Source organism: Neovison vison, chromosome 1, assembly GCF_020171115.1.
Source record: "Neovison vison isolate M4711 chromosome 1, ASM_NN_V1, whole genome shotgun sequence".
Classification (NCBI taxonomy): Eukaryota; Metazoa; Chordata; class Mammalia; order Carnivora; family Mustelidae; genus Neogale; species Neogale vison.
The window spans coordinates 208,188,800-208,310,695 of NC_058091.1; the positions used below are offsets into that span (position 1 = coordinate 208,188,800).

At 39.0% G+C, this 121,896-nt stretch overlaps 1 protein-coding gene across 2 annotated transcripts; it reads left to right on the forward strand.

Annotated features, from left to right (window-relative positions):
• The first annotated feature begins 39,839 nt into the window (after positions 1 to 39,839).
• On the forward strand, positions 39,840 to 118,381 carry HAPLN1 (hyaluronan and proteoglycan link protein 1). 2 transcript variants are annotated; one of them, XM_044266071.1, is made up of 5 exons: positions 39,840 to 39,977; positions 82,506 to 82,628; positions 104,650 to 105,021; positions 113,234 to 113,536; positions 115,797 to 118,381. In XM_044266071.1, exons 2-5 carry the CDS (start codon positions 82,532 to 82,534, stop codon positions 116,084 to 116,086), a joined length of 1,062 nt encoding a protein of 353 aa, XP_044122006.1. In that variant the 5' UTR covers positions 39,840 to 39,977; positions 82,506 to 82,531; the 3' UTR covers positions 116,087 to 118,381. The 2 variants fall into 2 exon arrangements, with proteins under 2 accessions (XP_044122006.1, XP_044122014.1); XM_044266079.1 differs by having other exon boundaries at positions 104,653 to 105,021.
• Positions 118,382 to 121,896: the final 3,515 nt, after the last annotated feature.

The window sequence follows — 121,896 nt, forward strand, 5'->3', positions numbered from 1 at the left end:
GGATTGAGCCATACATCAGTCTCCCTGCTCAGTAGGGAGTCTGCCTCTCCCTCTCCTTCTGCCCCTTTCCCTGCTCCTTCTCTTTCTCTCCATCTCTCTCTCAAATAAATAAAATCTTTAAAATCCCAGATCACTAAAAATTTTACTTAATGCATATGCAAATTTTAGGAGATGCAGAGTTGTAAATCATCTTAAGTCCATAAACTTGTTTTAATTCCTTTTCTTTCATTTCTGTGTTATTCTTGATACCATCATTATTGTGACATTTGATGTGACAGTGACAGATGTGAATGTGTGTTAAAATCTGACACAATGACTGGTTTTGTCCACTTTTTGAATTTTTATTACCTTTGGTTGTTACATATTTCATGTATTTCATTTAATGATTCAACATTCATGGTTATGGAATTTTCACTGTGGATATTTAATATTTTGTCAACATATAAAAAGTCTTTCTTCTGTATTAATGGCTTTCATATGGTGTTTTCTGATGTTAATATTGACAACCCACTATCCTTCTCTTGGCATTCACCTTGCATACCTTCTCCTCATTTCTTTGTTTAGCCTTTCAATTTCCAAGGAACTAAATAGTTTTAATACTGGCCACACAGCCTCTGCCAATATTTGCAAATTCAAATAATGAACCAAAACAGGTCTCCCTTTTTGAGCATGAGCACACGGAGTAAAACACCTTTTATCGAAATGGGAGTCTAGTTGAACATAAGGGGCAAGACAGTTCAGATGGGAAATGGAGGGAGCTCTCCACTTTGCTGAGGGAAGTTCTTGAAATGGTAAGCAGTCATTTAACAATTATGTGATCTGGGATGGGTTCCTCAGCTGCTCTGTCTCTGGGGTCTACCTCCTCTATGAAATGAGGAAAGCAACAATGTATACTCTCTAAGCTAGCTGTAAGGGTTAAGTAGGTTAATGCATGTAAAATACTTGTACTATCAGGCACATCATAAGTATTCCATAGATGCGATTGATGCGATGCGAGGTAGTATCATGACTCCTACTGTTCTGTGTCACATTTGCTCCATCCAACTGTTTCCCATTTCCTGTTAACTCTGTAGCCTGCCACTGGACATCTAGGGGTTCATGATGAGTTAGAGCTGCAGGGGTCAGTAGCAAGCCCATGAAATTGTGCTTGCCATTTTCCCCTCAACTTGGCAGAAAATGTGGTGTTTGACCTGGTTTTTTTCACAATATCAAAAGATACATGGAAACAGACCACCACAAGCCCCCTCAAGCCTCCTTTCCCAAGGCAAACTCAGTTTCTTAGGTTGCCTTTTGGAATTATTCTGTAAGTCTTTAGAATTAAGGGGGAAAAAAGTCAAGGAGGGAAAAAAACACTAATGGTACTGTTCTGCCTTTATGCACTGTACTGAATAATACCTCTTGCGTATTATTATTTTTTCCTGTCGTAAATTTACCATAATTTAACTAGCAGTCTATTGATGGACATTTCAACTATTCTTTGACTTATTTTTATTTGCAAATATAAAAATCACAATGAGTATCTTTGTACATATGGATACATTTTCTAAAGGGTAACTTCTTAGAAGTAGAATTCTAGGTCAAGGGCATGAGCACTTTTAATTTTGGTAAATATTGCCAAATTGTCCTCCGTGGAGGACCATTTGAATGTACCAACCCACATTCCTAATAGTGTTGGAGGGCAGAAAGCTGGTTCCTTCACACCCTCTCCAAGTGTATTAGTAAACCTTTCTATCTCTGCCAGGCTGGTGGCTGGAAACAGTATTTCATTACAGTTGTGATTTACTTGCGTTTCATTCAGAATGAGATTGGGTGTGTCTGCATTTGTCACCGTCATCTCACAATTGTGGCAAGAAGTGTGTGATGCTGTCAGTCTCTGCTGAGCAGCAGACTCTGAAGGTCTACAGTGGTCGGACTGAACCTCCTTGCAGGTTTCTTTAGCCTAATATTTTTGTTTCTTTTATTTCATACCTTTTTTTTTTTTTAACCAATTCAGTAACGTTTTTAAATTGCAGTGGCCACAAAAGTTCCCAGGGAGTCTTTTACACTTCTATTAATTTTCTTTTCTGTGAAATTATACTAAGAAAATGTAAAGAAGGAAATCCTTTTCTGCTTGCCTACAGCAATTTAAAGGCCAATGATGAATGGTTAGCTGGGAGAGCAAGGCTCCCAAGGCAAGGGAAATAGGATGATTAGGTTCTGTATTCTAAATTAGGAAGATGTACTCTGAATACATAAGCAATCAGATACTCGTTTGTGCAGAAGTAAGAGGAACTAAGAATTAAGCCATTAATTACAAAAGAATCAAGCATAAAAATGCAACTTTCCTCAAAGAATAAAAATTTCTTCAAAGAAAATTGTTTTTTGGGTGCCTAGGCAACTCAATTAAGTGTCTGCCTTTGGCTCAGGTCATGATCCCAGAATCCTGGGATCGAGTCCTTCATTGGGCTCCCTGCTCTTTGGGGAGCCTGCTTCTCCCTCTGCTTCTGCCCTTCTCTCTCTTTCTCTCTCTCACTTTCTCTCTCTCTCTCTCTCTCTCATGAATAAATAAAATCTTAAAAAAAAAAAAAAAAGACAAGAAAAGAAAAATTTGTTTTCCTGCTTAGGACTAAGTATAAATGAACTGACATGTTTAGACAAAAAGACAACATATTTTTTCAGTGTGAAACCTGAATCACGAAATGCCAACAAATCACAAAATGGTTATTCACATGAATTGTTTCTTAGTGAGGTCAGTGCACCTCCAGTGAATTAATATTTATGAGTCAATATTTCTGTTTATAATCTAAACATCACCTAGATTTTCTAAAATCTCTTTTGTCAGACTTCATTGCTCAGTTAAAGAATCTGCAGTGACAATTCTTGAATGAATGAGCTGTGCTGGCCAGTTTTATTGCTACATTAAACTGGTAAACTGTACATTTTCCCAAATATTTTCTGTTTCTTACAGTCATAACCCTTTCTCTATTAACCAGATTCTGGTTTATAATTTTTCCATGATCCATCCTAAACTTTCACTGGAATTTCTACAGAAATGAAGAATTAAATACTTCAGGATATGCCTCTGTAGACTGCAAGGCTAGATAAATATTATTAGTAGGAAAATTAATAGTTCACCAAGTTATGGTTTTGACTACCATAGTTACATATGACAAAATAAAAATGGTTAAAAATAATGCTATATGAATTAATTAAACCTAATAAAGGAACAAATTAATCAATGAAGGGAAAAGCACTGAGCCAGTTGTAAGGGCCACTTTCTTTAACAAACATCAAGACACATTTCCTTTTGTACTTTAACAGTTTTGATGCAACATAATTTTACCAATAATTACTCATCCTCCCTGCCAAAGCAGTAATAACAAACAGTGGTGTAAAAAAATACTTGAAGAAGCATCTAACACCTTCTTATGGAAACACCCTTTCTCCTTCATAGACATGGATGTCTTAAGAAGAACCACATCATTCAACCAACCCCTCCCTGAGCCCCGGCCACAGAGAGGAATACCAGACTCAAGCTGGTTTGGGGCTTGGAACTGAAGAAATAATCAAGCAGCCTCGCCAAGAGTTTGAATCTGTGAGAGGTAAAGCTAGGGGACTCTCTATGGCAGAAGAAGATTAGACAAAAACAAAGACAATTGCTTGTGACAAATGTCAAAAGGTAAGAAAAAGGTACAGGAAGGGGCAGTCCACTTTGCTTTCAGACGGGTCAGTCAGAGAAGGCTTGCAGAAGTGGCATTTGAGCTGGGCCTTAACACATGGGTAAAATAAATGAACATTTATGCTTTATGTGCGTCACAAGGGCTCTGGTTCTATTTTGGAAATTTCTCTGTTTTCCTTTCTGGAGAGGCTCATTTCTAAATCACAAGACAGTTATTTGTAAGTATGTATAAGGTATGTGTATGTATGTATACATATTCATATGTACTAAAATTTAATAAAGTGATATGATTAAGGAATTAGTAAATCTCATTAGTAAAAAGAAATGTTAGAATAAATGTTGTGTGTGATATACATTACATATATGTATATACACAGAGGTAGTTAATAATGACTGCATACTAGGATAGAGCATAGGTAAAGGGGTCTGTGAAAATCCTATTCCAGATACTTCTGTATCTTTTGAAAACTTTTTTCCAGTATATAATCTATTTTTATCTTTTTATTTTTGTAGAATTTCTACATGAACCCAGTATAGAGTTAATAGCTCCTGTTTTTAAAAACACAGCATGCCTCTGACCTCCCATATGCCACTGCTTCCTGACTTCCAGAGGCAACCACTTTGAAATCCTTTTACAATTTTTTATTAATCTGTATTATTCTGAGTAATTATTTAAATTGTTTCTTGACCTTTGAGTTTTAGACACTATAGCCTTCCCACTGTGAAGATGTGGCTCCCACCCGGGCATTCGTACTCCTCATCTCCTGTCCACTCGAGAGAACAAAACATCCTTCTTATTAGATCAATGTTCATTTTTAGCTGTGGTATACTAGGATTATTTTTGCCTTTTCCGTACTATGGAAACTCTTTCCTCCAAATTACCTTGTTTGTGCCTTTATTTTGGTTTATGCCTTTCACATTAGAGGCTTTCTCAAATTCCTGGTGACCCTTGACTGTCTGCTCCAAGTTATGATTGAGCCAGAAAACTGTTGATTAGGACTACCTGCGGTCGAGGCAGACGGGTGTTGGATGTGGATTCTGTGCCTAAATTAATCCACTGGGGATGGTGGGCATCCCCACTTAGGGATCAATCATTCCCCAGAGAAAGAGTTTCTTCAATTCTTGTGTGAGGATCTGAACCTAACTGGCAAGCTTGGGGAGTCAATATACATAATTTTTCACTTCATTCTCCTGCTTACTGTGGGTCATTCTGTACCAATGAGGTTTTAAATAGAAGAAGCTCAGAGGGATGCCTGGGTGCCTCAGTGGGTTAAGCCTCTGCCTTCTGCTCGGGTCATGATCTCGGGGTCCTGGGATCGGGCCCTGCATCCGGCTCTCTGCTCAGCAGGGAGCCTGCTTCCCCCCTCTGCCTCTCTGCTTGTGTGTGCTTTCTGTCAAATAAACAAAATTTTTTAAATAAAAAAGCAGCAGCAACAGCAGCCCAGAGACCTTCTTTAGAGGACAAATCTGCTAGCATTGGAGGGGAACAGTGACCAGCAGAGAAGAGAGAACTGGGTGACTTACTTCATTCAGACGTTCAACCTGGGGCGCCTGGGTGGCTCAGTGGGTTAATCCCAGGGTGCTGGGATCAAGCCCCACATCAGGCTCTCTGCTCAGCAGGGAGCCTGCTTCCTCCTCTCTCTCTCTGCCTGCCTCTCTGCCTACTTGTGATCTCTGTCTGTCAAATAAATAAATAAAATCTTTAAAAAAAAAAAAAGACTTTCAACCAAAACTCTTGTCTCAGCCCACTTTTGTCTCCACTTCCAGCACTTTGCAGCATCAGCAATTCTGGAATCCCTTGTAGGTCTCATGGTCTAAATCAGCTGGCTCCTTGGCTTTCTCCACTGCGCAATTAGGACTCCATTTTCTGGGATCTGCGAAGTCGTTTGTAACTCTTCCATCTGTTCTTCAGCTTCTGACATTTCATTACAGCCATCTCCTCTTCTCTCATTGTCCTTATTTATCTATAACCTTAAAAATTACCTCTACTCTAAGTTTATTGCATTTTTCAGGAGGGAGGAAAGACTAATGCTTCTTCACCTCCATGTGTTTAAATTTCCAATTTGCATTTTATAGTATACTTTTATTTTTTTTAAACTTTAAAAATTAGGGCTAAACTAGCCATGTCTGTTCACTGTAATTCCCAAACATTAGATTTTCTAGCAACACAGTTGGAATCCTTTTTTTTTTTTTTTTGAACTAATATAAATGGGTACCAGGCAACACAAATGCACTTTTAAAAAAATTTTTTTTAAGATTTTATTTGTTAATTTGACAGAGAGAGACACCATGAGAGACGGAACACAAGCAGGGCGAGTGGGAGAGAGAGAGGCAGGCTTCCCGCCAAGCAGGGAACCTGATGTAGGGCTCGATACCAGGACACTGGGATCGGGACCTGAGCCGAAGGCAGACGCTTAACAACTGAGGCACCCAGGGACCCTACAAATGTACTTCTAAATACTGTATCAAAATTACTCTATTCAGCCTCCATCTTGGAACTAGGGTAAACAGAGTTTCCAATGACACTCTGATGAATATTGAATATTTGAATCCTAACTTTTGGAATCAGTGTACTGAAAGTTTTCTTTCTCCTTCGGAGTAACCAAAGTGTTGAAAAATAAAAACAGAAACTTGACTCTCTGTGAAACCTGAACATCTACCTGAACATTCACAAGTTCTCATTGTATCCACTAGTTCTGAGACACTTACATTACTGAATACCTGCAAACTTACCCCCATAAATGATTGTTAAGAGATTTAAATTTCAGAAGGAAATGCACTTCTCCCTACACCTAAGAAGTCTGCCGTCCATCTTAATACTGAAAATTCATTCAATATGTGAATCGACGGAAATTTTAGAACAAGTTTTGAAATCTTCTTGTTTGGGCTTTTTAAAAACTATTTATTTATTTGTCGGACAGAGAGACAGAGCACAAGCAGGCAGCCTGGCAGGCAGAGGCAGAGAGAGAAGCAGGCTCCGCACGGAGCAAGGAGCCTGATGCAGGACTTGATCCCAGGACCCTGGGATCTTGACCTGAGCTGAAGGCAGCGGCTTAACCGACTGAGCCACGCAGGCATCCCAGAAACCTTGTTTGGGAAGAATTCCTATACTTGTTTTTATCTCAACCAAAGGAATATGCTTAGTGGTCCATGAATACTTACCAAACAATAAGATTTCACTAAATGTCTCAGACAACAGAGAAGCAGCTTTCCCACATTACAGTTATTGATGCCATCCAAGCAAAGACCTCTTACTAACTAGGTCATCAAAACCGGCCCTGAGAACCGGCCCCTGCTCAGCCTCTGGAAGTGCAAATGAGGAAGATCCAGCTCAGGAGAGGATGGCAATCTGAATCCAGCGATTTTTGCAGCAGCTCCCGTCAATAGGTATTAGATTACATTGACTATTTGCACCACAGAAACCAGAATTTATAACCAGTGCAAGCGAACACTGATAGAGGTAAAAAAAAGCAATTTCTACAGAACACTGTCATTTGCCAAGGTTAAGATCAGCAAGTGTTCTTCAAAACTGTCTCCACAAAAACAGAGGGTATGTGCTAGAATCTGCTGGGTTATATCCGTCCTGCAAAAACGATTCCCTCATTTCAGGACGCACAAAAACCTCTCGGGAAGAAAACGGTTAGAGTAACTTGGAGTCAGAGCCACAGCCATCTTGACATCTTAAGTCACTGACTGGTCCCAAGATTCCCCAAGCTATTCTCAGGGTCATTACAGGACTGTGGTTCTGGAAGCAGAGAGATTTGTATTCAAACCCTGGGCCTGCCACCGATCAGCCGTGAATTTTAGGTGAAGCCAGGTAACCTCTTCTGTACAGAATGGGGAAAAAATCCTGGAATTCTTTTGATTGGGAACGTCAGAAACCCTACTGAAGTTGGCTTAAGTAAAGAACAACAATGAGTGGAATACCCTAAATTATTGCCTCTGCTTTCTTTGGGGTTGGCTTCATTTACAGGAAGATTCTTCCCATGGAGCAGCAAAGGTGGGCCCTTACCCTTTAAAGTATACATATCCGATAGTAAAAAAAAACCCAGAAAAAAATGGCAAGATGTCTCTGCCCTAAGAGCCACATGAATGCATTCTAGATGACTCTTTTCTTTCCTTTTTTTTTTCCTCTTTTCTTTTTTTTTTTTTTTTTTTTTTTTTTGAGTTCTGTTCTTACCCTTGGGTAAAAACTGAGATTAGTACAAACCGGCATATTTGAGCTACATTACATAGAAATGATGGCACAATTACACCTGCACCCTCACAATTAAAACAGAAGCCATTTAAAATTGCAGAAGTCCCCAACACAGCCTATGTGTACCTATTTTACAGAATGACCCTGACAAATACACAAGGCGACTTCAGCAAAGCCACTGACACAATGACTCTCAGCAATTCTTGATTAAGAACCATATACAAGATAAGTCAGGTCCATCCAGGAGTTTCACTCACTTCCTTCAAAGTTAGGTTTCTGCCTTTTGCTCAGAAGTCTCTTGTAAGCATCTAATCAGATGCTGTTTCTTTCATTTCTAAGCATGCTAAACATGATTAATTAAAGCTAGGACCTTCAAGGAAATAACCAAAAGTTCTTACTTCAAAAACAAAGTCTAAAAACCTTCGCCATCAAAATACAGATCGCAAGCAATACTGAAAGTCACACACTGCCAAAAAAACAGAGAGTTGCCCCACTTGGGACTAGGGAGTGCCACTGAAGCAGTCCACTTTAACCTCCGCTTGAACTGGCTGAGACAAGAGGCCATCAACAGCCCTAGAAATGACTGCAGATTTGGTGTGCTGTAAAAATGCTGAATGGAGTCCTGAAAATGAAATCCAGAGGTTAAGAACTGCTCTTTCAGCAAATATCATCAAATCCAAAAATTAGAGACACTAATATTTTTTTTCTAAGGTCACCATTCCAACTGCAAACATGGTTTGTACACCCACTGCTTTAAGCCCTTCAAGGGTCCCTCCTTGGCTAGTTGTAAGGTGATGTTTATCAGGCAGCCACACAACTGTGTGTGATAGAATTTAGGGTGAACTCGGATCCGTATTTGTCTGCTACAAGAAGCGGGAGATTAGGTCTACCATAACGAATTTAGGATTGGGGTGCTTACATACCGCAACCCTTCAGGATTTCTGATGGAAAGATAATGAGAACTGAGATTCCGAGGTGGGCAATTACACCAAATGAACATTTTGTGGTTCAGTTTGCCTAGAAAAGAAAATGCAAAACAGAGGCCATGGAAAATATTCATGGCATATTTTAATGAATGCCTGTTGGAAAGCCGTTTACACAAAATTGGATTCTAATATTTCTGCTTATAGATGAATCAATAAACATGATTTTAGAGAGAGGATTCTATAGATCTCTGCGACTCCAGGAAGACTCTATCTCAAGGCTGCTTCCAATATATAAAAAAGTCAAAATTCCTTGCCCTCTGAGAACAAAGGACTCTCTCGCGCACGCAGCCACCGCATCATTTTCTGGGTCAAGCTCTCCTACACTTTTTTGCAAAAGAGTAAGTACTACAAATTATGTGAACTGCTTTTTAGAAAACGAATTCCACGTATTTAAAATATTTTTATTTCGTGCTGAAATTTAAGCAATGTGGCTTTTTTATTAGACAGTTGCTTTAATTGTACTGGTTTTCAAAAGCTGCCAACTACCAGCTTTTGCTTTCAGAAGCTGAAAAGGAGCCCACTGTGAGCTTAACTGTCAGCACACAACACGGAGTGGAAAGGGGGATCATTTCCCCTGACCAAGAGGACCACGCTGTCTTTCTGGGAAAAGTCTTCTCATTAGTTTTGTTGTCCCCCAACTTGATCATGTGTAACTTTTAGCCTTGGAAAGGTCTTTGTGCTTTTATGGATTGTGATGGAAAAACCTTCTTAAGGGCCAGTCCTAAGTCCTTACATAGTTTAAATCTAGCAATTTTGCCTGTGGTTATACAATGAAGAAATTTGTTTTGCTAATTTCCTGAGACTGACTTTTTCGTGCACAACGATATTACTTACCAAAGACAGATAGAGCCCTAGAGCTCTGACTACCCCAAGAGTTCCCCAAGAGTGGAAGAAAATAATGAGAGACTAAAACCCACATCGGCATTCACGTGGGGAAAAAACCAAGTACATATATCATCAGGAAAAACTCAACCCTTATTTTGTAGGTAGCTATTCTGAATAATAACTTTCAGAATCACGACTCATGGCAAGAAGGGAGGTGAAAGGTGTTTATAATAGATGACATAATCTCCAGAGAGCCATCAGTAAGCTGATGATAGGTTGTGCCTTACTATTAACTGTGGACAATACAAATCCGCTCCTTGCCCACATGTAGTTTATAATCTAAAACTAGAGATAAAATGTATTAAAAGATAAAGCTACCAAGCATCATAAAACCAATAACCAAAAACGTTACAGAACACGACTGAGTTTAAAAGGCAGCACGTATCTTTTCATGTTGAGTGAAACTCAGGAGAGGGGCTGATTTTTTCAGTTAGACCTTAGAGATAGGTGAGATTTTGCTAAAGGATCATACTCAAGATCTCAGCATAGAAAGAACTGTGTGGACAAAGGCATGGGGGCGGGGTGGGGGGGGTACAATGTTAAAGGAATTGGATTGGAATGGAAGGTCTGTGTGAGAAACCTAGATTAGCTCCAAAGGTATATAAAGGGTAAACTGTGCGAGCCTTCAGATGCAGTATAAAGAGATTTAGTCCCAAAGGCAAGGGAGATTAACCTTAAAGAAGATTGATATATGCAGGGAGAACTGGACCAGGGAAAGGCTAAAAACGCTACGAGCATAAGCTAATCTTTGTGTGGCCTTTCAGATTCAGTGCAACTGATCTCCGGGCGGATGGAGCCTGCGTGGTATCAGTGGGAATGGAAAGGAAAGGATGGATGCAGGAGATACAGCAAAGGAATGTCTGATTAGAGGAAAGGCTATCAGACTTTCTGCGTCTGGGTGACTAGAGAAGCGTGATACAGGAGCAAAAATGTGACATCAAAGGAATGGTTTGGCTAGGGGGGAAAGAGAATGAGTTTGGTTTAAAAAATGAGTTTTAGTACTGATGTCCAGTGAGGAATCCAGAGCCAGAGCTAGAGAAATACATTTGCTGTCTGCCTTCATAACTAAGGACAGCCACAAGCCTAACAACAGCCCCCGAAGGGAGGGGGTACAAGGAAGAAGACGGACCATCAGGAATAGCCAAGCTTCAGATTCGTAAGTCAGAGGAAAACACAGCAACGAAGAAAGAAACTAGATGGACGAAGATGGACAGAGGGGTGAGGAACAAGAAGTGAGCTGCTACAGAACAGAAATCAAGGGCAGACGGGCACGGGCACAGCTTTCAGGAGGGCAGAGCTCCTCTTGGGGTCACACGTCCTCGGGACACAGAGCATCCTCTGCTCTCCACTGTGGACGCTTGCAGGTACAAACCACCCCACAGGCTCGTCTGTGCCAGCATCCACGTGCATAAGTCATTCGAGGGAGTATTCGAGGCCTCCTGGGATGCCCAGACAAAGCCGCCATTTCCCATCATCCCTGTCTGCAGCAGCAGCAGCAGCGGCATTTTAATCTCAGTAACTGAGAAGGAAAAGAGGAAAGGCAAGGAGACAGGGAGAAAGAAGAAAATGTTACATAAAGTAAGATGCTATAAAAAAGTTAAATAGGAGGGTTGTTACCTGCAAAAAAAAAAAAAAAAAAAAAAGGAACAAATTTTCTGAGAGGGCATCTGAGCAAGAGAAACACTGCATTCCTTAATGTGGTTTGGATAGTCGAGAAGTCTCGCATCTTCACTATAATAGTTCAGAAAAGAAGAACTTGAAAATTTCCTATAGACCAATATATTGATTCTAGTTTTGCAGGTTTCACTAACTGTTACGGGCCCTTAAAATTTACGTCACAAGATACACATCCATAGCCAAAAAAGTTAGGTAGTTTTTGTAGCACTGATTTCATGTAAGTGGAAATTAAGGGAATATTAATCTGTACTTTACCAGAAGTTTTCTCTTTACTAATTTGGAAATGCTGCAATGACTTGAGTGGCCAAATTTTTTGCCCAGTGAAAGCAAAGAAACAAACAGCAACAGCTTCCTAATTGAATAGGCACACTGTTGTATTTTTAAATATTCACCTAAAAATTTCTTGGGCTTGGAATTGAGCTACTCAGTGTCTCTTTCTTCCATATGTCCAGTAATAATTAAAACCTCAATTCCATTTTGAGGAACATTTAACACCATCTTTCTCACTTTCTTCAAATAATAAATGTGGCTGCTAAATCAACCACAGACTCATAAAGCTAAAAGAAATCTCAGGGTCATCAAGTCTTAGAATCAAAAGAAAGATTACCTTAGAATCAAAAGAAAGCAGTTTAATCAGAGACATTTATTTCTATAGTTTTTAAAATAACTTTAGATTTTCAGTATCTATAGGCTTTGCAGTGGTTACCAAGACAGTGATTACAATAGTTTTATTCCTACTGTTTCCCTAATAACACAGTTTCTGTGCTTACAATAAAGGGACTGACATTTTTCCAAAACCTATTTTTAAATATTAAGTAAGTGCATTCGTACCTAACATAAACCAGCAAGTATGGCTATGCCAAAATTAGGTTGGGCTCTAACAATTGAATCCTGAAAGAACAGTGCCTTAATTAAACAAGCATTTTGTTGTTCTTACCTGAAACTCAAGGGATGAGCAGTACATAGGATTAGGCTTCTCTGCTCCCTACTTCACCTTGTTGCTATCTCCCACTTAACTCTGAGTGAATTCTTAGAGCCAGAATACTATTCAGAAAGGGTATAACAGATTCTAAGCACACCAGCAGCTTCTAACAACAGTATCCTCTTTGCCAACACATGCCCTTGACCAAATTGAGTGTGTCATTTCCTCAATTACTTGACAGGTAAAAATGTTTTCTGGTAATTTTAATTTGTATTTCTTTGGTCATAAGTGACCTTGAACAATTTTTGTGAATATTAACTACTCACACTTATTCTCTTGTAAATGGTCCTGCTACCACGGTAATTTGTTTGAAGCTGGATTGAGAAGGTTGTATGAAAACACTTTACATATTGGAAGATGCTCTATAAATATGAGATGCTTTTAGAGTCTGATGAATAATAAGAACATCTTCCCTTTCTTGTTTGGGATTATTGTTCAGATCATGTAAAATATGTCACAATGCTTAAAATATTTTATACCTAAGATGTACTAGGATACACTCAGAAATTCTTTGGTTTATGATTAATTGGCACAGATAGAAGATGCGGGAAAGGAGCGCGTGCCGTTTTTCCCATGGTTGCCACTTTACTCATGACCTATCTGCACAGTGATATGGGTCTAGGAGCATGGAAAAAGTATGTTCTTCCAGTAAGGTCCTTCCAAAATCAGCATTAACAGGAGGGAAATCAGACTGGGAGGAGAGGGGGTTGGAAAAGAAACACTAAAATCTGAAAAAGAAATGGGACTACTTTCCAGACTTCTAAGAAGGAATTTATGGGTTTGGAACTGACCTCACCCTTCTTTTAAGAGCAAACAGAACAGGAATGATACAGGAATTAACCTTAAAATCCCTCCACTCTAGTTAAGTTACCTAATCTATACCCATCATTTGTTTGCTTGTTTTAGGAGCAGAGATGTTCCTCCTGTACATTTTCCATGCAGACTCATTTATGGACGAGGCTGCAACCAATCTGTAGATTTTTGTCTCAAATAGATACTTCCAGCTAATTCTCACCACAGGCCAGCTAACCCACACTTCCCTCAAACAAAAACTAAATCCATCACTATATTTTTGCATTCAGTGTCCCTTAAGCAAACACATTACTAACACTTTGCCAAATTCAAAACATCTTTTCTGTGCATGACAATAAACTTTTCAAACGCATATAATTTATGTTAATAGGATATGTAGATTTGGGACACAAAGAAAAGCAGTGATGGCAATATTATCTTCCTCCACCTTATTTCTAAATTTTTATATGTTCTGATTATGCTGCTTGTTTCAAAGCAGTATATGATTTTAACAGAATTTAAATTAATCTGTTCAACTTACACCACTATTATTATTACACGTGTTTTATTTTTCTGTATTCCTTGACTTCTCACGGTTGCTGGTTAATTTGTGGGTTTTGTAAGATATTAATGCAAAAGAAATAAGAGGGAAGAAGACAGTTACTAAACAATCCCAATATTAGGTATGCTTCACAGGAAATGAACAAAAATGAATATTCTCAAATAAGTCATAATTATTTTTCTGGAGAACAGTCAAACCTAACTAAGCCTTGGCTACTGAAAATTCTATGTCCCTGTCAAGGAGCAATGAAATGTTTCCTGAATGGCAGAGCCCAGTAACTGCAGAAGAGTGCCTCTTTATGCAGTTGGGAAAAATCAGCATAATGATTCAAGTGCCATCTATAGGAAGTGTTTAAGTATGTAAGAAAGCTTGCAGAGTTGATTGATAAGTCACCTCTAGAGAATGAAGCTCTTATGCAAAATATGTTAAGCCTTTAGGTCTTAATTCTTTTTTTTTTTTTAAGATTTTATTTGTTTATTTATTTGACAGACAGAGATCACAAGTAGGCAGAGAGGCAGGCAGAGAGGGAGGAGGAAGCAGGCTCCCCACTGAGCAGAGAACCCGAATGCAGGGGCTGGGGCTCAATCCCAGGACCCTGGAATCGTGACCTGAGCCAAAGGCAGAGGCTTTAACCCACTGAGCCACCCAGGCACCCCATTAATTCTGAAATGATTAAAACTTTCTCATGCAAGGCAAACTCCGGACTTCAGTTTTGACCTCTCCGGCAATTACTAGTGTTGGCTTTGTCTTAGACAGTCTCCGCTCTGGGTCCGTCCCAGTGACCGAGTGTGGCTAGTTCTCTGATGCATCAGGAGCAATCCTCTTCATGCTGAGGATGTCTTCTGAGTGCTGCCGCTAACAGATGTGATGGTTGTTTGTAATTATCTCTATTTTCCTCATAGGGGGTCTCTTGCTGCTGTGACAGCTCCTGAGCAATCATCTCCACTGTTGACGTCTCAAAGTGTCCTTTACCCATCCCCATTAGAAAAAAGCCCAAATGTTTAATGACTACAAATGTCAAATATGTATTGCTTGAAGCTGCTGTCAGGCGCTACGTGAAATGGAAAATGTTAGTTACTACCTAGATATTGAAATGAAATCAACGTTGGATATTAAACTTATCTTGACTATACCTTGACTGAAATTCCTGATTTTCTTTGACTCTGTAATCTAACCAAAGCAGAAAGCAGTTACTGATTCATTAGCCGTGTCTACCTCAGTGCATGGGTGGCAATTCAAACCCATTCATTTGGGTGAAGGCATTCCAGATAAATCTGATTGTCATCAAGAGTTATTTTAGTATCTGTGTAGAAAATGACTTTTAAAATCCATCAGTAAGTAGGTATTGTATGCTGGTATAGATCAGTTTTAACACTCAAGGCAGGGGCATTCAGTTACCGTCTGAAATAGATTACAGAAGAATCCACACTCAGGAAGTACACTTAAGCACTTCAAGTATTTTATCAAAATTTTTACCAGTTTTGTTGATCAGAGAGAAATCGTAGCAGTAAATTTTCATTGCTAAAATGAATGGTTTCTGAAATACATGGTTGGCTAGAGGGGACAGGAGACTTAAGAAAGAGGGCCTCAACATTCAACAAACCCAAACTGGGAAGCACTTGAGACCCAAGACTCTGAAGGCCTTGGCCCAGTCCATCTCGGGGACAACTCTCCTTTGACCCCAGTAAGTGTTGGCTGATGTAGCCTTCAAAATAGTCTTGCATTGGCCTCGGGCTAAATCAGGTCAGCTACCTTTCAGAGTGGCTGAGGACAGAGAGAGATGAATGTTCCAGAGGAAACAAGAACTGATTCTATGACTGTTTGTTCCAGTTCACTAATAAATGTACTTTAGGAACAAATGGGGTTTAACTAAGACTTGCTTTCATCATAAAACATCACCTGGTAACAGGAAGGCAGCACATCTATTTCTGTGACCTGACATTGTTGACCAGTCAGATTGCCCTAGATTAGTTCACAAAAGTGGTTACTCTCTTGTTGGAGACCGTTATCCCAGCTCCCTACCTTTCTTTGTTCCATTTTCCCCCCTCAAATACATTTTATGCATAATGTTTTGTTGCAGATTATCTTCTCTTCTACCATCCTTCTCTGTACTTACTCCTTGCTGCGTTTTACCCATAGCATTTTTTTTAAGATTTTATTTATTTATTTATTTGACAGAGAGAGATACAAGTAGGCAGAGAGGCAAGCAGAGAGAGAGAGAGGAGGAAGCAGGCTCCCTGCTGAGCAGAAAGCCCAATATGGGACTCGATCCCAGGACCCTGAGATCATGACCTGAGCCGAAGGCAGCGGCTTAACCCACTGAGCCACCCAGGCGCCCTACCCATAGCATTTAATGAGGCATTTTTTAGTAGAAATTTCAAATGGGATAACAAATTCTCTCACAAGTTTAAACTCATAGGACTTACAGCTATCAAACTCTGCGTAAGTGTCTCGATATGCTAAAGGAATATCCGTTTTTTGTTTGCAGGCCATAAGACCAGACATCTATTCGTTGGGTAGCTAAGCCGTTTAAGGAAGAATGAAAGACAACATGGGTTCTACAACCAGGTTTTTCAAGACCAATTTTAAGCCACTGCCAACTCCAGAACATCATCGGTCACGCAAAGGAAATGGCAGCCTCCCTTCGGTTTTGCTAGTAAGTCAATAGCTTTGCTGGCCACACAACAAAACTCCAACCATGTCTCGGTCACTGGGACGGACCCAGAGCGGAGACTGTCTAAGACAAAGCCGGTATCATGCAAGACACGTATGAATTCTCATTTAAATCTTCCACCTTTGCCTACTAAAGAAGACATAATTTGTTGTTGCGTAATGATCTGTGATGTCTTTACGTGCACTCAGCCCTCTCCTTATATATTTCAAGAGCTTCTGGTCCAACTAAACTTTGGACAAATTATTTACCAACTTTTTGAAAGCAACGGAGAGGGACCAAAACCAGGCAGAAACTGAGGGAAGGAACTGCTCTGTGGGATATCGATCTTTCCATGGCTTTTCCTCTAAAGGAGATTCTCACCAGCTTATGACAGCCAGGAAGAAGCCGAGCAGAAAGAGGCAGGTCTCAGCTGAGGACGAGGGGACACAGGACAGCATTCAGTTAAAGTCACACTATTTTGTGTAGTTATTAAGAAAATTAAAGGCATTTATAAGTTTGTCATATTAACTGGAGATATTTACTATGCAAAAAATCATTTTTTTTTTTTTATTTTGGAGGTCTTTCCTTTTGGACAAGTGAAAACTTTAAGAACCATATTGAACATAGAGTATTTATTCTATAAATTTAGCCAAGTATATTTGAAGGTATTAAGTAAGTGTGAAATGGTGCCAAATACTATTCCCCAAATATCTTAAAATGATGGTTCCAAGGTGCTAGACTTAAAAATTCTAATAGGGAAATTTGTAGGATAAAGATAGAAACTCACTTTTCAAGTACTAGGTTTTTGAACTTATAACTTTAATAAATGGAATTCTAATTATTGGAACCAAAATTTAATGCCCAGATAGTGATTCTATGAAAAAAAAAAAAAAAAGAAGAAGAAGAATCCTCAAAAATACTGAAGACCTTACACGGTCAGAGATAGGAGGTTAACTACTTCAAGAAGGTGCCAACGGAGGTTCAAAGTTCAGGCAAATGGGCATGACAGGGGATCTGTGGAGCCAGAGGGAAGAATGCAGGAAGAAACCAAATATAGCAGCAACAGGAAGGCTCTTGATGCCACCAAGTCACCCTTTGTTTCAGTCAGGAAATGTGTGTGTGTATATTAGATACAGATACTCAAAGAAAAAAAGAAGAAAAAAAAAAAACCCCACACAAAAAACTGTGCAGTAGCCAGCCCTTTCTTCCTTTTTAGGAAGCCAGAACACTTGGGATACTCCAATCACCCAGCTATAGGGGAACACTTAGGGCCACAAGGAAAACTTACACCAGGGTAAACTAATGAACCCTACAGATCCATCATTATTTATTCATAGAAATCAACTATTTCTGTCCTCCAGCAGAACGTTAACCGGAGTTTGGACAAAAACATGGAGAGCAAAGTGATAAAGTGAGTTATCCCGTCAAGGAGATCTATGCAAGCTATTCGACTCTATGTCCCTTAAAATACGAAGGCGCCCAGAGCCGACGCCACATGCACTCATACAGACCATCTTATCTCTGGTGAGCACAACAGCTCCTTTTCCTTTACCATGTGATTTCTCACTTCACTTTTTATCCTTAAAGCTCCCACACAGAGGAATATACGCAAGAACCTATCACAGTGAGGTACTTGTTTTAAAACCCACCTTAAGTTATCTTGGGGAGAGTAAGATTTCTTTGCAAAATTAAATAGTACAACAGAGTCCTGCCTGAAAATATTTCCATCTCAACTTTGAAGTTTTCTTCACATTAACATTTTTTTCTCCAAGGTGTATTAGACTATTTTTGCTAAGTATGATGGAAACTCCATGAAAACAGACTCTGATTCACTTTTTTGGATTTACTCATACCTGTCAGTACGGCTGGAGATCCAAAAACATTGTTGTTGAAGCAATTATGTTTGTGCATAGTCTCCTACATGTGTCATCAAGTAAGCAGAACTTACAGGCTAGAGAGTCATTCAGGCTCATCAGTATTAGTTGTAATAAAAAAAACAACAAAAAAAAACAAACAAAAAACACCTAAAGCTATTAACCAGTGGTTCTCAGATATTCTCCTTCCCAGCACTCCAGAGGTATGCGATGCCTCCCCATCAGTAGCAGGGGGTCACTATGGCTACACTAAGGGTAGGGTCAGGCGGGATGAATTCTTAAAAAAGCCTAGATGAATTTTTATTATTACCCTTCACCCCCATCCCCCTGGGAATAACTTGGACAAAGGGTAGCTTCGTGTTCAAAAACAAAAACAAAACAAAACACAAAAACAAACAAACAAAAACAACAAAAAACTTCATGAAATTTAGAAAAATAAAACTTTAAAGAAGCACAAGATGATCCTATTTCACAAACAAATTGTTCTTTTAGCATAATGAATAAGAGCTTGGGCTCCTGAGTCAGAATGATAGGTTCAAAGACGCCACCACTCACTTTATCTGGGACATTGAGCAAATCCCTCAAACTCCTGCACCTCCGTTTCCTCATTTTGTAACGCAGGATAAACAATAACGTGAGTACCGGCTTAATGGCCTTGTGAGATTAGATGGGCTGATACTAGCAGAGAAACTTAGACTGTGCCTGCCCAAAAAAGATGAAGAAGCAACAGGAACAGAATTCTGCAAGTGTACGCGGTTACTGTTTTGATAGTGGTTAAAAAAAATAATTGGCCTGTTTTTAATTATTTAATGTGCTTGAGAGTACTAAAATGCATCATTTTATAATATATATACATTAATCTGCTCAGGCTGCCCTAACAAAATTCCTCAAACTGAGTGGCTTAAACAACAACAATTTATTTTCTCACAGTTCTGGCATGACAAAGATCAAGGCATCACAAATTGGGTTCTGGTGAGGACACGCTTCTTGGGTCTTTCTGCTGTGGGCGCAGAGAGGGAGAGTTCAGGGTGGGGAGGGCAGGAAGAGGGCAAGTGGAATAGTGGAGCTATCCTGCACGCCCCCCCCCCCGGGTTTTTTAAAAGATTTTATTTATTTATTTGACAGAGTGAGAGACAGCGAGAGAGGAAACACAAGCAGAGGAAGTGGGAAAGGGAGAAGCAGGCTTCCCCACCTAGCAGGGGGCCCAGTGCGGGATTTATCCCAGGACCCTGAGATCATGACCTGAGCTGAAGGCAGACGCTTAATGACTAAGCCTCCCAGGTGCCCCTATCTTGTTCTTCTTATAAGGAGACCAGTCTTATCAAGTTAGGGTCCCTCCTTATGACCTCATCTAAGTTTAATTACCACTCTAAAGGCCTTATTCTCAAATACAATCACACATAGGTTTAAGGCTTCAGATTGTGAAGGGGGTAGGGGACACAATTCAGTCCTTAACAACATGTAATTCAGGTATTTCTCAGTTTTAACCAGTCTCACCACAATATTCCTCCCCACTAATTAGGCCACATTACTTTAGTTGAATTACTCAGGAGAAAAATTTAATGATGCCTTGTAAAACTAAATTCCTAGTTCCTAACATCCTCTAAAAATAGCATTTTCTGTACAACTGAATTAGTCATAACTCTAATCCAGCATTTACCTATGTCCTACCTACATATTTCATAAGGGAGGGTGGATTGGGCAAAGAAATGGGAAGCAGCCCATAGATGGTGTAATAAGTCAGAATTATCTTGAGGAACTTCCTCAAAATATACCTTTCTCACTAACCTCTCCAACTCTAAAAGAAATTTATATGGCTATCTTTAGATACTGTCCTGAGAACTCCCCCAGATTTCTCCCATGCCTTTTTTCTCTTCAGAAAATTATACAACAAATATTTCCCTGCCAGACCCACTGGCTGCCAGAGCACATCAGCCCCCACTTCTCAGTGAATATCCAGCACAGTTATTTAAGAGTTTTCTAGCAATTGAGCCAGATGTACCTCCTTATCCTCCAAGTCTAGGAAACAAATTACTTTTCAGAAGAGAAATTTAAAAAAGAATCAGATGGTATCTGACATATTGATGCCACTTAGTTTTAAAAATATTTTTTTAGGGGTGCCTGGGTGGCTCAGTGGGTTAAGCCTCTGCCTTAGGCTCAGATCACGGTCTCCGAGTCCTGGGATCAAGCCCCGCATTGGGCTCTCTGCTCAGTGGGAAGCCTGTTCCCGCCCCTCTGCCTGCCTCTCTTCCTAATGGTGATCTCCCTCTCTCTGTCAAATAAATAAATAAAATCTTTAAAAAAAAAGAAAAGAAATACTTTTTTAAAATACCCTTAACTTCGTCTAGTACTCATTGTTAGTTTTTCACCACTATTATAAGGTCTCTTTGTTCCTTTCCAAAGTGCACTGAAGATGTAGAATTCCAGAAAAGCAATCTAAATGAAAAGTGTACCGGCCATGTTAGCTTATCAAAATCATAATGATACACAACGAGCAGCAAAAGGGGACAAAAATGCATGGGAATATGAACGCTGGCAGGGACATGGGAAGAAACTACGTTCTGTCCAATATAATAAGTAAATTACAAAGTCAACTTTGAAATCACAGATATAAATACAGTGGAGCTGGCTGATACTTGTTCATAAGAACTGACTTATTACAATTTCAAGAACTTTGCTAGCAGTTGTTAACTCACTGAAAGCTTAAAACTGATGAACGTGGAAGTATTTATAACACACAAGTCAGCAAAAGCTATACAAATCGGGACTTTTTTCCCCAAAAAAGCTAGTGGTTCCACCTTTACCAGCATATTACCCTAATGTTCAGTGCAATTTATCTATGCACATGTATCACTTTTTTATTTTTATTTTTTTATTTGACAGAGAGAGAGAGATCACAAGTAGTCAGAGAGAAGGGGAAGCAGGCTCCCCTTCTGAGCAGGAGCCTGATGCGGGGCTTGATTCCAGAACCCTGAAATCATGACCTGAGCTAAAGGCAGAGGCTTAACCCGCTAAGCCATCCAGGCACCCCTCACATTTATCACTTTAAATATAGGCAGGCCACTATGTAAATACCAGATATTTTTCCCTTCTTTCTCCTCTATCTGCTCTTATTTCGAAATAGCAGTGTATCTCTGTAGTCTTTGCCTAAAGAGGTATCTGCTTACCATGGAATATCTGCATGTTAAGTTTATGTCTGAAACTCCTTTGTGAAAACAGATCCTAAATATTCTCCTCTCAGCACTATCGAGAGTACACGATACTCCCTAAGTCAATGATTCTGATTACTCGGGGTCATTCTAAGAACAGATTCTCCGGTTTCACCCTCAGAGATACCAACGCTGTACATGCAGGGTAGGACCTAGGAAGCAGACATCGCACAGCACCCCAGGCGTGCAGACCACCGTGCCACAAGGGGTCCTTAGCCTGCACCTGTCAAGTGCTATCATAAGGTGGTGTAGATGGTGATGGGAAAGTATCTGCAGGATTTTGGTCACCATGCCAAAAATTACTTTGAGCCAGCCTACTCTAAGGAGAAGTATTTGTTCAATCTCTCTAGGTCATGCTTCCATGTCAATAACCATCTCTTCCAGGAGATGGGATCAAATTATCTCGTCCTCCAACTGTCCGGATAGTTCTACCCCAGCACATTTCTTCTCTGAAATATCTATTTTACTTGCCAGTTGATTGCTACTGAACAGCTACTGCTGGGTTTCTTTTCCTTTTTTTTTTTTTAACATAAAATGTATTATTAGTTGTGGAGCATAACAAATAGCATGGAGGACATGGGGAGATGGAGAGGAGAAGGGAGTTGAGGGAAATTGGAAGGGGAGGTGAACCATGAGAGACTATGGACTCTGAAAAACAATCTGAGGGGTTTGAAGGGGCGGGGGGTGGGAGGTTGGGGGAGCCAGGTGGTGGGTATTAGAGAGGGCACGGATTGCATGGAGCACTACGTGTGGTGCAAAAACAATGAATACTGTTATGCTGAAAAAAAAATTTTTTTTAAATAGTAAAAAAAAAAAAATGTATTATTAGCCCCAGGAGTACAGGTCTGTAAATCATCAGGCTTACACACTTCACAGCACTCACCATAGCACATACCCTCCCCAGTGTTCATAACCCACCCACTACTGCTGGGTTTCTTGGCTAAGGATCAGACTTTTGTGTCCAGCTTTTAAGTAGAAATAAGACTGCTGGGTTGGGACTTCCCAAAGATCACACCACTTCTGTTCAAAGTCATGCTTCCCAGTTTGCAACCTTTTCCTTGGTGCTCCTTAGAGATGCCTAGTAAGAAATTTAAAGGCTCAAACTCAGGACCCCAAGATCAAGAGTCGCATGCTCTACTGACTTAGCCAGCCAAGGGCCTCAAAGGCTTTTGAATACTCTTAAGGCTCCTCTGGTCTCCCTCAAGGAGTAGAACAGCAATTTAAACTACTATCAATTCCTCATTATCTATGGGGTTAATATTTGCCTAACCACTTCAAAGATAGTGACTGACTAAGCTTATCTTTATGATTGGAGTTCTGATATTCTATTGCACACTGTTCATTACCAGTACTACAGACCTATTTCTGAGAGACTGAGTTTCACTGAATGAAGGGTTCAGATAAAACAAGTGAGTATATGGACTGGCCACTATCCTAAGTACTTCTAAAACATTCTTTTGAAAGTGATTTCCAGCATATACACATGTGGCAATATAGTGTTTCCCGATTTTAATCTGTTTTTCCCTATATACACACACCTTCTCCGAACTTAACTTCTCTGAACCTTTCCAGTTGTTTCCCCCAGGCACATCTTCCCTCTCCCAAGGCTGCAGAGGGTCAGACAGATGAGAATCAGCCACTGCAGAAACATAAACAAAGCCCAATAACAACGGAAAACAAAGATTTGGAGCTATGGCACAGGAAGTTTTGCACTGGTAGAGTCTCTAGAAGCAACCCAACGGGAGAAAGGCATACACCATGTAGAAAGGAGAAGAAAGTGGGGAGACCTTGAGTCCCTGGAAGTCGACTTTTCTGGAGACTAATTGTACAGCTGTTGCCTTTTGAGAACCACTGCCTTGACTGGTCAACCAGTTGCCTAAGTTTCCTTCAGTTTGTACTGACTTGGATCTAGACTACAGGTAGCCCGGAGTGCAGACCTACCCTCTCCATCCACTTCTCAATCTGCTAGCTCTTGGCCACCTATGGGCAGAAAGTTCAGGATAGTTGGAGGCTTCTAGAAGAGAAAGTAAGGGATAGTAGATGCTTAGAAAATTTGAGTTAGAGATGATATGAAGAGAAGACCTCACCCTCTGATCAATAGTGCAAGGCAAAAGCACAGTAGCATTGGATATATTGTTTAATTTATACAAATAACTTGTGTAAATATAGAAGTGCCCCTTCTAAGTGAACAAATACAAAAAGGAACCATTTTCAGTAGAGAGAGAGGACAGAAAGGTGCATCCTCTAGGTAGATGAATTATAAAACAGCCTAACAGAGCAAGTCAGAACATCACAGGCTGGACTTCAGCACACAGCCCGCACACCTGCACTCAACATACTGGCCACGGCGGGACTTGAAAAAAAACCAGGCTGAAATTGCTCCCTCATTCCAGGTGCAAGGACCAGCTCTATGACTCGCTTTTATCTTGAAAGATTGAGTTCAAGCATTACCACACCTTACCAGACAGGGACAATACTCTGTTCCCCAAAATGTTTGTAATGCTTCTGCCTCAATACCAACTTTAAAATTATATGAGATGAACTGCCTGTGGGTCTGTTCCTCTCTCTACACCATAAATTCATCAGAGACAGAAACCACAAAACATTGATCTTGGGCCCCCCAGCACCTACTCTAGGGATCTTTACATAGTGGGATCTTCGTAATGTTTGTTTAATGCTCTATCCCTTGCAAAGTCCTGGCATATTTACAGTAGCATTTGCTTCTCAGTTAAACACTTCTAAACAGAAGGGGAAAGCTAATGGTGCAGAGAGTTTAGTACCATACACACACTCCACTCCACGGATTCAGTGAAGAGCTTTTTATAATTAGGCAAGTATAAACGGTAGCATTTTGAATTATTAATGCACACGGTCTCTCCTTTAACCCAAGCACATATTCAGGTAGAGTCTTCAAAATAAACTCTAACCTTAACCCATTCTGCAAAGTCATGTGTTTCAGTATAATTTTTGGAAATACTATGAAAGGTACTAACAAGCCAAAAGTGATTTTAATGTCTGTATTTACATTGTACACGCAGAGCCTCTGACGATTTTTTTTATTAAGTACCCAAAATACCATCACGACAATGGGTGTAATTGTACCACAATGAGAGGAACAATAATGTCCCTATTAAATTTGTAGGTTTATAATTTATAATACAATATTTGGGAAATGAAATAGTTGAAAGAGTGTCACGTCCTGTTCCAAAAAGTTAGGGGTTACGAATTCCTAACAATAGCCTACCTTGAAACCTCATGATCTGCTAGAGTCTATAAAGCCAGGGAAGTGTAGAACCCAGGATGATTTTGAGATTTTCATGGGGTTTTCAGTTTTTCTAAGTAGTCATTTATGTCAAAAAGTCATGAAGCAGAGCTGTGTGACAAGAGTTTCACAAACCTGCCTCAACAATGAAATTAGTCAGATACCACACTGTTTGATAGCGTATCTTTTTCAGTTGTTATCTAACTACAACTTTCAAAACCTCAGGGGAACAAAAGGCAGTTACATTTTAATGTTATGGGTGAACTACGGTAGGTTTAGTATCCATTAACTGAAATTCCTGTATGCTTGGTCAAGCTGATAGCCAATGATTACCCAGACTGAAATTTTTTTTTTGAAACTTTTCGTTTTTTCTTTCATCAAGTTAAGGAAGAATGAGAAAAGAATTTATGTAAGCAAAACTATGTAAGAGTAATCATCAGAATATCACTTGTATAAGAAAAATGGAAGAGATCCTGCATGTCCTAGAATAGGACATGTGTTACATAAGTAATGGTACAGGTTTGCAATGGCAAATATTATGCATCCCTACAACAAATGCTGAAAAATGTTTTTTTATCTTAAAAGGGTATAGATTTTTTGTTGCTCGGTGTAAAAGGCCAGTTTAAAGAATGTGTACACTATAAACCCTGAGAACGTAAAAAGTAGTAATATGCCTGACAAAAGTAGTATGAAGTTGTTTGATAAGAAGTGGAAAATGTGTGTGCAATTGATTTCCTAATCGTTTACAGCAGGCTTTTAATTGATACCGTCTAAAGTTAACATTTTCTAAATGGCGTTGTTTAAAAGATAACTCATTTTATCTTGGGAGCTGTGGGCAAAATTATGCAGGGACAAACTGCACAAAAACTCCTTTTATAAATGCCTCTTTGAAATATTGCCTACTTTTATACTCAAACTTTTTAAAATTGTATTTTCTTCTGATTTTTTTAACACTGGACTGATATGCTAATATACAGGCCGCCAAAGCTTTGGTCATAATGCAATCAAACAGACCAAAAGATAAAGTAGCTAAATAAATTGATTGCAATCATGTGCAAAAACAGAGGGAGCTCCAAATTGCACATGAAGGAGATTTAAAGGAAATGGCAGAACTTGAAATCCTGAAAAATGTATAGGGTAAGGACAGAGAGAGATTTGAAGGTTATTTAAATAAGGGGTGGGAGACTAAGAAAGAGCTCTGCTAACAGGGACCAAATGCTTTTACCTTTCACTCAAGTAAGTAATGTCTTGATTCATTGATCCTGCTCTGGTTTGGGAAGGAGCGGGGGGGGGGGGGGGGGGGGGGGGGGGGAGTCAGCGGGGTACCAGTGAGAGAGCAGAGATAAAGGAGAAGCAAATCCCGAAAATAAACGTAAATGGTTGAAAAACTCTCCACGTCCTAGGCAATCCAAGGACAACTGAATGAAACGGGTTGACTGGCGCCAAACATTAATGCCAGAGTAGAAAAAAGGACTATATAAGGAAAGGGGAGCTAGGATACAAACAGCAAAGGCAATGACAGATAACAAGTATAAATAATTTTAATAAGTAAGAATAACTTCTGGTGTTTAAGCTAGACTTTGGAAAGATTTTAGTGGTATAAAATTGACAAGAAGTACAGAACAGGGAGGGAGAAACAACCTCCCTTAACAGACTACTCCAGTTTGGGCACAATTGTCAACAGCTTCTTTTAGTACCTGCAGCAGCCCCAAGAGGCTTACTCGAGTTTTCACATTACAGATGAGGAATTAGGGCTCACTGATGTTAAGCAACATGCTTGTTCAAGGTTGGGAAGAAAGGAGGCTCTTTGGACACTGTTTAGGAGACAGGTTTCTGGCATGGTGTGATAAAGATCTCCTCCATAAAAGTAATGGGAACACGAACGAAACCAACTTATCAGAGCTCTAAAAATCAATGAATGATTGCCAGAATCCAGGGGGTGATTACTCAAGAAAAATAGGTAGGTTTTGGGAAGGACAGTGAACTTTGTGGCTAATTACACTAAATATTTAAAAAAGAGTCTACCTATTCTTCTCAAACTAGTCCCAAAAAAATAGAAAAGGAAAGGAAACTTTCAAATTCATTCTATGAAGCCAGCAGAGCCCGACACCAAAACCAGATAAAGACACCATTACAAGAGAAGGATAAGCCAATATTCCTAATGAATATGGATGCAAAAATCTTGCAAAAATACTAGCAAACCAAATCTAATAGTACATTAAAAAAAGCATTCACCACCAAGTGGAATTTATTCCTAGTTTTAAAGGGTGGTTCAATATTTGCAAATCAATCAGCGTGTTTTACCACATTAATAGAAGGGCTAAGAACCATATGATTCTCTCAATGCACAAAGAGCATTTGACAAAGTCCAACATTCATTCATGATAAAAAACCTCAAAGTTGGTTTTCATTCATGATAAAAACCAACAAAGTTGGTTTAGTTTACCTTTTCTATTTTCTGCTTTCTCTCTGTGAAAGGTGATATCTTCTCCAGTGGCTATCGGGCAAAAATCAGGAAAAAAGAAAGGAGGATATTGGATCAATTTGTCTCATAAATATTCAGGCTCCTAAATCATTACAAATTTGAGTCAATTTTCACTTGTTTTCTTAACCCAACTTTTTCTCCACTGAATAAATCAATGACATACTGATAGAGGAGAAGCCAAAGAATGAACCAGCCTTAGTTGGCTCATTGAATATTTATACTATTTATACTATTTATACTCAAATCTGAGCATGGCCTCTCCCTAGCAGTTCCCAAACAGGTTAACCTTTGTAAGCAGGTGATGGAGATGAAGGAATGCACGTGTTGTGATGAGCACCAGCTGCTGTATTTAAGTGCTGAATGCTATATCGCACACCTGAAACTAACATGACACTTGTTACTAAGTGGAATTTAAATAAAAACTATACCCCAATAATGTAACAGCAGAAAAAGAAATCAAGGAATCAATCCCATTTACAGTTGGGCCCAAAACAGTAAGATACTTCAGAACAAACCTAACCAAAACCTACACAAATAAATGGAAAAACATTCCATGCTCATGGATTGGAACAACAAATATTGTTACAATGTCAGTACTACCCAAAGCAATCTACTATTCAATGCAATCCCTATCAAGATACCAACAGCATTTTTCACAGAGCTAGAACAAACAATCCTAAAATTTGTATGGAACCACAAGAGACGGCAAATAACCAAAGCAATCTTGAAAAACAAAGTTAAAAATTTTAAAAAGCATCACAATTTCGGATTTCAAGTTATATTACAGAACTGTAGAATCAAAACAGTATGGTACTGGCACAAAACTAAGACCCATAGGTCAATGTGCATAGAAATGCAACTGATTTCTAGATGTTGATTTTATATCCTGCAACTTTACTGATTTCATGTATCAGTTCTATCAACTTTTTGGTGGAGTCTTTCAGGTTTTTCTACTCAAACAAGGAAGTCAGTAAATAGCAAAAACTCAGTTCAGTCTACTGGTGTAAGATTTCTGGTTTCTTTTTTCTCACACTACTTTCAGACTCACACAGAGCACTTCACTTCTAGTCATCCAGTGTGTGAAGGCTTTTCCCATACCTCCAAATAGCACTCGATTCCAATAGGTGTGAGGGGCGAGAGTTCCCCGCACCAAGCAATGCTCAGGAGACCACATGACTGTCCTATAATTCAGCTCAATTCTGACATTTTCTACCTGGAAAGAGCATTAGCTCCCACGAGTTTAAGAGTTCAATGTTGGCCCCTCCTTAACCCCCAACTTCAGATAACAGTCTCAAGGGCAGGTTGGTACCTGTGCTCTGACAACTGCCTCTAAATCAGAGAGAGGTTCTCCCATCTCCCTCCTTGAATTTGATTAATTTGCTAGAGCAGTTCACAGAACTGGGAAATATTTTACTTACCCGATCACCTGCTTATTTAAAAATTTTTTAAGTTTTTATTTAAATTCCAACTAACATACAGTGTAATATTAGTTTCTGGTGTGCCATATAGTGGCTCAACACTTCTTTTCAACACCTGGTCCATATCACAGCAAGTGCCCTCCTTAATCCCCAACACCTATTTCACCCAACTTCCCACCGCCATCCCTCTGGTAATTATCAGTTCATTCTCTACAGTTAAGAGTCCGTTTCTCGGTTTGCCTCCCTCTCTCACTTTTTTCCCCTTTGATTACCTGTTTATTAAAATTCAGAAACAGATGACAGAGATGTATAAAGCAAGATATGAAGTAAGGGTATGGCGTTTCTGTGCCTTCTCAGGGTACATCACGCTCCCGGAGCCTCCATCTGTTCACCAACCTGAAAGCTCGCCAAACCCTCACCTTTTGGCTTTATATAACAAATTTATTACATAGGCATGACTGACTAAATCATTGGCCATTGGCGATTGAGTCAGCTTCCAGCCCCGCCCCTTTCCCAAGAGTTCTGGGGTGGGACTGAAAGTTCTAACCCTCCAATTATGGCTGGCTCTGGCAACTAGTCCCACCCTTGGGGAAGGGGCAGGAATACAAAAATCACTTCGTTAACATAAAAAAGACATCTTTGTTACTCTCATCACTTAAGAAATTCCGAGGGTTTTAGGAGCTCTCTGCAAGCAACAGGGATGAAGATCAAATCTATATTTTTATTATAAATCACAGTATCACAGTTAGCCTTATGGAGAACAAGCGAAATTTGTACCACCCCCAGCCCCAATTCTCCTCCGCTTCCTGGCTTAGGTGAAGGGGCAGCTGGTGATTCCCTAAGACAAGGTACCATTGCTCTATGGCCTTTGAGTTGCTAAGCAACTTATCTTCATGGCCCTGGTATCTGTCCCGCCCATGGCAGCTCATTAAACTCTGGCCCTATCATCCTACTCATTCCATAAGCCACTATCCCTACAGAAATATTAATAAGCATAATAATTATAGGTAATGAAGGTATAATTCCTTTTTTTTTTTTTAAGATTTTATGTATTTATTTAACAGACAGGTCACAAGTAGGCAGAGAGGCAGGCAGAGAAGGGAAGCAGGCTCCCCGCCGGGCAGAAAGCCCAATGCGGGGCTCATCCCAGGACTCTGGGATCATGACCTGAGCCGAAGGCAGAGGCTTTAACCCACTGAGCCACCCAGGCGCCCCTATAATTCTTTTTTTTTAAGACTATATTTATTTATTTGAGAGCAAGAGTGAGCATAAGCAGGGAGAGTTGCAGGCAGAGAGAGATGGAGAAGGTTCCCTGCTGAACAGAAAGACCAATGTGGGGGCTCGATCCTAGGACCCTGGGATCATGAACTGAGCTGAAGACAGATACTTAACCCATTGAGCCACCCAGGCACCCCAATAAAGTTATAATTCTTAAGAGGAAAAATATAGATATCAGTTACTTCCAAATCTATTACAGTGTCTACAGTTTATTATTCCTGACATGAAAAATACCATAAGAAAATAAAAGCAAAAGAGGTTCTTTTTGAGAACCTGATTGACGTCATTTTCAGATTCCCATTTCTTTTAATTTCTAAAAAGGGTTAGAATGTGGTAGGTAGTAATCTTATATAGTCTAACCATGACAATTCAATACAGTTTAAAGTATAATTTTATAGAGATTGAAATTCAAATACAGCATAGACAGAAGTCTTCCAGTGTTTTGACACATCAAATGGGTGGTTTTCCCCAAAAACTATTCCTCAAGTACAAATAAAAATAGAAGTGATTACAGTCCCTTCTACCAATACACCTGTAAACACTTAGAAAAATCATACAACGTCTCTGAGAAAAACCAACAGAAATTTATCTGGCAAGGCAATTGGGGTTCTAAAATTACCGCCTATTACAACTTTTCCAAACACCAAATATTCACAGGTATAAACTTCTCCCTGACAGAACAAGTGTTCTGTTGAATAGGAGAACACAAAGGCTTCTATAGAGAATGATTTTACCAATATATAAAATAGATGTCCCTCTAAGCATGTGCCCTCAAAATTATATGGAGGTACTGTAATGCTCACTTGTCTAAGATACATAAATATATATGTGTGTGTGTGTATCTTTTATTCTATGAATTATTATTATTTTCATTGCATGAATAATCCAAACAGCCTGAACAATTGCTGATGAATATTTTGACACAAGAATACAAGCTAGATGACTCAAAGCATAAAGAATAGATTATTGTTATTTTATTTTACTGATCAGTCAGTTAATGTCATTGCGCAATCCATGGTTTGGGGTAAAGTCTGCTTCCATTTCAGAATGAAAACAACAAAAATCTTAACCAACATAGTTATTGATTCAAAACAACAAAGACGGATTGTATCAAATTACCCCCTTCCTAGAAGTCAAGTAAAGAATGGAAATAACAGCCAGGAGTCTATTATTTTTCTTATTATTTGATAATACCAGCATACATAATATCAGAAAGATTATAGGCATTAAAATTAAGCATTTTATTATTTAAGAGTCATCTTTTTTCCCTAAACCCTAAGGGAAAAAAAGATATCTTTTGACAACCAGAACTTTGAAGAATCACTGAGACAAAATCTGCTTCAAATTCAATTATTCTTGAAAACGGTAGAAAGAAATCATTTTCACAGTTAACTTTTAAAAGAGTGCTCACAAAATGACATACATATTTTACACTGAAATTAAAATAAGGCTATGAACCTTAATTTTACCTTCAAGAATGTAGTTGATTTAAAAAAATACTTCATTATTTTTAACAGCAAAATTATAAAATAGGATATAATACCACCACAAATAAAGAGTCAAAGGTTAATTATTGAATTAATTATCAGGAGTAGTGAAGGAGACTTCATGACAGCCCACTAGGTAGAAAGAAACTTTACTCTTATTAAAGGGCCAGGAACATACTCGAACTGCACTGATTTTACCTAAAAACTTTTGATTATCCTCTCCTATATAGAAGCTAGACAATAATAGGAAATATTTTGAAATAAATTACATGTTTTCTAAGCTCCCAAATGTGTGCTTTATTGTGTTTTCTAAGTGGTTGCTAGGACTAGACATTCTCATCCAGGATGGGAGCGCATAGGCGCTCACTGCCAGCTTCTTCAATTATCTAGAAGCACCAAGAATGGAAACTCAGTCAGTGACTTCCAGGGGTTAGGTGGAAGGAGAGATGAAAAAGTGGACCACAGAGGATTTTTAGGGCAGTGAAAATAGTTTGAGTGATACTCTAATAGTAGATACAAATCGTGATACTTTTATCCAAACCCACAGAATGTCCACCACCAAGGGTGACGAAGGACTCTGGAGGACTTTGGTGTCAGTGTCGTGGACCCAGCATTTGTAATCAGTGACTCACTCCAGCAGGGTGTTGATAATGGGGGAGATGATGTGTGTGTGTGGGAAAGGAGTATTTGGGGAATATCCATACCTTCTTCTTAATTTTGCTGTGAACCTAAAACTGCTCTTAAAAAAAAAAAAATTTTTTTTGTTTTTTTATTTTTTTTAAATAGAGTCAAGAAGGCCACATACAGCTTTTTGTGTTTTTTTTCTTACGGATATTCCAGTTGAGGCTGGTAGCTTCTAAATTCTCTATATATTGTTCTAATAGTGATATTCAAGGAATAGCTCAAGACTGTAACAGTCACCAGGAAATCCACAAAGGGACCAAACCATAATACAAAATGATCAAGTATACTTAGTGAACTATAAATATTTCTCAATTGTTTTGGGTTTAGACACACAAAAATGGAGCCTAGTGATGGTCTATGAAATAAATGGGAGAACAAAATTCCATTCAGCAGTGACCTATTTGTTTCATTTTCATGCATAGTAATTTAGGTAATCAAAAAACATATTTGGAGTTGCCAGAGTTAGATGAACAATTATATTCACTCAACTTTATCCAAAGATAGTTTCTACTTCCTCCAAACAACTTAAAAATTCAGAGAGTCAAGAATGCCACACTCAGGCCAAGTATTGTAAAGCAATGTAGATTTTAACATTTAGGCCACAAAACCAAATGCACATGCCAGGTTCTTAGAGCTTAGCTATCCAGCAAGCTCTGTCAGAAAGGTTTCGATGAAGGCAGTGCTATTTTCAAAGCTATAAGAGAGGGGAATAGTATTACGGGCATGTAGAAATGGACTCCTGAAGAGACCTAAGAGTTAAGGAAGGCAACCAGGATGCTACTCCAAGAGTAGCGTTCAAATAAAAAAGGGATATTCAAAATGAAAAAGTGGTGGCAGGTGTGAGAAACACCTCAGACATCCAGCTAGAGGCAACAGGATCCTGACATGGTATTTTCCAACTCATAAGACCGATCAAACATGTGTGCCACAAGACACTCAGATGCCGAACGGAGAACTTAGGAGGGAAGAGGCCAAAAAATGAATCAAGTTGAGCCCCAAATCAAATCCTATTGTTACTGTTTTATATAGAAAATAAATCTGATTGGTGCCTGGGTGGCTCAGTGGGTTAAGCCACTGCCTTCAGTTCAGGTCATGATCCCAGGGCCCTAGGATTGAGCCCCGCATTGGGCTCTCTGCCCAGTGGGGAGCCTGTCTCTCCCTCTCTCTGTGCCTGCCTCTCAGCCTACTTGTGATGTCTCTCTGCCAAATAAATAAAATCTGTTTAAAAAACAAAAACAAAAAACAAAACTTAGCTAGTCTTTTATTTTATTTATCTATTTATTTATTTTACAATTTTATTTATTTGTTTTACAGAGAGAGAGCAGAGAGCCCAGTGCGGGGCTTGGTCCCAGGACGCTGGGATTAAGTGTCCACCCAGGCGCCCCTAGCTAGTCTTTCAAATACTGCCTAGTGCCTGCCTAAAACTTGGATGTAAGGAGAGAATTAATTCTATATTTCTGGTGATATTAGGAAAAAAGAAGATTTTTACCTTTCAAGTTTAGCACAGACTTGTATATAAAATTTCAAAACATTTCGATGTTTATTCCAAACCAAGCTTAACCCAAAATTTACTAAGAAGCATATTGTCCCAAGTACTTATGTTAATATTGTCTTCTAGCCTTCTGTAGAAATGTCCCTCAGCTTGGCTTTAATTATCCTTTTTAAAATTCTTCATAGACTTTGATACAATATAATCCTTTCTCTCCATCTTCCTGACCATTCTAGACCATTTCCTTCACTTTCAAATAATCAAAGCCCTACACGTCAGTCTCGCTCTATGCCAACCTTGGTGCATTAGCTAATTCACCTAGGAATCAGCCCAGTTAGACTTGACATCCTTTTCTTTGAAGGTTATAAGAAAATACAATAAGGACTACATTTACTGATAGTTATAATTGGCTTAACTTTAAAATAACTATATAAATGCAAGCAAAAAATTAATATTCAAGGTTCTGATACTGTAATTCTAAGACAATAAGCTTATTTGTCATTAACCTCAACCTAGTTCTTTAAAAGAGTAAAACAGTTTGCCTTTGTTTGCTTTCATTTATACAATCACTCATCAGCCAAGCATGGACGAAAAAATATGTATTATGTTTCTTTTAATTTTGTGAGATCAACAGAAATGATACAAATTATTTTTTAAGATTTATTTATTTATTTGAAAGAGAGAGAGATAGCGAGAGAAAGCACAAGGGCGGAGAGAGGAGGAAGCAGGATTCCTGCTGAGCAAGGATGCCCATGCTGGAGTCAATCCCAGGACCCTGGGATCATGACCTGAGCCAAAGGCAGATGCTTAACCAACTGAGTCACAAATTGTGAATCAACCTTTGATGATTTACTTTTTATGCCATTGGCTACTAGATACAAAATACCCTGAACTAGCTTGTTCAAGAACTAGCTTTCCTTGTTTGTTTTTACTTTCTCTCCTGAATATAGAGAGTCTCCTCATTATCTTCAACAAGGGCAATAAACATTTTTTTATCAGCTTCTAACAACAAGGCTGTGTGCTAGAAACCGAACATGCAAAGATATACTACTGTCTCTCAGAAAGTTTGCGATATAGCTCATTAAAAAAAAAACTGTATGAAAATACAAATAAAACATAAGGCAGCCTACAAGTAGCCCGTGGGTGATCTTAACAGTAACAGGGGATTGTGAAGGAGGAAGTTTCCTGATATTAGGACCATCAAAGACAATAATGACAAAGGTCCTGAGATTGAATCTGGGCCTCGCTGCAAAATGAGTAGAGTCTGGTAAATAAAGACATAGACAGCCACTTATTGAAAAAAAAAAAAAATGAAGAACAGTTTTGGGCATTCTGGATAAAAGAAATACATTGAGAAAACAATAGGTTACAAGAAAGGTGCTTTGAAACCAAAACCGGTCCAACAGGCAAGGAGGGGAACATGGAGGCTCTTACTTCTCAAGATATTTATCACTTGCTATGATACTCATATGGCCTCACTAGTTTCTGGAACAGCTCTGTTCTTAACATCTGAACAATTTATTGCCTAATTATTTCGTTTGCCCTTTTGAAGAGTCTCTCTGCAGCACACTTTGTGAGAGTGAGAGCACAAAAAGTGGGCCCTTGGAAAGCTATTCTCCCCCCCATTGCATTAAAAGCAAAATAACCTTTTATCAAATGCTTTGTGACCATTTCGAATATTGAATTTGTATTTTAATCATGGAGTTCAACAGGAATATAGCCAGTGGGAAGGACTTAATTACAAATGATGTCCTTCTCGTGGTTATGCCCGCAATCCCGGGGGATGCTTTAATGAAGTTCTGAGCCCTCGGACAGGAAAGGTCAAATGGCTTTCCTCCCCCAGTGCCTCAAAGTGCACATAGCTGCACCTTTATCCTCACAGATGTTCAACCAGGTATAATATTAGCCTGAGGCGAAAATTCCAGGAAACATGACTCACAGGGTAGGAGATCTTTGGAATTCAGTGGATAATAGAGCAGCCTCTTTCAGAGTTTGGAGAACAGATGAATTTAGATAATCACCATTTGAATACAAATCTATATTTCATTAGACATACAATATGCCAGAAGGAATACCATTCTGCTTGCAAACTTATCACATATTAAAGATTCATGATACTTTAGATTGATATTTTTTAAATGCTGAAAATGTGTCTGCAATGTTTATGCTATGCACATGTTTAAGTCTTATTAGGTTAAGCCAGTTAAAATTGCCTGTTTTGGTAGGTCAACAATGGTTGAATATTCCATTTTACTTGGTTCAACCTGATTACACAAGTTTTCTTACAATTAGCAAAAGAATGGAAAGTCACATTTTATAACACCATCCTGACCTAATTTTCATTTAAAAAAAATATTTTTGCATTATGCTAAGCAAGATCTTTTCAAAATATGCTGATATATAGATATCCGTTAGCTCTAAATTCGTGTTCAGTTTTCCTTGCACTGGCCTTGATTTTCAACTTCGATTTTTAGGTTTTGAATCTCTAGCACTAGTGAGGGAATTTAAGGTAGAATCTAACATACATTTTAAGAATTAATATTGAAGAAAATATTTGGTTTTTCTTAAAACTTAAAAAAGCTGGTTATCCTGCCTTCCCCAAAACAAAACAAAATACTGCATATGCCATGAAAGACATGACTGTCCACATGTATTACTGATATTAATAATTAGAGAAATCTTCATATACAGAATACAGATATTTGGGTCTTTGCATTTTTTTCACAACTTAGACCTTTATAAAATATTTGGTCATGAAATATATTTGTATTTATTTAGTTAATTACTTCATTAGTTTTTTTTTAAACAAAATGTATTATTATGCATATTATTGTAATAATTGTATAATTATAATGCATTATTGTAACAACTGATCCAAGTAACGTCTACCTCTATAAAACATTATTTAGGTGAATATGAATTAATATAACCATTAAAAAAATTTTAAGACTCTTAAAATTGATTCCACAATGAACTTTAAATAATTACTAAAGCATATGAAACTAAAAATGAGAGGTACCTGGGTGGCTCAGTAGGTCAAGCGTCTGCCTTCCGCTCAGGTAATGATCTCAGGTCCTGAGATCAAGTCCTACATCGGGCTCCTTGCTCAACAGGGAACCTGCTTCTCCTTCTGCCTGCTGCTCCCCATGCTTGTGTCCTCAGTCTCTCTCTCTCTCTGACAAATAAATAAATAAATAAATAAATAAAATCTTTAAAAAGAAACCGAAAATGAATGGAAACGTAAATCATGTCAATTAAATTAAGGCTGAATAACACTTAAAACACACACTATTGGGGCACCTGGGTAGCCCAGTGGGTTAAAGCCTCGGCCTTTGGCTCAGGTCATGATCCCAGGGTCCTGGGATAGAGCCCCACATCGGGCTCTCTGCTCAGCCTGCCTCTCCCCCTACTTGAGATCTCTGTCAAATAAATAAATAAAATCTTAAACACCACACACACTGTTGGTAGGTTAAGTATTTGACAAAAACTAGTAACTAGGTACCTGGGAAAGGGAGCCAGGAAATAGGGGTAGGAAAGGACTAAGGAGATAACTCTTGTCTGACATCAATGGTAAGTACCTGTCATTGTGTCTGGAAGCTAAACTCAGTTGATGGGGTTATACCTAAAACGGAAACAAACAAAAATTCCAGAGTAACTCACTGTGGTCCGACAGAATTGTGAGACAGATGTCCTGTGTGGCTAACAATTTCTGAAGAGAAGGCAGTACATTCTCTTAATGCTCCGTTGGAATAAATGTATGGAGCAGATCACAAAATAAAGGGAACAAGTGCCATCCATGGGCCAGCTGATCTGATGTGCTCCTGGGGCCACTCCCAGAAATTAGGTTTTTTAAGTTGAAAGAACAAGAGTAGTGTTTAACTTGTGTTTATATGACTTTATAACCACATACTATCAGCCTCACCACCTTTATGAAGCTTCGATAGGAAAATTGTAGGACATTTGTTTTTAACTCTAATTCCTTTATGTTCCTCAAAACACATATCATTCTGAACATTTACAAGAAATAACATAAACACTCTTCTCATGGCTGAAAAGCTGAGATGTATCTTATTTTTACTGGCAGTTAATGTGGGGGCCTACAGTATAACAGCTGTCTCAATAGCCATTAAATTAACGACAGAACATTGCAAAACCTTCAGCGGCTTGTTTTCTGCGGGGGAGAAACAGAAAAAATGACTAAAGAGGCGCCTTGCCCAGGTTTTGGAATGACTCCACAAGAAAGGTGTTGAACTGACTGCTGGAGGTTTCATTCCTGATTCTCCCAGTTTGAATATAACTGTCTTCATTGAGTGAGGATTTGTGGGTGTTGGGTTTGTTTTCGCAACAAGATCTTTTCCAAGAGGCACGTGTTAATTCACCACACGTCGGAATGGCAGGGACGACGAGTCTGAGGGCAAGAACCAGTGAAATACGGCAAGGCATAGCGAGGGAAGACTTTTTTGTTTGTTTCTTCATTTATTTGAAGATCTCTTTCCCGCCTCTCTCCAAAGGGGAAGCCACCACCAGCCCGGGTGAGGGCAGGCTTTATCTCTAAGACAATAGCGCCTCTCGCCGCCTCGGGCACAGCTCTGATCTCGCGCCCTGCCCTGCCCGAGCCCCCGTCCTACCTGTCCCCCTGCCCAGCCAGCTCATCTGCCCCACAAGTCACCTGCCCCACGGACGTCCCCGCGTCTCACCTGCGCCTCTGCCCCGCGGGCGCCCCTACTCCACTAGCTCGTCTGCGCTCCAGTCCCCCGGCCTCACCAGTCCCTCTGCTCATCAGTCCTCTGGCCCGCCCGACCCCGCGTCCCCCGGTCCCCCGGCCCCAGCAGCGCCCCGGTGAAGCGGAGGCGGCGGTCCCGCGGAGCCTGCGGTCCTGCCTGGGCACAGTCTCCCTGCCCCAACCACCCCGCGCCCTCGGGCGGGCACAGGAGCGCTGCCGCGAGCCACTGGCCCTCTCCCAGCGCCCCGCGCCCGAGGAGCCCCGCACCCCCGGCTCTCAGGCACGCCAGCCCGCGTCTCGCCTCCTCCTTGGCTCGGGGGCCCTCGGGCGTGTTTGCTTGTCCTCATCCCCGGGCCAGCCCCGCTCCCTCCCGGCTGCTTCAACAGCCGTTTGCTTCCTGCGGTGTGTTTCTTTTTTTCCCCTCCTAGGCTCCATCAAAGGTGGCTCTGTTATTGAAATATGAAGCCATTTCCTCTCCAAAACCCTTGGTTACTCAAGGCGGGAATCAATGGACCTATATACTCTCCCAGGAGTTATAAATAAACGTCTATTTGTTCAGGAGGCGTTTTCCCGCGTGTCCCAGCATCTTCCCCAGTGGTTATTTTAGGGTGTGTGTGTGTGTGTGTGTGTGTGTGTCTATGTGTGTGTGCGCGTCTATGTGTGTGTGCGCACCCGCGCGCGCGCGCCCTGTGCCCATCTGGTTCTAATCCTGGGTATGGATCCATAAGCCAACCCCACCCATCTCGTCTGCCCCTCGCATTCCTCACTCTATAAATAAATCCAGGTTCTTTGAGCTCTGTCATGCCCGGGTACAATAGCAGTTGTTAGCCAAGATTCAAACCCAACATCGGTATCGAGTCCAGTACACAAGAAAATACACTTCTTGCAATTTGGAAGTGTGGAAGTGGAAGGGCACCTCCAGTTTAGGAAACTGTCTGCTGTTGTCATAACTGTCTCTCCACCAAGTCACCCTGGATCTACTGGGGAAAGGGAGACCTCTCCCACCTTTGGATTTTCCTCTGAACAGAGGCTAAAAAACAAAGCACGAATGTACTGCCCTCCCGTTTCTGCCTCACGCTGCTGCCCCATAGAGGATTCTCCTGACCCGTTGCCCCAGCATCTCTGTACAGACCCAGGAGTGGTGAGGGTGCAGGAGGTGTGGTGTGAGTGGGGGTTTGTGGCTGTAGCTGCTGCTTTCCCTGAACCCCTGAGCTGGATGCTCGGGGATCTGAGCAGAGTGGAAAGTCATCTAAGAAGCTGCTGTTTCACAAGATCTGGGCACAGAGCTGCCCCTCCCTTCCTCCCTGAAGTTTGCATGAAGTGCACGTTAGGCTGTAATTAGGGGATCTGGGAGGAGAACTTTCCTGGTGACGCTTTGCTTTTCTTCTGCTCTTGGTGAGAAAGTGCCTCCTTCTTCCCAGGACCAGGACTTCTGCCATCCAGCGCCACAAAGAGACATTCTGCGCACGCACATGCACACACACCACACACACACTCTCACAGTCTCTCTCTCTCTCTCTCTCTCTCTCTCACACACACACACACACACACACACACACACACTTGCCCAGAGACAAACTTAAGGTGAGGAGAAAGAGCGCTAGCTTCACTTGATCTTCAGGCTCCAACCTCAACAGGACTTGAGAGCATCTGAACTTCTGGATTTCAGGACAAGGTAAAACTTCCATAAATTTTTCACTCTTCCTCTCAAACCTTAGTGCCTTTAAGATTTCAGAGAGCAATACATATTATGATGTATATATACATTAAAACAAATTTTCTTATTTTCTTTCATTTTGAGTTTAACATGACATCTCAACTTTTTTTTTTGAAGAGTCATATTGTCAGGTAAAATCCTGGATTGCAATAAAAAAGCTCAGTCTAGATTGGGCTAAGGATTAACTCGAGTATCCTGGCATTTGCTCCTGGTACTATAAATCTGGCAGGCGCGTGGTTTCCAAGTGGTGGCTTTTCCATCTGTATTTCAACAAGCATTTTAATAGCACCTGAAAAACAGGATAGTATAGGTTGAAGGAAATGCTGAGGAATGGGAATGTCCATTCCAGATTTTTGAGTTTTGTTTTAGGGAATATATAGGTTTGTGTGGAAAAGAAAGTTACTGTAATCATAGATAATACTGGTTAGATGGATAATCTTTGAGATGTTACGAATTTTGGTCCGCACGCCTCAGTTAATTGTGAAATTAAGATTTTAGAGTTACAATGCCTTTCCTACATTGAATGATGTTGATAATTAATTTTAAGGTACTGAAAAATATTTTAAAGTCATAGTTTTTGAGATTACTATTGAAAGTTGCTTAAAGGATTTATGTGTTGAGACTGTTTACCACTCTAAGCAAATCTGAACACTTTGGGGCTTAAATGAAGTTGTTTTCTTCCACTGAATTTGACTGTTGTGTTCAAAGTGAGATGGTTTATTATTTTGAAAATATGTTACTTTATTTTCATTTATCACTGGAAAAACACGCTGAGTGGCCAGTACATTTGGGAATTTTTAGGGTGGAAAGTGTTCCTGTACATGTTCCAATGTGATGTCATAAAATCAAACATACTGGCTGGCATCTTGGAAGCTAACGGTTTTTAAGAAATAAAGCCTATGAGTTAATTTCTAAGTGAAATGTAATATTTATTCATTACAAATGTAGTTTCTGGTAACATTCTATTTGATTATTTCAGTGTACTGAATTGCAGTAATTTTATACACACTTCTGTGACTTCAATATTTCAATGCAATCATAAAGTAGGAAAATCATTCTATCAAAAATGTATCATAGTAGTTCTCTCTGGTAACTTTTACAGTGATAATTCTTACATCAGTGTTTACCTTCATTTCCATTTATTTCTACTAATAAAGAAGGTTTTTATTCCATTCAGTAAAATAAAAGGTATGCCAGAGGTTTATTGAGCATTTATTAGTCTTCAGTCATTTGGTGGCTATCTGTTCTCAATAATTTAATTGTTTAAGCTGGGAGAATGATGTTACATTTTAGGTAACCTCTTCACAAAATTGGAAACAGCTTTTAAAATGGGAAAACTAGATAAGTAGAAGTAATTTTCCTTAAACTTAATTAAATGAGCGAGAGAAAACCAACAACCTCAAAAGATTGCTGGCCCCCAGGGAGAAGGTACCCAGAGGCCAGTGTTCCAGAGGTGTCCTGGGGGTCTGAGCTTTCTATGAGAAACAAAAAAGAGAAGACCGTCATGTTCTTATAAAGTGAGCCATTTATTTATTGTCAGCAGGCCCTGTCTCTCAGAGGAATGACTGACACTGTAATTTAGAAGTACTGAAGAGACTTTCACAAAGAAGAATCAATTCATTATATCCCTAGTGGTTTCACTTCCTCTTCCTTCCTTTGGGAGCAAGTAACACATCCAGGATAAATACATTTGGCAGAATATGCAGAAAGATATTCTATGAGTAGATAGTTCACCAAAGTCCTGCATTTTAACATCTTGGTTGCAGAATACTGGTATTTTCTGAAGAGTCAAAGAAGTTTCTGGAAAAATGAACACAAATCCTTTTTCAGGAAATAACTCCCTTTTCCAGAAAACACTAGTGTTGGTTTTTCTTTTCATTTCCTTTTGCTTGTTTTCCTTGCATGTTTTATTTTCGATTACTTTTTTTTAAGATAATGGTATTCCACCAATTAAAATTCCAACAAAATGCAAAGCAAATTTGAAAATAACTTTTACATCAGAGTCTTCCGTTGCCTTTGGTTAATTTTCCAACACCCTGGATTCATTATTAGTAACCATGGTACTTGGTCTGTGTTATTTAAATGTACTTAGTCTGTTATTTATAGGTGACAAAATATTGTTGGAGGAAAATAGGGAGGGATGAAACCCGAATATACTTAGGATTTTAATCAATAGTGGTTAAGGGGAATTAGAGGAAACAGCTGGTTAAACAAATATTAGGCGTAGAGTGGTCGTGATGGCATAAATTAATAATGCAGCTCTTTATTTACACCATGAAAGGTAGGGTCTGGGAGGGTTCAGTGTGTGAAGCACGGTCCCCGTGTGCCACCTAGTGGTTGAGTCAGAGAAGCCTTTCTCTCCAGCCTCTCGGCATTAAAAACTTCTGAGACTTCTCCTCTGTTGACATTGAACACTAGCTGCATGCCAGACATCGGGGTGGGTGCTCACAGCAGAAAATACAGCAAGTGACTTTTATATAATTTAAAAATCAAGGCACCACTTAACTGTTGATTAAGGTTCCCGGTGGTTGCATTTAAAATCAGTTTACTCTTTCCTGGGTAATTTACCATCAACTCTCTACCCCCATGAGGATATAGTTTAATACTGTAACTCACTTCTAATAGACAATGTGTTTTTTTCTTACAGAGATGTCATGACCTAGTTCAAGAAAGGATGGGGAGACTTTGAATCTTGAATCACTGTTTCTCATATGGAAATACATTTCTGTAAAGTTCAGTGTTGCTGAGTTTAAATGGGTAAATAATTACTAGCTTAAAAGGCTAGTACACAGATACTCGCATATATTATATATTCTCTAGATTTTTTTCATTCAATGTATAAGGATAATAGTAAAATTTGTTTGAGGTTACTAAAAGCATTGCCCTAAACACTAAAAATTAGCATAGAGAACAACTTTTTCAGTACCTGTTGTTTGCATGCAGCTTTGAAGCAGGAACACTGCTTTCATGAAATTGACATGATAGTAAAAAAAAAAAAAAAAAAAAATCCTAGAAAAGAACTATTAGGAAGAAAGCCACTGTTTGAAAGAAGTATCAGGATATCCTAGATTAATCTATCAGAATATTGCACTGAGAATTTTGAAAATCTTTTCTTCAGGAGGTATGTGAATTATTATTCCAAGGGGCTTTTTGCAAGATCTATGACTCAATGGCAACAGTGTTCAGCACATCAGCATTAATCAAGACAAGTTCTGAAATTCACATTAGAAGGTAAAATGCCTCCATAAGAAAAAAAAATGATTAATGTATTACTTGCTGAGTGAGCTCTAGCGGTGTAATCCACAAATCGAGTTGGGCCTGTTTGTGTGGAATGGAAGCATCCGAGTTAGGGCACTTTGGTTTTGTGTATGGCGGTGAAACCTACATGGGGAAAGAAGGAAACCCTCTCATTAAGTCCTTTTTCATTAATGCCACAAAATTATAGCCTGAGTCTATCAGAGGTGGTGGCTGGAAACACTATCAATCATGTAAAAGAAAGCATATTATCTTAATTCGTATTTCCAACAAGTTGTTATCCACCAGAAACAAGCCATCCTGTTGACAATTTCTTCAGACCATCCTTGTGATTTAGAATGAATCCCATCCTTGTACGTCGAGGACCTAACTGTCAGAGGCCGTGAAAGTAGAACTTTAGACATGGATTGGAAATGTGTCATTCATGGTTTCAGATGGCCTAGTGATACTAGACAAGAACAAATTTGTGAATAAGAACCCGCCAAGCTCTCCAAAATGGTCGGTTGCTATGGGGTTCTCGGTGATATCAGGGAGTAGGTGCACCTGATGGCTTCTCCCAGCAGTGGGGACCCGGAGAGGGCTGCTGGTGGCGAAGAGTTCTCAGCCACATGCAGATCCAGCCAGAATTTGTTTAAAATAGCAAATGGCGCTGGACTATTTTGAGCATCTATTCATTGTTTTAGTTTAACAGGGGAGTGAGAGAATGATGCCTGAGATGGGGGGCAGGAGGGGAGGTATTGCGAGAAGGCCAGGAGGCTATTTGCAAAACAAGGCAAAGCAAAAACAAACAAAACAAACTCCCCAAATGAAAGTCACGGAACATTGACTACATTCAGTTCAGGTGTTGGTTCTCAGACTGGTAAGGGCAACAGAAATTTCCCCTTTTGTCCAAATTTCCTTAACCCAGAGAGAACACAAATCACTGGATTTGTTACTAAATTCCAATTATGGTACTCCAGTTACATTTACTGTATTAAATAAAATCCAATTAAGTTAAATAACATTCACATTGTTTTTGTGGTAAATCTGGATTTTCCTAAACTTTCCATACAGTTTCATGGATAATATCCTGGATCAGTCCCTACCTATACTATGTGATTTTCTCATTTTGACTCTCTTATTTTGAATTGGGGATCACCTCATTTGATCATTCATGCTCTCATTTGTTCATTCAACAAAAATTTGTGAAATACTTGCTATTTGCCAGGCACTGTACTAGCACTATGTGCTGGGACCCTCACTTTATACCATGAAAATTCATTCTGAAAAATTCAGAACATCAAAATTGATTGTAATAAGGAAATAAAAGGCTACAGGATCCTGAGGTACACAGAAACAAGCAGAAAGTTCTAGCCTCATAGTTTTTGAATTAAAAGAATTTTGAGCACGCATCTTTAAAATCATTTTCCTTGTTTGTGTCTAGTTGAGTGGATAAGAACTTTGGTTTTTGGTTGTGTGGGCACAGATGGGCCTGGGAGGGCGGCTCTGATGCTGCAGACCTCCAGGAGGGCAAAGCTTCCAATAATCTGTCTGCTTCGATGGACAGGAAAAGCAAAACTTCATTTGCACACAGTTGCTGTCTGCCAGTTTGCATCTAAAATTCAGATTGCACACAGAATGATTTAGTGCCTACCATTTGCACCAGGCACCATGCTAGGTGTTGCAGAGTAATTGGCTCAAGGAGTTCACAAGCTAGTGGAGAAGACAGATGGATGCCCATCATGAATCACTAGTAAAATTTGCCACGTAGGTGAAGTTTGCCTTCCTAGTCTCCTGGGTCTCTTTCCTTTGCCTTTATCCAAACTTTCCACCCTGCCTCAGTCTCATAAGTAAGACTCCTGCTCTCCACCCCCACGCCCAGAGGATCTGATACTTCTCTGGTTTATTGATTTCTTGACTGACTGATTACACTTCAGTGTGAATGAGTTTCACTCATGCATTTACATTTCAAGCCTTTTATGTCTCTAAAGTAAATGTTTTGTTTTCTGTGAAAAGAATTTCAAACATTCAGGGGCCTTCCTATCCTTACACCAAAGGGTGTAATTAAGCTGATTTAGTCCTCCATGGTCTTCAATCTCTCACTTACCCCACTCCATATGTGAGGTTAGAGGGACTCCCTAAGGCCCGTTTCTGGAAACTTGAAGGATCTTGGGTCCTGTTAATGACAGGCTCCTTTTCGCTGAGCCTGATCAACCTGTCCTTTCATACTCTCTCCAGAGCTGTACCTGAACCAGGTTTCCCCTCTCCCAGCTGGAAAGCCCATCCGTTTGAACCCTTCTGTTTACTTTGCCAAAACCTGCTCTGAAGACCTCCCAGCCCTTTGTCCCCATGCTTGGGTTTCTGCTCCTGGACAGAGAGAGCACTTAGAGCTTTTTATATTCCACTGAGTGAGCCCTTGGGCCACCCTAAGTGTCCAGGTCTAGAGGGAGGGAACAACAGGAAGCCACATATTTGGTCCAAGGGCTCCTCTAAGTGAAGGAGCTGAGGGAGGAAGATGAAATATGCATAGGGTAAGCGTAGGAATTAGATACCGTGTTGAAAAGTCAACATCTTTTGAATGAAAGGTACTTCACTACAATTGGTTATCAAGGAATTTTGACATTGATGTTGATTATAAATTCTGGAAAACTAACTATGGGGAGGGGGAATGAAGATCTGCTTTGCCTTTATATAAAGAATGTAATCAGAGCCATTTGTGTAATTCCTTCCCATTTTATGTTTGATTAACATATGGCATAACGAAAGCCGTATCTTATTAGTTGTTTCAGCTTTGTGTTCTCATTGATTGTGCCACCACAGTTTGGTACTCCTACAAAGTACTGATCTGTTCTTACATGAAGATATGCTCAGTACTTTTTAAAGCCAGGACTGAGAACCCAGACTTAGAGACTTTCCTTCCCCTTCTTCCCTGCCTCCTAGAGGAAAGGGATCATTGGTATGTATTATTCACCTAGCTGGGAGATCTAGATGCTGGAAATTTAATAGGTGCCCTACCAATGCTTACTGTTGTTGGCAGCACCCAGTACAGGGCAGAACATGGGGTTTTCAGGGTCTCCCGAGTGCCTATATTCCAGAGGTCGGAACACTTCCCAACCTCAGGCCATTCCCGGACTCAGCCTTTGTTTCCTTTTTAGTCTTCTGATTTTTCATTGTTGTTAAATGCATAAAATTGTCCCAGATTCAGATAATAATAATTGGTATAAAATGAATAATGTAAATAGAATTAATTGATAATTTCAAAAAAAATCTCTAAATTTAAGGAAAGCAAGACTAGAGGCTGGCAATGAGTTGAGAGAGGCCTTGGACCAGTGTAGGCATGGCAGGCATGATCTAATAAGGGTTCATCTATTGGATGGAAGAGAGAAGTCAAGGATAGTGTGACTGTTTCAAAGGCAGAAAATAACACAAAGAGATGAGACAGACTAAGAGTAAGAATAAAGGAAGAATAAAAGTTTCTGGGAGAATATAGGGACTCTAATTTAGGAAAAACCAGTGGGACAGCCAAGAACTTGTGTGAGTTGAGTGTGTATCTTTAGCACAGGGGAAAAGTTGTGGCTGAAAATAGAGCTCTGGAAGTCTTAGGTATTAAAATGGCAGTTGAAAATCATACAGAAGAGGGAAAGAGTTCAGGAAAGAACAAAGGAGAAAACAGCTGACCATGAACTGAAACCCAGGAAAAAACTGATAAAAATGAGTTTTGCCATTGTTTGTGCATAATCTTAACTTGTGTTTTATCAACTATAAATGCCCACTGAGTTGGATACATCAGTGTTATTAATCTTTATATATCAGAGTCTTAGTCAGTCCTCTGCATATAGAAGGTGCCAGACATGTTCGTTGAATTAAATGAAATTAAAATGGCATTTCTGAACCTTGATACTCTAATGACTGATTTTCATAATGATAACTCTGAACCTGGGTAAGACCCCAAAATGCCTGAATTGTAGTTATTTATTCAATTTGCCCAATACGGAGCTGGCTTTAAATATATGTTGTTACATTTCGTTGTTTAAAAATCAGTAATCAATGTGTGGTGTAGATGGTAATTCACCAGAGTACTGATTAACCTTACCCCGTGTTGTTTAGTTTAGCATACAAATGAGCTCACCACAGAATGCAGCCTAGTTCAGGTCCATTTATAATTCTTTTCCTAGTTCCTTGATCTTGAAGACCTCCGAATCTTAGAGCAAATTTGGAGCCCAGAAACCTGGATTTCTCTGGTTTTCCCAGGAACTTGCTTTTTTCTCCCAGTTTTCCTTCCTTCCACTCCCCATACTAGAGCTGCCATATAAAATCCAAAGGATAACTGAATAATGTTTAGTATAAGAATGTCTCAGATAGTTTATGGTGCATACTTATGCCAATAAGACTATTTATTGTTCGTCTAAGTTCAAAGTTAGCTGGGTGTCCTGTATTTTTTATTGGCTAAATGGGACATAACTCTACCCTACACTTGAAGTTACTATTACAGAATACGGCAAAGAAGAATTTCCCCATGAAACTTCTGAACACTCTCCCAAAAGTCAACAAATCAAGTTATTGAATCTATCTTTACTAGTTAAATGTATTAAAAAGATAATCAAAATAAAATTACCTATGATATACCAATCAATGCAAATGTATCAAACATCTATAACAATAGTGTTTTATATATATAACCTGTATACTAATGACTATATTAAGAATGCCATGAATGTATATTAGTGATCATATATTTTAGTTTATCTAAAATGTTTTATTTTTTTTTAAGATTTTATTTATTTATTTGACAGAGAGAAATCGCAAGTAGATGGAGAGGCAGGCAGAGAGAGAGAGAGGGAAGCAGGCTCCCTGCTGAGCAGAGAGCCCAATGCGGGACTCGATCCCAGGACCCTGAGATCATGACCTGAGCCGAAGACAGCGGCTTAACCCACTGAGCCACCCAGGTGCCCCTAAAATATTTTAAAATAATATACATATTAGGGGCGCCTGGGTGACTCAGTGGGTTGGGCCTCTCCCTTCAGTTCAGGTCATGATCTCAAGTTCTGGGATCAAGCCCTACAGCGGGCTCTCTGCTCAGCCCCCTCTGCCTGCCTCTCTGCCTACTTCTGATCTCTGTCAAATAAATAAACAAAAAATCTTTTAAAAAAAATAATGCACATATTAAAAAATTAAACTTTTTAATTTTCACTTTTTCAAGTTGGCAATAATAATAAAACAAGCAATTATTTTTAAATGAAAAAAACTTCCATTCATACATACATGTACAATGGGTATAAATTCCCAAATATTCTAACTGCAGAAATAACTGAAAGGGAGCCTTACCCTTGTTAATTATGTCAGACTGTAGTTATACTGCCACCTGGTGATGTGTTGAGGGATAATTCAACCTCACCAGTCCATCAACATGTTTTTGCAGACGGACCAACCAATCAAAGTTAAAATTATTCCTCAGGTGATTAATATTTTTCACTTTACCAAAGAATGCCATACATTTTATACTTAGGACTCTCAAGTATTTAATGCACATATTTCCTAGAAGTTTCATGTATTGTCTGCAAATAAGTAAATGATTCGTAAGATAATAAATTATAAGTCATTTAGTACTGCTTTATGTTTTATGACTGAATTTGGATTGTATCTGCATGTATATTAACTTCACTTGACCATTCAACCTGAATTTCCCATAAATACTGGACCTTAACATGTCCAAAACTGAACTTATTATACTCTGTCTACCAAGCCTGGTCTATGACATCTCTATATAGATACCAAGGCCATATACTCTATTAGCTAAAACAGAACACTTTGAAAATGAAACGGGGCACCTGACTAATTATTCCAGCAAAGTGACAGAGACCAAGACTCTGTCAACCAAACTGGGGGCCTTGTTATATAAGATAAAAATCATCATAGTCCCAGTCATCCAAACTACAATACTTGGATTTACGGACTACTGGTTCATCAGAATCACCTGGAACTGCCATCCCTGACTTCTTTTCTTCCTTCTCCCTGTTTCCTCCGTTTTACTTTCACTTTCTCCTCCACTGTCCATCAGCTTTCCCCCATTCTCACTGCCTTTGTCCTATTGTCTGCGGAGGAACCCACCAGCCCCAAATCCTTTTTCAGGAAAATCTAATTGCCCCACTTCTTCCACACTTTCTCTAAATTGCTGGGAACTGCTAAGAATAACCCATATCACCCTGCATAATGGGGCCACTAGATAACTGTGGTATCTGACTTCAGTTGAATCTTTAATGCTGTGTGGCAGTTCTACCATATTTCTTAAAAGTTTTGTTTCTTGAACCCCCTGTAGCAGATGTCCAGGCCTCCCTAATTCATCCTGAAAACAGAAGCCACCTAGAAAGAATGCTGTCACTGTCCTGACAGACCAAAACAAGGACCAAACAAGGACCAAAACAAGTCCTTGACCACCAGTCCTTGCCACCCCCATATATTCTTTTTTCCCTTCTATTAGGGGAAAAAGATACTCTTTACCTCTAAGAGCCTAAAGCAGATATTACACCCTGAGCTCTAGATCCCATGTCCCCCAGTCTTCTCAGAGATAGTCCCAATTAATTAAGCTTTTTCTCTCTTACATCTTCAACCTCTCCCACTCTGGTTATTTCTTCCTAATGGCATTTAATTATGGTCATATCTTTTTGTCTTAAAAATATATAATTCTCGGGGCACCTGGGCATCCTTTTCTATCTCCATTACCCTCTGTGACCATCCTCTCTTGCCCGAATTCCTGCAAACCTTACAGATTGGTTTCTGCCTCTCCTATCTTCTTGCTTTCTGATGCACTCCTCCACACTGAAGTTAGAGTAATGTTTCTCCAGATCAGGGAGAATTATGTATTTTTAAGACAAAAAGATATGAGGGGCGCCTGGGTGGCTCAGTGGGTTAAGCCTCTGCCTTCGGCTCAGGTCATGATCTCGGGGTCCTGGGATTAAGCCCCACATCGGGCTCTCTGCTCAGCAGGGAGCCTGCTTCCCCCTGTCTCTCTGCCTGCCTCTCTGCCTACTTGTGATCTCTCTCTCTCTGTCGAATAAATAAAATCTTTAAAAAAAAAAAAAAAGATATGAAACCTGAATGTTGTTGCCTACTTACGCCCTTCAACACCTATCTACTGCTGTGAAAATTGACTTCAAACTATTTAATATCATTTGCAAGGTTCTCAGTGACCAGTTTCAGCTTACATTTCCAGTTTCACCTCCCCTCACCTAAAATTACCCAGCACACCAGGTGACAGGACCAAGAGGACCAAATAAACACACAAACAAAAAAATCAAGATACTAAATAGAAAATAGAGACAGATCAATAGGAGATCTAAATATCAAAGTTACCAGATACAGATTTTGCGTGACTAATATGTTTAAGAAATTAGACTCTAAGAGGGGCGCCTGTGTGGCTCAGTGAGTTAAAGCCTCTGCCTTTGGCTCAGGTCATGATCCCAGGGTCATGGGATCGAGCCCCATATCGTGCTCTGCTCAGCAGGGAGCCTGCTTCCTCCTCTCTCTGATTGCCTCTCTGCCTACTTGTAATCTCTGTCAAATAAATAAATAAAATCTTTAAAAAAAAAAAAAAAGAAGAAGAAAGAAAGAAATTAGACTCTAAGGGAATCTTACCAAAGAACAGGAGACTACAAAAAAAGGACTTAAATAGAAGTTCTAAAACTAAGAAATTGTAATAACTAAAATGAAGAACCCAATACATGAGTTTATAAAAAGTTAAGACACACTGAAGAGATAATTAGTAAATGGAAAATAGGTCTGAAAAACAATAACAACAACAGTAACAACAGCAACAAAAAGCAGACTGAAACCTAAGAGGGAAAGGGAGGAAGGTACTGGGGTATGGGGTGCACAGAGAGAGGGGAGTAAAAGATCTATGGGGTACAGACATTGCTATCTCAGATGGAAAAACAGTAAACAGGGCAGAAACAATTTTTTAAGAAATAACAGCTTGTGACTGAACATGTCACAGATTCAAGCACCACAAAGCCACAACAGGATAGATACCAGAATAAAAATAAAGCACCTACACCCAGGTATGGCACAGAGAATCTACTGACAAAAACAAAAAGAGACTATCAATAGCTTCTAGCAACAAAAGACTTCAGGTAGATGAACAGGTAGCAAAATTAGCCAGTTGGAAATCTGGCTTTTCTTTCCCCATTAGAAAATGCCCGAAGTCAGTAGGTGGGCTTGCCTGGATTCTGGATAGTTCTTATCCTCTTGGCCTACTTTCTCTGAGAGAATAGAGTCTTCGAGCCTACAGGGCTCTCAGTGTCCCTTGTTCCCTGAAGCAGCTGGACTGATCCATTGTCGTGGTGACTCAGCTCCTGCAATCTATTTCCAGATGTTGGACAGTCCTACTGCTGTCTAGGAAAAATTCTGGACAAGAGTTTGGGAAGTTTGTAGCCATCTGTATCACTGTCTCATGGTATCTATGCATTTATTTTGATTATCTGGAATACCCCATTGTTGAAGAAGTGGAAAGTCTAGACACCAGTCACCCAGAAAAAATTCTAAAGAGAAAAACTGAAGGATGGAACTCAGTAGAGAGTCACGCAAAACACAAACTGCCACCTGCATTTTACAGTCACTTGCACTGAATTATGGACCCAATGGATCTTGTGAGCAAACCCAAACTAAATATATGACTTAAAACATCATTTCTCCCACCCCGCCTTGTGAGAGAAGAAGCTTCCTAACTTTGTAACTTTATCACTATGGAAAGTTACTTTAAATTACAGAGAGGAAATCAATGTAATGATCACAAACTTACGATTTCTATAGGATATTTTACAAAGTTATAACTATTTGCTTAACGCACGAAAGGCAGGTCATTTGCATTTACCAAATTTACTAAAGCAAATGCAAATTTATCACAAAAATGATAATAAATAAAGGCTCCAGATTGCCTATCCTCTTTCCAAACTTTCTTTTTCTTTCTTTCTTTTTTTTTTTTAAACCCATTTCGTACTTGTGTTCAAAGCTGGAAGCTAGTTGAGTCTGGTGTTTTTTTTTTTGTTTTTAGATTTTATTTATTTATTTATCTGACACAGAGAGAGAGAGAAAGAGAGAGAGAGAAGGAACACAAGCAGGGGGAGAGGGAGAAGCAGGCTTCCCAACGAGCAAGGAGCTGTATGGAGGGGCTCTATCCCGGGAAGCCTGGATCATGACCTGAGCAGAAGGCAGAGACGCCCAACAACTGAGCCACCCTGGTGCCCCTCTTTCCAATCTTCCTCTCAGTTTTGCTCTAATTCTTTGTGCATTCACTTGTCTCTGGAGGAACCCCTCACACTTGAACCCTCCTACCTGAACGATGGCTTCTCCCAGGATCATTAATAGAAAACCCTTCCTCCGGGCAACCTTACATTGTACATTCCTCCGGGCAACCTTACATTGAAATAAGTCACTTTTTTCTCAGTTCCCTCCTAATATTTTATTTGCACCACCATTACTCTACTTGGCACACTTTTCTATTTAATAAATTATAATTAACCGTTGATGCGTCTTTCACAAATTTAGAGCTTCCTTGTTACTAGGTCATTTTATCCATCTGACTCCTTAAGAGTTTTGACCTCAAAATGCTAGATTTGAATCAGATTCAAAGGACCCAATCTGTTCCAGCGTTCCAACCGCTGCAGGAATCCCTAGCGTGACAGAAAGTGTTGATCTGCTTCAACAACTGCAGTGGCGAAAGCACTAGGTTTTCCTCAGGGCAACTCTTTTCACTTCTAGAGGACTTCCCAAAAAGTTCTTCCTGATATTGTGCAAAATGGAGTCCCTTAACTCTCATCCATTTGTTCTAGTCTGGTCCCGTGAAGCTACCTTGGATAAGTTTATGATCTTTCTAGTTCGTATTTGGGCAATTCACTTCTAAATGCAGACCAGTATGTTTTGTTCTATAAGTTTGTTTTGGGGGGCACATCACTTCAAATTCTGCAGATCACTTCATTTCCCCTAGCCTCCAAGTCACATTGCAATTATTCTTGGTATTATCTTTACAGGAGTCTTGAAACTCTATGACTAAAAGGAGAAACCTAATTTATGTTAACTGGACTTGAAAGCAAACCTCCTGACTGATAGTTCTCATGAAATTATAGAAATGAAAAAGATAATGTTCTTGTTACTGGAAAGGTCTCCTTTTATTAAACAAATAGCTGGTGCATCAGAGAAATGGAAAATAAATGTCAATGCAGAGTTGAAAACCTTTATTTTCAAAATAGAAGGCATTGATCTTCTACACTCCCTTATTGTGGCTTCCTCATTACATGTTGTTACTATTTCAAATTAATCTTCAGATAGCAGAAGGAGAAGAGCAATGTATCATCATTTAAATATCTGCATCCATGAAATGTTAAGTTATATCAAAAGTTGACATGTAGCATGGGCTAATAGTTACCGTTAATGGTAGTGCATGAATTCCCCAAAGGTAAACCAAAATGGTACAAGGAGTTTGAGATCTAAATGTTAAAGGGAAATACCGATTTACTATAATTGGTGAAAAGCAAAATGTGTTCTTAATTTGCATTGCTATATATTCTCTGAAAAAAAAAATGCACTGTCTCCCCTCATCCCTCTTTGCCTGCACCAGCATGAAAATAGCCATGCTAAGGATAAAAAGTAAATAATCTATGAATCCTAGATAACAATTATTCTATGGCTTTCCTCTGGGCCAGTAACTGCCACCTCAAATGATAGGAGGAGAAAAGTTCCCTCAAGGATGAGACAGCTGTAGTACCTGGAACACCAGAGTTCCCACTTTTTAAAAATCCTGGTTTCTATTCAGCAGAGTAGATCAGTGTAGTTTTATTTTATTCATTCATTCATTCATTCATTCATTTGGGGGGCCAGAGGAAGATGGAGAAAGAGAATCTTAGGTAGGTTCCACCCCCAGTGTAGAGCCCTACACGGGGCTTGATTTTAAGACACTGATATGATGACTGAGCCGAATCAGGAGTCAGATGCTAACAAATGAGCCACCCAGGCACCCCAATAAATGTAGTTTTAAATACAGCATGTGTTGTTGCCTACCAACAGAGGGAATTCTTGGGTTCTGCTCCCAATGGTAAAGTAGAAGTGTAGCTTGAACTATGCTCCTGTTATTATCAGCATTTTAATCAGTTGCTGATTAAGCCTATTATCCTAAACTATGGAACAGGATTGATTTACTATAAAATATAAGAAGAATCTGTTCTCTTTTTGTTTATACATTTCATTTATGTATCAGAATGTTCTCATGAATTGCAAATCCAAATTTTTAGTGCATGGGTGAACACTACAGGAAATTCAAGTTTGAATGGACTATGTAAAAACATTTCCCTTTATCTGTGCCCTGATATACAATTGAAAATTATTTAAGCATACACAAAACATCTTACAGTGTACTGACTGCCTGTGAAGTTAAAATTTTTATATAATTGCATTCGTGCTCTGTGTAATGCTGACAATCCTCTGATTAAGGAATAAAGTTCTGGAGTGGAGCAACTTTCTACACAGCCCATAGCATCACTCTTGAGGTAAAACAAGGGCAATCTGGACCTTGGTAATTTACAGTTTGAACTATAGATTTGTTCCTTAAGGACAACCGTAGAGTATCATTCAGCATGAGCAGGCTCTATATAAGTTACCCTAACAATAGTAGTCATCGTATAAATTCACCTAAAATATCTTGGACACGTTTGACAAAAAAATAATAATAATAATCTCCTTCAAGATTCTCTGCTTTTGGTAAACTGCTAACTGTTAAACAGCAAATTGAAAAGGGAAGGGAGATGAAAACAGACTGGATCTTTATTTATAAGGCCAGGTCTTCACGTTTGAATGCTGTAAAGCACTTGCATATGGACTGAAATACAAAGTGCAACAAGGATTGGAAGCTTCTTTCAAGGGACAGTATGGAAGGAGATGGAGAACAGAAGGAATAAATTCTACCAAAAATACCCCCAAACCAAAAAATAAACAAACAAAAAACCCCTTCAGTAGTTTACTGATGGTAAGCGACGCCACACTGAATATTTTACATATGTTTGGTTACTTCATGGTTCTTTCTGCATCACCCATAGGATTTCTCTTTGAGCTCAACCAACAGCATTCTGGGCCTTGACAATTTGCAACTTGAACTGTGTATTTGAAAACCTCAACTCTATTTTATATATTCTGACAAAGTTTACATTTTACTGACATAGCATTCTATTTTTTAATCGTTTATTGATAATTTACACGCAGCAGTGAATTTGATTTTTCTTATCCAACATATTACATGGGAATTTATTTAACATGTTTTGAAAGAGTAAAATAGCATATTGTGTGCTAAAATATAAAACTTTCACTTAATCAAAAGATTCTGATCCTTAAATAAAACTGAAGATCATAGATTAGAAAAGTTAGAATAGTTTGGGGGAAACTTTTATATTCATGCTGACAAAGCTCCAATTTAAGGTATTTTAGTTATTTTGGAACTTTTCTTATTGATTCAGGTAGACCTGCATTAAATTCCAACTCAGATTTTACCATGTACTTGCTGCTGCATGCCTTGTGCAAATCATTCAAGCCTTTTTATTATCCATTTTAAAATAGAATGATTGATAGCATTTTTCTCATAGTGTTTGTGGTTCTGAGAATCTACCAAAAAAGTACATGTTAAGTACCATATAAAATAATAAAAAGTTGATAGCTATTTATAGTATTTTCATAAACTACTACTGGAGGGACATATAAGTGAATATTTGGCCAATAGTGGCAGAATAAATCATTGAGGAAAATACTAATATATTTAGTTAACATAAATGGTTATAATTCTATTCATAAAAAACACTATAGATCAAAATGAAGGGAAAAGGCTTTCAATATGCATTGAAGACAAAAGGAGCAGTACCTTAATATGCAAAAAGTTTTTAAAAATCAATAGCACAGTTTCAACAAAACTGTCAAGACAATTCAATGGAGGAAGTATAATCTTTTCCACAAATGATGCTGAGACAACTACATAGCCATATACAAAAGAATTAATACATACCATACATAATACATACCATACACAAAACTAATTTAATATAGATCAAACACCTAAATGTCAGAGCTAAAACTATAAAACTCATAGAAGAAAACAAAGGAATGGATATTCATGGTCTTGGGTTAGGCAATGGTTTCTGAGATATGACAGTAATAGCATAAGCAACCAAAGAAAAATTAGAAAAATTTTGCTTCATCAAAATTGAAAATATTTTTGCTCTAAAGGACAATGTTAAGAAAATGAAAAGAGGAAGGTACGTGCTATGGTGAGTGCTGTGAAGTGTGTAAACCTGGCAATTCACAGACCTGTACCCCTGGGGCTAATAATACATTATATGTTAATAAAAAATAAAAAATGAAAAGACAACACATAGATTGGAAGAGAAATACTTTCAAATCATGTATCTATTAAATGGTATCTAAAATACATAAAGAACACTTACAACTCAACAACAAAAACACAACTTAATTGAAAAATGGGCAAAGAATTTAAATAGACATTTCTCCCAAGAAGCTATACAACTGAGCAATAAGCACATGAAAAGTTGCTCAACATCATTAATCACTGGGAAAATTCAAATAAAACCAAAATGAGGGGTGCCTGAAGGTTCAGTCAGTTAAGTGGCAGACTCTTGGTTTCAGCTCAGGTCATGATCTCAGGATCAAACCCTATGTTGAGAGGGATCAGTGTGGTATCTGCCTGAGATTCTTTACCTCTTCCTCTCCCCCTCCCATCCCACTCCTCCCCCCGTGCACACAGGTGCTCTCTCTCTCTCAAATAAAAACTAAATAAATGAAATCTTAAAAAATAAACAAAAAAAATGAGATCCTACTTCATACCCATATAATTAAAAAGACACATAATATTGTGTTTAATTAAAACATGTCCTAATGAAGACATGGAGAAATTGGAACCCTTGTGCATTGTTTGTGGGAATGTTAAATGCGTGAAGAACAATTCCATTACTAGTTCATATCAGCATTATTCATCAGAGTCAAAAAGTGAAAAAATAACCCTAATATCCACCAACTTTTAAATGGGTAAGCAAAATGTTACATATTCATACAAAGGACTATGAAAAAGAATGAAGTCCTTACATATGTTACAGAATGGATGAACCTTGATGGATGAATCATGAACCATGATGCTAAATGAAGGAAGCCAGTCATAAAAGGACCACATACTATATTATTCCACTTATATGAAAAGGCTAGAATAGGTGATTCATACAGACAGAAAATAGATTTGTGGTTGTCAAAGAATGGAGAGTGACCATCATGGGTATAAAATTTCTTTCAGAAGTAACAAAATGTTCCAGAAGTAGGTAGCTGTAATGGTTGCACAATTTTGTGGATGTAGATCTTTAACTTAGTAATTTCACATTGTAGAATTGAGAAAATAAATTGACTGCTAAAAACTTACCTATAGTTATCACAATGTCTTATGAAAAACAATAAAAATATATTTAAATATCAAAAAATAGGTAATTGCTTAAAATATCTTTGGCATATGTATTTTATACACATAAAGTTTTGGCATCCATGAAAAAGAAGATTCAGTGAATGGAAATGTACCCATGATATATTCAATTTTTAAAAATCACTTTTTTTTAATTTATTTTTATTAACCTATAAGGTATTATTTGTTTCAGGGATACAGGTCTATGAATCATCAGTCTTACATAATTTACAGCACTCACCATAGCACATACCCTCCCCAGTGTCCATTACCCAGCCACCTTATCCCTCCTCACCCCCCACCCTGCCCATCCCCTGGCAACCTTCAGATTGTTTCCTGAAATTAAGATAATGTCTCTTATGGTTTGTCTCCCTCCCTGGTCCCATCTTGTTTCATTTTTCCCTCCCTTCTTCCCACGACCCCCTGCCTCTCAAATTCCTCATATCAGAGAGGTCATATGATAATTGTCATTACTTATTTCACTTAGCATAATACCCTCTAGTTCCATCCACATCATTGCAAATGGCAAGATTACAGCTTTTTGATAGGCGCATAATATTCCATTTTATATATATATATATATATATATATATATATATATACACACACACACACACACACACACACACACACAACACACACATATATATATACACACACACTCACACCACAACTTCTTTATCCATTCATCTGCTGATGGACATATAGGCTCTTTCCATAGTTTGGCTATTGTGGACATTGCTGCTATAAACATTTGGTGCACGTGCCCCTTTAGATCACTACCTTTGTATTTTTAGGGTAAATACTCAGTAGTGCAATTGCTGGATAATAAGGTACCTCTATTTTCAACTTTTTGAGGACCCTCCATACTGTTTTCCAGAGTGGCTGCACCAGCTTGCATTCCCACCAACAATGTAGGAGGGCTCCCCTATCTCCACACCCTTACCAATACCTGTCATCTCCTAACTGGTTTATTTTAGCCATTCTGACTGGTGTGAGGTGGTATCTCACTGTGGTTTTGATTTGTATTTCTAAAAATCACTTTTTGAAATACCATACAATTTGGTTTTATTTCAGTAAAAATAAAAGGAGCATTTGTATTTGGCTAAAACATTTGGATAGGTATCCAATAAATATCCTGGTTATTGTAAATAATGCCTCAATACATGGTGGTATTCATTTTGGGTTAGTATTTTTGTTTTCTTTGGGTAAACACTGACTAGTGGAATTACTGGATTATATAGTAGTTTTATTTTTAATTTTTGAAGGAGCGTCCATACTGTTTTCTACAGTGGATGCAACAATTTACATTACCACCAAGAGTGCACAAGTGTTCCCTTTTCTCCACATCTTTATGAAAACTTTTAAACTTTAAAAAAAAAAAAAAACTTTTATTTCTGGTCTTTTTGATACTAGCCGTTCTGACTGGTATGAGGTGGTATCTCAGGTGTTTTCTGATTTACATTTTCCTGATGATTAGTGATGTTGAGTATCTGTATGTCTTCTTTGGAAAATGGTCTATTCCATTTCATCTGCCCACTTTTAATCAGGTTATCTGGGGTTTTTTGGTGTTATGCTGTATAAGTTCTTCATCTATTTTGGATATCAACCCCTCATCAGATATATCATTTGCAAATCTCTTTGCGTATTCAGTAGGTTTCATTTTCATTTTATTGATAGTTTCTTTTGCTTTTGCAAAAGCTTTTAATTTTGATGTAGTCCCAATCAATTTTTTTTCTATTGTTTCCCTTCACTGGGAGATATACCCATAAATATGTTGCTAAGGGTAATGTCCAAGAGCTTACTGCCCATACTTTCTTTTAGAAAGTTTATGTTTTCAGGTCTAACATTTAGGTCATTAATTCATTTTGAATGAATTCATTCATATTTTATAAGAAAGTGATCCAGTTTCTTTCCTTCTTTCTTCCTTCTTCCTGCCTTTCTTTCTTCACATGTAGATATCCAGATTTCCCTATACATTTAATTGAAAAGACTGTCTTTTCTCCATTATATATTCTTACATCATTTATTATAGATTAATTAACCGTATAAGTTTGGGTTTATTTCTGGACTCTCTATCCTGTTCCATTGATCTATGTATCCATCTCTCCTTTTGCTATTGATTTCTAACTTAATTCTACTATGGTCAGGAGTATATTTTGCATGAGTTGGATCCTTCTACATTTATGGAGCATTATTTTATGGCCTAGGATGTAATATCTTGTAGAATCCTGGTACATCCAGGAAGTGTATCCCTGATATACACTTGAAAGGAATGTATATTCTGCTGTTACTGAAAGAATGTTGTACACTATCTCAATGAGATCAAGTTGATTTATAGTTTCTGAGTCTTTTACATGTTTACTGATTTTTCTGACTACTTACTCTATAAATTATTGATAAAGAGATATTCTAATCTCTCCTTACAGTTGTACCAGGTTAAAATCTTCATGCTATTAGGGATACACATTTTTAAGACTAGAATGCCTTACTAAAGATTTTATCACTTGGGGCGCCTGGGTGGCTCAATGGGTTAAGCCGCTGCCTTCGGCTCAGGTCATGATCTCAGGGTCCTGGGATCGAGTCCCGCATCGGGCTCTCTGCTCAGCAGGGAGCCTGCTTCCCTCTCTCTCTCTCTCTGCCTGCCTCTCCATCTACTTGTAATTTCTCTCTGTCAAATAAATAAATAAAATATTTTTTAAAAAAAGATTTTATCACTTTATCATTATGAAATGATGCTCTTTTCCTTGCTGATATTTTTTTCTATAATCTTTGTTTGATTTTCATATAGTCTCTCCACCTTCCTTTTTATTAACATTAGCATGTTATATGGTTTTGCATCCTCTTATTTTTAATATATTTTTGTCCCTTAAAATGAATATCTTTTAGGAAATACACAGTTAAATCTTTCTTTTAAAGTCAATTGACAATCTCTGCCTTTTAATAATTTTTCTTGGATCATTTACATTTAACATAAATATTGATATGGTTGGTTCTGAATCTGTCAGCTTGCTAATTTTTCTATTTGCCTCTTCTAGTTTTCATTCCCTCCCTGCTCTTTTCTTCTCTTTTTTTGGATTAATTTTAGCATTAAAAATTTTTTCAGTGTGCCTGGTTGACTTAGCCTGTAGAGCATGTGACTCTTCTTTTTTTTTTTTTTTTTAAGATTTTATTTATTTATTTGACAGACAGAGATCACAGAGAAGCAGGCAGAGAGAGGAGGAAGCAGGCTCCCTGCTGAGCAGAGAGCCCAATGCGGGGCTTGATCCCAGGACCCTGGGATCATGACCTGAGCCAAAGGTAGAGGCTTTAACCCACTGAACCACCCAGGTGCCCCCAGAAACAGAAGTTCTATATGGTTTTATTTTCATATTTTTGCTCTTCCTCATTTTTGTAGTTTTCTAAAATAATACACACATACGTAGGAACTTGTAATAAGAAAAATATGTGACTTATTTTCATAAAGGTAACAGGATAGTATTAAAGGATTTATTTTGTAATTAATCATTTTAACATGTTTGAATATATAACAAATAATTATATAGTTTTCAACTTTTTTACCAACATCTGAATTATATCAGATAGCTTTTCCCTGAGAGGAGAAAATTAAAGACACACAAATATCATAATTTAAGAAAGAAAAATTGGAGAAAAAACTATAAAAAAAGACTTGTGGCTCTTTAGATATGTAAAACTCATATTTAAAAACCCTAAAATGCTACAATGGTACTCAAGAAAATAGCATTAACTTGGTTCTAAATATAAATTACCCAACATTTTTCTTATTCTAGGTTTCAATGTGTTCCCTCAATATTTTTTCATAAAGCCTTTTAGTCCTCATTTACAGATGTTTCTCTCATGACCAAACAGCTAATGAGAATTCCATGGCCTAAATACTCTACTTTGAATAACATCTTGCACTTTCCCCAAACTCAGATTCATCACACTACTAAAAACCTGTTTCTACATCTGTGACTTTGGCTTTTATGATCTCCTTGGGTGGCTCGTTTATTCCTGGCATTTCTAAACCTCAAATTATGAAACAATTTCTCTGAAAAAAGGATCCGAGATTCTTAACTATGAGTGCTTTGGGTTTTTAAGGACAAAAAGAAAGACCAAGATATTTTCAAAATGATTATCCTTTGCATTATATCCAAATAGATATGAGAGAGGACTAGTGCCAGGAATGTGTCCCATGCAATCTTTCCTCTTAAGTAAGCTGAAGATTGCTTCCTCAATTAATTCAAACTTCTGGGTGGTCTTTTTTAAAAAAACAGCTCTTTGAAGAAAATAGTGAACTAATAATACTGTAAATATAAAATAGTATTAGTTCTTTAACTTTGAAGCAAACAAAGAATGAATTGTAATTTAGTGGGTTTTTTTGTTTATTAATACAGAATTTCCTATCTCTATCTTTTAAAAGGGGAAAATTCTACACAAATCCAATGGAACAAAAAAATACGTTCTTAAAGATGTGTATATATTTGGGCTTAGAATTAGCTGAGTTTAATTGTGTGTGTATTTGTATAAAGTACTTGTGACAATTCAAGAAAACTTTGTCTTTTTAATTGAGAGAAAGGAGACTAAAATACCTTTCCAAAGATTTCCCTTCACAAACCTTCTACAACTTTCCTTTGTACCAAGCCATTTTTCTCCAAACAAGCAGTCTCATTTAGGACAAAATTACTTTCTTTTACTTTCATCAAAAATATATTCCCATTCCTTAGATCTTTCTTACACATACGGACTTGCTTCCCTTATTTCCACTGGGCTTAATTACATTTAGCAGAATTTTGCACTCTTAGAAACCTTAGTCTCCAGTGAAAATAAGTAGTAGCTAATTGTGAACTGTTACACCAGAATTCTTTAGACAGCAAATTTATGAATAAGTTAAGCACAAACATTTTTACCAACAGACCCAAATATCCTTAGTTTCTTCACGATAGGAAGTCAAAAACAAAAACCTATGTCCACTAATCAATGCTTTAGCACTTTATCCTATTTTGAAAAGACCTAGATGTCCAATGAATTTAATCCCATTTATCACCCAAGCAAACTTCACAGTTTTAGTTTACCAAAGACTGAAAGCTTTCTTAACAATTACCCATGAAAACTCCAACACCAATGAGATTAACCATCATTTTAAGTCATCTTTTTGCTAACAAATTGCAAGAGATAACACAAACTTATCTGAATTTCAACAAACCTAGATAGAATAAGTTTGATATTTAAAGCCAGTAACTCCAAAGATATACCTATTTCAATTAAACCAAATACCTGTTTCAATTAAACCAACAAACTTCATTTAAATACTGAATTATGTTCTACCTGAGACCACTTAAAAGTCAACCAGTTGGGGGTTGCCTGGGTGGCTCAGTCAGTTAAGTGTCTGCCTTTGGCTCAGGTCATGATCCTGGGGTCCTGAGATCAAGCCCCACAAAGGGTTCCTTGCTCAGCAGGGAGTCTATTTCTTCTCCCTCTGCCTCTCCCCAATCATGCTTTCTCTCTCTTGCTTGCTTTCTCTCAAATAAATAAATAAAATCTTAGGGTAAAAAAAAACCCCAATCAATATGATCATGACCTGAACCCAAGGCAGCCACTTAACCGACTGAATCACCAAGCACCCAGGGATAGAGTAAATTTCTAAGGAATTTTGGAAGCAAGTTTTCCAGGAGTTTGAGGAGGCCAGCTATAAAAGTTCATTTATTACTATCTAATAAAACCTTAGGCATGAAACCCAGATGTATATCAGTGGGCCATATGCTTGGGGGATGATTGCCAAATATACCTTGCGTGGTAGAGATACAAGAAATTTCCAAAGGAATTTTTACATGTTAAAGTAGACTTATGGGATCCTGGGGGTCAGGCTAAGGTTCCTTCTTGGCCTTAGCAAAGTATTAAGGGTTTTTTGCCCTTAGCAAGTTATCCTAGAGGAATGTCACACTGCCTATTTCAAGGACTTGTCATTGGACTGTAGATAGTAAGGAAATTTAATATTTCTGTTTCCCACATCACTTGGTTTACTTTTATATGTAAATAGATGCCTACACACACATTGCTTTCTATATGAAAGTCAATGTATGATAAATTAAAATATCTAAGGATATGTAATAAATAGAGAACTCCTTCCACTTCTGAGAAAATTGTCCATTACTTGGTCTTAGTCTGCATATTTGATTCCAATTTCAAGACTGAAATCAGCCAGATATTAACCACCCTCACACCTTGCCAGTTACAGCCTTCCAGAGGCAAAATACTAAATTAGTTAAAGTTGTTTTGGTCAGCACTCCATTCCTCCAAAGAGTCCTTTTTCCTTTTTACACTTCTTGGCTGGTCGGTGAAAAACAATTGTATTTCAGTTGCAAGGCCATTTATTGCCCGGAAAAAATAACCATTTAGGCAGCTATCCCCTCCAGAGAAACATAGGACAAGCTGACATTATTAGTTATCCTCACTACTCAAATACCCTTAACTGTGGTTGTCATTACTACACTGGCTGTGTCTACAAAAGAGCTGGACAGTGAAACAGTCACCATTTAGGCTCAGAATGTTCACTTTGGGCCTTGGCTAACTCCAGTGACTCCAAACCCTCCCTGCCATCCACCCCAAACAGGAAGGATGGTTAAATTAATTTCATCAGGAAAAAAGAACATCTACAAACAGGGACAGAATAGTTGGGATAATTGGCTAACAGACTGAGCAAATTTAAATAAAGTAGACCACGTACCCATTGTAGATTTTGCAAATCCTCCAGGCAAGCTCATTCTAAATGGCAGTTTTGGTTGTACTAATGCAACGTCTGTACTAAGAATTGTACATAAGCCTGAATAAGTTCCCCCACGGTGCTGCTAAGCTTCAACAGCTATTGGCCAAATGGACATTGGTTGGCAAATGAATATTGCTGTGACCTTCAGCTTAGTTTTCTTGGTTTGTGGCTTTATTGGTGGAATTACTAGTCACTACTTCTCACTGTAGATAAGTAGAAAGTGATAGAAGTTTTCTGCCTCTATCCATCATTGTCCTGAATGCATCATTTTCCAGTGTTATTGTCTCCCCAGTCTATATGAATGTTTCCATTTAAATAAGCTTTCCTCAAATACGCATTAGCCAAAGTTAAAAGGAAAAAAAAATTTAAAAAGACTCAAAGCTACCTGCATTTGGCATATACTATCCCAGGAAATTATCCACAATCGTGGGTGCCCACAAAAGAGGTCAACAACCATTTGTTTTTCATTTGCATTTAGTAATTGGAGAGAATTTGCTTTGCCAAATTACGGTAGTATTTTGAAGCAACTTCATTTTACAATTGAGAATGAGGGCTTCCTAAAGTGGGGATTCTGCCAGTGATTTCATGCCAGATCCATTGTGGATATGGAAAAGTTTAACTTGTGTAGAGAACCAAATAAAGAATGGCAGGAACTACTCTGTTACACGGACATAAACATAGCCTATGCCTCAGAACAGGCAGCCAAGGTGGACGGTGTGACTGAGTGGTCACTGGGATGACTTCTTGAGGGAAATGTTTATCCCATTGCTGGGGGGATGGGGGTTGGGAGAAGGGGGGTAGGGTTATGGACATTGGGGAGGGTATGTGCTTTTGGGTAAATTGGAAGGGGAGGTGAACCATGAGAGACTATGGACTCTGAAAAACAATCTGAGAGGTTTGAAGTGGCGGGGGGGTGGGAGGTTGGGGTACCAGGTGGTGGGTATTATAGAGGGCACAGCTTGCATGGAGCACTGGGTGTGGTGAAAAAATAATGAATACTGTTTTTCTGAAAATAAATAAATTGGAAAAAAAATAAAATTAAAAAAAAAAATCAAAGGCATTGTTAGAGAAGCAAGAGACCAACAGAAGACGAAAGATGAAACACTGGTTTCAAGGGCAGAGCGGGTCAGAAAGGAGCTTTCCCCTGGGTAGGGACAGCACGTCTGAAGAAAGAGCCTGCAAGGGTAGATCCATGAGTAGCTAAAATGTCCCAGACATCACGGTGTTCTAATGAGAGAAAGAAGAAAGAATGGAAACAAAAGAAGGAATGGAAGAATAAGAGAGAAAAATCTTTTTTTATCCCATTTGACCTATTTTGGGATTTAGAAATTCTTGTCTCTCCAGTATTTGTACCTTAATGAAAACCAATGGGGTAAAACCAGCCTTTTGATGTGTCAGTTGAAGAGCAGGAACTGGAAATGTTCTCATAAAAGCACTTCCATAATTTAGATATTGGAACACCAAAGAACACAAAGAAAAAGTTAATCAATTCTCCTGATACTTTCTTTTTTATTCCATTATCCAGATTAATGAATAAGATGTTCTAAAACATTAAAATTGACAGACAAGTTGAAAAATAGTATGAGGGCATTCTTCCAGGTTCACGCTGGAGATTCGAGGACAGATACCCACTCTGGACAAGGCAGTTGCATTCTAATGGGGCGGCGGGATGATAATCTAATCACATTACTACGACATCAACTGCAGTCCAACGGGATTTAAAGAGGTCATTCCTGGTTTGGATTCCATAATCCTGAGAGATATTTGGCGATAGAGATTGCACTTTACACACTTGCCTCTGAAATATCATTGAATAAAAGCTTTGAATATGATGCCAGTAAGTAGAGACTTATACAGTCTATGCAGATGACTAAACAAAATTTATGCTTTTGCTGAATGGGTTATTTTGCAAAGACCTGCCTAAACTATCACTAAAAATGCAAATTGCGGTCAAAAGTTCCTTAACTGAGGACCATGCTATTCCTCTCCCTGGGAGAAATAGCAGATGGCTCCTCAGGCCATTCACTACATACTGAGAGAATATTTGCCAATTTTACAGTTTTTAAAAATTGATTTTGACTTGACAAGATCATTGAGGTTAAAGATTCAGTGAGATCATTGTCTTTGTCTCTTTTCCTGTGTTTTTTAAAAAATTCTTTTTAATAACCAGTTGCCCTTTCTATACCAGTTATGTTGTAGGCCTTTCATTGTTTTTAAGTACATTTTCTCTTTTGTACATATTTTAAAATACCTTTCACCCTAACTACCTTAACTTACAAACAACCTACTTAAGCTATTAACTTTTTTTCCCTCCCAATGGCACTTTTACAGAATGAAATTTTTCCCTTGAAATTCAGGAATGAAAACACACACACACACACACACACACACACACAAAATAAAACAAAACAACACACCCTTCCAGATGTGGAGAAAATAAGCCTTATCCTGCTTTGAAATTCCTGAAATGTAATGACCTTCTTTTGTTTTGTGTCTATTTGCACCCCACCTGCTTTACTTTCTTCTCTCACCCTTTGGCCCCGGCATCATGGATTCAAAGTGTCTCCTAAGTTCATTTGCTGAGTCTCTAAAATGGCCGGTGGGGTCGGGGATGGGGCATGTCTGTGTTGGCATCAGATTTGTGCTATCCCATTTTCAGTCAGCATTAGGAGAATGAAGAGGTGACATGGTAGCCTCATAATTCATTGCTAGAAATTACCACCTGAAGTCCAATGATTTTGAGCCTTTTTGTTTGCTTGCTGCTCTTGATCTTACCACTCAGTTAAGAATTCAAATCTGAGGATTTCACTGTCTTTGCCTCTCATACGAGTCAAGGGAGGTTTCCAGAAGCTGTGTAGGAAGAGACAAGCCGAGAACAGAAAGCCTCACTTTTCTATATTAGGTGATTATATTAGACACACTTGTCTTGTTTCCTCTTCTATCTTTTCACCAGAAGTAGCAACTGCGTCTTTGTTTGGCCTGTCATGCCTTTCCCTTTTTAAGACAGAGTTCGGATCATCATGCAAGGAGTGAAACAAAGGGCACAATTCTTAAGTAAATATTAAATTAGCAGGTAGGAGGAAATGAGATAGGTAATTTGGTCTCAATTCCTGTTCTTTCCTTCCCTCCCCCAACCCCCATATTTGACTATATTTTACATCCCTAATCTTTGTTTGACACTGCCATTGGTCGTAGTACAACTTTGGACACTCCAGAGTACCAGGGTGAAGGCATACAATGGTAAATACTGATGAAGTGTCAACCCACTCACACTAAGCCATCAGTGGCTTATGCTACACTTCTTTTCCATCAGTGTGAGAATATTCTCTCAATAAAATGGGCTGGAGACTGGCTCTGGAGGTAGAGGCCATGGATAGTTAGCAACGAGAGCCCATGTCAATGCCTTAATCACCTTTATGCTTTATGTTCTCCCACAAATGGACTACAAAAACATGTGGACATATTTGTGGGAAGGTATAGGCAGATGTATGCCCTTGGCCAAAAGCGAGTTTTTATCTTCGAGGAGATGAGGCATTTCAGATGAGCAGCAAACATGCAAATTTGCTCATAGCAGACTAGGTTGGGGCAGTCTGGAAAGGATCAGATCAGTCTAGTTAATTCTGGCTCTCCCTTGTATCAGCTATGCTTAAAATGGCAGAGAAGCCAATCTCCTTTATTCCTTCATTGTACACTCACTGAAAATTCACTAGATGCTAGGAGTATCTTTATAAAATATCATAACTCATAAAAGATGGGGTTTTTTTAAAGATTTTATTTATTTATTTGACAGAGAGAGAGATCACAAGTAGGCAGAGAGGGAGGCAAAGAGAGAGAGGAGGAAGCAGGCTCCCCGCTGAGCAGAGAGCCCCATACAGGACTCGATCCCAGGATCCTGAGATCATGACCTGAGCCGAAGGCAGCGGCTTAACCCACTGAGCCTCCCAGGCACCCCCAAAAGATAGTTCTCATCCTCAGTCAGTATAAACTTTGGTAACATTAGCATGGAATCACTTTGAGGTTTTCATTAATCATTGGAAATTATATAAGGGTTTCTTTCATTAGTGTGAAATGTGATGATTTGTTCAAAAGGTAAGTTGTGTGTATTTGTGCATCATATGTCAAATATCTAGAGGGCTACAGCATAGGGTTGTACAGGTTGCATACTGTACAACACCAGGGGTTACTGCTCACTCTGCAGTGCCCAGTGCAAAACCAATTTCCGGAGCTCCTAGTGGGTCCCACAGCATATCGTGGTACATAGTTTCTACCCTTTTGGAGCCTGTATTCCAGTAGTTATGCACCCATGCCAGGGCTTGGATTCTGCTCTTGAATCCCATACAATATTCCTAGAACTACTTTAAACTAGCTGGCAGTCTTTTGATAGAGCCCAATATGAAAATGTACTAAATTTTTGGTGTGTTCTGTGATTACACTGATGCTGAACATACAGCAATATCTATTTAATTTGTCATTTCTGAAGAGTAAGTGAAAATCCAAAATTAAAAGTGAGCCTGATATATTTTGAAATTTTTACATTTTACCTTTGTAAAACATTGGCCGCCTTCCTTACTAAATAAAGTATACATGACACGATTAAGACAATCCTTCTTTGTAATGGGCTTTCACAGTTATATTTTCAGGGTATTATTTTGAGATACGTAAAGATAAGGTAAACAACTGGTGGTGCTGGTGCTGAAGCGTTGTTTAAAAGACCTGCTAGCATCAGAAAAAGTGCAAACGAGTGTGACGCGCAAGGCCTTCTGGTCCCTGGCCTGGCTGTCCGTCTAACCCGGCCCCAGCTTTCCACGTCATCATCGTGAGTCTCCACCTCCTTGGCAGTCACGTGGAGCTGTGTGCCACTACACAGCCGCCCAGGGCCTCCGCAGCTCATTTCCTTGGTACATACTGTCCTGATAGACAGCAGTATGTGTTGCCCTCTTCTCTATCTCCTAGTCTGGCCCATCCAGCTGAACCATCATCTCCTCTGTAAAACCATTCCCGTCCCCTCCCAGGCTGGGCGAGGTGCCTGCCAAGGCTGCTGCAATGCACAACCTCATAGGGTACCATTCGCACGGCGTACTGGGGAGACCCTCCCCCTTCTCCATTGGTGTCCAGAGTATGTCTCCATGCACTTAGCATTCCGCTCTGTTCTACTCCTTCGCAGCCACCCTGAGGGGTGACTGCTTTGGGATTTGAAGCCTTATTTCTACTTATCAGTGGACAATTACTTGAATTGTGGCTAAATGTGGTACAGGATGTAATTCGGGGGCCCTTAAGCTGCATAATGCTGGGTTTTCCCTCCCCGAAGCCACTCAGATTGTTCACTTAGCCTATCTGGGGCGGGTTTTTCTTTGTTGTGATTTCTGTCGTTCAAGTCATTTCTCCCATTTCCAGGGACTGTTGCTGCTGGCTGCCTTTTTAGCACAAAGGGACACCACTCCTGCTCTTCCATGCTGCCGTGTTTCCCTTCCCCCTTCTCCTCCCATCTTCCCCCCTCCTCCTACCCCTCTCTTTCCTCTTTTTCTCTTTCTCACCCAGTTCCCCATGCCCCTCTTGCTCCTCCTGGGCTTTATTCTCTCCTTTTCTCTTCTGATTGCTTCTCAGCAGTAGGGGCTTTTGCCCTTTAAACAACTGCTTACAAAAAGCGTGCATGTTTTTTTAGAAGCCAGTCTCTGAATCAGCCAGTGACATTTTATTTCCCATGACCTTCGTATCTTTAGTAGTTCTCTTGGTATATGCTACAAATTATTATCACTACACATTATATTTAGGTGTGCAGTTCTTACCAATGTCTGACTGCAGTGTCTGAGACCTGTGAGAGGTATATGTACAGTTTTCAGATAGCAGTTTCTTTTTTGAAGAGTCATGCAATGCAACCATTTCTCTTGCTTTCTAGATTCTATACTCTCAGGATTACATTTCATCACCTAGGTATAAAAACATCTGCGTACCTGCTAAAGTTCATAAGGTGAAAGAGAATATTCAAAGGTCATTACTACACAAATCATCCTCAACTCTACGTTGCTCAGCAGTGATGAAAATTTGGATCTTTTATGTTCATGGAATAATCATTGCTTTCTATGAAAATTATGGAAGAAAAGGTAGTTTTTATGGTTGCTCCTTTCCTTTGAACTTCGACAGAACCCAACCAGGAGCAATGGTACCTCTACACTGCTCTCAGTAGTATGGACTTGAGACTCTTCCTGAAAATTTACAAAGCCACGGTCACCTTTGAATGGAAAAGACTTTGGCTGACTTAGTGTTGATAACTCTAGTCATGGAAAATTGGAGCCTGGTTGAAAGGAAGGGTTTTGGGGAAGGGTGGGGGTGGTAACTTATGGTGTTCAAGGACTGGAAAACCTTTGAGATTTAGGTGTACATACTTTCTCTACTTCTTGTAAGAATACTGCCCATATTTTTAGGTTTTGTAGATGTAGATGGTTATTTGGTTTTGAGTGAAAGACAAACCTAACACTTACATATCTCAAAAGTATTAAATGGCATTATTATTTATAAAAGAACATTACAAATTATGTAGATATCTTTGGATCTAGAGTAGTCATTTCTAAGTGACTAAGTAAATCAGAGGTTCAGTGCCTATAAAGAAGGTTGATTAAATGGTATTAGTTGTTTTCAGAATAAACAAATAGCTCAGCTAAAGAAGATGTAAATGAGGATTATTTCGTTTTAAAAGCTTATAAAACACTTTCAAAGATCACTGTAACTTAAAAACCTACGAAGGTGAATTCTTGGGCTGTAACTCACTTCATAAAACCAATTTTGAAATTTAATTTAATGAGCTTAGCTGTTGATATCTGCCAAATTAATTGGAGAGTATTATATTTTCCTTCTTTGTGCTGTGTAGACACAGCCTTTTGGACTAGAACAGGCTTTGTTACTCATAAGCCAAGGAACTGAATTCTGATGAGGATCATGCTTTGACGTAGGATGTGAACCAATCGTAAATTTGCTTCAGGGTCTTGGAAGAGACCTTAAAAGTGGCAGCCAAAAGAGGTGGAGATTGCACCAAGCCCAGAAGAGACAGAAGTTTCTGCTGCTAACAAACATTAATGGTTTTTTTTTGTTTTTATCATGACTTAGTAGAACCAAATACCTCAGTAAATCATCGATCATAAAACTGTTCCTTGCATTTCGTTAAAAAAAAATCAGGATTGACATGTTTAAAATCTTTCTACACCTTCTCAGAGTCTGATCTCCGTATAAAATGTATGTGAGTTGCCTGATTCTTATTGTTTGTCAACTGGTTTAGAATTACATGGGGGTCCAGTGGTGAGTTTAGAGTTGGATTTTGTGTTATGCAGAAAGCTTGTTACTGCTGCATCTGTGATGCCACCAAAGCTGTCTTGTAGATGATTTGCCGTTGTATTTTTAGATCCAGTGTTAACATAATGTTTACCTGGGAGCTGTTGGAATTTTGAACTTTTAAAGAAATGCTAAAATTGTGAATTAAAGTCTTAAAATATTGTTTTGCTAGCTCAATTAGAAATACTTTCAAAAACAGTTTAAAGTGATGTTATGAAGTTTTTTACTCAAACCCTACTTCTAAATATTTTATTTAAAAACCTTTGTTTCAAATTATAATGCCTGTAGAGGTTTGCATTCGTTTAGTTGAAGGCATGTGCGCGCTCAACTCTAAACTCATTTTTACATAACCCACATTTAAAAGCAGTCTTCTCACTTGTCAATTTTGTTCATATTTGCACATTAAAATATAAAGAAAAGAGTTATTTTCTACTTTAGAATGATGTCAATGAGTAATTTTTAAAAAATAGAAGTTTTATTTTATTTGCTGTAGTCTGTTTTGGGATTGTTATTTGTTAGGGAAAGAATGAGTTAACAACCTAAGCTCTTAATATTCTTTTATATATACAGATATATATATATATATATATATATATTTTCATTCTGTTATAGTGTTTCAGAAAAACCTTTTTACTATACATTTTTGGTTGAAGGGGGCCTTTCAGTCTCTTTTAAATATATGTGCTTAAGTTTTATTTGAATTGCAATTCACTAGGGAATTCATCTACCTTTGCAGAGTTCTTAATTTAGTGCCAAATTCCTTGTTCAGTGTTCAGAAATCATTTATTATTACTGATAATGACAATAAGTCGTTTGATTTTATACATTAAGAAAAAATATTTTGAAGTTTAATTTTATATTACTCAATATAATGCTTTGTTGTTGACACTACTGAGATTTTTGATCATGGAATCAAAGAATAAATTATAAAATAAGGAAATATGGTCTTTCTTACACAAGTAGGCCAAGCAAGAATAGTCTTTAGAACACGCTTATTCACTTTTAGAGGAAACTTTCTTCCCCCAGAATGATGCTAGTATACAGCACACACACACACACACACACACACACACACATGCGCTTTATTGCTGGTTTGGGAGGAAATTACTCTAGGCCAGAAGAAATGAAGAAAATTTTAGTGAAACTTTTATTTTAGTCAAAATTACTTCTACCGTATGGACTTATTAGTCCCACAATTCGGTCATTGTTTTAACGCCAACACACTGTGGCAGCACTGAGCATGTTAAAATATAAAGAAACTGAGAACCTGAGAAGTGGCCACATTGATAATTTCTATTCTGACTGATTTAATTATCTTTTAAGAATTTTTCATGATGTGGCTTGATTTTTTTAACCATTTTCTTTATGTGTAATGATAGAAAATGAATATTTTCTTCTGTATTCCATGAAGGATGCACTTATAAGAGCATAGCAATATAATATTCATGTTGATGATAGTACAATTTTTAATGTCCTAGGGTAAAACTATGGTTTTCAGGGCAGCAAAAAGTAGGATACATTCTCCAAAGATAAATAGAAGGGAAGAAGTTGATTTTCTCTTAATATTACTGTTATCATCCAAATGCATTTATTGCTGATATATTAACAACGTGTTTATCGACTTCCCCTACTGACAACTATCCAGTTAAGAAATACCCCGTTAATTGTAACACCCTGTTAATGGTAGAAGCCAGGTTCCTGCCCAACCCTGAAAATGTAGAATTCTCACGTAACTGAAAAGTTTTTTTGAGTAAATGCTAAGAAGCCCTGCAGATAGTGTCTAGACAGAGCTGCCAGAAACACACCAAACTACTGGAGGGATTTCTACTACGCTCAAGAACTTTGAACATATATCTTCTCATCCACCTATTGTACCAGTTTTTGTCTCCAACATATTGTGAATTATCCACTAGAGTTCGCATGAGAATACTAGAATACACTGAGAGCAAGTCTATGATATCCTGAGTGACTAGAGAGGAGAGTCTTACTGACCGCCCAGGTAAACGCACAGGGAAAGAGACATTTTTGGTATGTAATGTCAGAATGTAATGTAATGTAATGTAATGTCTGCGTACACCCTCCCTCTCAGCTGTATGATGTGGCTACATGCAAAAGTCACTAAGAACACTCAATGACAAGAAAGCCCTCTTTTACTAGAATTACAACTCACATTCTTTCCTTCCTGTCATAGGAGTGAATTTTGACAACTACCTGTCCACTGGTATTATCCCCTTTTAAGAGATTCCTGGCTGAAGAGGACACACCACAAAATTGGAGAGGCCTAGTTGACTGCTTACTGTTTTCATAGTAGAAAAATAAGCCAAATAAGATGGAAAATAAGTATATAATACTATCTTCCTTATACCTAGAAATGCATCCCCCACCTCAGCGTGAGCTGGGATAGAGAACACAATTCTAAGCGAAGGTATTGCAAACAAATAAATTTTGAGTGACATGTTCGCAACTTCTAAGCATCACTTTAAGGTTAGGGTTTTAGACAGTTTGCAGTCTAGAAGGGTCAGAATCCTGCTGTATGTACTCCATTCATTATTCATCCAGCAATGCCAGACTGTTCCTTGGAAACAAGGAAAGGCCCTACACTTGTTAATATGTGTACGCACTGCTTCCCCCCCGCACACCCCAGGTGTTCAACAAAAGTTTGCAGAATTGAACACTATAGGGAACACCAAACACAAGTCATACTTTTATTCATATACACCTTTTTTCAATTTGTTTTGGAAAACTTATAAACTAAACCACTGCAGAATCCTTTCATAAAACTGTTTTGGGGTAATTCTAACTCTCATCTCTGGAATTATTTAACGCAGGTGAGGTTGGGTTAATGAACAAACGCACTGTAATTAAATGAAGGGATGCTGAGTTTCTCCCTAACTCCATCAATATTCTCTAAGAGAGAGAAAAAGAGAGAGCTGGCAAAGAATAGCCAGCCAAAAACAGTAAGTGAATTGAATTGCTATTTCAACAAGCATTACTGAATATTATCCCTTTAAAATTCATGAATTTATTTGCCTAGAAGGACGGTCCTAAAATGCAATATGAGTAGAATAGAAGGTCTGAACACTTTGGTAAGAAAAAAATCACATAATAACAGTAGTAACTAATGAACTAATGTGTACGAGACACTGACATTTGTCATGGACTATTCCAACTGATAGCTAAAAACACATGACCCAAAAGCAGCCGAATGACTTCTGTCAGAATCACACAACTAGAAAAAAGCAAGCTAGGGGGGTGCCTGGGTGGCTCAGCGGGTTAAAGCCTCTGCCTTCAGCTCAGGTCATGATCCCAGGGTCCTGGGATCGAGCCCCACATCAGGCACTCTGCTTGGCGGGGAGCCTGCTTCCTCCTCCCTCTCTCTCTGCCTACTTGTGATCTCTGTCTGTCAAATAAATAAATAAATAAATAATCTTAAAAAAAAAAAAAAAAAAAGCAAGCCAGGACTGAAATGAAATTCTCTCCTTCCTCCCTTACACAAATACCTTATCTCCCGATCTGCCTAGGAGAGCTCCAATGCACATGCTACTGGTTTTCCATCTAGCTAGAAATAGTTCTGTTCCCTCTCTGCCCTGGTTTAGATGATAAATCATATGATTGTGTCAAATATCAACTAATGTGATTGTTATGCCCCAAAATGGGTTCGTGATTAAAGGAGCGAGACTGATATAAAGCAAGGGTCAAGCAAAGCTTTATTTCGTGCCAAGCATCAAGAATCTAACCGAACGTTCGGGGACACACCTCTTACAAGAGAGGGCGACCCTTCTCTGTTTCACAGACTAGCTATTAAGGGCAAAGGCCATGCGGTCGGGCCTGGCCACGCACAGGTGGCCAATGAGATTGTAACACACACAGGAAACTCCACAGTGATGCCATGTGACCAACTGAATTACAATTTACCCTAGTAGACATTTGACCCAGCCTATCACCTTGGTTGGGATTGGCGCCCAAAAGGCTCCCAAAGGGCGGGGCCCATACTCCTTGGTAACCGGGGAGACAGTATGCATCCCCCCCACTGATCCGGATTTCTCCACCTGGCCTGACCCCGCCAAGTATCTGGGCTTTGTTACCTGGAGCTGGTTTCCAGGACTTGTTTTTAAGTGAATCCCCTGGAGGAAAGGGAGGAGGGACAGTTTAACTTTAATTAAAGCCTCTTGCTAAATAGGTCCTTACAGTGATAAATATTATAAAACTTAAGAAGAAGAGAAAAGTGGAGAGAAAAATGGAGAGGTTGGGTAAGATTCTTATGTAATAACTGGAGAAAGGGTGAGAAGCAAGAAAAGATCAAATGATGGAAAATTCAGAGGGAAAACGGAAAGAAAGTAGGTGATTCCAAAACACAGAAGAAGAAAAGAAAAAGAAATAACTCATAATTTTTAAGATGCAGATTATTCTGAGAATCATGAGGATCCTAGAAAACAAAAGGTTGACCACGACCAGATTAGAAAGGGCCTATGGCTGGCCATCTCCTGCGGGGCATCATAAATGCTCTACAGCTTCTTCTCCTACAGGGCATCATAAATGCTCTACAGCTTCTTCAGTAGCTTGTGCTTTCACAGAACAACGGAGATAACAGGGGGGAAATGCTGTGTTCACCTTAAGTTTGTATAGACCCACTCCCTAAGGGGAGTGCTATCACTGAACAAAGATTTTTTTTTTCCAGTTATGGCTTCTCTCTGGAGCACTGGGTATGTTCCAAGCAGCTCTGAATTACCCCCCTGTGCTTAGGTAAAGAACCAATTGTCCCTCCACACCCTGAACGATTGAAATGCATCTTTAGTCTGAATTCTTCAGCTATCATTTGGGTCAGAGGTGTGACCTCCGGATTGATAGGAGACTCAGAGCAGAAAACAAAGCCAACAACAGCAGAACCCCTGAGAAGCCAGCACAAGGCTGTCTCTTAATTTAAAAGAAAAAAAAAATGCTAAACATGAAAAAATATGCCAAAAAAAAAAAGAAAGAAAAAATACAGTCTGAGCAGCCTATAATTTTTAATTTCATCAAATAAAGGCCATTCTAACTGGAAAAAAAGGTTAAAAAAAGTTACTTCACAAAAACCCCACATTTTTTAATGAATTAATGTAACCTAGTGAAGAAATGCACTTTGGCAGTCACTTCTCTTCTTTCTTTTATATTTTTGTTTACATTGCACTGCACCACTGACCAATTTTTAAGAAACACTGATCACGAACCCTCTTCCACCTCTAACTAGATCAGACTTAAAAGATACCAAGGAGGAAAAGATTCAGTCTATTTCAAAGTTAATTCTGTTAACTGAGATTCTTACTCAATTTTGAGCAACCTCTGCATTGATTCTTATAATTTTTTTAAAAGATTTTATTTATTTATTTGACAGACAGAGATTACAAGCAGGCAGAGAGCGGGGAGGAAGCAGGCTCCCCGCTGAGCAGAGAGCAAGGCTCGATCCCAGGACTCTGGGATCATGACCTGAGCCAAAGGCATCGGCTTAACCCACTGAGCCACCCAGGCGCCCCTGATTCTTATAATTTTTAAACTACATTTCAAGTGCTAAGTTGAAAAATGGTTTCATTCATTATGTCCTCAGTGGAGGGAAAAAAGTAACTCTCACCATCCTCCATATAATAATAGGGGTAACTCTTGAAACAGTGTTAAACTCTCCTCAGTCTTGGCTGCTTTAGTCCTTACATCTGTTTTTCTCCCAGGTCCAGATTTCCATTCATTCTTCCTCTTGGCCCAGGGAGGTCCTGGGTCCTGGGCACACAGTGAGGAAAGCATTCACACTTTGAACTCAAACATGTCTCGTGCAAACGGCACTATAGTAAGTGCTACTACTTACAACCCAGTGAGAGAGGCATGAGGGTCAGCATTCTGACTTGGGTGAACTGTAAGAGATCTGACAGAATCAGCTAGGACAGCCAAAGGCGACCCTCAGGGCACATGGGACACCCCATGAATGGTGCTGGGGAGCACATACTCTGGGGTCAGACTGTCTAGATCCCCAGGAGCTTGCTTTACATGCTTGGAATGCCACCATACTGACTCTATTTCCAGAATTATAAAATGTGTATAATAACATACTTCTTTGGGGCACCTGGGTGGCTCGGTCAGCTGGGGCATCCGCCTTGAGCTCCAGTTATGACCCCAGGGTCCAGGGATGGAGTCCCACATCTGGTTCCCTGCTCAGTGGGGAGTCTGCTTCTCCCTCTGCCCCTCCCCCTGCTCGTGCTCTCCCCCCTCAAATAAATAAATAAAATCTTTTAAAAAATAATATACTTCTTGGGGCACCTGGGTGGCTCAGTGGGTTAATGCCTCTGCCTTCAGCTCAGGTCACGATCCCAGGGTCCTGGGATCGAGCCCAGCATCAGGCTCTCTGCTCAGCAGGGAGCCTGCTTCCCCCCCAACCTCTGCCTGCCTCTCTGCCTGCCTCTCTGCCTACTTGTGATCTGTCTGTCAAATAAATAAATAAAACCTTTAAAAAAAAAAATAACATACTTCTTCAATTGGGTTGTTTTGAGAAATAGTAATTAAATGGGTGACGCTCCCAGGGCAGTGCCTAGCCATGTAGAAGCTGTTCAGGAAATATATGGCATAGCTCTCACGGTACAGAAAATAGCACACACGCCTTCTGCTTGGCTTAGTTCCCCATTACCTAAAACAGTAATGTTATTATTCTTATTTTTTCATTGAAGTATAGTTGACAGATGTTACATTAGTTTCAGGTTTACAATATGACTCGACAAGTCTACATGTTACCTTGTGCTCACAAGTGTTGCCGCCATCTTAACACGAACTGTAACACAGTAGGTGTTTAATGAATAGCAATTGGCCACTTTGCCATTAGACTGTTGGTATGAGCATATCTTTGTTTCTATCAAACTATTAGACTTCTATGTTAGCCCCAGTATCTTGCTTCTGAATAGTGGTTTCATTATGGCCAAAGCAGAAATGTAAAATTACAGTCCTATCATAGGTCTTTGACCAAGAACACGGCCATTTCCATGTGAACTGCTCGTGACCCTGGCTGTGCCCTCAGGCGGCAAGGCTCCGGAGGCTGGCAGAAGGAACCATCTACGTCTGAGTTGCAGTTCAACGGAGCACTAGTTCAAGGCTGGTAGTAACTGGTAGTATGAAAGTCCCCCAAATTCCCCAGATTTTTACTCGTATCAAAAACTAAAAAATTTTTACCTAACGTAGATGGATACACAGAGAAAATGTTGTTACAAAATGCAAATAAACAGGACTCCATTCATTCACTCCCATGCCCACCCGCAAAGCCTGAGGCATCCCTCACTGAGGCCCAGCACGCAGACCGCGGGCACAGCCCTTGTCCTTGAACCTCCATCCAGGTGCAGTACCTCTGTTGTCCTGCTGTTTGCTTAAACAATGAAGACTGTGTCCCCAGGGTTTGTTTGTCTAGTTTTACCTCTTTTGGTAAGATAGTCGCTCCACTGCCAGGGTAGCAAAGATAACTCCATCTCTCATATCATGGGTGCCTGAGTGCCAGGCAGGGTGCTAGGAAGTACAAACCGACATGCATCTCTATTCTAATCACAAATCACTGAAAGTGTGCAATATGCTTTTTTTCTTTAAGATTTTATTTATTTATTTGATAGTGATCAGAAGTGGGCAGAGAGGCAGGCAGAGAGAGGGGGTAATCAGGCTCCCTTCCAAGCAGAGAGCCCGTTGTGGGGCTCGATCCCAGGAACCCGAGCTCATGACCTGGGCTGAAGGCAGAGGCTTAACCCCTGAGCCACCCACACGCCCCTGCAATATGCTTTTTAAACTGAAGATGATGATGATGGGATGTGTGTGCCTTTGTGTGCACATCTGAGCCACCAAGGCAGTGTTCATGGCACCCGATGGTATTATAGATGAGTAGAAATGAGGCAGGGCACAGTCATGTTAAAGAAAATACCATCTCCCTTCTCCCATGTTAAGTCTTGGGGCAAAAAGTGTATATTCACCTATAACACATGTTATGGTTTTAAGACCATAGTAGGTTCATGTTAAAGAGCCTAAATAAACAAGGCAATTAAACAAAGAACACATTAAGCTTCACTTTCAGAAAAGTCATTGTAACTTAAAGTAGGTGTTGCTTTTGCTTGAAAGCAAATACAAACTTTACTGCTTACTAGGTATGTGACCTTCAGCAAGGTAACTGTATCAGGAAATATGGAAGTTTTGGTCTCACGGTCTCAAGAACCGTGCATGAGCCATCATAGGTACCATGCTTATCATGCACTGGCAAATCGACTTTCAATTAAAAGAAACCGCTGTTAGAATTATTATTTAGCCCCCCTACACCACCTGGGATATTTGCAATTAAAAACCGAGTCCTTGGACAGTTAATACATTAATTCAAAGGGATGAACCCTTGGTGATATCACTTTTCATACTACATACGGCATGGGGGCGCCTGGGTGCCTCAGTGTGTTAAAGACTCTGCCTTTTCGGCTCAGGTCATGAGCTCAGGGTCCTGGGATCGACCCTGCAGAAGGCTCTCTGCTCAGGGGGGAGCCTGCTTCCCCCCCCAACCCTCACCCCTGCCTGCCTCTCTGCCTACTTGTGATCTCTGTCTATCAAATAAATAAAATCTTTAAAAAAAAACACTACATATGGTATGGAATTAAAGGAGATACATAAATTTGTGAGTAATATATTTTGAGTAAGAGTGAATAAAAATCAGGATGACTGTAGTGGTAGGATGCACAAGTCTAAAAGTGGGCGTGTGTGTGTATGGATGTATATGTAAATTATGTGTATGCAAATTATGCTGTAAATGACCACACAAATGGTAAAATTAACATAGCAACTTCTCCACCTCCGTTCTTCGGATCCCTCACTTAGAATTCCTCCTTTCTTTAACTGCTGAAATCATATGCTTTCCTCACACTCTCTTCCACATTTCTCTTTCCTTCAATTCCCGCGACAAGCAGAGAGTGCCATACCCACACCTCTTGCTCCGGTTTGCGCATTGCTTTCTGTTTGTGTATATAATTGCCCCAATTACACCCCAAATTCCAGAAGATCACCTTTATTATGTTTATTCACCCAAAGTGCAATTCTGGGCTAAAAACTGGTCATATTTGTAAGTAATATTTCTATGGACAAACATCTATAACTTCAAAAAAAAATCATTTCCCAAAAGCCCTCGAAGGAACAAGCAAGTGAGCCTCACCACATAAGATTAGCAAATCAGGTAGGATTTTGAAGGGGACACTCTCAGTTTCCCAGAAAAGTGAGTTTCTTAATTTGCTCATCTACCATGTTCTTTCTGTGACATAAGGAAGAGAAAAAAAGGAGTAAAGCAAACATGAATGACTGAAGCCATAGGCATCCCAACGATGCCAAGTTTTAGTGGGGAGAATGCAGGGAGGTGCCTCTGTCCCCCAAGAGACAGGGGACGCCCGTGACTCGGGTTATCATCGGGCTCCCGAGTCTAGGCGGGCCTGCAAGGACCTCCAGGAACAGACTCAGACCTCTTTAATAAGTATTCCAGAGAGTCAGGCTTTCCTGGAAAAAACAAATTAGTGTGAGAAGCCAGTACTGTGCAATTTCAGTTTTAAAAATAGCCAAGTGTTGTTGAGGCTGCTATGTGCATGAGAGAAAAAGAAAGCCCTTGTTAATATTTGCCTCAGCTTTCACGGTAAAACAGAGGAGCGAGCCTGAGATTCTTGCCTGACAAATACGGCCAAGGTCATGGGGTTCCCATCACTTGGAGTCCTTCAGATGACAAAATTTGGGGGGAGCATGTCTCCTTTTCTCAAATTGGTCTTGCGATAAAGGACAGCCAAACGAGGGCTCTGCCTCTTTGACTCAGGACTGGAGCTGTGCTTTGCTGTCCGGTTCTGGTCTTCATCTGCCTCATTCCCCTGGAGGCTGGCAGGGATGTTCCCTGCAGCCAGCCGTGCCTCCGCCGGCTGCAGAGACCCTACCTGGCGCTCAAAGTTGGTGCGTCAGCATTTTAGGTAGAAATGAATGAAAAATCAATCAGGATGACTGCAGTGGTAGCATGCACGACTCTAACCTAGTTGGTCCCTCATTTTCAACTCTTCACCATCGACCCAAGTCAGGTTTAAGATGGTAAGTGAATCTCGAACAAATGTGCTGCTTTTGCTTCACACCAGGGATTTTTTGTGTGTGTGTCTTCTTTTTTTCTATTCAGAACAAGCAAATCTAACCTGCTTAGGAAGCCACATGTAAAATGAATGAAGATGTCAACTTCCAAGCAAATATTATTTGCCCCAGTTTAAGAGTCAGTTCCTAATTAGACTGGTGATTACTCCTATATACATATATCAAATGATTGTTTTGTTAAGTAATACTTCCAATTCAGAGATTTAAATATTTTCAAAGTCCTTCTGTATCATTGCCATATCTTTTTGTAACCAACTATAATTCTTCATACCAGAACAATACTGATGTAAATTTCTAGATTTAGAATTCTGCAAAGATAGAGTTAAACACGATTTGGACTCTGGCTACATAAGGGAAACTGGAATTGTTCAAAGCTGCAGTCTTCAGCTCCCAAAGACAGCTACAGTAACTTTCTGAACAGATTGGGTTAAATATTTTTACAGACCCATTCTCTGATGATAAGGCGGTAATAAGAAGTGCAGTGCAACACTCCAAAGGGTTCCAAATCTCACAAGCCTCTTTGTATGTGATGCTCTCGCAGTGAAGAAGATTCCCTGGGTTATAAAGATGAAGAGGCTACTTCTTCTGGTGCTGATTTCAATCTGCTGGGCTGATCATTCAGACAACTACACTCTAGATCATGACAGAGTGATTCACATCCAAGGTAAGAAAACACACGTTCTCTTATGAAAGTCAAATTAATTGCAAGTTCCTTGGAGTTGGGATGCTTGGTTGGGGCTTCTGAATTTTAGTTCTGCTGCATTGACTTTTTTCTTTTCCTTTCTGTTAATTGGTGAACTCGCTCTCCGCGGGCGTTTGACTGCCGTTGCATTTCAGTAGGGCTAAGAACTGAGGACGATCAAAGTGGAATGGCTTAAGAACGTCCAGCGGCAGGGGGTCGATGCCATTGTTGAAGGCTTTTTAGTACAGTGGCTGTCTTCTAAGTAGAATGCAGGGCATAAAGTTTATTTAAATGTAAGCAAGAGCGGGGAGACAGAGGAAGTGAAACTTAGGATGTAGGGTCATTTCTGTGAGAGTCATCATTCAGAAACACAGTGTGAAAATGAAAGACAGACAAGCTAAGGTTCAGGAGAGTAACTCACCTTGTGACCATCTCCTCGGGTAAAGCTTCCGTTTCCCACAGACCAATATATTGCTCCTGCATATTTCTGTCCAGCTCAGCTGAATCCTAAGGCTGAGAGCTGTAGCAAGATTGGAGACTGCATGCAGTACAATGCAGCTGTTTCCTCAGTCCCAGCTTCAGATGAGGGACATCCTGCATTAGGAAAGCTGAGAGACTTATGCAATGAGAGTTTTAAAGGAGCTGCAGCATCTCTCTTTGCCCTTGGATGCTGAATAATTAAAATAAGAATTATTATAGACCTGAACAGCTTAAACATATGATGATATTAATTTTAGATGAACTCCGTTTGAGGACAAGAGGCATTATAAGTTTGCCAAGAGACATAAAACATGAAGTTACATCTTCAAGGTCAAAAGCATAGTCTCAGAAAACTGCCATCCCCTGTTGGAAAGTATGGTTTGTGAAGGTCAAATGATAGTGTAAGTCTTGCTAGAAGTATTTCCATGCATATATTACAACTACACAAATAGGATTCTGAATTTGACAGCGTCTAGCTATTTTAGACATCTCTCTTTCAGTTCTCTTTGCTTCCCACAGCTTTAATGTTTTCCAGTGTTGGACCGTGGAAAGGAATTATATAATCACAAATTTTACTAGGCAAGCTGCTGACTCAGCTATTTCTTTAACGTGTATAGTAGAATCAAAGCTGTCTCCCAAAGGCTGTACGGCATTTATACACAGAGATTTCTTCAGGAAGGAGAACATCCTTGAACATCTAATCACAGAATTCAATTCAGCCAAAATAGTAATAACTCGTCATTAACAGTAGCAGTTTTAAGTAATTATTAAATTTGTTACATTATTAACTATGTACAAAACATTTAGTCCAAATTGCACCCAGAGTATGAAAATATTATTTTTAAAATACTCCTGAGGAGTCTATAAGTCAGACTCAAGTTTTTTTAGCGAGGAAAACTTTTGTTGCTCCACGCTTTCCAACCCCATGTACTCTGCTGAAATTTAATGCAAAGGAATTTTTGACACAAGTGATCAGAATTATCCAGATCATTTGCATACAATACCCATTTTTTAAAAAAGTGACTGGATACTCCACTTCATTTTAATTGTAAATTCATATTCTTAGAAAGTTACTCACAGCTTTCAAGTAATAAAACTACAAAGCCTATACTTTGTTTGGGGAAGTTGATACTGAGATGTGACTTGAGACATGATCCTAAGTCCGAAATTTATTTTCAAATTGCTCTAAATACCCATCATTGTTATTTTTATTTAATAAAAAGTTTTTTTTCCTTTATGATTGCACTCAGATTGAACTTTCTTTTTCTTCAGTCCTTCAGAGAAACGCTTCCAAGTGGTCTGCCATAATTTCAGTTGTCTTTTCCAACACAAAAGTAAACCATATAGCACAGTAGATAATCATTGAAGCAGATGACCTTTACTACTTGCGGAAATCCTTTATTATTTTCTCACATTTAAAACTGTCATTTTTCAAACTTGGCCCAGAAGGAATTTAAGAGAGCTGAAATCCTCCTAAAATTTGATATGAATTTTACAGTCAGGGGATTAAATTAGTAATCTAAATCTCAAATTCCTGAATTGGACTGATAAGCACTATGAGCTCCTTTCAGTGATAGAAAATTGTTCAAAATTCATATTACTACAGAAACACCTTTTCTATCTCCCATTTTTTCATTTAATTTCTATTTTTGTACTCTAAGTTCTCCAGGCCTAAATAATAGTGGAGGAATAATGCCCATCAACCTTGAATTCTCCTTGGCCACCATGGTAGAGATGTTCGATGCTTTAATACATTCTTGAGTCTCATGCATAAGAGTCACCTAATAACTTTTCTGAGGGCTTCCTCCCAATTTTGTCATGAAGCTTCCATAGAGATAGAGGCACAAAAAACTTACTCTGGGCTTAAAAAAAAAAAAAGTCAGGTTACCAGGGGGAAAAAAAAACCAGCAAGTGCGGGCCCCTGTGCAAAGCATTTCTAGTAAAAAGCATTTTCTTGTGATGAAAACTCTTCCAACTTCCCATGGGGAAAAACACAGCTTTAAATAAAATTGTATGAGTACCAATTCATTCCCATTATTTTTGTTGTTGTTGTTGTTTAACCAATTTGTTTACACAAGAAAGAAATTTCACTTGTCCATGAAGTCTGCTGAAAATGCGTAGTCAGAATATTCGCTTGTATAGCATATACTGTCCTCAATGTAGGGAAGGGTAATTTCCTCAGTTACTTCTATCAGAAGAGATAGCTTTTGTTAAATGTCTTCTCCATAACACTCTCAACTAATGGATTATACTCCTTATTTCATAAGGTGCCTCGTCAAACAACTTATAAATCCTTTGAAACTTGAGGTCATTAAGAAGAATTTTGGGGGCGCCTGGGTGGCTCAGTCAGTTAGGCGTCTGCCTTCAGCTTGGGTCGTGATCTCAGGGTCCTGGGATTGAGGCTCGCATCGGGCTCCCTGCTCAGCGGGGAGCCTGCTTCTCCCTCTCCCTCTGCCTGCTGCTCTGCCTACTTGTGCTCTCTCTCTACCTTTCTCAAATAGTCTTAAAAAATAATTTTTTTTTTTTAAAGAAGAAGAATTTTGTATGGCGTACCAAATCACACAGAAGCACAATTTTTAAAATATTTAGATCGGGTCCAAAAACGCTCTGTGTAGACTTTCAATTTCCAGAAGAAGTTCAGAGATGAAGAATATACTTTATAAAATATAAGTCCTCAGACAGCAGAGAAATGTTTTGACCATTTGCCCATTAACCAATGTGAAAAGCAATTATAGTTACACTGAATATTTAAGTGCTTAACCTTACATGGGTCAGAGAGTCAGCACTTTCTGTCTCTGGTGTTCAAGAAAGGGTCTTCAATGGCAGGTTCAAGAACGTTAGACTTACTGCTACTTATTGGTTTTAGACCTTGGACAATTAACTTCATCTTTTCAGGTCTCAGTTACCGCATCTAGAAAACGGGGGATGATCACAGATTCCATAGAGCTTTATGAGAATTAAATTAGATAATACATGGAAAACTGCCTAGTACTGAGCCTGGTACACAATAAGCTTCCAATAGATAACAGTTATTATTGTCATGGTTATTGCTTCCTAACCATCATAGAAAACTGACTTTTATGGGCTTGGGGGGATAGGTTAAATGGGTGATGGGGATTAAGGATGGCATACGTGATGAGTGCTGGGTGTTATGTGGAAGTGTTGACTCACTAAATTTCACACCTGAAACTAATGTTGCACTATATTTTAACTAACTAGAATTTAAATAAAAACATGGGAAAATATTAATGAAAGTAATGACAGCAACAAAAAAAATGACTTTTAAATATAAAACGGAGCACAAATACTGGTGGGAAAAGGTCAACGTTTCAAATTCATTTGTTAACAGAACCACGTCATTATCTTAATTCTATGGAAGTAAATATTTTCTAAGTTGCCTACTTTGTCCTCTTTAATTTCACAATTTAAGATTTCCCCAATAGTATTAAATGTCATCTGATCATTTTTACTTTCCTTGTGGGAACTGAAGCTTTCCAAACTTAAGTAATATTTAAGGTGAACACATATAAGCTATTTTAAATTTTTTTAAATAATAATAAGAGGGAAACATAATGTATATCTGGAATCCCCACTGAAAGCGGATACGCCCACTCAGTGTGGTTGGCCCCCTCCAACTGGTGTGGGCCTCAAACAACCTTTCTGTTCCAGTGTCACATGTGTTCCTTTGTGCTAACAGGCCTCCCTTCTCTCATCACACTGTGAGCTTTGGAATACCCCAACTATTCAGTAGTGCTTGGCACATAGTAGGTGCTTAACATGTTTGTTGAAAAATGAATGAGTGTAATGAGATACTTCCAAATGACTACTCTCATAGTGAGAGCTTCTGAAATCCTGTGGCATTCATAGCATTTAGCGACACAGGACACACGGTGTGGGCTAGATGAACATTATATGGCTGCTTCCATTCTGTAATGATTGGCATACGTTAAATCATCATGTATGGAATTTAAGAAATTGAAAGAATAAGCATAGATCATCTAGATCAATATTCCATCATAGCAATGAAGAAATAAAGATCCACAGCTTTTGCGTTCTTGTCCCAGGTGACAAGGCTTTGAGGGGAAGTTTCTCTCCACTAATCTCTTCTCCTTCTTCAAATCTGGGATCATTTCCCACTTTCTTAATGAATTCTCCCTGCCAACTACATTCTGCCCCTGCTCTGGCACCCCAGTCTCTCTCGCCTTCCTTTACTTTTCTCTATAACACTGGTTACCTAGTCTATTTATTTTATGTAATTGTATCCATTTCTGCCACCTGTGCCCTTCAGCTCCACAAGGGTAGGTTGGGAATCTTGGTCTGATGTATCCAGTGACCTAAACCATGACCTGCACATAGTAGGTGATCAATTCACATTTGTGGAATAAATCCAGGACCCAAATCTGGGCGCTTTTCCTAATCAAGTCCCAGTCAGTCTTTCCAGAGCTCAGAGATGTCTTTCTAGTTCATGGAACAAGGGATGGCAGATGAGGAAGATGATTATGAGTTTGGGAGCAAATTCGGTCATATGTGTGGCTCCCAAACTGCGCACAGCACCTTACACGCCATGAGAGTGCACCCAGAGCAGCGGGCAGCAATTCGCCTGATGTGTACGTGAAGCTTTTTGTAGAGTATTCAGATTACAAATGGCCACTGCTATGCTATCCTGTTCCTTATGTAATATCTGCAGAGTCGGGATCTGGTGGTGCAGAGTGGATCAAGGGGAGGGGGAGTGAATTTAATAATGTATGATCACAAACCATCCACAGAGCCAAAATTTCATGTGAGAACTAGATAAGTGTTCCTCCAGCTTAATTTCCTCTCTTCCACTTAAAACTTATCTGTACTCTGAGTCTGTTTTCAAAGTTAAATTAATTCATTTTTGTGTTTCTGAGCCAGGGTAATGCTATCTGCCACAATTGCAAAATCCACAAATATCAAGCATATTTTCCAAATTGCATTTAGATAAACATATACGCTATTAATAATTAATAATTCTATCTAGAAATTATTGGTTATAAAATATCAGCTAGCTTAATCATGACATTATAAAAATTAGCAACATCATGAGTATTGGATGACCTTTCTAAAATCTACTAGTTTTTGACAGGACATAAAGCCAAATATGATAATAAGTACCAATTACATTAAACACAGGCTTATCATTTGATCAAACTAAGACTGCCACCATATGAATATAACAGATGAGTCCCCCAGTGAAGGAAATGTGTATAAAGGCATACACATACATACATACATACATACATACATAAAAATACTCGTGTACTCCATACATACACTTATTTGGGCTGCTGTAAGACAATACCATAGACTGGGTGGCTTATAAACAACAGAAATATATTTCTCACAGTTCTAGAAGGCTGAGAAGTCTAAATCATAGCAGTGACAGATTTGGTGTCTGATGAGAGCTAGCTTCCTGGTTCATAGATGACTGTCTTTTCTCTGTGAACTCACAGGATGGAAAAGAACACAGGACCCCCACCTGGGTCTTTTTTTATAAGGGCATTAATCCCATTCATGAGGGTTCTACCCTCGTGAATTTATTACATACCAAAGGCTCTACCTCTAAAATCCATTACATGGGGGTCACTGTTTAACATATGAAGTTTGAAGGGATACAAACATTCAGGCTATAGCGAGCTCCTAGTCCATTGGGCACTGGGGATAGAATGATGAACAAAACACAGGGTTTTTGTCTTCATGCAGTTCTAATCTAGTGAGAGACAGACATTGCTAGGAATATGGAACTACTACTGCCTATGGTAACTGATGGAAAGTTATGGAATACTATAGACAGGAGACAGCATTATCTGTTATTAATTTTATTTAAACAGAAACATACTCAAAACAGCAGTTGCTTTGAACTACAGATCTTAGTCAAACATGGCAATCCTTCTCTTCAACTACATGGTAGCTACCCATGTATAGTTACATGCATGTATAGTACATACACACCTATGTACAGTGAAACATATATATGCATACATAGGGGTTATAAACAGAAAAGGCAAGGACTGAAATGGCTATAGATTAATATGTAATTTCTATAAATTCCTTCATCCGGGTTCAGAAATATGTATGTTTTCATACCAACTTTACATCTGATAGCCCTGCCCTAGTCTTCTCAGCATTTGTGTGTCCTTTTGAGAAAATCTTCAGTCACTTAATAAACACTGGCCTCTTTCATGCAAAGAATTGGGTTATTCTCTGAGGAAGGATAGACCATCTCCCTCAGTGAGCTTGCTGACAAGAGTACTGGGCAAGAAAAAGGTGACAAAAAAGAATAAAATAAATATTAAACAGAGGAGGAAATATGGAGAAAAGAGTAATTGGCTATTAAAAAAAACCAACTCTTACTATTTAGAACTTTGTATCCATACTCACTGAACGTTTTATCACATAGTAGATTTAAATCCATAAAATACATCTTAAGACTATTTCTAAACTAATAACACCTAGAATGCTGATTCTATGTTATGCTATAAAGCATATTAAAGCAATACATTTTAGACTGTTTCCAGGTATAAAAATCTACATTTAATAATCTCTTCAGGTAACAACAAATTCACACTACCAGCTACGGCTTTCTCTGAAATGGGCAAATCATGCCGGAAGCCAATAATTATTTGGAAACTTTCCCAAGTATCCAGAAAATCCATTAAATAAAGAAGCCTTTCCCTTTGGTTGCAACTTTGCAAGAACCAATGTTGACTCAGCTAAAGCACTGACTTATAGCTTAATTGCTTAATGTTAAAGTAATTTTAACATGCTGTTTCTCTGGCTTTACTAGATATCAAGAAAAAAATATATTTAGATTTCTCTATTGCTTTGACTTTTTACTTTAAACATAAAGTGGAAAATTCCTGTTTCAGGAAAGTCTTCTGGCAGAGAAAAATCTACCAAAATGCTAAGAAGTTAATATATTCAATTAAGAGGTTATCAAAGTGATAATACCCAGGGGAGATAAACCTTTGTTATAGAAATATTTTTATTTCAAAATGAGGACATTAAAAGCATAAGAAATCTAAAAGTTCTATGAAATTTCTTCAGACATATTTTGTGTATGTTATACCAATAACCGTGTGTGCCCCCCAAATGACTATCAAGTAGTCAATACAAATAGTAGCCATTTTAATCTTGTTTTCATTACACATGTTGTTACTTGACTTCAGCATTTACTCAGTGATTAGTTACCACATGTGTAAGTTCTGAGCAGGATGTTTCCAGCCACTTTTAGATTACTCTGTGAAGTATATTGAACAACTTAAGTTAAACAAGAGTTCTCCCTACCTTTTCCAAACACTGTCCACTCAAAAGGGACAGGGACATTATGGGTAAAAACCCAGAAAGTCCATAGTTCATCACGCATGAAATTAACAAGGCATGTTAGAACAGGGAGCATTCACTACAGTCAAGTGTGTCAATTAGGCGAAGAAAGTGGAAAAAAAGAGTGTCTTACCTTGTTTCTGAAAGAGATTATAAATTTAAAATAAGAACACCATTGAAAACATATCTTTGAAGTGAGGAGACTTCCATCTCTAGATGATTCTATTTGTAATGGTGCTCGCTTTACCTCTTTGCTTTGCCTTGTCCCTAGAAAGCACTGGGAATGATGTTTGTGTATTTTGCTCAGAGTTACTGAATGGTAGTGAAGGCACAGGTAAACGAGAGGTGGGTTAGGTAGAGGTGAAAGTTAGGTAGGTTTCCTTATAAGTTGCAAGAGGCATTACATAAATTTCTTATGTTCTTAGTTATATGACTATATTTTTTCACTATGGGTTTATGATTATCTGTGGCTAATAATTTTACTAGGAAACAATAATATTTCACACAAGGGTCTTTGTTTGTTTGTTTGTTTGTTGTTTTTAAGAGTAGAGGGGTAAATTTCAAAATTTGGTTCCCTAGTGTAATGTGGGTTATGAGTAATTCTTATTTTCTCTTGAAAGTTGTCATAAATTATGCTGATAGGCTTTAAATCTCCAAAAACTGCACAGGATTATTTTGAATTCTCACTTTGCTTTGTCTTTTATGGCACAATCATTAACAAACGGTCTTAAGGCTTAAAGTACTGAAAAGCTGATTAGAGGGTTAGTACTGTACTTCACTGAGATCGTTTTCAGGGAAAAAGAATACTAAAAGATAAATAAAGTAACAGGTTTTTATAGACTGCCCACAACATATTAAGATCAACATCACTTCAAGACCAGGCTTCTTGAACTTCAGCTCCTGCATATGTAATTAAATCAGTGAAACAAATGAACTCACAAACAATAAATATAAGGTGTTTTTAAGGGAAAAAATGTTATGAGAGGGCCCCCACAGGGTCATGGGATGAATCTCTTTAGAGGGGAGTCAGAGTCAGGAGGGGTTCTATGAGCTGAGATCTGAATAGTAAGCAGGAACGCGTCACATCAAAAGCGGGAGACAGGGACACCTGGGTGGCTCAGTTGGTTAGGCAGCTGCCTTCGGCTCAGGTCATGATCCCAGCGTCCTGGGATCGAGTCCCACATCGGGCTCCTTGCTCGGCAGGGAGCCTGCTTCTCCCTCTGCCTCTGCCTGCCTCTCTGTCTGCCTGTGCTCGCTCTCTCTCTCTCTCCCTCTCTCTCTGACAAATAAATAAATAAAATCTTTAAAAAAAAAAAAAGCGGGAGACAGAGCTCTCCAGGTGAGTAACGAGAATTCTCTAGGAGGGCAGTAAACACAGCGCTTTCAAGCTCGAAAGAAGATGAGGTGGACAGAATAAGCAGGAGTGAGGCTATAATACTTTATATTTGGTCTAGAGTACAGAGTTCAGGTTTTATTCTAAAAACATTGAAAAATGGCTAAAGATTTTGAGCAAGACAGTGATGTAATATGACTTACAAATAAAAAAGACCCATGAGTACTGGATTATGGTCTTTCAAGAAGAAAGGTGAGATCCTTAGGGGAGTCTTGGGGTAGCTTAGGTGAGAAATCATAGTGATGTGGACGCTAGGTGCTAGGACCCTAGCAGTGGCAGGCGAGAATTCTACCACTGAACCACCCATGCACCGATGGACCCTAGCAGTGGAAATGAGTGGTAGAGAGAGAGAGAGATCAACCAATTAGGGGACAGAGTAAGAAGAAGGTAGCAATGGCAACACTTGCTGATAGATTGGATATAGAGATTAAGGGAAAAGAGTATATCAAACACACCTTCTAGATTGTGCCTTGAACAAACAAATGGATGGTGAGGCATAAAGAAATTGAGGAAGATGGCGGAAAGGACAGGTGTGGGCAGGGGAAGAGGGACTCAAGTTGTCCCTTCGACAGCTAGCCTGGTCTGCTTTGGAGACGCTCAGCTCCAATAGGTAAGGTGAAAAGAGGATGCAGAGGTCACATATTTATTTTTTTTTCTCATGTAATTTTTTAAAAATCTAAATTAATTGCAAGGCTTTAAAAATAGGAGACATTTGCATGAAAATCCACATTTCTGGCATCTGTTGAAAAGTCCAAATAACCTGCTATTTTTCAACCGGCATTGCATCGGGCATCATCAGCGGGAACCAGTACCCTGCTCCCCTTCAGAACGGAGCATGCGTACACAGCAGTGGCACGGTCTGTTCCACTCCCTGGTGTTCTCAGCACCATGTTGCTCCCATCAGTTCCCTCAGCCCTGCCCACCTGGGTATTTGCGTTCGACTTAGCTTTCATTTGTTTCGGCACTCATTACTTGACACGTTATAGGTTATCAATTTGATTGTTCATTAAGAAGCAAAAGATTCCTATTGCATCCAGGATTGACTCTGTGATAGTATTATCTTGAGGTCTTACATACTAGGTGAAGACATTAACCATACCAGTGTATAAAACCGACAATGTCTTTTCTGCAAATTGTGGATAACTGGACCTTACATCTCACCACAAAGTGGAAGTGGTCTGAGCAGAGTCAAGTAGATTTGAGTTCCAGCCCTTTACCACATAAAGACACTTTTCCAATAATTAAAGAGTGTGTGGTTAATTACAGCCAAATGAAGAAGAATGACTCAAGCTAATGTTTTGGTTTCCCTATACCCTTTGAAAGAAACCTGTATTAAAAGTAAAATCTTGGAAAGTGTTTATATTAAGAATGCCATTGACCATATTAGTGAAATATTCAAATGTTATTTTTCATTTTTTCCTTAATCTATCATGTGATAACCCAATTAGGTTTTTTAGTCTAAAATTATACAAATTAATTACTATTTTTGGGCATAAGTCTTTGATATCATAGATAAATTTAAACTCTGAAAATTATTAACTAGAGCAGATAACCCTAAGATGACAACAATATTTAGATTGTCTCTATTTCTGGGGCAAGTTATAATAGACTTAGCAATGGCAATAATATTCATTAGTGAATATTTACATTTAAAACCACTATGTGTGGTGCACAAGAGAAAATGAACTGCATAGGTCATCTCATATAGCAGTGTATGAAGGTGGTTATCCCCACTGAATCTAAGAGAGGTTCAAAGCTTGTCCCCACTCATATGGTTATTAAGTGGAAAGCTGAGATTCAAACTCAGGCAGGCTGATTCTCATGCGCCTAATACAGCTTCTGTCTAAGCCTTTTCTTAGAGACGGTTGAGTCCGTCAGTGTGTAAAGATTGGCTGTCATCTTCTATTCAATTGCTATAAGTATGTCTCAGAAGAAATCAAATCACTATGAAAAAAAGTTTGATCGTGGACCTTGAAGAAACTATTCTTATAACTATTCCTATTTTTTTAAGACTTTACTTATTTGAGAGGGAGAGAGAGAGAGCAAGAGTGAGTACACAAGCAGTGGGGAGAGGCAGAGGGAGAAGCAGACTCAGTGCCGAGCAGGGAGCCCGACACAGGACTCAATCCCAGGACCCTGGGATCACGACCTTAGTCGAAGGCAGATGCTTAACCAGCTGAACCACCCAGGCACCCCCAAATTCTGTTGTCTTTTAGCATTCCATACAGCACCTTCCTTCCACTACTTTGTAAGTAGTCTGTCTTACGATTCAAGTGAATCAGTTAGCCTGGATTTTGTGTCATGTGTGAAGATACATGGCCGGAGGCAGACCCCTAACTGACTGAGCCAGCCATGTGACCCAAGAATTGTTCCTGTTTCCTGGAGAAACCTGGCCACCGTGGGGATTCTTACAAGAAGGTAGAGGAGCTAGGTGGGGCAGCAGCTGTAAATGAATACATGCCATCCTTATCCCCAAATGAAGACTGTCCGGAATCCTCAGGGAAATGGAGGAGACGGGAAGAAGTTGGATTATATAGATATAGATTTGGGTTTTTTTTGAAAAGCCTTCAGGGTGGTGCTCCTGAATGAGCTCCTGTCCTAGTAGATTAAGAATCTCGTGCTCTACCGACTGAGCTAGCAGGGCTGTCCTAGTAGATTAAAAGAACAATCCAAAATTGATGAGAGAATGGATTTCTCAGGAACCAGTGCCTTCCAGAAACTGTCTTCAGAAAGAGCACAGGAGAGAAGTTGATATCAAAGATAGAAGCCAGTTTGCATACCTAGTACACTTTGGACCTCAGTAAGTGTTGGGCAGCAAGAGCCACTGGGCACTCACCAGATGCCAGGCATAAAGTTAAGTTCTCAGTGAATCACCTCATTTAACTCTCATAAGAAATCTAGGAAAAAGGTGGCTTAACTCCATTTTACTCATAAGGAAAATGAGTAACAGGTTAAATGACACAGTGCGGGAGTCCATAAGCTTAACCAGTAAATTATGACTGACAAAACAAACAACAAGCAAACAAACAAAAAAAAAAACCACCACCAGACCAAAAGGATAAGGAAAAACAAAGCCACAAAGAACTTAGTCATCGGACAGAATTAAACACCCTCCTCACACTTTACTTCTTCCTGCTAGAAAAAAAGACGAAGACAGACTATTTTTCAGGATACTAACACAGCTTTCAGGTTTACCTCTGAAAAAAGAGATTTTTAAAGAGCGTTCAGTGGATTGCCTACAGCTGCTTGGAGGCTCCAGATGCCTGTTTCAAGCAAAGAAGCTCACCTTTGATCAGATTTACGTGGCAGACTTTTGTCTAAGACATCCTGTAGGAAGAAAAAGTTCCACCGTCCCAGAAAACAAAAACAAAACAAGCAAACAACAACAACAAAAAACCTTTTAAAAAGGGGGGGTCATAGATCAACCTGTAGGCTCTAAAACGATGATAACATTTATCCTTATTTTTTACTATGAATTATGGATAAGAGAATAACATGGTACCCATTCATGATAAACATCACTCAAAACAATACTGTATGCTGGTGTTGGGCAGTTTTCCGTTACAGAAGCAAGTTAGCTCTAAGACAAGGAAGGCAGACAGATACTGTCAATCCCCGAGAGCATGCGCCACAGCACATCACATGCTTGACTGGAAGGACACTTGCCATTTAAGGACATTGTGAAAGCCCATTTCTAAGCACTTGGGTTCAGCCGCAGATTGACAGCAGCAAGCGGTGCACAGATGATACCATAGTCAGAAGTAAGCCTGGGCAGGGTGGGGAGGGGTGTGTCCTTAGAGCCTCGGAGTCCAAAAGGCAAGGTCACAGATGGTGAGAAAGAGCAGTGACATTACACCAAAGAGCAGCCTTCACTTACTTATTTTTAGCGCAGGACTTTTCCTTTACAGTCAAAGCTAGACAGCAATCAGTTCCTTGGTCAATGGTTTCTTAAAAGAAGAGGGAAAATGAAGCGAAATTGGCATGCTTGAAGACATGTTTAAAGAGAAGCTTTTTATTAGCAGAGCCATAGGTCTGCAAAAATGTAATCCTGCAATCACAACAGTATACTGGGCTGTGGCTACTGGTTTCTTGTGTATCTCTCCCAAGACACTTTCGTCAAGGCTTTGTGTTTACTTATTTGTCAGTTAAATTCCCTCAACTATTTTATTTAGTGTGAGCGTAGGTAATATATTTGCATAGTTCACATTTTTTCTAAATATCTAAGTATACACAGTGAAAATCTCCAGGAGACCTCTGCCAGATACCCACCTCACCTTCCCACAGGCTACCGAAGTCATTAGTTTCTTGTCAATCCTTTCTCATACAGTTTAAGTAAATGTAACTGTTTCTTTTGAACTGATAGAAACAGTAAGCAGCACACACACCCTTATGCGTCTTCAGGCCAGACTTTAAATTCCAGATGAGAGCAAAGGTGGTCTGAAATCCAAGCTGGTCTGAAAGCCAGATCAATAGGTCTTGACAGGAAGGACACGTGGGAAAGGGGCAAGAGGGCAGAGAGCAAGAAGGGATTCTCGCATAGCAGCAATGTCCACAATAGCCAAACTATGGAAAGAACCTAGATGTCCATCAACAGATGAATGGATCAAGAAGATGTGGTATATATACACAATGGAATACTATGCAGCCATCAAAAGAAATGAAATCTTGCCATTTGCGACAACATGGATGGAACTAGAGCGTATCATGCTTAGTGAAATAAGTCAAGCGGAGAAAGACAAATATCATATGATCTCCCTGATATGAGGAAGTGGTGATGCAACTTGGGGGCTTAAGTGCGTAGGAGAAGAATCCATGAAACAAGATGGGATAGGGAGGGAGACAAACCATAAGTGACTCTTAATCTCACGAAACAAACTGTGGGTTGCTGGGGGGAGGGGGGTTGGGAGAAGCGGGGTAGGGTTATGGACATTGGGGAGGGTATGTGCTTTTGGGTAAATTGGAAGGGGAGATGAACCATGAGAGACTATGGACTCTGAAAAACAATCTGAGGGGTTTGAGGTGGCGGGGGGGGTGGGAGGTTGGGGTACCAGGTGGTGGGTATTATAGAGGGCACAGCTTGCATGGAGCACTGGGTGTGTTGAAAAAATAATGAATACTGTTTTTCTGAAAATAAATAAATTGGAAAAAAAAAAAAAAAAGAAGGGATTCTCGCTAGAGCTCAGGTCCACGCTTCCCGAGCTGCTGAATCCCAGAGGAGAGGCTCAGGGTCCTCTGCAGCTCAGGAACAGCTGGGAAAGGAACAGAAGCTCGGTCTCTGACAGACTAAAAGCAACCAGCCCTCCGAAAGGACGCTAAAGGCTGGGTGGGGAGACAGGGCGATAGCCAGGAGAGTGGAAAGGGCCCTCATAAAAGTGTCTGATGCACAGCTGACTAGACCCAACAGAATCATGGCCAAACAATGGGACCTTTGGACAACTGACGAACAGCTTCAGGAAAAAACTAGATTCATTCCTGTCTGAAGGAAACAAAATCATGATTCAGAGTTAAAGGTTAATGAGTAAGACGCTCCTTAATTTTTTCCTGAAGTATGTATTCTAGTCTAGTATAACAAGTTACAGTGAGAAACACATGTCTATGTTTCATCGTTCCTTTAAAACGTTTTCGTCTTTGAGCTACAGTATGTTACAAAGTAAATGCAGCCACACCCACATCTGGTGCCATAGGTAGCTCAGGCTCCAGGCAGCCCGAGCCTGTGTCACACACAGAGACCTTGCACGCCAAGCACTACCCTGGAGTGGGAGGAACGGTGTTAATAAGGCATGGCCCAGAGACACAGGGATCATTTTCAGAAGATTAGGGTAAGCAAAGCTGTAAGGATACAAACTCATCTTGGTTGCTCATCCTCCAGCAGATTTGGCTCCTATCTGATATTTTTGCCGTGTCTTCGCCACAAGCATTTTTGCCGCATTTTCATGGTATGATTAGTGGTAAGGCAATTATGCCATAAAAGATAAAATTATAGGGCTCCTGGGTGGCTCAGTGGGTTAAAGCCTCTGCCTTCAGCTCGGGTCATGATCTCAGGGTCCTGGGATCAAGCCCTGCATCAGGCTCTCTGCTCAGCAGGGAGCCTGCTTCCTCCTCTCTCTTTCTGCCTGCCTCTCTGCCTGCTTGTGATCTCTGTCAAATAAATAAATAAAATCTTTAAAAAAAAAAAAGAAGGCAAAATTATTAAAAAATTTTTAGTAAGGGGCATTCATGGGTCACTCAGTCAGCTAAGCATCAGCCTTCGGCTCAGGTCATGATCCCAGAGTCCTGGGATGGAGCCCCACATCATGCTCCATGCTCAGTGGGGAGTCTGCTTCTCCCTCTACCCCCACCTGTGCGCAACCTCTACCCACCCCCCCCACCCCATCAAGTAAATAAATAAAATGCTTTTAAAAAAGGACATTCATTTTAAAAGATATAATGAAACATGAAATATGAGTAACAAAATTAAAAACATTTTTTTATGAAATATAAAATATTTGAATATGTTTAAAATGTGTGTAGAGTCATGGCAAATCTGAGCAAAGAACTAATTTTATTTTGTAGATTATACCTAAGTACTTGTCTTCAAAGTCTTTCATTCATGATATTATGGCTTTTTGTGTGTGTGGATTTTATTTATGTATTTATTTATTTTGGCCTTGGTTCATTTCCTTGTTCAGCAGCTTATTTTTTCTTTTTTGATAAAATTCCTCCTTCATTGAGAGACTTACCAGTTTCCAAACACTTGGATGCATATTTATAATTGAGCTTTTTTTTAAAAAGTCCTATTTATTTTTTATATACATAGATAGAGTACATGAGTAGACTCCCTGCTGAACAGAGTGCCCCACAAGGGGCTCCATCCCAGGACCCTGGGATAATGACCGGACCCAAAATCAAGAGTCAGCTGCTTAGCCAACTGAGCCACCCAGATGCACTTGTAACTGAGCTTTGTGTTGCATTGTTGAAGTCTGCTACATTGTTGTTTGTTCTTGGCTTATGGTCGATAGACATTCCAAAGTTCTATGGGAAACATGGGTTCAAACTCTATGTCACTGTATGAAGGCTAAGATTTACACAACAGAAACTGGGAGGATTACATCCATGGAGAAATGAAACCAAACTGTCCACCAACTGATGAAACCAACAAACTGTCAAACCAAATGGGCAACCAGTTGTTTTGTTGTGTTTTGCCTTATCTTTTATGGCAAAATTGTGTATGGCCAATTATTTATGCAGCTGAAGGTTTGCAGCAAAAATTGCAGCAAAAATGCCTGCCAGGAAGCAAGCCTCCACTGTAACTACATAGCACCAGTGTGTCTACCTGCAGGAAACTAACACCTTCCACAGTGTGAGTCTTACACATCCAAACCCTCCAAGTGACAACAAATACCACAAAAATAAGGAACGAGTTTTAAACCTTGTACAGTTTTCTCAAATGACTCATCATGGAACTGACAATTGAGTCTCTGCCAACCAGGCTGGAGTGTCAGGAAGGAATTAGCTTTTTCTTCAGAGTGATAAAAATTCTGGTAGTTGCACACACTGTGAAGGTAATTAATACCACTGAATTCTACACTTAAAAATGGTTAAAATGGCAAATTTTATGTTACATACATTTTCGCCACAATAAAAAAATTCAAATGATGTTGGTAGAGTTTTTTTTTTTTTTCCCCCCTTGGGAGAGTAATATTTTTTAATGTCCTTATTTAGTCATCTTAAATATATTGCCCACTTTTGTCTTGTTTTGTGTTTTACATTTTATTAGTCTAGGAAATCCAAAGTCATGACCCTACTTCATCTATACCCCAATGAGAAAGTAACTAACGCTAAGACTGGTTATTTTGCACAATCCACAATTCACTGTAAAAAGACAAACTTCAATCCTTAACACCTCTTTTTTCTGTCATATGTATTTCTTCGGCAATGAACTGCCATAAAAAAATTACTATACTTTTAAAAGAACTAAGAAAAATAGGTAATAATCCAATCCATGGGATGTCTGGGTGGTTCAGTCGGTTAAGCCGCTGCCTTCAGCTCAAGTCATGATCCCAGAGTCCAGGGATCAAGTCCTGCATTGGGCTCCTTGCTCGGCAGGGAGCCTGCTTCTCCACCTCTGCCTGCTGCTTTGCCTGCTTGTGCATGCACTCTCTCTCTCTCTCTCTTTCTCTCTCTGACAAATAAATAAATAAAATCTTAAAAAAAAAATCCAATACCATATTTCTACATTGCTTTTCTGCAACGAATTAATTGCTTGTGATCTCTTGTTTGCAAGAGATCATCTAAATGACACAGCAATAAGAAGATGAGTTGTTTGGTCATGGAGTTGCTTTCATAATTTGGTGAAATTGAATGATGTCCCCTGGATTTCACAGCAGAATTCGTAAAATAATAATGAGGCCCTGCTGTTTCCCCTGGAGACAACTGTGGTCTTTGAAGGGCATCAAATCTTTCAAGTCACTGTCGTTGATACTAATAGAAATATGAAATTTCTGTGACTTACAAATTAAGCTTTTTAAAAAAATCCAGTCCTTCTGAAAGAAGCATATGTATGCTGCCTAGTTTTATGTATTCTTTCATACTTTTTATTAAAATTAAAAAAAACAATTTAAAAAATTTAAAAAAACATATTCTGATGATCAAGGTTTATTTTTAGCTTTTGCATTTTATTTGCTTTGCAACTGCCTGTTGATCAAACAGGTTGATTTAAACGTTAATTTCAAACCACTTAGGTTTTTGCAGTCAAGGATGAAATTCAAGGCTTAGGAGGCAAGCCAGGTGCAAAGTTGGACAATTGGGTGCAAAGTTGGTCGGTGGAGCACTCATGCTCCATCCCCTTTCCTGCTCTTTGTCCCTGCCCTCTCACCTCTCCAGCTGATGTGTTTTCTGGCTCACCCCCATCATGACCACCTGCCATGATAAGCCTGACAAAAATCCCCAAAAGTCAGTATTTTCATGAGGCAGACCAGTCAGTGAAGCACCCAGAGCTCCTGACTCACAGGCCAGTGTTCCCTCCTATATCTTTTTTGTTCTGCAACAGGTCACTCTCACCAAAATGCTCAGTGCTTTATGATCTGCAGTGCTGATCTTCTAAAAACAAGCAAACTAACAAAAAGCATTGTTCTCAATGCCACGCTGGTGGTTTAGATTAATGAACACTGATGACCCTCAGTCACCTGATGTGTTACACATTACACGTCTTTCTTAACCTTCCAGCCATGGACTTCTGGCATTGATTACCTCCATGCCGCAGTCTCCCCACCCCCCACCCCCCCAAAAACTAAGAACTGCAGAATTTAAGACATTCTGGCAGGCTTGTTAGAAAAATTACTTTGTGGGAGATCAGTAGATCTTTGGTATCTGCTCTATTCTCAATATTATACCACATAAGTCATCATCTACTCACAATGTTGGATTATAAGCAAATAGTACCTAAAAAAATTAGAAGCTTATACTTCTAAAATACTACAAGATGATGTGTAGGTAACCACATGAAAAAAAAAAATTAGAAGTCTCAGTCCCTTATACAAGAGTTTTGATCTTTGCTTTGACTCTTTAATTTATGAAGCACTCAGACCTTGTATTCATTCTGGAACACCTGATGATTATGTGAAAACACAGAATAATTTCTATGTCTCCTTTATCATACAGGTGGCATTTTATGTATTTTTTTCAGCCCACATGGTTCAAAGCTTTATAAGTAAGTGGAGTTAATGTAGGCCAAAATTATGCTCAGTGTCAGGTGGTATCATATTTGAGAAAAACTGGGAGATCTACGCAGTAGGAACAGTTAACAGTGAGTGCACACTTACTTTTGATCAGACCTGACTGTGAGTGCCCCACATGTCTAAGAGGTCAGGGAGACAAGCTAGATATTACTATCCCTAATTCACAGGTAAAGAAATGAGAGCTTAGGGGGTGCCTGGGTGGCTCAGTGGGTTAAAGCCTCTGCTTTGGCTCAGGTCATGATCCCAGGGTCCTGGGATGGAGCCCTGCATCAGGCTCTCTGCTCAGCAGGGAGCCTGCCCACCCCCGCCTGCCTCTCTGCCTATTTGTGATCTCTGTCAAATAAATAAATAAAATCTTTTTAAAAAAAAAAAGAAAGAAAGAAAGAAATGAGAGCTTAGAACTTGCACAGCTTGCTCAAGGCTACAGAGCTATTAATCGAGGAGGTGCAGTTATAACAAGGTATCACATCACAACCCTTATTCCTAACTACTGTAATATCCCTTGTCCCTGTGGATTTGGACATTAGCTTTGACTTGAAAGTAAAAATCTTGTGAGAGTCATGAAACTGCAGCCTCCTATAGCCCTGTGTCAGGTCTCAGCTCAAGCCTTGGCAGTGGATGCCCACCGCCCAACTGTCCTTCCAGGCACCCGGGTAGGAGATGTTCCCTACAACCCTCAGGCATTGCTGAGAGATCTACAGCACTTTCCTCCCCCCGAAAGAGGACACATGCGAATGCAGCAGTTGAGGGTATTGTAGGGGGAAGATAACAGGTAGGGGAGCTACCTATGTATCTACCAATCTATATTGGAGAGACTTACCTTTCATCCCTTATGATTCTATGATCCTAAATAAAAAGATGATAAAATCTAAAGGAAATGCTTAATGAACTGGATTTAGGATTCATTTTTTTTAAAGATTTTATTTAATTATTTGAGAGAGAGAGAGCATGAGAGGAGAGAGGTCAGTGGGAGAAGCAGACTCCCTGCTGAGCAGGGAGCCCGATGTGAGACTGGATCCCGGGACTCCAGAATCAGGACCTGAGCTGAAGGCAACTAACCAACTGAGCCACCCAGGCGCCCCTAGGATTCATTTTAATTAAGCCATTATCCTCTTACTTATTATCTATTCCAAGAGGGGGCATTAATGGCTTTGTTAAACTTTTCAGTTTCTGCAGATTGGGACTGACTTATAAATGAAATATGGCCATTTTAAAATAGTCATTCTGGGGTGCCTGGGTGGCTCAGTTGGTTAAGTGACTGTCTTCAGCTTGGTTGTGATCCAATGTCCCGGGATCCAGTCCCACATTGGGCTCCCTGCTCAGTGGGGAATCTGCTTCTCCCCCTAACCCTCCTATGTCTTGTGCCCTCTCTCATTCTCTCTCTCTCTCTGTCTCATAAATAAATAAATAAATAAATAAATCTTAAAAAAAAAATACTCATTCTGATCGTATATGTTAAAAATATAACCACTGGGGCACCTGGGTGGCTCATGGGTTAAGCCTCTGCCTTCGGCTCAGGTCATGATCTCAGGGTTCTGGGATTGATCCCCACTTCAGGCTCTCTGCTCAGCAGGGAGCCTGCTTCCTCTTCTCTCTCTCTCTGCCTGCCTCTCCGCCTACTTGTGATCTCTGTCAGTCAAATAAATAAATAAAATCTTAAAAAAAAAAAAAGTATAACCACTGTGTCTCTCTTTGGACACTTTTTATTTTGAAATCTGAATTCTGTGTATGCCGCTAAATAAGTAATTTATGGGATCTGTCTGGAGGTGAGTGGGTGCTCTTCCTGACCTGTGCATCCTAAATGATTCACAGCTGAGATTTAACACAGTCCCTACTTGCCTCAGGCAGGAAGGGCAGCAGAGGTTCATGCAAAGCAGTTTTTGGCAAGCTTCAAAAGCTGTGTGTAGATGAGAAGGTATGTCTGTGTCCAAGAGTTTTTATATTGCTTTCTCATTTTCCAATCTTGCATACCCTCAAGAGAACTTGTCAAGGTCAAAGGCACAATAAGCTCACCGGGTGGTAGGGGGAACCCCAGAGAAAGCCAAGATGTGAAAAGCACAGCTGGCTCCCTGGGGAAGGGCAGCCCCAAAGACTTGGCAGGCAGGGACGATTGCAGCGCTCTCTGGAAGGCTGCCTCGGTCTTGGAGTCGGAGGAGGGAAACCAAAGGGCAAGGAAAAGAAAGGTGAGAATGAGATCTACTAGAAAACAAGGGGTATCAGAAAGCAAAGATGGGGTAGAAGGAGATTTAAGGGAACAAAGAAACAATTATTTGGTTAATCAGGAAATAAATACAACTTTGGATATACTTTCAGCATATCAGTTTTGAGGACTATATTTCAAAACCTGGAGGGATTCTTTGTTTTTTTGTTTTTTGTTTTTAAGCATTGGCTAAAAATACCTCTCTGATGTCTAGTCTTTGTGTGAAAGTAAAATACATACATCGTGTGTGAAATGCTTGAGAATAGCATATCACAAGTGTATATTTGAATAGAATATATTTGAATAGAAACCACAAATGTGAGTATATTTTCTTTGGCCAGAATAGTACAGTGAAAATTGATCACGTTGCTTTATAATTTTGCTACAATTAAAATAAATATTTATTGTATTAGAAAGCTCAGGTAGGAAGAGAAATTTGCCTACCTTGAAATTTTTCATTTGTATTGATAAAATTCATCATAAGATTATGTCATTTCACTTGGTCTTATTTCTGTATTTTTGATATTTAAATAGAGGAAAAAATAGAATTTGTTGTTAAATTATCAAAACCTTTGATGACTGTGGAGTTTTATATTCAGTAATTTTCAACTATTATAACTAACATCCTTCTTTTTTCCAGTGGTTTAAAAGACATGACTACCTTGTAAGTGTCCTCTAGGTATTGAAGGTATCTTTCTATGCGGTTCAAAAAATATTACTGTTCAAGAATGCAAAGAAGCTTATCACCCAATGCTACTCTTTGTCAGATACCCTGTATGGATAGCATATTTTATTTAAAAAAGAAAGCCTAAAAGCATATTTATGTTTCTTCTTTTTTAATTTTTTAATTTTTTTTTTTTTTAATTTTAGCAGAAAATGGCCCCCGTCTACTCGTGGAAGCAGAACAAGCGAGGGTGTTCTCACATCGAGGTGGCAATGTTACACTGCCATGTAAATTTTACCGAGACCCTACAGCATTTGGCTCAGGAACCCACAAGATCCGAATTAAGTGGACCAAGCTAACTTCAGATTACCTCAAGGAAGAGGACGTTTTTGTTTCCATGGGATATCACAAGAAAGCCTATGGAGGCTACCAGGGTAGAGTGTTTCTGAAGGGAGGCAGTGATAATGATGCTTCTCTGGTGATCGCAGACCTCACCCTGGAGGATTATGGGAAATATAAGTGTGAGGTGATTGAAGGATTGGAAGATGATACTGCTGTGGTAGCATTAGATTTACAAGGTAGGTATCTATAAATCATTTTAAACTTGAAAATGATAATTAATCATTTTCTGTGACGAGTAATGTCTAGTGGTAACCATAGCGATTAACGTGAGAAATCAGAAGTCCATGCATAGCAGGCTTCTTTTCTTTTGTATTTTGCAGTCTGTCACTGATTCCAGCTTTCATATTTGAAATGTACACACAATAGTCAGACACAAAATTGAAGCTATTTGCAAGTAGGAGCGACGTGCAGTGGAACTGAATTAATAATATTTGGAAACTGCCTTATGCTATTCAAAATTGAAATCTTATGACATGGTTATTGAGAAATTCAGATTGGATGCATTTTTATTATGCTTCTAACATTATCTCAGTTTCAAAATAATGGCAACTTTTGTGAAGGACATCTGCTAACTAAAATACCAGTTATTGTATTCTATAAAGTAACTGTGAAATCTTAATTTAACAAAAAAGCGCCCTCCAGGTTTATTTAAATAAATAAGTAAAGAAGTAAACTTTTTTAATGATCCAGAGTCTTTTAAACACCAAATACCAAACAATATAGGCATGCTGGGGGAATTTTTTCCCCTGAAATATGTAATCTACTCAGTAGGTTCAAAAGCCAAAATGTAGAGAATGCTAAACAGTAGAAAGTGTCCTCGCTGCCTAAAGTCCACCTTCTATAGACCCTACCAGTGGGGAAACTCTTCTCTCTTTCTCATGCATCTCAAAACATCTTATATTCATGAATTTCAGTGTTTCTTTACACTGAAGGATGAATTTTTGGCTGCTTTGGTAGAATACTTTCCTTCCTTATGCGCATACACTAGAGGTGTGTGTTTGCTAGAAGTCCCTTTTATAACCTAGGACAGATTTGTGCTTTTGGAAAAGCATCTGTTTGCCCCACTAGCGTATCTCTGAACAGGTGACCCTCTGAATCCCACAGAATCCCATCACACACATGGAGACTTCTCAGCTTTATGTATCTAATAAATTGCATGATGTCATAAAGTACATTTTGGGGATCTTCTCTTGTCTCTCCTTTCTCCTCTTGTCTCTCTTAGTCGTAGTCCTTGGCTCCTGATTCTGAATCACCTTGTACCTTTTTTTTTTTTTTTATTGAGTCACATGAATATCCATAAACATTGGCATTATTCAAGATGAAAGAAGTGATTGGTTTAGGGAAAACAGTTAATCATCAAATATGAATGACAACCAATTTTCTTTATCGAAGGGGCAGCAGGCAGTGGACAGACCCTCGAGCTAGTAGTACCACCCAAAACTTTCAGGTTAGTCCCAGTTCTACCAGTATGAGTTTTGAAACTGGGGAAAGTTATTTAATCCTTGTACCTGGCTTCCTCATCTATGAAAAACAGGTTGAAATACATTATTTGTTCAGTTACTTTTTCTTCTAAAATTCTGTTTCTATACCATGCCATATTTACTATCTCCCTACATTTATTTTAAAATGAAATTTTAAGTGACTAGAAAGCAGTAGAACTTTCCAGAAATAGAAGGAAACCATAAAAATAAATACAATGAATATAAGATATCCAAACTCCGCCTGGATCCCTGCTTGCTAAGAGCTTTGAGCATGGAGCTTGCTATACTTTTGTTTAAAAAGGATATTTACAATGTGTCAAAGGATGATGCACTCCAAGGTCAAACTGAGACTGTATTCAAGACATACTTAGAGGTGTTGAAAAGGAAATGTAAAAAGAGTAATTTTTTCTGCCTAGGCCCTTCCCCATCCCAAATCACCACATTTCCCATGCTATTGGAACACTTCCCTACCATATAACCCATTAACATATGAGCCAAGTAAATGTGTCCAAGAAACCAATTTAACTGATAAATATTTTTGTAAGTGCTATTTCGGTGCCAGGAGATGTGAGGATTTCCAAATCTTGGTTCTTTTCATTCAACAGTCTGACAGTCTATTAAAGATTCTAATACACTTTCAAAAGTAAGTATTTTAAAAGAAGCAGAAATTATTACATTGTAGGTCAACTACCCTTCAAATACAATAAATAAACAAAGGAGGGGCGCCTGGGTGGCTCAGTGGGTTAAAGCCTCTGCCTTCGGCTCAGGTCATGATCCCGGGATCCTGGGATCGAGCCCCGCATCGGGCTCTCTGCTCAGCGGGAAGCCTGCTTCTCTTCCTCTCTCTCTCTGCCTGCCTCTCTGCCTACTTGTGATCTCTGTCTGTTAAATAAATAAATTTTAATAAATAAATAAATAAAGGAAATATGGTAGACTTGGGTTATAGAGTAAGCAGGTACAAAGCCATTGCTCTCCTCCCATGCACCCTGTTTGGTTCACCTCAGTAATCCCCCTTGACAGAGGAGACTTAGGGAGAACTCCTTTTCTATGGTAACATGGCCAGTAGTAAGAGCTAGAACTGGAATTTGCTAGCAAGAACACTGGAAGAAGCCTCTGCTTTTATCCACTCTGATCCAAGAAGGAGAAATTCTCCAGAGACTTCCAAAAGGCAGCAGTCTTTGGCAGTTTCTGGCTGCAGAGGATTCTTAAAGCACCCAGAGTGACTTGGGTGATCATCTACGTACGGGCTGCCTTTGGTCACACTGCATTAATTGGTGTGCTCATGGTGGCTCATGGTGGTTCCATTCCCCTTCCTGCAGGTAGCGTTTTTCTGCCTTTCTTGTGTGTGGTAGAAAGGGTAGAAGCAGTCATTAACCAGAGCACATGCCTTGAAACAGCTAACATTTTAACCTTCGGCGTTATACACACAAATCCATTTCTGAACAACTGAAGAACATACACATCTCCCAAGAGTAAGATTCGAGTTTCACCCTGTCCCCTCCACTCCATAGCTGCGAAGCTCTCGTACCTTACAGAGAGTTCCATTATAGCTCTCATCACACTTTGTTTTTGCAAAAGTTTGCCGACTTGGCCTTCTCCACCCAATACCTACAATCTAGTTGAGGGCGTCAGGTGCCAAGAACAAAGTTGTTCTTGTAAACTATTTGTTTACAAGTAGTTTGTACTTGTAAACTCTAGCTTACAATGGGTTTAAACTTTCAAAGACATAAACAAAACATGCACACCATGGACGGGCCTTGGAAAGTACTGCAAAGCAAGGAACGCTTGATTGGGACCGCAGAAGGTGAACCTGGTCCTTCCAAAGGCAGAGAGGGTAAAAAAGCAAGGGAGAAGACATCATGGGTGTGAGAGAGAAACTCCTCAAGGGGAGCAGCAGGTGCTATAGACAGTCTGCATCCACATGGATTGGTTTAAGGTTCTCAGCTTGGCAATTGGATAAGATAAAAAAATTTTTTTATCACAGCCAATTTCAAACATTTAGAAAAACAGAAAGACTCATATACTGAATCCCTGTATACCATTTCCAGCTTCAAAAATTACGATAAAGACACCTTATTTTGTTTTAAATTTATTTGACAGACAGAGATCACAAGTAGGCAGAAAGGCAAGCAGAGAGAGGAGAGGGGAAAGCAGGCTTCCCGCCAAGCAGAGAGCCCGATGTGGGGCTCGATCCCAGGACCCTGAGATCATGACCTGAGCTGAAGGCAGAGGCTTTAACCCACTGAGCCACCCAGGCGCCCTAAAGACACCTTATTTTATCTCGCTTTGGATAATCCCATTTGCACTGAATAATTTTCAAGAACAACTCAGATAGCATATTATTCTATTTATGTATGCTGCAATATGAGGCAAGGACTTGTATTTTAAAATGAAATTACAAAAATAAATTTAAGATAGTTACTGTAGAATAACATTTGAAGAAGCTTGGTTGGTCTAACCTGAAGGTAGACATGGAGAGTGACTTGGTAATTTCCACATAGTCTGGGACAGATGAGCAAGGTGCCGTGATTATATACTTAAGAGTTTAAGGACTATGTGTCAAAAGAGATTTTGTGGTTGGCCCTTAATAGCTCCAACCCAGTTTTTGACTTTTTTTCATTATCAGTTACATTCTTACATGTGACCATCAGGCAAGTTTCAGTCAAAGTCCTCATCAATCTGCTAATGTATGTAAATAAGGCCAAGGAAGCATATCATTTTAAATGTCATGATGATGCCTTTTCAGCTGTACTTCTACAATGTTTTAAGTTACATTGGTCCTTTAATACATGCTAAATGCTATGTTCTCCAAAGAATTTCTCCAGTTAGGACAAAAATCATTCTTCTTTAAGATGTCCTAATTTGGACAAGATTTTATTCTGTCTTGGATTCAAACGCAACTAAACTAAACTAAAAATGTGACACTTTTTTTTTCCAATCTCCCATTGTATTGGTTTTCTGCTAGTGACAATGGGGCTAGCTACAAAAAAATATAGTCTGAGAACTTTTAGAAATTGGAAAAAATAGTTCAGACATGTGTAGAGCACTGAGAGGCAGCACTAGAAGGGGCACTGAGGAAGGGAAAATTATACTCGTGGTGTCTATTACTCAAGTTACTGGAATTGACATTAGCTTTCATATGGGCTATGGCGGGGGTATAGCTCAGAGGTAGAGCATTTGACTGCATATGGGCTATGGAATGAACATCCTTCAGATGTCTGAAAATTGACATTTGCCAACAACTAGGATGAACTGGACTGTGCAATTATGAATATTAAAGAGTATGTTTTCAAAATGTATTTCTACTGACTAAACCACTCACATTCTTCTCCATACGTAGATCATCTTTATTAATTCCCTTTGTCATGATGCATACCAGCCGTTCATGGGAAAAGAGACAACTTCTGATTACATTTTGACGTATGAGGATAAAATAATCATACTTGGAAAATAATCACACGCCCTTCATTTCCACCGATGGAAGTTTACTTTGTATTTTTGTAATGCTGGATGAAAGCAATATCCATTCCCTCTATAATTCAGCTACAGGAAGTGCACATTTTTTCCACAGAGAAAGGTTTCTGCAATTACAGTCTTAGATGTTGAAATCTTAATTCGGGGATGTAAAATAAGTAAATAAATAAAACACTAGCAAACATGCAGCTTCAGAAATGTCCCTGCTTGTAAGAAACATCTGATTATTGAAATGTGTGCACCAAATGAGCACAGTATGGTGAAACTTTTACAACTTTGGCTGAGACACAGAAATAGACCTTGATTTACTTGGGATGCATTCTTTTCCATAAACATAAACATTAATTAAAATTCAAGTAAATGTTTTGAATTAATATAACAATAAGTTGGCCATTCATTCCTACAGTTGCAAAATAATGAAGTTTCATATTGGGTTTCATTATGACTTTTTTTTATAAGATTTTATTTATTTATTTGACAGACAGAGATCACAAGTAGTCAGAGAGCAGGCAGAGAGAGGGGATAAGCAGGCTCTCTGCTGAGCGGAGAGCCTGATGATACAGGGCTCGATCCCAGAACCCTGGGATTATGACCTGAGCTGAAGGTAGAGGTTTAACCCACTGAGCCACTCAGGCGCCCCTCATTATGACAGTTTTTTTTTTTTTTCATTATGACTTTAAGAAATGTTTGCACGAAGTTATGTTAAATTTGAAAGGAACTTAAATAAAAGTACATTACACTGAATTTGGAACTGAATCAATCATGGTAACATTCAACGGTTAATCAAGAACTACTCAAGAAAATTTTTTCCTAATTCCCACGAGAGTCCACCAAATACCACCACAGTGAATTTAAAACCAGAAAGGCCGTCTAAGTCTTAAAAATCATTGTAAATTAAAATATTCTACAGTCTCCACTATTCCCTTCTTGAGACATTTGGGAAACGGACTCCAACCCAAATGGTTTCTCCCTCCAGACTAGAAACACTTTGAGATTTTTCTCTCACTTGGGGTCTAGCTGCCAAGAAAATCTTTCTTGGATAAATTAAAATTTTTTCTTTTCGTTGGCATTGCTGGGATTCTGAGGAAAGAGGATGAAAGGCATGAGGGGACAGGGAGAGCTAGAGCAGTTCCTTCCCAGCCCTAACTGGGTTCTTAGCTGGATGCCTGGAAATAGCTCTTCTTCGATAGAACCATCTCAGGCTCTCCCCAACCCCCATCACTGCAGGGGGCAGTGGCAACTGAGAGAGTCTTTTCCTCCTTCCTTTTGGCTCTGATTCAACTTACAGATCCCTCAGCCAAGAACCTGAGAAGGCAGGATGAGATCAGGAAGCCTTCCTGGATCCCTGCCTCTAGGGAACATTGCCAGCTGGACCGTCCTAGAGGGACAAACGTGTCCTGCAGAGGCCTTGGGTGGACACAACTGGATTTAGGCTATTGAAATTTCTTCTTGTAGAGTCTTCCAGGACAATTTATAAAAGAAAACATTTCCTGTGTTCTGGTTACACGATTAGTGAATCGTACATTCATCTTGAACAGGGTCTGCGGTCTCATAAAACAGCACTTGTGATATAACTCACCAATTACTGTGTCAGTGGGACAATTTATTATATTCCACAAGCTAAAGCATTAATTATTTCTAATTATAACCAAAAATCCAAGGCAAGGCCTTAAATAGCCATTCTGAATTAATTGTCTTTTATGGGGAAACATTTTGAGGCAGGAGTCCTTCTGAAAGTCCAGCAAATGATACAAGTTTGCTTTCTGATGACGTAATTCTTATCGTTGAAAGAAAATGCGCAGAAAGTTAGGAGATGGCTCAATCATCTCCAGTGATTATCTGACCCAAAAGAAGGCTTTGGGGAAGCCATTGTATCTTCCCAGGCAAAGTCAAGTCACACTGTTCATATTTGTCAAGGGTTTTTGCCTTCTCAAATATTTAACTTAATTCTTTGGCATTAACTCCACCGATATTTATTCTGTATCTGCCTTGTACAAGACAAGCTTTGAGAAGGGTTGTTTTTTTCCTATTTGCAAGAAAAATGTTTTTAAAAATTCGTTTTAATTTACAACATATGAATATGGGTGCTGAAGAATTATTTTTAAACAAAAGCTCTCATTTTTATTGTGCATACAGAACAGAAAAAAAAATAAGATCAAGGGCTACAATTTAAAGTTGAAATGGATAACAGAGCCAGGCTACCCTCAATAGAGTATGGAGTGAGGTATGCTCCACTGTACAGAATTGGCTTATTAATATGAAATAAAGCTGCTTAATTAGGTTTTTGTTAAATATGTAAAATGATTTTTTTAGTTTCTCCAAGTAAGAAACCCCCTAAGTGAAAGTTACTTAGATAAGTAAGTTTTTAGGAGCATATATAAAATAATGTATCTAATTTGAATCACTTGTTACCATGTTTGTTTACACATTTAAAAGGCTGTCCTGGGCACCCCGGTGGCTTAGTTCTTAAGTGGCTGCCTTCGCTCAGGTCATGATCCCAGGGTCCTGGGATCTAGCCTCACATCGGGCTCCCCGCTCAGCAGGAAGCCTGCTTCTCCCTCTCTCTCCTCCCTGTGTTCCCTCTCTTGCTGTGACTCTCTCTGTCAAATAAATAAATAAAATCTAAAAAAAAAAAAAAGAAAAGAAAAGAAAATGAAGAATGAATCATAAATAAATAAATAAAAATAAATAAAAGGCTGTTTAAGCGGGGCACCTGGGTGGCTCAGTTGGTTGAGCATCCAATTCTTGATTTCGGCTCAGGTCATTATCTCAGGGTCTGGGATCAAGCCCTGAGCTGGCTCTACACTCTGTGCCATGGAATCTGCTTAAAATTTCCTCTCTCCCTCTCCTTTTGCTCCTACCCCCCAAGGCGCTCTCTCCCCGAATAAATAAATAAAATCTTTTTAAAAATAAGTAAAAAAAAAAAAAAAAGGCTATCCTAAGCTAATTACTAATAACTACTAACAAAAAACATGCAAATTCTGATAAATTCCTTCTCTCTGAGCACTATTTCTTTATCTTCCCCCATTATCAATATTCAATATTGACTTTTTCCTAGCTGCAAAGGACTCAGTAGTAATCCATTTTAAAGTTATTAACAGAAGTAGCAGAAGGTAAATTCTCAAGGAGGCTATCTGAAAAATATAACCCATGGATGAATCATTCCAAAAAGGTGAATGTTAAAGTTTGAATTGAACTCTTAAGTGAAAGGGTAATTCACTGAAGTCATCAAACCACATACCTTAACTGTGAAATGCTCAGAGCTGAGAGGCTGTTTGTAGGGGAAAGGGACCACGAGAAATCCCTGCAAGCTGACCAAAAACTGTAACTTCATCTGATGGAGACTGTATTCTGTTTTCACCATGCAAGTGACAAATTTGCTCATGATTGTTACTTTCTGTACCACTGATCCCTTGGTCTCTCCTTTGGACAGGTGTGGTATTCCCTTACTTCCCACGACTCGGGCGCTACAATCTCAATTTCCACGAGGCACAGCAGGCGTGTCTGGACCAGGATGCCGTGATTGCCTCCTTTGACCAGCTGTACGATGCCTGGCGGGGCGGGCTGGACTGGTGCAATGCGGGCTGGCTCAGCGACGGGTCTGTGCAGTACCCCATCACGAAGCCCCGAGAGCCTTGCGGGGGCCAGAACACGGTGCCCGGTGTCAGGAACTACGGGTTTTGGGATAAAGACAAAAGCAGATATGATGTTTTCTGTTTTACATCTAACTTCAATGGTAAGCTATTAAGCTCTTCAGTAATAGTAAGATATTACTGCCTTCTTTCCTGTCCTGGGGATCAATACGTACTATAACAGCACACTCAATTTTTAATCTTACATGCTTTGACGTATTGCCCTGAGTTAGAAAAGATGAAAAGTTCTATAATGTCATAATTTATTTTTTTTTAAAGATTTTATTTATTTGACAGACAAAGATCACAAGTAGGCAGAGAGGCAGGCAGAGAGAGAGGAGGAAGCAGGGTTCCTGCTGAGCAGAGAGCTCTATGCGGGACTCAATCCCAGGACCCTGGGATCATGACCCGAGCCGAAGGCAGAGGCTTTAACCCGCTGAGCCACCCAGCCGCCCCTATAAGGTCATAATTTAAAAAAATATTCACGTGAGCAAAAATGTCCATTTCCACTCTTCCTAGGTATTATTGCATCTGATTGTAATTATAAAATGGTTTAAGTTGAGATATTCTACAGGGTCTGTTTGTTATTGAACAGACAATAGAGTGTAATAGAGATGTGTGCCATGGGCTACAGATCTCTAACTGAAGGGAGAGTAGCCTCTATGTCACACTCTAAATTACAAAGTCAATTATGTTCACAGTTGATCAGTAAAACTCACAATAATGAGAGAGCTCAGAGTAAAGAGGACTTTGCAAAACAAAAACAAAAGCCCGACAACAATAAGAAACAAAAAAAGTAGCAATGACACTGGAGAAGAAAGCAGAAGAAAAGAGATACAGGTTGTTTCCCTGTTATTGATGGTAAGTCTGTTGCCTTCAGTGTAACTCCCAACCCAGTCTTCCCCATCCAGAACCAGCTACACAATTTGTGGGACCTAGTGCAGAATGAAAATGTGGGTTCAAAATTTACGCTCAAAATTCATGTTCGTAATTATTTCAAAATTTATGGTCATAATTATGTTCAAAAATTATGCATTTTAAGATGGTGACAAAAGTACATTCAACATACATGGAGCCCTGTGTAACCGCACAGGTCACACGCCCATAAAGCAAACCCTGGCCCCATCATTTTCTATGTTAGTTCCCTGGCAACATGCTTTGGGAAAAACAGCAAGGGATCAGGGATGAACCAACTTTCTGTAAAGGGCCAGATAAATATTTTTGGCTTTTGTGGGCCACACAGTCTTGTTGTAACTACTCAGTGTAGTTTTATACATTGTAATGCAAAACAACCACAGATAGTATGAAAAGGAAGGGTATGCCTGTGTTTCAATACAACTTCTGGTGACCCGTGTGCAGTAGTGTGCGGACCTCTGGTATAGATGACATAGCCAACCTTCTAACTCACGCTCTGCTGGCCTCCACCTTTCCTCCAAATCACACTGTCTTAGTCTCACCCGAAAGAACAGGCAAGCATTAATTTATACTGCAGGAAGTTATATGTAATGGAGGGCGAGGAGATGTCCCACTACAATGTGTAATCAAGTAAGAGAGTCTGATTATATTCCACTGAGACTCAAAGTCTGAGAAAATCTTCCGCGTAGCATTTCAGCCAGTTGATGTCCTACTTTATACATTGTATGCATATTTAATATACACTGAAGGTATTTCAGTAATTAACTTTATTCAATGAGTGGCTAAGATTAATCCGCTCTTTCTTGTGCAATCAAGAAATGGTTAGGTGTCAGAGCTCCCACTGAATACATAAATTCATCCTCTTTGCTAGTAACTGAACAGACTCAGTTCACATTCTGAGTCCGCATTATTTATGGCAAGTGACTTCCTGTATTTTTTGCATTTTCATACTGTAGTCTTTGAATCAGAATAATGTCTTATTGATACCTGTAATGAAAAGGACTTGAGGGCTTTTGATTTTTTTTAAATGGACTTTTATGTCAGGAATGTTTTTTGATCTTTTCACATTCAAATTTTGCCTCTCCAGAAACTTGTGCTAGGGTTCAGTCTTGTACAGCTAGAATTTAAATAGCTCTTCCTTTTAACATGGAATTCTGTCTTCTGTGGTGCTACAGAAGGGCCCTTTTAGTCACTAATTAGCTAACAGAAAGTGCATCTGTCATTTCCCTTCTCGGTTTCAAAGCTCTAAAAGGGCACGTCTGAACTCATATTAAGGGACAAGGAAAAAACTAATTTAATGGAGAATGACCGGGGGGCGCTACGTTTAACCCACAACCCTGCATCGCTCTATCTCTCCCTTCCATGGGGAACACTTCCGTTTGGGATGCTTCCATCTCTGGGCAGCTCAGCAGCAGACCGACGCATGACTCTCTCCCTTTCTCTCCGCAGGCCGGTTTTACTACCTGATCCACCCCACCAAGCTGACCTACGACGAAGCGGTGCAAGCCTGTCTCAACGACGGTGCTCAGATCGCAAAAGTGGGCCAGATCTTCGCAGCCTGGAAACTTCTGGGATACGACCGCTGCGATGCGGGCTGGCTGGCGGATGGCAGCGTCCGCTACCCCATCTCTCGGCCGAGGAGGCGCTGCAGTCCCACGGAGGCTGCCGTGCGCTTCGTGGGGTTCCCAGATAAAAAGCATAAGCTGTATGGTGTCTACTGCTTCAGAGCATACAACTGAGCGTGCCCCCAGAGCACAGCAGTTTTAAAGTCATTAAGAACATGTGAAAGGTTTTTTGTTGTTTTTTTTGTTGTTGTTTGGGTTTGGTTTTTTTGTTTGTTTGTTTGTTTTTTCAATACGAACTCGTGCAAGTTACCAAAACTGTGATAACCCTTTTTTACTTACTGGAAAGAGTCATTTTCATAAAGACCAATTCATGAATTTGTTTTTGTAAAGCTATCATTCAATATATATTATAAATTAATATAATTTTAAGGGAAGCGCTAGATAAGGAGGCTTTAGAGCCAAATTGTTTAGGCTACATCATCCCAGTGAAGTATCCTTTCATGAACGGGGCATGCAATAGCTTGAGGGTTGCAAGGGTGACATTAAGGAAAGTGCAGTTACTCAGAGCAGCAGCTTCCACAAGCACAAATTTTACACATTTGTACAATTTTGAAATGCACTACAATCTACAGATTAGAGCAACAGATTTGAAATACAGTCTTCTTTACAGAAACTGAGATTCCGAGAGGTTGCACAAAACTCAGTTTCACAAGGGAACAATCTACACTTTTCTAAAATATATTATTTCAAGTCTCCAATAAACAGAACGTTTTAGTCTTTAAAATCCTGCCTTTTTGACCAAAAAAAAAAAGAAAGAAAGAAATTCATATGGACTCCAATGCATAGTGACAAGCACAGTTAAAACTCCTTAATAACCCCATTTATATGAAGTATGAAACATAAATGAGCAGATAATATTTAACCAATGAGAGACTTCTATCTTCTTTTAATTGGAATGACAGGTACCTGAGAAAATCATTAAATCTTTAGAGTAGCTTTACCGAGTTATATTTAAATTCTAAGGGCCGTCTGCTAAGCAGCATTAGCATCTACTCAGGGCAGTTATATAGATAAACTGCTGGACAGAAAAATAGTAAAATTTAGCAGCTTGATTTTATGTTAGCCTATGAAATATATTGTCCTATAAAAATAACTTTAAGCTATTTAATATTTCCTTCTTATTTACCTTACAGGAAAAAAATTTAAACCACAAAAGAAATGAGTAACTCAACACTTGCCTAACCAACAACAGACAACCAAATATAGACCCAACTTTCAAAATTCCCATTATTCTTCTTTGTATATACTAGAAAGCCCAAATGGTGCCTGTGTGTGGGGAAACAAGAGAACAAAGTCGTTCTAAACCTTCCTCCAAATAGAAAACGTGGCCAGTGATGTCACTTTCCTTCATTAGGCTTAAATGAAATGCAGAACCTCCCATCAAAGTTTACACTAAAATCTTCAGGGCTTTAAATGAAAGGGTAAGGCCAGCTTTAGAAAAACAACTTTAGACATTAGCAGCTCCAATATTAAATAAAGCTCTGTTTTCCTATATTTTTATGACTGTTGAGACCCCGCAGGGACCAATATTTGTATTCAAATTACATTTCATGGTTTCCCATTGTTTCACAATGAGTTCTAATAAATGGGATTTAGTATAATAATCCAAGTATGACATAGCTGGTATGCTTTCATGAATGTTTTTATGTAGATTTTCCTCCCATGAACATGAGTAAATAAATCTGTTTCCTGAATTGATTGTGGTTGCATTTAAAGCTCTGTAATAATTCTAATAAATTTACTCTATAGAGGTACATGTGTGGAAGGTATAGAACAATTGGAAGTCCATGAAACCATAATTATACCCATACATTATCTAGAGAAAATATTGTAAATAAAAGTAGATCATTTCTTTTATCGAAGCATAGCTGGGAAATTTCAGATGCTTCAATATTAAAAGAGGATAGTGTATGCATGCACATTTTTACATTAGGTTGGATATGCAAATTGCACAAAAATATAAATCCAAAGAGGTCGTAAAATTTAACTCAAACACAGCTGATACAACTAGCATTCAAACTTCTAAATTAAAAATACCTGAATGATCTAGGGTAAGATGAATACATCATTTAAAGAGGGGACCATCTCCAAAACAGCAACTTTAACACCTCAAATATGGGGGGTAGCATATTGGAGGGAGCCCATGTGTGAATGATTATGACCCACATTACAAGAATTTTATTGGAAATGCAAGTTGGAAGACATTTCTATTGAAGCAGGTATATAATTTTCAGCTATTGCTGCAGAACTCTACCTTTATAATATTAAGCATAGTAGGGTTTCTTAACTTTTGAATACTTACTAGTATTGGAACTGGTGCTGTTCAAAATCTCTGGAGTGACTGTTAGCTAATTAAAATCTATACTGATTGCACACCATTTTTCCATGCTTAATAAAAAAAATCTTAACAGAATGAATACTGCTGGGCAGAATTTTTATCTTCTAACTTCCCCCAAAGGATCAGAGTCCCCTAACTCCTTTGGACTCCTTCCTGAAGGAGGGTTTTTAAAATGTTCTTATTTTACAGTTTTTCCATCAATGTCTCTTTTCCTACTTCATTCCCCAAGATAACTCACTGAGGATTTCTAAAAAAGAAAAGCTATCCTAATACATATAATTCCTAAAAGAAAGTCAGTATAGCACTGACGAATTCAGAAATTACTCCTCAGACTTGGGTTCCAAGAGTACCAGAGGGATGAGGTGGGAGTCTCAATTAGGAAATTTTGTTTTGATCATTTTGTCCATAATTAATAATCATGGTTCATACAAGGAACAAAGTTGACTTGCAAATTTCGATGAGACACCTATATTTGAGAACACCAACCAAAAGAAATGATTCGCATGGAAAGAGGGAATGGGAATGAAAATAAGTCATATTAACACTGGAAACCATCTTAAATGACTGCTGCCATATTTTATCATGGTAATCTTTAGTCAAATATGGTATTTGTAAATTTGAACCTTCTGTCATAGAAAGGGGGCCGGTACCTATGTTTAAGTTTTATTTTATGCAATAATGTAGTTGCTTATTATTTTGGCAATTAGAAGTAGACTCAAAGGAGATTCCAATTTGGTTGCTGGCAGCCATACTGGGTTTCTTCAGATCAGTGCTCCAAAGAATACGGTGGTCCCATAGAGTAGCTGACCACTAAGGAGGGGAGAAATAAAAGGGAATTACCTATCAGTTTTCAACAAAGAATGCATCAAGAATGGTCAATGGAAAAGTGACAGAGTTGTGTTGAGAAGTGAACTGTATCATAGCTCACTACTGCCAGAGCAGCAATGATGTACAACAAAAGAAATGAGAAATTCAAGTCATTAAACCACCTGATTAAAAGAAAAACCAGTATTTAAAGGCATTTAATACCTACTGAGTACAAATCTGAGGAGAAGAACCAATCTGTATTACCCCCCGCAAAATGTTTTCATTTTCTGTAAGATACAATGAACTGGTAAACAAACATTAAAAGTCAATTTTGTGTTACCCCAGTATCTTTTGATTCGTCTGAGTTGTAGAATCTTAGCTATTAATCTTTGGTCAAACTCTATAAATATACATTATTTCAAGAAAAGACATTTAACCCATCCTTGTTTTGATACATTTAAGTTCAAATTGTAAACAATATAACAAAATTTCCGTTTCTTATTATTTTTGCAAAGTTGGGAGGAAAATGCCTCTCTGTGGTAATGCTAAATCACCCATAGTATATATCAAAAATTTTTGGCTTTTTTTCCTTTTTATATGATTCAAATCTTCATTTATTTTGCTCACCATGTTAGCAATCCCAGAAATCTGTGGTGTTAATTAAATTAATATGCTTGACATGCTTTATGATCTCAATTATTAGCATTGAATTAAAAGAAAGATCCTTATTTTCATAGTAAAGTCCTTATACCCAGTAACAAGGAATATACCTTCCCTGAATTTTCAACATGAAGAATACTTTCTGGAGATCGTTGGCATACAGAAACCACTTCTTGGGTGTAAGGGTCTATAGCCGGTACAATGACTTGAATGCAAACACACCCAAAACGGTTTGAGCCATTGACATTCAAACACTAAACTACACTTTAAAAATTTTCCCATACTTATTTGGAATACAACAAACAGCCTTGGAGACGAAAGAACAAGAGTAAATATGAAGTTAAATAATATTTAAGTGCTTAAGTTCTGACAGAGATGAAAGATACCGACTTTGCCAGCAAATTTCATGTCTGACTAATGCCCGGTCAAATACAAAGCCCGCTTGGTACCAGTATCAAAGAGTTGTATGGAATTTCAAAGTGCTTAAATAAGTGAAGCTTTTCCCGTGTGATGCTCTTAGTTCCCTACCAAGAGATAACCCTTAATCCTGAGACAATTCTTGACTAGAACAGTCCCTGTCCGGGACGGTCATATACACAAGGAGACTAAAAACAGTAAAGGATTATGGGTAGGATGAGGGAGAGAAGGAAGCACTAAGAAGAAACTGATACAAAAGCATAAGAAAAGAATCTTTCTTTTATGTCTCGATTTCTTGGGCTCTCTATTTAGAATTACTTAGAGGCACAGCTTAAGATGGCTCTACAGTCTTTACTTCTCTGTAGATGATGTATTGAGGAAACTGTCAGCAGGCTACACACCCCAATCTGATGGAGGAAATTCATTACACACATATTCTTTTCACTAAGAAGCAAACAAAGCTTATTTATTTTCTCTATATTTCTTTCCAGCCACTCGTCATCTGAATCAACTTGGGTCAGCCTGGAGGGTGATTCCATGTCTTTCTTGAAATCAACCAATTTTCCTTCTCAGCATCTCTCGGTCCACTGGGGCTGTTCAGCATCAGTGGCTTTGGCTATTAAAAGATGGCTCTTTATTTAGGTGGTGTCTGACTACAGGCTGAGCTCTGTTTATTTAGGGGGATACTCCCATGGTGGAGAGAAAGCTCAGATTCCCCAGTACCTAACAGTGAAAATCTACTGGCTTTAACAACAAATAGAAGATTCTTGGACAGCAAAAGAATTCCAGGAGGATTTAATTCCCATCTTTTTTCTTTCTAAGAAAGAGCCCCAATCATCAGCTCCCCATCCTGCTTAAAATATCTGGGTTTTAAAAATTTGTGTGTTGTAAAATATTTCTCCTTTTGATTTTGATCAATGAAAATTCCGCCTACCCAAACTCATACATACGTAGAGAGCATAAAAAGATAAAAAGCGATTGAGTTTGAGGTTTTAGAGTCTTTAAAAGGCTCTTCTTTGAAGATGCTGAGAATCTTGTGTGTGAATCTAAAACGGAGCTTGCAGAACCACTCATTTATTATTCTGATAAATAAACAGATTCAAGTGTAATGATTGCCATGAGTCCAGAGAAAAGATAAATAAAGTCCTTTGCGGTTCTTCCTGTGTTTGAGTTCTGCCAAACTGAATACCCTTATTCCATGGGAAGATGCTTAATCCTGTGATGAGAGCCAAATTTCAAATGGCTGAGAAGAAAATATTGTTGTTCTGACAGAAATAATGTTTTCAGGGGCACCTAGCGGCTCAGTCAGTTAAGTGTCTGAATCTGGCTCAGGTCATGTTCCCGGGGTCCTGGGGTTGATTTCTGCATCGGGCTCTATGCTCAGTGGGGAGTCTTCTTTTTTTTTTTTCAAAGATTTTATTTATTTATTTGACAGAGAGAGAGATCACAAGTAGTCAGAGAGGCAGGCAGGGAGAGAGGGAAGCAGATTCCCTGCTGAGCAGAGAGCCCGATGTGGGGCTCGATCCCAGGACGCTGAGATCATGACCTGAGCCGAAGGCAGAGGCTTAACCCACTTGTCCCTCTGCCTCTCCCCCTGCTTGTGCTCTCTCTCTCTCCCTCTCAAATAAATTAATAAAATCTATTTTAAAAAGAAGAAACAATATTTTTAAAAGCCAACCTTTCAGTTTGATATACATGAAAA

Excerpts from the sequence above, each read along its gene's own strand:
- HAPLN1 (XM_044266071.1), top strand. The coding sequence starts at position 82,532 with ATGAAGAGGCTACTTCTTCTGGTGCTGATTTCAATCTGCTGGGCTGAT. Across the intron at positions 105,022-113,233 it reads GGTAGCATTAGATTTACAAG|GTGTGGTATTCCCTTACTTC; the intron begins GTAGGTATCTAT and ends TCCTTTGGACAG. Across the intron at positions 113,537-115,796 it reads TTTTACATCTAACTTCAATG|GCCGGTTTTACTACCTGATC; the intron begins GTAAGCTATTAA and ends TTCTCTCCGCAG.